The 144,179-nt window shown below is 40.5% G+C and overlaps 5 protein-coding genes and 1 non-coding gene across 7 annotated transcripts in view; 4 read left to right on the top strand and 2 right to left on the bottom strand.

Annotated features, from left to right (window-relative positions):
• The window catches only part of Naa16 (N-alpha-acetyltransferase 16, NatA auxiliary subunit), a 52,845-nt gene extending 150 nt beyond the window's left edge, over positions 1 to 52,695 (bottom strand). The window contains exons 1-20 of one of the 2 annotated variants that reach the window (XM_051195334.1): positions 52,541 to 52,695; positions 48,470 to 48,554; positions 46,937 to 47,041; positions 45,450 to 45,607; positions 42,459 to 42,593; positions 40,684 to 40,837; positions 37,942 to 38,061; positions 35,575 to 35,670; positions 32,572 to 32,678; positions 21,887 to 21,959; positions 19,749 to 19,918; positions 19,280 to 19,432; positions 15,731 to 15,871; positions 9,572 to 9,785; positions 7,916 to 8,112; positions 7,481 to 7,589; positions 6,311 to 6,409; positions 5,832 to 5,975; positions 1,971 to 2,068; positions 1 to 1,121 (exon numbers count right to left, since the gene is read on the bottom strand). The exon at positions 1 to 1,121 is cut by the window's left edge and continues 150 nt beyond it. In XM_051195334.1, coding sequence (XP_051051291.1) covers positions 939 to 1,121; positions 1,971 to 2,068; positions 5,832 to 5,975; positions 6,311 to 6,409; positions 7,481 to 7,589; positions 7,916 to 8,112; positions 9,572 to 9,785; positions 15,731 to 15,871; positions 19,280 to 19,432; positions 19,749 to 19,918; positions 21,887 to 21,959; positions 32,572 to 32,678; positions 35,575 to 35,670; positions 37,942 to 38,061; positions 40,684 to 40,837; positions 42,459 to 42,593; positions 45,450 to 45,607; positions 46,937 to 47,041; positions 48,470 to 48,554; positions 52,541 to 52,594 — 2,595 coding nt within the window. In that variant the 5' untranslated portion in view covers positions 52,595 to 52,695 and the 3' untranslated portion in view covers positions 1 to 938. The remainder of the gene's footprint in view (positions 1,122 to 1,970; positions 2,069 to 5,831; positions 5,976 to 6,310; positions 6,410 to 7,480; positions 7,590 to 7,915; positions 8,113 to 9,571; positions 9,786 to 15,730; positions 15,872 to 19,279; positions 19,433 to 19,748; positions 19,919 to 21,886; positions 21,960 to 32,571; positions 32,679 to 35,574; positions 35,671 to 37,941; positions 38,062 to 40,683; positions 40,838 to 42,458; positions 42,594 to 45,449; positions 45,608 to 46,936; positions 47,042 to 48,469; positions 48,555 to 52,540) is intronic. The other variant, XM_051195335.1, reaches the window with a different exon arrangement.
• Positions 52,696 to 56,941: 4,246 nt separating this feature from the next.
• On the top strand, positions 56,942 to 72,585 carry Mtrf1 (mitochondrial translation release factor 1). The gene is made up of 11 exons (XM_051195333.1): positions 56,942 to 57,092; positions 58,186 to 58,305; positions 59,725 to 60,150; positions 61,252 to 61,343; positions 62,952 to 63,033; positions 63,216 to 63,323; positions 63,615 to 63,787; positions 65,741 to 65,858; positions 67,345 to 67,481; positions 70,387 to 70,485; positions 72,112 to 72,585. Exons 3-11 carry the CDS (start codon positions 59,733 to 59,735, stop codon positions 72,223 to 72,225), a joined length of 1,341 nt encoding a protein of 446 aa, XP_051051290.1. The 5' UTR covers positions 56,942 to 57,092; positions 58,186 to 58,305; positions 59,725 to 59,732; the 3' UTR covers positions 72,226 to 72,585.
• Positions 72,586 to 76,631: 4,046 nt separating this feature from the next.
• Positions 76,632 to 104,429, top strand: LOC127230153 (kelch repeat and BTB domain-containing protein 6). The gene is made up of 3 exons (XM_051195332.1): positions 76,632 to 76,878; positions 102,326 to 103,477; positions 104,263 to 104,429. Exons 2-3 carry the CDS (start codon positions 102,421 to 102,423, stop codon positions 104,424 to 104,426), a joined length of 1,221 nt encoding a protein of 406 aa, XP_051051289.1. The 5' UTR covers positions 76,632 to 76,878; positions 102,326 to 102,420; the 3' UTR covers positions 104,427 to 104,429.
• On the top strand, positions 76,885 to 81,256 carry Kbtbd7 (kelch repeat and BTB domain containing 7). Its single transcript, XM_051195330.1, has one exon. The coding sequence runs from the start codon at positions 76,966 to 76,968 to the stop codon at positions 79,036 to 79,038; it is 2,073 nt and encodes a 690-aa protein (XP_051051287.1). The 5' UTR covers positions 76,885 to 76,965; the 3' UTR covers positions 79,039 to 81,256.
• A 9,592-nt stretch (positions 104,430 to 114,021) lies between the features above and the next one.
• On the bottom strand, positions 114,022 to 139,621 carry Wbp4 (WW domain binding protein 4). The gene is made up of 10 exons (XM_051195329.1): positions 139,558 to 139,621; positions 139,086 to 139,158; positions 135,284 to 135,346; positions 135,077 to 135,200; positions 129,876 to 130,055; positions 127,555 to 127,601; positions 126,905 to 126,980; positions 123,597 to 123,787; positions 118,304 to 118,470; positions 114,022 to 114,375 (listed from the first exon to the last, which is right to left on the bottom strand). Coding segments are annotated over exons 1-10 (1,131 nt in total). The 5' UTR covers positions 139,560 to 139,621; the 3' UTR covers positions 114,022 to 114,167.
• Positions 139,622 to 140,320: 699 nt separating this feature from the next.
• Positions 140,321 to 140,392, top strand: Trnae-uuc (transfer RNA glutamic acid (anticodon UUC)). The gene has a single exon. It is a non-coding gene; the product is annotated as a tRNA-Glu (tRNA).
• Positions 140,393 to 144,179: the final 3,787 nt, after the last annotated feature.

Here is a 144,179-nt window from a genome sequence, read left to right as displayed (position 1 = left end):
GCTTTGTAGCAGACAGATTTACAGACATATTCACATAGCTGAAAAATAGTGATTCCATTATATGATATGGCAAAAAGGCGTCCCCCAAACACTGCTCAATAGCATTATGATTTAGAAGCTTAACTAACTAAAGTTTAAATTCTCATCCGAGGAATCTAAAAATTCACCAACTAGGCAAAGAATGGCTGTGAGGGCGACAGTGCTGTTTTAATTTGTACTCTGCCCAATCACACTCCCTGGACAAAAACCTCTCAGGGTAAAAGCTACTTGCTCTCTAAGCAATCAATCAAGAAAGCACAATTCCTCCACAATAGTCTTTAAGACTACAATAGATGCCAAAAAAAATTAAAATTAATGGTAAATTTATATGATTAAGAGGCAAACCAGGCTTCACATTCTGAATCATCAACATAAAAACTGGAATAGCTTTATTCAACCATAAAGTACCACTTTTGTGGCTATTACAAAAGAATATTAGACTTTATTAGTCTAATGAGACAAGGAGGAAATACAGATCATTCAAGTTAAGGTAAAAAAGGGAGCAAAATCACATTATCCACAGAAATGGAAAATATGGCTATTTCTCAACATACAGCTAACACTTCAAAATAAAACAAGCCAATAAAGAAATCAGAACAGATTTTGAAGCTAAGATCAAAAGAGAATATCATAAGTGGGCTGTCTACACCTTAATCAGCAATTAAAGTATAATACAGAAGCTACAACACTCCTAATCCAGAAGTGTAAGACTGTACAAGTATAAATACATGATTGTAACAGATGTCTATATAAATTGGAGGCCAAACACAGCATAAAATAAGCTTATACAATACTCCATTTAAAAACTTCTATCTAAATATTTCATTTCATACCAATGGGAAAGAAACCCTGACGTGAATTTAACTTTCAATCTGTAGGAGCAAAGTTTGCACAAGATTTCAAGTTTCACGCCGCAAGAGTCTATGGTCAGCTGTTTGGTTCAGGCCAGCTTCAGTCACAGCAGGCAGGAAAGCAGATGTAAGTGGAAACAGTCTGTGGCAGGTCTTCCTGTACTCCTCATACTGGGAACTACAGTTCCCAAAGCTGCCATCCAGCAGCGCCTCGGAAACCTTTATAAGAGTCTAATGACGCAAAGGAGGAAATATCAATGTACAAAGATAAAAATCAGTGTGCTAATAATGATTTTAACCAACAGATACAACTATTCCTTATCCCAGAGAAAGACTCCAGCCCCTTCTCCCTAGCTATAGTAAACAATCACTTCAAATAAAGAATGTTAAATGCCAACTTTGAACTGCTTGGGGTGGCACAGGCCTCTCTGACCCCAGCACTCAGGCATCTGAAGGAGGATTCCAACTCCAAGTCCTACGTGATTGACACAGCAAGACCTTGTCTCAAAAGAAGGAAAAGAGAAAGGCGAGAAGCCTCAGCAGATAAACGTACTTGACAATACAAGTTCCATCCTTAGAACCAAATCCCAAAAGTTCTCTGGCATTAACATTCTTGGCTCTCCTTCCCAATAAACAAACACACAAACAAAAAATTTAAAGGGGAAAACTCTAAAAGCCTTAAAAAGATAATTCTAGTGTTTGTTTTATGGGGCAGCTTAGCATTAAACTGTGTGTGTAGCCAGGGCTGGCTTTGAACTTTTGATCATCCTGTCTCCACTCTGAGTCAAGGAATTACAGGCACACATATATCCAGGAAGTGTGTCCTTTACTGGTAACACCATGTGGCTCCATGTATGAGCCAGAACAAATGACTTCATGCTTTGTTGCTTCAGTTAACTCCAACTCAACTATGCAACAGCTATCACTTGCACAACTATCTTTGAAACGAGAAAAGAAACATAACTTGCCTGAAGTCACACAGTTAATGGATAGAAATGAGCTCTTTAACCCACTTAGAACTATGCTGTATGTTTTGTTAGATATTGTACGACCTATACATCAGTCTATGACGAATCCTACCTTCACATTTTTATCTTTTATAGTTTCATCCAACCTTGTGGCTATAGCAATTGCTTTCTCTTGCCTTGACTTGTCCAGAAGATACATCATTTTAGCACCTGAAATTCCAAGACATTTCAAGATGAGGCATAAAGTGTTAATCAACTAGTGGTGGGCTAGAGCTGGCATCTACCAGCTCTGGGCAGCTAACTGTGACACTTGTTCCTAATTTCCTCCTGTTCAGTAACATCCCACTGAAGCTTTGGGTGACAATGGAGTACAAGTTACCATGGCAAAAATGTCAACAGCACTTGCTGCTCTCACAGAGGAAGCAGGTTTAGTTTCCAGTACCCACATGGCAGCTTACATCAACTCTAACTCCAGTTCACTCAATCTGATACCTCTTGTGGCCTCCACAGGTACTACACACATGTTGGGCACCAACATAATGCTGGTAAACTCTCATACACATAAAAAATTTTTAAAAAAAAAGGTGGAAACAAAACACATTATCAAAACTTTTCCTTCGTAGTTATCGAACATTTACTGAAAGAAGGCTAATTTGACAACGTCTGTGCTTAGAAACAATGTGATTCAAATGTATGTTTATCATACAGGATATTTCAGCCAAAACCACTTTTAAAAAACATAGTACTTTAAACTAAAGAACCTGAAGAATTAAATTACTGTCACAAAGAAATATGGTCAAAGAAAGTTATTTCCATACTCAAAACAAAGAAATTAATTTCTAAAAGCTATTTAAAAACAAAACACAGTTCATATGTGTCCTGAAAATGATATCACATTCCTACTGTATTATTATTAATGTACACTATTTGTCAGTAATTTGTTGAAAACTCTAGACATATTAACTTACAGTTACAAAATGGTCTTCTGACTTTTTTTATGGGATATTTTGATTGCACTGACTGACCCAAGACTGCCAATAAAGATACTTTAAATCAGAGGGTGGAGCTAGCTACCAACTGACCAAAATTAGCCACCGAGGTTTTGGAGGACTGAGGGCATATAGAGACACACAGGAAGTAATAGGGTGGGGCTTAGAAAGATTCTGGGCCCTTCAGATTGAGGAAAGAGGAGGTCTCTGGTCACTTGGCCGCCACTTTTCCGATCATTCAAGTTCTTACCCTGATACCTGACTTCCTCCCAAGTTTTTGTTGATAAAGAATAATTAGATAAACACTTCATTCATCCTTTCTTCTTTTTAAAGGTATATTTATTATGTATACAGTGTTCTCTGCACATCTGCCTGCACGCCAGAAGAGGGCAACAGATCTCATAGATGGTTGTGAGCTGCCATTTAGTCTCTGGGAATTGAACTCAGGATCTCTGGAAGAGCAGTCAAGGCTCTTAACCTCCAACCCATTTCTCCAGGCCCCATGTTTTATTTTTTTTTAATTTATTTTTATTATTTTGTTTTCCAAGACTGGGTTTCTATGCATTGCTTTGAAGCCTGTCCTGGAACTTGCTCTGTAGACCAGGTTGGACTCAAACTCACAGAGATCTGCCTGACTCTGCCTCCCGAATGCTGGGATTAAAAGTGTACACCACCAACAACACCTGGCTCCCCATGATTTTTTTTAATATGGTAAAAATTGTCATTTTATTTTATATTTAAAAAACTATTCCTCACAACTATTAAAAAGAAATTATTACTATTATCCTGGTTTTCTAAAAAATTACTTTCACCTATTTAAAAAATTATTACTTTTAAGTGTGTGTGTGGGGAGTTATGCATTTGAGTGCAGGTATCCACACAGGCTCTCTCTGGAGGTTGAGTTACAGGTTCTTGTGAGCATCATAATAAAGTACTGGGAATCTGACTCAAATCATCTGGAAAAGCAGTGCAAGAAACTCTTAACACTGAGTTATCTCTCCAGCCCCTGTCCTCTGTTCTACCCAGAAATGTAACTTTAAAAAAAAAAAAATCTAAGTATTTCTCCCATATGTATTACAATGAAGATATCTGCCTTAACAACAAACCTTAGATTAAATATCTCCAGGCTGGAGGGACAGCTCAGCTGTTAAAGGCTAGGCTCACAACCATAAAATTATCTCCATAATTTTAGGCAAAAATATCTACACAGCCTAAAGTAGAATACAGTTAATTTTGGTACATCTTTCCCTTTATCTCCAACTTTTCTATCATCTTTCATCTAGTTTTCATTTATGCCGCCCTTGACATTTTAGGAATTTGTGTAAGCTGCCTAAAATGTTTTCCAAAACAAACAGGACACTCTGTACAGATGGTGTCTCTAAAAGACAGGAACTTGAGAAGCACAAATGGCTCCTGTGGTTGCTTGGGCAGAACTGAGTCTCTAGTACACTAGGGGACATATAATAGGGTTCCGACACACTGGAGACCCACAGAATGATGCTGAGCAGAGGGCATTGCTGTTTCCTGCCCTTTGTCCATGGACACACTGGCAGGACATGCTGCCCTCCATGTATACCTTAACATGCCATCATTTGGACCTACTGGTTAATAGAGAGATGTGTCCTTAGCTGACTGGATGATGTAAGTATATATGCCAGTGAACTTCCACAGTAAACTACATCTGTACCCCGTTGCTGGTCTGGGGTCTGCTTCCCGGACAGCTCACTGGGACTCCTCCACCCTCATGCCCCACAGGATACAAATACATTTTCAAGACAGAAAATATATAACACAAGGCTAAGGATGTAGCCCAGTTAGTAGAATTCTTGTCTAACTTGCATGAAGACCTGAGTTCAATCTCCAGCACTGCATAATAAAACTAGATGTGGTGGACCATGGCTCTAATCTTAGGACTCAGGATGTAGAAGCAGTGAGAAGTTCCAGGTCATCCTTGGCTGTAAGAGGACAACCCAAATGACATTAAACCCTCCACAAAAACTAACTAAATAAAAAAGTGTAGCAATAAAAAATTGAGAAAAACTCTACACACACACTTATTTATGTTTTTATAACCAGGAAGGTTATATATAGGAAGGTGCAATCCCAGCACTTAGGTCAAGTAGGAAGATTAGCAAAGTCTCAGCACATACAGGTTCAAAGCCAGCCTGAACTACAAGACTTCATCTCAAAAAACAAAACCAAAAAAGCTGTTAATTACTGTCATTATACATTATTTGAGTAGAATTAAATGACTACTTGGTATTCCAGTCTACCATTTGCTACTATTTCCCATATCACTGACCATACATTTATTGTTCATTCTCTTTCCCAAATTTTACATATATTTCAATAGATGTCTTTGTTGGATTAATTTGTTTGAGCCAGGGTTTGTGTATGTAGCTAATTAAGGCCAGTCTCAAACTTGTAATCCTCCTGCATCAGCATCTGGAGTCCTGGGATTACAAGTGAGAACTACTACCCACCCCCCAAGTGGTCCTTGAATTAAGTTATTTACAAAAAAAGTATAACTATAGAATCAAAAGGCATGATTAATGTGAAACTTTAAAAACATACTTTTTTTTAGATTTATTTATGTATTACATATACATGTTCTGCCTGCATGTATGCCTTTGGGCCAGAAGAGGGCACCAGATATCACTATAGATGGTTGCTGGGAATTGAACTCAGGACCTCTAAATAGAGCAGCCAGTGCTCTATTTAGAAGAGAGCATTGAGTCCCCTGGCACTGGAGTTAAGGATGGTTGTGAGCTGCCATGTGGGGCTCTGGAAACAATCTGGGTACTCTACAAGGGCAGTGGTACTCTCAACCACTGAGCCTCTCTCCAGCACCTAATGTGCAACTCTTAGCAAGATGACAAATTGTTTTCCTAAGTGGCTGTGAGTCAAATCCAAGAGTACTATATTAATATACTCTATTCTTCCTCTGGTAATTAATTAGACTGAACACTTTTGCAAATACAAACCTGAAAGTAGATGCTGAAGAGAGGTAGCATTGTGTTTGAGGAAGTCCTCATTAAAGCGGTGCAAATCTTTGTTGACAAATATTTTCTTCATTTCTTGAGCTAGAACTTTGCTCACAATGTCTGGAAGATTGCTATGATTAGATACTATAAAAACAAAACACATTTGGGTTTGTTTTTCAAAATCTGTCCTTTAAGGAGAAAAAAAAAAAAATCAACTGAAAATTTTTGGTATTCAGTGTTATGCTTAATATATATGTACAGTAAAAATACTCTACAACTCCTTTGAAACAAACAGTCTAGTCTACAACGCACTAATTTCTATCTCATTGTTTATTTACAGGTATACTACCATTTGATATCAGGCAAACCTCCGGTTTCATTACATCCTTGCAGTCTCCTTCCTGTCCAGCTAAATGAAGGATGGCTTATATTTGCTTTTCATGGTTGCATGTACATGAATACCTCCTCCTTATACTTACCAGATTTAGAAAATTTAATCAAGCATTCATGTAACCACGCATTATTACTGTCGATGGCAAAGGCTCGTTTAACAGATTGCAACATCAGCAGAAACTTCCCTGTGCCAGAAAAACAAAACAAAAAACCCAGCATCAGTATTTATGTGTTATCTTCATTTTATTTTTAGCTTCACTTAAATTCAATTTAAGAATGTAATTTTAAAAAAAATTAATAAACACTTGTGAGAAAAAGTCAAAGTTAATTTGCAATATCCAAGACAATTTTTTTCCTTTTTTTCCCCCCAAGACTATCTTTGCTTTCCTAAGAAAATTTTAAAAAATTATTTCATATAGGCTGAATGGTGGTAGTGTATGCCTTTAATCCCAGCACTCGGGAGGCAGAGTCAGATGGATCTCTGTGAATTCTGGACCAGCCTGGTCTACAGAGTGAGTTCCAGGACAGTCAGGATACACAGAGAAACCCTGTCTCGAAAAACCAAAACAGAAAAAAAAGGACTGCTTCACATGAATGCCTTAGTGAGGTTTCCACTGCAGTGATAAAACACAGACCAAAAGTCACCTGGGGAGTAAAGGGTTTTTATTTCATAGTCCATCATCCAGGGGAGTCAGGGTAGAAACTCAAGCCAGGAACCCTGAGGCAGGAATTGATGCAGACCATGGAGGGGCTCTACTTACTGGCTTGTTCCTCGGGGGCTTGCCCCGAGTGCTTCCTCATACATCAAAGAATCACCAGCCTATGGGCGGCACTGCTCACAATGAGGTAGATTCTCCCACAACCATCAAGAAAGTGCCCTCCAGAACAATCTGGTAGAGCATTTTCTCAAGTGAGGTCCCTCTTCCCAAATGTGATGACATAAAACAACTAACCATTTAAAGTATCCTCACACTGGATAATAGTATATTTAAGTATGTTGCCCAGTAAATTTTTGAGTAGGAAAATAACTGAACCTTTGTAGAAGGTTGACATAAAGCTCTACAGAGCAAAAGAGGGGATCTTAGTGACAAAACTGTATCTAAAACAGTCAACATTATAAAGGCTAGAAGCTGAACTCAAGGAAGAGTATGCAGGGAAGAAGCACATGCCTAGCCTACCTGAGGCCCAGAGCTCAACCCCCTGCACCACAGAAAACCAAACAATAGACATGCAAGCCTCAATTCAAAATGTGTTACCTTTTCTAAAATATATTTCAAATGCCAGCAGATGGGTATAAATGTTATCAGCAGCAAGGGTCTTCAGTGGAATGAGGAACTTGATGGCTTCTTCTAATGGATTGTCAACCTATTTTGAAGCAAAAAGAATTTTTTTTTTTTTTGTATTTAAAAAGGGGAAAAAAAATCACAGAAATGTATCATAGTATATAAAATTGTTCTTAATATAATGGAATCAACACTAACTGCACAAAAATTAGTAATTTCATAGAACAGAAACGCCAATTTTTCCTTCTGTCTCTTCACTGATTTGGTATAGCTATAATCTAGCTGGACAAATTAAGGCTAAAAACTCTTACAAAAGGAGATGTGGGAAGCAGCTTGTAAATTTATGGCCAGAACAGAATCAAATAACATGAATTTTACCATAAAACAGTAATTGTAAACTGAACTTACCCTTTCTAGTTTTTCAGGTGTAAGTTCTTCCTTATGACCACTGGCGATTTCTTCTTCTTCTTCTTCTCTTTTTTTCTTTTGATTTTTCTGTTGACGTTCCCTTTCTGTATGCTTTCTCTCTTCCTGTAACTTAGCCTTTTTCTGGGCTCTTCTTTGTTTGCTAAGCATTTTTTTCAGTTCTTTGGCTGACAGGATTTCTATAAATATCCAAACATGTAAAACATGTTGCCACTTTGCATGCTTTATCTTTTCTATAATATATACTATTAATATAGTTTTCTTTTGGGAGGGGGTGGGGGGGTCTATGTAAAAGGTTTTAGAAAATATATTCCTATGACTAGCCAAAAATGGCACACAAAAGGCAGCCAACAAATGCTGCTTGCATTAATAACTAAAATTAATTCCACATCAGTCCTGTCTCTGATAATCCTGCCTCTGTCGAGTTGACACAACCTAGAGTCACTTAGGAAGAGTCTCAATGATGGACTGTCTACAGGAGGTTGGCCCCTGGGCATGTCTGTGGGAAACTGTCTTGGTTATGTTAACTGATGCGGGAAGAGAAGCACCAGTTCCTGGGTTTGGGACCCATAATGCATTAAAAAGGAGAAAGAGCTGAGCGCTGTGTGTGTGTGTGTGCAAACATTCTCCTGCTCCGGACTGTCCCTGCTGACTTGACTCCCCTGCTACGATGGACCCTAATATGGAATTGTGAGTTAAAATGAGCTCTTTCTCCATAACCTGCTTTTTACAGGACAGTTTATCACAACAGGAAACAGAAACAGTCTCCCATACAATAAGTAACAAGAAAATCACTTTATCCCCCTCAGTTTCAAGTTGCAAAACATGTACCAATTATGGCCGTGGGCTGTTTCAAGGGGGAGGGAGAGAGAGAGAGAGAAAGAGAAAGAGAGAGAGAGAGAATATATGTGTGTGTGATGAACCCTGTACTTCCTAATAGCTACTACACACTGGGCCTCCATTCAGTTGCTGGCAGCCCAGTGACTGCAATGTATCAAAGGCATCCTCACTTTCAGTAATGCAAATACCACAAGTTGTAAGAATATGTATTTTTCTTAAGACACTCAACTTTCTAATTAAAAAACATTTAATAGGCTGGGTAGTGGTGGGGAGTATATGCCCTAATACATGTATGAAGGTCACAGGTCAATCTTATAGAATTGGTTCTCTCCTACCTTTACATGGTTTCCAGGGATCAAACTCAGAACATGAGGCTTATATGGTCAAAGTTTTATCTGCTGAGCCATCTCACCAGACTCAAAAGCTTTTCTTCAATTACCATTTAAAGAAAACAGCTCATAGACATTTATGCTCTTTCTTAATTGATGTTATGGGAAACAAACCTGACAAAGATTGAGCTTGATGGTGTGGTACATACCTATAACTCCACTTAGGATGCTGAGACAGAAACATCAAGAATTTGAGGGCAGCTGGAGGGTGGGAGGAGGCATGCAAGTAATCTCATTGGGCTGGCCGAGATATATCTGTTAAAGAACATCGGCCCCTGACTTTATCTGAAGTCTCCCTGACTTTTTCCTAATGTATCTATTAGCCAATACTGTCTTCACATCCATTTCACAACATACTCTTTTACTGTTATTTTGATTGTGTAAACATGGAGTGAGACAAAACAATTACCTGAATTTATGTCTTGTTGCTTGCTTTCACTGGTTAAAGGGTTATCATGTAATTTCAAATATATTTCAATTGCTGATCTAGCAGCCTTGAAATAAAAGGTGTGTCTTCTGAGAGTATCTTCTAATCTCAAGAGGTCAACATAAGCACGAAGGGTCATCTTTCTCATGCAGTATGTATGGAAGTCAAATTGATCATCGGTTATCTCAAAAAAATGCTTAAAAACAAAACCACAGGATTATCTCTTACATTTATGTCAATAACCTCTACCCTTTAAAAGAAAATTACAAAAAGCCTCCAAAACAATACAGTCACAGTTAACACTTGATTGCCCTTTCCAATGTTAACAATACAAAAGGCTTCAGGTTCTCCGCATTCAACTTAAAGGGTCCTCCTCACAAATGCAATATTCTGAACACACCTGATGTCAAGTTAAAGGGCTTTTCTATGATCCACCCTATTTCCCCATATCATACTGTGTGATGACCCTCTCCCCTGATAAGGCAAGTATCAGATCATCTCTGAAATTAGTACATGTTAATGTAGTTTTTCTCTGTACTCTCATAAAAACCAACAAGACAGAGCTAAATACAACTCTGAAAATGACTTCATGCAGGCTCACACCAAATGTTTACAAATCTGACTCATCTACTCCTCCCTGCACTCTTATATGTAAGTCACAGCACAATACCCATCACTTGAGGTAAAGAGCCTGTTTGTCAATAGGGCATTCGAATAAGTCTTCTACTTCTTAGTGTCTTCGTAATTTCATCTACATGAGGATACATCTGTATAGCCAGTTTCTTAATATGATTGGTCAAGCTACACATTTTAAAGTTTATTAATAAAGTGCTATACAAAGACAGCATTAGACTTCCCTAGTGAAGAAGCTCTCTTTAATATACCCATATTCCATAAGGTTTTCCTAACAAGTGAGCTCAATACTTTCATCTAATTTCCAATGAACTCACATCCCCGTCTCAAAAGGTTAAGTAGTAGTTCCTTTCATCAAAAGAAAACAGTTCACCTCTGGTCTACATAAACAGTTTCATAATTTATTTTTCTCCCTGACACATATTTTATACCTCTGCTTCTCCACTCCACTTTGGCTTCTCCAAACTCATATACAAAAATGAAGTACTCCATATTCCCTCAGGGGGAGAAGGGGTGTTGAAGGTGGTCTAGCAACAGAGGATATATTAGAAATCATTCCTAACTACTTGATATTTTTAGTCAACTTGGTAATTAGAAATGTTTTATAAAAAAATATATATATGTTATATATACAGAATCAAACTAAATATCTAAGAGTTTAAGAGAAGAATTCTAAGAATAAAAGTATAACATAAAGACAAGAAACAAAAGTAAATATTCATATTAGTTCAGTTATTAGAAAATCATGTTTTAATGACATATTTGAAAATTGAATTTTCCCAATGAGATAAATTAGTAATGACATTAATTTATTTTTTTTAAATCAAAGGCTAATATATACATAAAGTTGCCAGTGCTTTTCCTTAATGTAAACCAAGCTTACATAAAAGTAATACATTAAAATTCAACACAATTGGCTAAGGGAAACAGAAATGTTAAGTCATAGAACACACAGTAAGATGAAAACATCTAAGGGACTATAAGACATCATTTAGGTTGAGAAACACATGAAAAATAGATGACAAGCTTCAAAAGAGGTTGCTAAAAATATTAGCAGACATTTCAGAAGTCATCTGGAACCACAAACATTTGATCCACCTCTATCAGTGACAGCCCATAGGCTGCCTCTCTCCAGTTGATGTCTTCCATAAACTGGGTAATCAACTTAGCCCAGTTGACCAGAAGTCGCCTCAGTTTTTCCAGTGAACACACTGTGACCAAAGGCAAACCTGGGTATCCACTTACTCCATATAGCTCTTGGCAGCAATAAATAAATAAATCAGAAAAAGCAGGATACTACAGCTATAGCATATGGATGTTTTCCTTTGGGATAAACAAGGGCACTGCAGAATACTACATAAGCAACTAAATAATCTTAAACCTTTTCTCCTCTGCCTAGCAGACACTGCTGGCAGATGGTCAACAAAATTAAGCTTGACCACGAAATGGAAACTAACAATGACTATACAGCAAGACCCTCTCTCAACAAAACAAAAACAAACAAAAACTGGGCTTGAATTAAGACTACGTGGCAAAGAATTAAGAAAAGCTATGGAAGTTTTAGAGTATGACTTTCTTCAGGAATTCTGTGGGAGGCCCTCTCTTCTGACCACTTTCCTGTCTGACATGTCTCTAAATTCTTGGCTGAGACTATTAAAAACTTACACAGAGGAGGAAAAAACAAAAACCTGTCCTTGAAATGGTGACTGCATCGATTCAGGAAATAAGCAACCTTTTCCTCTCTAAAGGATCTGTCATTATAAAGCATGTGACAACTTAAAAAGGATGCAACAGGTTTTAGAAGTCCTAGATTATAAAGTTAGAAGCACATATAATATTATTGTATGTGCAATACATATTGCCCTGATCAATATAAACCAGCACACTAAAAAGAGATCCCAGTATTTTTAAAAAAAAAAGATACATAATCGAGAATGTTGCTAAGAATACAAGCTTATAGTACTTTGAAGACAGCTGTTTTGTTTAATAAAACTTAAACATCAGACTGGACTAGGCCACATGACTTTAGTGATCATCATCATCACCTTAAAATCCACTTAGAGGACCAAAATGGAGACAGAAAAGGTACTATGAATATTCCACCATACTAAAATTTCAAAACAAGTTTCTAATAAATCACAGCAGCTTATGAAAGCTGAAACTGCCTTCAAGGAAAAAGTTCTTGATTGAAATCTTGAAAGCAGAAAGACCTGCTCCTTATTTAAACTTGTTTCTTAGCTTTACTTCCATTTAAAAAATAAAATGAAAATTTTATTTGTGATAGGTATTTCCTTACTAAAATATAAGAAGCCAGGTATAAAGTAACCTGTATAAACAGTTAACAAATCATATCTAAAGCTGTATGTGGTGGTGCACGCCTTTAAATCAGCACTCAAGAGGCAAAGGCAGTAGAATTTCTGAGTCTGAGGCCAACCTGGTCCACACACAGAGATCCAGGAAAGTCAGGACTGCATGCATAGTGAGACCTTGTCTCAAAAAAAGAAAAAATCATTGAATTTTATATTTTTTGTGTGTATGTGGGCATTCTTGTAGGTGCAAGGGAATATGGCATGTGTGTGTGTAGGTCAGAGAATGACCTCAGATGACTGTTCTAAGGTACCTTTGACTTTAGTATGACTCACGGTTTCTCACTGGCCAGGCTAGCTGGCCCAGTAGCTTCCAGGGATCCAGGTGTCTCCATGTCACTACTGGAATTACAGATGCACTGTTCTACCTTGTTTTTTACATGGGTTCTGAGGATCCAAACTCAGGTCCTCATGCTTACAAGGCAAGCACTTTTCCCCAATGAGTCACCTCCCCAGGCCAAACTCTGTCTGTGTGTACTGGGTGGGCACATGTGGAGACCAGAGGCTGAAGCATGGTATTTTCTTCCTTTTTGAGACAAGGTCTCTTACGGAACCTGGAGCTTACTAATTCAGTTAGACTGCCTAGCTAGACTCCAGAGGTCTGTCTGTCTTATCACCTCAGATATGTGCTTCTTTACCTGTTTTTTTTTTTTTTTTTAACAGTGCTACAGATTTGAACTCATAATCTCATGTATGTACAGCAAGTACTTTAAACACGAGACCATCTCCCCAGTTCCTAAGCCTGAAGTTTATACTCTTTAATCCTTTCAACGACATTAAGCATTTTCTTTGAATGTATTAATCTTGTTAGAAATCAGTCATTAATGTATTTGTTTATACTAAATAGATTTCTATATATACGTAAAATATGCATATTATTAATAAGAGTTAAGCTTTTATTTTTAGTATAAATATAATCATTATAAGTGGCATGAGAAGTAGTTCTTTTCTTACTTGTTTCAGATTTTTCATGGAGTGAAATGCCAATAGCCAACTCTGAATATAGTTAATTTTTTAATAAATCTAATTAGACCATACAACCAGAGTGATGCTTTCTACATTTTAATCTCTGGGAGTCAATGTAACCCTTTCCTTTGAAGATATTTTCTTCCAATTAAATGGCTTTTTGAACTAGAAGTACTTTATCTGATATTAGGAATATCATTCATGCTACTCAGCCATTGTCACTATAAACTTGATATACACTAACAGAAGATTTACTCATCAGTCTGGCAGTCTAGGAAATACTGTAAATCATAAAGCAACACAGGCATCAATATTACAAGTAAGACTACAGTCTGAGAAGTTCCAACTGCAACAATCCTACGAACACTCAAAATTTCAACAGGAAAGTGTGTAGGTTTCTACTGGCTTCCTTGCTTGAAAGTACTAATTTGCAAATACTTAAAAAGGAGTTTACATCTCATGACAATGGGGTCCATGAAATGTCTTCCCTTAACAAGCAGAAGGCCTTTTAAGTGTAAACACTAGTGAGCACTAATATAAGCTTACTGATATTCAGCATGTTTTGCTGCTTGCTTTTGTTCATTTCTGTGGAAGGTTTGTGTTCACATGTGTGCGTGTGACCGCATATGTGCTCCATGACACATATGTGGGGGTCAGAGGGCAAACTTGGGTGTTAGTTCTCACCTTTCAGTTCCTTTTGTTTTGCTGGTTCTTTTTCATTTATTTTGTGTGAGTGTTCTGCCTGTATGTATGTTTGCACACCATGTGCATGTGTGTTGTCCATGAAGATCAGAAGATGCCATCAGAATCCATGGAATTAGAGTTATGGATGGTTATAAACCACCATGTGGGTGCTGGGAATCAAACCTCCCATCCTCCACAAGAGCAAGTGCTCTTAACTGTTGAGCCATCTCTCCAGCCTATCCATCTTGTATTACAAGGGCCTCTCTTGCTGATTCACAAATTCCAGGGAATTTTCCTGTCTCTGCCTCATCTCTACTTCCAACTCACCATAGGAGTCCCAGGATTACAGACACACACCACTATGTCTGAGTGTTATGGATTCCAGGGATCTGAAGTCAAGTCATTAGGCTTGTACAACAAGCACATTTATTCACCAACCTATCTCCTGTCCCTTTTTTGTTGTGACAGGGTCTCACTGTGTTACCTAGATTGACCCTGAATACCACCTGCAATTCAGGCTAGCCTCAAACGTATGATCCTCCTGAGTTCTGCAATCACAGGCCTATACCTCCAGTCCCAACTCAGAAACAGAAACAGAAGCCTGACTTGATTTCCCCCTATAAATACAAATTTAAAGGACAGGAGAAACAAAAACAAAACAAAGGTTCTGGTATAATCCTAGTTCCAGCTCCCATTAAAGGCCACCCCTAAGACAGAGCCCTCCTCTGGGCTCTCAGAAGTTTCACATGGGAAGAAGGCCAAAGTGACTGCCATGGTGCAGACATCAGGCTCACCTGACTACGATGCCTGTGGTTTTATACTGCGTCAGCAGGGGAAGAGTGGTGCCGAGTGCCCCCACAACTGAGGGCTGCTGAGGACTGCCTCAGGGGTGCATTTGCGGCTCCTTTCCTCCTGTGGTCCATGTAGAAGGAGAGTGCTTCAGAGATAACAAAGAACAGGAAACAAAATTCATACAAAGGAAAAGAAAAAGGCCCTCACTGAGGCATATCACATATATAATTCTAAATTCAAGTAATAAAATAAGCCTGCAAATTGGCCAGCTGATGCTCAGGGTACCAAATGTGAGAACAAACATCCTGGGAAGACAACTGGAGAGAGGCTGACTGTGGACCAGATCCTGATGTTTAAGGGGGAAAGATGTTGCCACCAGCTGTGTGTCCTCCTAGGCTGCTGATGAAAATAAAATAATGGCCAGATGAGGGAAGAGAAATTGTGAATGTATGCCAATCATAGCACAAACTGTTTTTACTAAATTGTTTTCCTTTTCTCTTCAGAAAAAAAAATAAACATGTCAAAAGTATCAAAAAAAAGTAAAGTAATCATTTACTGTACATTGCTCACAATACTAAAGAACTGTTTTCAAATGAAGCTGTCAAAGTTAGTCAGAAGAAGCAGATGATTCAGTATAGACATGTACCTGATATTCTTGTCACTTACAGAAGAAACGAGAATCCACATCCTAAGAACTCACCCTTTCCACTTCATGGCATTTTTTCAAGGCATCCCCATATCTCCCGAGGCGCTGGTATGCTGAAATGCATTCTGTCTCAAACCACATACACTGCATTTCATTTAGGTTTTCCATGGCAGTTGTTCCTTCCTGAAATGGAAACTGCATAAATATAAGGCAGCAAGCAATAAAACAGATACCCCAAATCACATTTATTTTAAGTATATTTAAAGCCTTGGGTTTAAATCACTACAAGAAAGTCACCTTTCCTTTTCCAACTATGCCCACAAGTATTATGATGACAATAATGAGTTATCAGGAAATATACGAAGGCATGTGACATTTTTAATTATTTATTAATTTATGTTGTATGTTTGTGTATGTGTACGCACAGATGGCACAGCACGTCCAGAGGTCAGAAGACAACTTGTGGGAGTCAATGCTCTCCTTTCACTTTCTGAGACTTAAAGGTCTACTGCAGGTCCTGGTAGCAAGCACTTTCCCCACCGAGCTACCGCTGCACACTCCTTAGTGGTTCTAAATTACAAAGTTTTACTGATTCAGCTCCACTGGGGTATCCACCACTTTGTACAGGGCAAACTCCAAATTACTAAAGACAGTTTTAAGCATCAAAGACCTTATTTTAACTACTTAAAACAATACCCCTCTGAATATTTCCTATCTTCTTTTCACTTTCTGATATTTAACATTTCCTTGTTGACTCAAGATCACTGTTACAAAGATCCAATACTGCTAATCATACTTCTTAGTAGCGCTGTCAGTTTCTCAATCTCCCCCCTGTGTGCATCTGCTGTTCATAACAGGTCTGTCACTCCAGTTTTGCATGCTATTAAAACCAAGTAATATTGAACACAGCGGTGGCATGCCTATAATCCCAGCACCTGGGAGACTGAAGCAGAATTTTGAGTTCAAAACCAGCCTGAAATACATAGCCTGACTTTGTCTTAAAATAGAAAGAAAAAGATCCCTGGATTTGTTACAAGTATTTGTTAGTTCAGACTCAAAGATAAGAATGTAAGATATAAAGTATTTAGCTTCAATGTAGGGCACTGGATTTTGGTCACTGGTTGAAACAGATTTATTTTAAACAAATTAGTGTGACTTCAGAAAAGATGGGAAAGGTGTATTTATAAAAACATTTTCAGGGGTCAGAGAGATGGCTAAGTGGTTAAGAGTACTGGCTGCTCTTCCAGAGCTCCTGGGTTCAATTCCCAGCATCTACATGGTGGCTCACAACCATCTGTAATGAGATCTGATGCCCTCTTCTGGCCTGCAGGCATACATTCAGACAGAACTCTGTATATACAATAAATGATCAGTCTTTGATCATTTTAAAGAACACTTTCTACTATCAGTTCAATTCTTATATTTTTGGTTATGAGCCTAGCCTTTAATGGCTGAGCCATATCTCCAGCCCAATCAGTTAAATTCTTAGAATTTATTAAAAGTCTAAAAATGCCCAGTGCTCAGGAGGTGAAGGCAAGAAGATGTCAAGTGAAAGGCCTGTCTCAAAAAAAAAAAGCTTAAAAATTGATTATCTCTGAATTTTAAAAAAATAAGACTTGTTTCTCCTTTATAATTATGCATATTTTATCCATTTCCCAATGACTGTGATTTTTACTCACACACAAAAGTTAGTTTATTTCAAACTTTTTACTGTAAAGAACTACTAAACAAGCATCTGTAACCCTCTGGGTTCTAAGATGTAAACAGTCTGTTAAATGTGAGCATTTCACTCACTCACTTTATTCTCCCGTGCCCTTGAAGACATACGCTAGCTGTGTGTTTGTTCTAATCACTGGACTGAAATTTAACCTAAATTTTATACTTTGACTTTTAACTGTACTTCTAATCCCTACCTTTATCTCCCAGATAGTATTTTTTTTTTAATCTAAAAACGTCAAATATATTATTGTTATTCACACTTCATCTTAAACACTTTTAGGGTGACTGAATTTGATCAGTTCATGGTATATTGAACACATTGAACTCATTGAACCCCATTAATATGCACTTATAAGTCAATAAAATTGTTGATTACTAGAGTTGAGTATGCTGTAGCTCAGTTGGCAGTGTTTGCCTACTGTAAAAGCAACTCTGGGTTCAATGTGCAGCACCACAGAAAACTGGACATGGTGTAGTTCTGGCACTCAGAAGGTAGACAGGAGGACCAGGAGCTCAAGATCATCCTCCCTACGCAGTGAGTTTGAGGCCAGCCTTGGCTACTGGAGACTGTCTCAAAAAGCTAAATGAATAACCAAAAGAGATGTTCAAAGTACTAAAGAGAGGTATAGCGAAAGTTAGAAAAACATTGTCTCAAGAACACAGAAATATCAAGAGATAGAAAACCTAAAAAGGCCAGGTGGTGGTGGCTCATGCCTTTAATCCCAGTACTCTGGAGGCAGAGGCAGGTGGATCTCTGTGAGTTCCAGGCCAGTCTGGTCACAGAGCACAGCCAGAGATGCAAAGAGAAACCTCAAGAGAAAAAAACAAAAAAACAAAAACAAAAAAACCAACAAAACACTGACCTAAAAAGAATTTAAAACAAAAATTTAAGAATGCCTCCTTGCTCCTTTAGAAAATAAATGCTTCCTCTCTAAGCATGAAAAACATTTCTGTAAACTAAACAGACCAGGCTGCATTTCCTTTAAGTATCTGTTTTGTTTTCTATATTTAGCTCATTGGTCCCTCTGAACTGGTGTGTGTGCAGCATGATAGGGATGCCATTTAACTTTCCAAAATAAATGCCTGCGATTTTATCTTTAATTTTAAAAGTGTTTCTAGCTACATACCAAGTTTCCAAATATATTTAAATCATTTTGTAGGCTTTCTATTCTGTTCTATGAACCTGTAATTTTAATCAAAACCAAGTATCATGCCTATTAGAATACTATTACAGACAGTATAATAAAGGAAGAAAATATAGGACAAGTATTTAGCCAAACAATTTTAGAAATGTCACAGAAAAAAACTCTGAGCAATTCTGAAGAAGATGTAACAGAGAATTAGAGAGGAGTCATAAATTATAAAGGATACAATTTGGGATATGAACTTTTAAAGTTTATTTTTTTAAGACAGGGTCTCATTATACAACTCTGATTAGCCTAGATCTCAATATGAAGATCAGTCTGGCCTTGAACTCACAGAGATCGTCTTACTTCTGCCTCCTCCATGCTGAGAGTAAAGGTGCACATCATCAAACCCAGCACAAACTGAATTTATGGTAAGAGCACTTGTAGCTAGGTCTCCCAGACAATCAGAGTTCAGTGGCCAGCACCCACACTGGGCAACTCACAGCACCTCTCACTCTAGCTCCAGTAGATCTGACTGACATCCTCTTCTGGACTCCTTGGTACCTGAATTTACATGGCAGGTGTTAACCCATCGACACTCATGCAGCACCACAGTAAGAAACCATATTTGGAACATGGACTAAACAGAATGTTTGTTAAAGGAATTCTTATGAATTTCAATGGCAAATTTAACAAATCATAGAACTTCAATTTTACTGAGTCAGACAATTATATAATTATGTATGCTATTTCCTACCCTTGTGAACTTGGAGCACATTTCCTCTGCTTCTTTTATCATATTTGCTCGAAGCATGTATTTTGCACATTTGGAATTGATGAATCTATCAGCTGTGTCCAAAGACTGTGCTTCCTCCATCCACTTTGCAGCTTCTTTGAGATTACCTATATGCTGCAGGAGAAGAAGTGTTAGAGAAATCCGTTTATGAGCAAGAGAAAAAGAGTGCCATAGAAATGGGAAAGAAATATAAATAAAAACAGGTTAGAAATTTGACATAATTTTGTCAGTTTACCTAGAAAACTAGATAATAATGATTCCATTTACTAAGAACTGAATCAAATGACTAACATTGTTATACAATAAAGACTTCCTTAGGATTATTAGAATATAGAAAAAAAAATTATCAGAGACTCTTAGGAGTTACTACCCTTGAAAAACCAAAAAAGACTCAATTTCAACCACTCAAAAATCAAGATTAAGATTTTACCTTGTAAATTTTTGCTTTTATGTAGAATAATTCTATTAGAGTTGGAGTACTAGCAATCACAGCATTAATATACTCCAAAGCCAACAAATACTGTCCAAGTTTATCAAAGTGCTGTGCCAGGAAATACTGGACCCAGAGTAGAGTTGTTGGGGGTTCCTTTTCCCCATTCTCTGCAATCAAACAAATATTAAATTGTTACGAGAAGAATGCTAAGTAAAGCAAACCTACATGCTTTATTTATCTCCCTAATTCAGAATGAAATCAAGTATTATTATTAAGAGCAAAAGCTCAGCAAAAATGATCAACCTAACAGAAAGAGGCATGTATTGCATCAGATTCAAAAGTTAACAGCCATGCAGAGAAATAAAATAGTAGTTTAAAAGGCTTCTAATCCCAAACTACCTCCAAATAAATAGTGCTACAGAAAAACAATTGATCTAGTTCTATGAGTTCTCAAGACAAAAGCAAAATGCAGCAAACTAAAAAAAAAAATAATCAAAGAAAATAACGGAGAAGAGATTATCATTGCACAATGTCAGCAGAAGCAAAAATTGCCACATTATGCATTGCCAACATGTGCAAAATATATGATTCTGGAATCATGAACCCATAATAAACATTTGTTGTTTTCTGTTATGTTTTATAAATTACCTTGGTGGTGGTGTTTTGTCATGAGAACTAGAGAAAATGCAAATAAGGCCAAAGAATAAAACATTTATCTTTCACATACACTATCTAATTCAGGAAGCCAAAGTATATGAAGGAGGATTCTTTAAAATAGAATTCAGAATTAGAATTGTAAGTCAGTGACATAACACTTGTCTAGCATGCATAAGGCCCTGGGTTCAACCTATAGCCTGCTCTGCCCAGCCAATAGATGGGGAGCAAGAATAAAATAAGGGATCCAGGGAATACTACTCAATGATTAGCAAAATCCTTGGGTCAGAGGCCCAAGAGGAGCTTTTTAACAGGCCCATTAGCCTCTTAAGAAACCCTGACCAATGACAGCATCAGAGAGACAACCAGAGCACTCAAGCACAAAGTACCATGTGTGAAGTATCCAAACAGATCTCAAATCTATTAATCTCACTACTGATGTTACATGAAATAGGAATAACAGTGAAAAACACACAGTGATATCAAGAGACAGCAGTCATCCAATCTAAAATATGGGAAAGTCTATAAAACAAATGAGCTTTCAACAAAAGGCATTTCTCAAAGGAAGAGAGATCACTACAATATATTAAAAGACCACAAACCCATCTAATGTAAAGCAAGGACCTTAACTAGATTTAGATTAAAATAAGCCAATTAAATAAAAATTTTGGACAGTGGGAAAGAAATATAAATGTAGATAGGTATTAGAGAGGAAGTTAATTTTGTATGTCTTAAAGGTGCATACAAAAGTCTTTACAGCTAAAATATTTGAAATTTGCTTTAAAATACTCTAATGGGGTGGGTTGGAGTCTGGAGAGATAGCTCAGCAGTTTAGAGCACTTGCTGCTCTTCCAGAGGTCCCGGATTCAAATCCTAACATCCCATGGCAGCCTGCAAATTGTAATTCCAGTTCCATGGAATCTAATGCCCTCATCTGGTCCATAGGGGACCAGGCATGCAAGTAGTGCACTGACACACATGCAGGCAGAAACATTCATCACATAATTTTTCCCCAGGAAATAAAAAACAAAAAACTCTAAACTCCAAGAGCAACGACACAGAAAAGACACATAAAGAACCTAAAGAGATTGTCTCCATAACTGAAACATCCATAGGATTTTCTAAATTCTCTTCATTTGCGTATGTCCCCACAGAGAATCAAAGGGCCAAACAGACATAATTAAAAATTAATTCAAGAATTAATTCAGGAAAAAAAGGTTCTAATTTAACTACTCAATCTTGTGCAAACCTTTCAACCTCTCAAATCTGTTTTCCTTGTTAAACAAGGCTAACTCCCAGTCAAAAAGATTATAGAAATTTTAAATTAAATAATACTGAAAATACTTTCATTTCATTCATTAATTCAAAAACCAATAAGTAGCCATTTATATAAACACACATAAATGTAAACTAGTATTTCTGTGATTAAAATTAGATTGAAATGAGCAACAAAATTCGAATTGAGTCTAGTTTAAACTTACCATAAGGGCTAAAAAAGCCATTCATTTTAAGAGAAGCTTCATAATTAGTAACAAGTTCCTGGATTATTGAAACCTGTTAAAGAAACATATTTTTTTTTTAATTTAAAAATACTTCACGGAAGGTATTTTTATTTGTGGGCTAATTTAATTGGAACAACAATTTATTTTTTATTTTTATGATGAGTGTGTCAGTCTTTGTGTGTGCAGTTTGTGTGCAGATGCTTGTGAAGGCTGAAAGAGGGTGCCCAGTGCCCTGAAACTGGAATTAGCTCCCTGACATGTATGCTGGGAGCCAAACTCAGGTCCTTAGAAAGAACAGTAAGTGCTCTCAACCACTAAACCATCTCTCTAGCCCTAAAACAATACAATTCAAAATACTATTTTCTCCTACCTCCCAATCTGAACACTTTATATAGAGGAGCAAGAAAAAGAAAATGTGCCACTATGTTTATTAATGGTTTTAGGAAGAAAAAAAAGAAAAAATAGCTCAATGAATTCCCATCTCAAGAAGCCACTGGTTTTTTCAGTTTGTTTTTGGTGTCATTACCTTTCCACCAACCCCAGAGATGAGGATCAAATCCACCTTGGGCTTTCATAGTGAACCCAGGGTCTTCAAAGCACTCTACCAGTGAGCTAGATCTCCAATCCTAGAATCCTGACATTTGTGCAGGACAAATTACTACATTTATATAATTCATGAACAATTAAATTGTCTTTTGTCTCCCTGTTTTGTTCTGTAGAACTATAAAGCACTATATATTTAAATTTTATAAAATGTCACTCCTTACCAAAAAATTAAGTGAAAAGATTCAAAGTTTAAAAGACACACATTAAAAAATGATGGCTCAGTCAGTAAAGTGTTTGTCACACAAGCATGAAACCCTGAGTTCAAACCCCAGCACTCACATAAAAGCTGGTACTAGCAGCATAGCTTATAGCTGTACCCATGGGCTGATGGGGTAGAGGCAGGAGGATTCCTGGAACTCACTCATTGGCTAGCAACCTAGACAAATCAATGAGCTCCAGGTTCAGCTAGAGTCCTTATCTGAAAATGTAAAATAGAATAACTGAGGAAAACACCTGATATTAGCGTCCATCTTCCACCTACACACACCTACACATGCATACACACACACCTGTATGCACATACAAACCCACAGGAACATGTACAAACACTACATACACAAACAAAAATACTTTTAAATGACTTATCTTGCTTACTAATGTTAATGACCCTGGTAAAGACAGAAAGTTGAATCTGTGCTTAATACAACTAGAGGTCTTCCTTTGTAATTCCCTTATCTAAATACTGCTAAAACAATGTCTAAAACACTATTTACTAGTTTATGAAAATTGGAATTTCAAAATATTCTGATTTTTAAAACAATTAAATTTCTTTTCTTTCCCCATGCCTCTTTTATGAACTAATCAAAGTATACTATTTACACATTTCCTACCAGTGAAGAAGAGACCACGAATCATAAAGTCACCAGCAGATTTTGGTACACGGCTGTGAAAGAAACCTCTACATGCATTCCACTTCATAGAAAAAAAGGACAGTATAATTTAATTATCTTAATTTTGAATCCAAATTTATCTGTGCCATACACAGATTACTTTGGTAATCAGTACCAAAGTCACAAAACAGCAACAGAGAAGCCATGAACTATCACACTGCCCAGCCCTTTACCAAAGTAAAAACACTTCTCAGGCTTACACAACTTGCATATTTTTGATATGTTGCTGCATGCCACCGCATAATTCATCAGCAACTTATAACAGACAGGCAGAGGCTGGAGAGATGGTTCAGTGATTAAGAGCACTTGCTACTCTTCTAAAGGACCAAGTCTGTTTTCCAGCACCCATGTCACACCTGTCTATAACTCCAGCACCAGGGGATTTGATGTGTTCGGCCTCCTAAGGCATCTGCACTCACATATATAAACCTATGCACAGATACACAAATTAAAAATAATAAATCTTAAGAAGAGATAGGGGAAAGGGCAATAGGGAAATTAGGAGGAACTATATATAAGAGTAGAAAAATGTATAACAGAAAAAAGTGGGAATGTGAACAATATTTACACACAATGACTTCATTAAAATACATGTTTAGGGCTGGAGAGATGGCTCAGTGGTTAAGAGCACTGGCTGCTCTTTCAGTAGACTTGGGTTTAATTCCCAGCACCTACTCTGTGATACACAAATGTCTATGACTCTAATTCCAGAGAATCTGGTTACTTTTTTCTGGCCTCTGAGAGCACTGCACACACACAGTACACATACATGAATACAAGTAAAACACCCAGACACATAAAACAATGAAATAAATGAAATAAAAAACAAACAGAAAACAGTCAAACATAACTCAATAAAAATGTGTTATTAGTAGAAACTGGCTAAAATGGTTCTTTAAAGACAAACAATGTTTAGTTTAGTTTAAAACATTATTTTAAATAACTTTGATTTAGTTTCTTTTAAGACAGAGTCTAGGTATATAGGGCTGGCTGGCCTGTAGCTCATTATATAGCTCATGCTGGCCTCAAAGTCAAGGCAGTCTTCTCTTTCAACCTTCCAACTGCTGGGATTACAAGCAAATGGCACATGACCTACTGAAGCAGTATTTTAAAAAGAGACTTTGATGCTAAGAGGAGATGCACAAACCTAATCTAGGCACTCAGGAGGATGATAAGTTTGAGACCAGCATGGGCTACATAGTGAGTCCATGTTTTGGAAAACAAAAGGTGGGTTTTTCTGATTCAGAAATGGGAGTAGAAGTATTGTCTCTGGAGGCCTAGAAGCACTAGAGGATAGGAGGCTGATATAACTGACACTAAAAACAGACAGGAAGATGTAGCAGTTACCGAAACAGACAAGAGAACAGTTTACTGTTCTAGCACTTCTAAACTGTGTGCTACAGGCTCAGGGGTCAAAATGTTTGGTAATACATGAAGGCTGTTGAATGTACAGTGACCAAAAAATAATTCAAAATAAGACACACAGTGAGCTGGGCTCTGGTGGTGCACACCTTTAATCCCAGCACTCTGGAGGCAGAGGTAGGCAGATCTCTGTGAGTTCGAGGCAAGCTTGGTCTACAGAGTTCCAGGACAGGCTCCAAAACAATACAGAGAAACCCTGTGTCAGGAAAAAAAAAAAAAAAAAAAAGGATACACAGTGTATACTATGTGTTTCTGGCAGCATGTACCAAGCACTTTGCATTGCACTAGCCACTATACTACACATGGCAACAAAGGCTACCTGTTTCAATGAATTATGGTATTCTTTTTTTTTTTGTCCCCTGACAGGGTTTCTCTGTGTAACACCTCTGGATGTCCTGGAACTAGCTCTGTAGACCAAACTGGTCTTAAACTCACAGAGATCCACCTGTCTCTGCACCAACACTGCCCAACTGAATTATAGTATTCTTATACACATAGTTTTCTGCTTTTAAGCAACATTATGGTTTAACTGCAAAAAGTCTTTTAATATTTTTCCTACCATCATTCTTCAAACTCTAAATATCAAATTAGTGTGTCTTTGGATTCTATTATTAGAATATTTTTTTAATTTCTGTATAAATTATTGATACAGGTGTCATTAAAAAAAAAAAATCATTCAATGGGGATGGGAGAGATGGCTCAGGAGTTAAGAGCACTGGCCGTTCTTCCAAAAAATCTGAGTTCAGTTCCTAGCATCAGTGTGAGGCAGTTTATGGTTCACAGATAATACATGCAGGCAAAATATCCATATGCATAAAAAAATAAATAATCTTATCCAGGCAGTGGTGTCGCACACCTTTAACCCCAGCACCTGGGAGGCAGAGGCAGGCGGATCTCTGTGAATCTGAGGATAGCCTAGTCTATGAAGCAAGTAAGTTCCAGGACAGTCAGGGCTACATAGAGAAACGACTCAAAAAAAAAAAAAAAAACAAGTAACTAAATAAATAATGTTTAAAAATTAATTCAATGTATTTTGGTTTGTGGTTAGGATAGAATTTCCAACAATTTCCGAAAAGCCATAAACTGTCATTTGGCCCCATACATGCGAAGCAGTATTCTCATCATTGACAAATATAAAAGCAAAATACTAATCAACTGTAAGAAATGGTAGAAGGTAAGCTAGGGAGATGGCTCAGTAGGTAAATCCCTTGCCACTCAAGCATGAGAACCCAAGTTACTTGATTTTTTTGTTTGTTTGTTTGTTTTTTAAAGATTTTTTTTATTATGTATACAGTGTTCTATCTGCATGCCAGAAGAGAGCATCAGATCTCATTATAGATGGTGTGAGCTACCATGTGGCTTCTGGGAATTAACTCAGGACTTCTAAGAAGAGCAATGAATGCTCTTAACCTCTGAGCCATCTCTCCAGCCCAAGAACCCAAGTTTTAATCTCCAGAACTCACTTAAAAGCTGGGCAGAGTTGCATGTGCCTGTAATCTCAGTGATCCTATAAGGAGATGGGAGGCAGAGACAGAAACACACCAGAATCTCATTGGCCAGCTGGCATGGTATATGCAGTCAATAGCAAAGATAAGACAAACACCTAAAGCTGTCCTCCAACCTCCACATGCATGCCACAGCATGTGCATACTCACACACATTATAAGCATAAAAATTAAGTTTAAAAAAACTAAATGTGCTCTATGTCATGTATTATCAAATGTGTAGCCAAGATTTAATCCATTTAGATAAAAACAGATAAGCAAGCCACTATTATCATCTTTAATAAATGATCTAACTATGTGTGGACAAAAGGAATTTTAAAATAAATTTCATCATGGTTTTATTATCAGTAAATGTTTGATTTATATACTTATTTTACATGCTTATGGACCAGGGTTAATAAAAACTTGTCAGGCAAAAAGGGTCACGAATGGAAAAGTTTAAGAAGCTCTGCTCTATATCACAGTGGGGTAATAAAAGTTCCTAACAATATATTTTTCTAAAACTACATGACAGGAGTTCCAAATTTCCTAACACAGATAATTTACTTAAGGAGCCAGAGATGTTACCTACCCTATCCAATCACCAGATGTTATATACATAATTGGCACACTGTACTCCATAATTATGTGTACTTTCTATTAACAAAATAAATAAATTAAAATAGGCTTTTTTGTTGTTGTTGTTGTTGCCTGTCCTGGAACTTGCTCTGTAGACCAGGCTCGACTCAAACTCACAGAGATCTACGGTGCCTCTGCCTCCCAAGTGCTGGGATTTAAGGCATAAGCAATCAATGCCCAGCTAACCAGTCTCAACTTTTTTATTTTTAATAATTTATTTTTATTTCATGTGCACTGTTTTTTGCCTGCATGTATGCTGTGTGAGGATGCCAGATCTGCTGGAACTGGAGCCACAGACAAGCATAAGCTGGCATGTGGGTGCTGGGAATTGAACCCTGGTGCTCTCAACTATTGAGCCATCTCTCCAGCCCCCAGCCCTCAATTTTATTACTTCTTTTTTCTTTTCTCCAGAAAAAACACTGAAGATTAAGTCACGAGGCTGGGGTGAAGTGGCACATGCCTTTAATCTCAGCACTTAAGAGGCAGAGAAAGGAAAAATTTTGTTTCAAGTCAGCCTTGTTAATATACTGAATTCTAGACTAGCCAGGGCTATTTAATAAGACCCTTGCTCAGATAGAGTAGACAGACAGACAGACAGACAGACAGGAAGACAGGAAGGCAGACAGGCAGGCAGGCAGACAGGCAGCAAACAAACTCATGATCTGGAAATTAATGTAACTGTTACAGGCAGGCAGGCAGACAGGCAGCAAACAAACTCATGATCTGGAAATTAATGTAACTGTTTTTCAAAGGAACAGTTCTGAAGGTGGAATCCACAGATCATTAACATCATCAAGACTATCCAATCTTGTAATATTTTATTACATAAAATATCTATTTTATGTAAAAGTGTTTTGTCTGAGCCAGGCATGGTGAACGACACCTTTAATCCCAGTACTTGGGAAGCAGATCCAAGTGGACCTCTTGAATTTGAGGCCAACCTGATCTATAGAGCTAATTCCAGGACAGCCAAAGTGACAGAGAAATCCTGTCTCTAAAAACAAAAAAGGAGGGGGTTTTGATTACATGTATGTATGTACACCATAACCAAATGCTTGCCTAGTACCCACAGAGACCAGAAGTTGGCACTGATTCCCTTGGAGGAACCAAACTCATGTCTTCTCTAAGAACAGGCAATGCAATTTAACTACTGAGCCATCTCTCCAGCCCCCAAGACTCACAATTCTAGACAATCCAGACAGTATCAGAAACTCTGGTTCTCTATAATCTCTGGTTACAAGCCCTCTAGTTAACACATACATGAGTTTAAGAACCACAGATAAAACAAAATTAAAGGTAGCAGACATCTTTCAATTTAAAATAACCCTCCCACTAGTCTTTCTTAGAATATTTGCAAATTAAAACTTCTTTCAGGCTTAGAAATTTAGTATTCGAATAGTTTTAAGTAGGTGGCAATTTTTGCTTTCCATTAACCTACACTGCCATCTAGTGACGGTTTGTAAACACTCTAGCAAACACAGTTTTGTTTTCTTTTTTAAATTTTCACATTTAGAGAGAGAAAGAGAGAGAGAGAGAGAGAGAGAGAGAGAGAGAGAGTGTGTGTGTGTACTGGTATTCCCTTCCCCAGCCAGGAAAAGCAAAGCACATGTGGAAACAACAGGGTTATTGCGGTTTAATAAGGATCAGGATAAACAAATAGGCCGAACAGATGTTTATTCAGGGAGAAATAACTTAAAACATAGACAGGTGAACACCAGCAGGTTCCTGGTCCCAGGGATGCCTCTGGATGCTCTCCTGTCCCAGTACTGCAAGCAAGAGAGCTGGAGGGCGGGGGGCTCCTCAGACTTAGTTCACCCAGGTAACATCTGCCCCGTCCTCACCCCCCCAATGGGCGTGGCCAGTGCCACAGGTGTGGACAAAGTGAATATCTCACTACAATTCCCCTTTTAGTCTAAAGAAAAGATTTAGGCTTGATTTAAAACTATATACAAAACAGTGAATAAAGTGTGCTCTAAGAAAAGGAAAATCGAGAACATACAAACTTAAGACCTACACAGGGAAGTCTGCAAAAGTCTCCTTTCTCTATTATCTGTATCCTAGGAATCTAACTCTGGTCATCATCACCATTACCTGCTGAGCCATCTTGCTAGCCCCCAAACACAGGTTTTAAGTAGGGTTTACAGCTCTGGGGTAAAACATACTTTCTGGACCAATTTTAAATAATCAAAAATACAACAACTAGCTGGATGTGGTGGAGCAGGCCTTTAATCTCAGCACTCAGTAAGCAGAGGCAGAAGGATCTCTGTAAATTCAAGGTCAACTTGGTTTACATAGTTCCAGAGGAGTGCATCAAAATAACCTAATAATAATAATAGCAACAAAAATCCACTGAGATTACCCACAATCCTTCATAAAGGAGTACAAGTACTGCTGAATAAAACAGTCCCAAAAGAAATTTCACACAAAATCTAAATAAAAAGTCTTAATACTGGTGGTTGAGGAGATTGTTCTATGGATAAAACACTTGCTCAGCAAGAAGAAAGACCAGAGTTGGATCCTCAGCACCCATGTAAATGCCTAAAAGGCAAACAGTAGTAGTCTATGATCCCAGAAGATGCCTGGAGAGCAAGCTAGCTAGCAGTTAAGTGGCCAGCACCAGGGTCAGCTGAAAAAGACATTCTACATCAATTTCCAACACACACTTGCACATACATACATATATGCATATAACAGAAACAAGGAACTGGGCTCCTTAAGTCTTAAATTTTACCTCAGTTACCTCTAATCTACTAATTAAGCAAACAATGAAATCCGCTCACTTAATTTTCAAGAAATTTTCATCAAAAATGACAATTTGGGGCTGGCAAGACAGCTTGACAGGACAGAACTTGCCTCACAAGATTAATGACCTGAGTTCAATCCCTGGAACTCATGGTGCAAAGAGATCCAACTCCCAAAAGTCGTCCTTTGAACTTCACAAGAGTGTCCTGGCAGGTACACACCTATACTCACACTTTAAACACACAAAAATAGTTTAAGTTTTTCTTAGTTACAGGAACCCATTTCATTTATTATTCTGTAACCAGTAGGTAATATGTAATAGGAAAATCAATGTGTGATGTCCATTCTTCATTTCTGTTGTACACTGAAAGCTAACTGTGTATGTGTGAGGGGTGTTGTATGTGTGTGGCATATACTTCTGAGGGTGCAGGTGCAAGGGCACAGGCCAAGACAAGATAGCTGATATCTTCTTCTATAACTCTCTGCCTCATTACCTTTAGACAGGGTCCCTCCCCAGTGAACTGGAAGCTCACCAGCTGAGCTCTACTGTGGGACTGAGAGGATTATGGAAAAGTACAGTCATGCCTAGCTTTTTAAGCAGGTGCTGGGATTCAAACTCAGCTCCTCTAGTTTAATTCCTAACTGATGCTACTACTGGGAGACAGCAGTAATTTTAGGAGGGGCTAATGTGGGAGGAAAGTTAAGTCATTGGCAAGAAATGTTTTTCAGAGTATATTGATATTCTAGCCCTTTCCTTTCCCTTTTTAATTCCTGCCTGCCATGATATGATCAAGTCTGTTCCACTACACACTCCCCTCACCAAGATGTTCATCTTTGCCACAGGACCAACACAACAGACCCAAGAAACTACAGACTGTGAACCCAAACAAACCTTTCCTGACCTGATATTATTTATTGCTGATATTTTCTCACAGTGATGGAAACTAACACAATGTCTTACATTTTTCACAAATTTTCAGCCTTCCAAGCAGTTATATTTAATTAGGACTAAAGAGGCTCTATTATGTTTTAATTATTAAATTAAAAGCTTTATTAAAACTCAGCCTGGGAAAATACTGTGTCTGTTGCAGATGTAACTTCCAAAAGCATGGCCTTTGACCTATGGTCTTTGTAATTCAAGCTCAAGCAAGTAATGAGAGTCAGAATTCCCGACAAGCTGGGATTCACAATCAGAACATGCCCACGAGTGAGTGGAATGAGATGACTATCAGTAACTCACCAACAGCTATGGTGTGAAAATAACTTGAGTGGGACCTTCAAGGCTTCATAAGCCAATCAGATGTTCTAACCACTGATCTTATTTCCAAAATTTTATTATCTTCAAGTATTACTTAAAATAAAAATATGGGTCAAACCTAAATAAACTGAGGAGGAGTTGATGAAAATCTTAATAGCCAAGAGTATCGTTCAAAAACTGACTATAAAAATAACTGACCATAAGATTTTAGACCTTAGTAAATAAGAAACAATACTTGGGAATAAAAGTATAACTTTCTTTTGATTAACCCTCTCCCCTTTTTTATCAGAGAGAGAGGGCTTACTGTGTTGCACAAGTTAAGTCTCAGACCATGAACTGAAGTGATCCCCCTGCCTTATCTCCCATGCAGCAAGAAGTCCAGTGTGTACTACAAAACCTGGCTTTCCTACCAAGTTCTATTTATCTATTTATCTTTCAAATTTATAACCAAGACTTAGGTAGTTTCTTTACCATAAGGGTATGCAGATGTTAGAGGGAGGGTGAGTGTGTGTCATGTGTTTGTGCATATGCCCTGTTGTTTGAGACAGGATCTTTCACCAAAACCTGGGCCTGATGACTAAAGCAAGCCTAGGTGCCAACAAGCCCCAGAGACCTCCACGTCCCTGCACTGGACTACAAGTGTATGTCTACTTTTTACATTGATGCTTGTGCAGCAAGCTCTATACTGACTGAGCTATCTTCCCAACTCCTAAAACTATTATAACTGATCAGGACTTAACCTATTAATTAAAACTAGTCCCTCATACTCCACTGACCAAATGGCATATGCCTCCCCAACCCCTACTTCCACCCCCATAAAGGCATCATACCAGACTATAATGGCATCTTTAAAGATTTACTTTTTTATTATACATACAGTGTTCTGCCTGCATGTATGTCCGTATGTCAGAAGAGGGCACCAGATCTCATTATAGATGGTTGTGAGCTACCATGTGGTTGCTGGGAATTGAACCCTGGTCCTCTTGAAGAGCAGCCAGTGCTTTTAACGTCTGAGCCATCTCTCCAGGCCCACCTCGGGGCTGTTTTCAACTCACCATGCTAAGATAACTCTAAAATATGGTAACAAACTGTAAGAAAAAAACAAAACCAAGAAACAAAAAGCCTAGAAACTCACTGTGAAACTGAAGCTGGCTTCAAATTCATTCTCCTGCCTCAGCCTCTCAAGTATTGGGATTACAAACTACATGTATATTCCATAACACCCAACTATATATCTCTTTTATCTATTTATATTTATATGTAGCCCTGTCTGTCATGTCTCTCTGTATAGAACAGGTTGGCCTCAAACTCAGAGATCTGCCTGCCTTTGCCTCCCAAGTGCTATAATTAAAGGTGTGTGCCACTAATGCTTGGCATATCTCAGTGTTTTTAAAATGCTTTTCCTTGCTATAAACTTCATAGTGTGGTAATTCCTTTGATATCACTTATATGCATATAAGTATACTTTTGGTACATAGTATTGGTATATTAGATAAAACCCTGTCTCAAAAAAAAAAAAAAAAAGACAAACACTGGTATAATAGAGAAAATAATTAAATCATAGCATAGTCCACGGCAATCTTCCTGAAATAAAAACAAAAACTGATGAAAAATTAAACTTACCTTTTCTGTATTAGAATACAAAGATTTCAAAGTAGTGAACAGGGGTGGACACCCTTTGCTCAAGTATGGTCTCAGGAACTTATCCATGAGTTCTCTAAACTTTTTACCTAGAGACAAAAGCAAACTTTGGTTGATGGGATCAATTCTTAAATAACTGAACAGATAAAGCTCCTTCAGAACAACTATTCCGCAACCTGATTTTAAACCCCCAAAGTCAGCACTATCTTGTCATATAACAAGCATAACAACAATGTTTCAGTTGACACTGCCCCTAATGTCCACTCAAAGAATCTCCAAGAATACTTCAGAGACAGGTCAGTGAAAAGATTATGCAGGTGTTTTGTTTTGTTTGAGGTTTTTGGTTTTTCAAGACAGGGTTTCTGAGTGTAGCTTTGTATACCAGGCTGGCCTAAAACTCACAGAGATCCGCCTGCCTCTGCCTCTCAAGTGCTGGGATTAAAGGTGTATGCCACCACTGACCAACTAAAATTATGCAGTTTTAGACAGCACAATTTACTAACCACCCCGGTTATAATCATAAGAGCAGGTAGCAGGTATTCTTCCTAATCTCTCCCTATCACAGACTTGGTCCAACCCCTAAAGACAACCGATACAGGATTTCCACATATACTATGACTGGCACTACCTTAAAGAAGTAGGCAAACTGTCTTCTTAAACACTAAAGTGATGTTGCCAGTTTCAACATTTGTTCATTCCACAAGCATATATTAGGTACCCTACTATACCCCAACATTATTTCAGGTACTAGTGATATAGCAGTTGTCAGTGCCCATAAAGATGGCTGCACTCCATCTTGGCACAAGGACAGACAGTTCAAAACTGTCCTCAGCAAGTCATAAGACCTAAAGGTCAAAGGATGTTTGGCTGTCTTATTCTAAATGACAGACCTGAATCTGAGGTGTGGCTACTCCTTTCCCTCAAAGATAGGGAACAAGAAGTTGAAGCTAAGGTATGGTTACTGAACCCTTAGAATAAGTGAGGAAGAAAAGTCTGTTTATTCCGATTACATGATACTGTGTTACCCTTTTTGGCTAAAGTATATAAAGTGGTGAAAAATAAACTTGTGGCATTTCAGTATGGACTGATCTGCCCTCCTGATTTTATTCTGTGTCTCTGTCTTTTCTTTATTGTCTATAGCTAGCCTTTCCCTCATCCACACACCTCCCACTCAGGTATGAACTTCTTTCCCTCATCCACTCAGGTACAAACTCGGGGCTGCTTGGCTGGTTCCGACTGCAGCACCTCAAAGACAGCTTCTGACAAGCAGTGATTATAACAAAAATTTAAAAATCTTCTGGAGAATGATTCTGACACTAAAAGAATGCTGTTCATTAGATGAGCCGAGTTAGTTTGCTATGAAATAATAAACATGCTATTTGCAATATCAAGCAAGTTATTTTCCTACTATGCTACCTGTAACAAAAATTTCTAGTGTCTTCATTTTTGTTTTGTTTTTGAGACAGCCCTTTGCTGTGTATCTCAGGTTGGCTCCTACCAACCTTGATACCCTCCTAGCTCAGGCTCCTGAGTGCTGTGATCAGTGTACCCACCAATTAGAAGCAGTTGGTACCACATTTTTGTTAGCAGAAACATTGAAAGGGGATAGAGATGTAGCTCATAATAAGAGTTTCCCAGATATGCACAAAGGCCTGAGCTTGTTCCAGGACAACCTCCAAAGCCACAGAGAAATCCTGTCTCGAAAAACAAAAAACAAATAAATAAAGCTCCTTCAGTAGACTGGGTGGCCCCTTCCTCTGGTGGCTTCTGCGTCACCTATCTAGACAAAGTCCCTGTCATGGTTGTATGAACAATAAACCTTGCTTTTGCAGTTTGGTGGGTCTGTCTCCCTGGTGGTCTTTGGGGATCTTCGAAACTTGGGCATAACAAGACAATGGAACCATGAACTAAACTAAGAAAAATAGACCTTTCCCCCTTTGCAGCTGTTCAATCTCAGGCATTTCTGTCACAGCAAACAACAAAAAAAATAACACTGAGGATTTCAAAGGAATGGTACTTTTTTCTCTAACACTGAAGGGTACAAAGAGCTCACAACTATTTCCTTGAAATATATACCATAAAAAAGATAGAAACTTTAAAATATTACCACATAAATCACAACAGTTCATCTGTAATTTTTTGATTCTAAGAATTTTTTTCTGACTGTAGCTACCTTTTTAAGTCACGTAAGAAAATCTTTTTGTACATATAGCTTACAATACTTAAAACATATTAAACTATATATTGAAGCATGATTCTTACTTATAAAATAAAATTCATAATTGATCACCTTTTATATTCTAAAAATTGTACTTATTCTTTATAAATTGATTCCTAAAATCATATTGGTGATCAATGTTCCCTACAATGTCTGTAATGAGAGAACAGAAATTTTACAGAGATTTATGAATCAGAATTTGGATACATTGCAGGTATGAAGGAAATAATTGTCCCCTGATGGTATTTGACAACTTCATCTTGTGCCCAATTCTCTCTTCCATATATACATTTGGTTTCATATTATCTGACATGTCAGTTTATTGGAGGATATCAAATAATTTACCAAATAATAGGAAGACAGGAGAAATACCAGCAGAAACCAAGGGAGTCAAAACACACAGTGGATTAAGCCATACTGAAAGCAACCTCAGCACCGTTGGCAGACTGTATGTGTTCCCCATTCTTTCTCCATTCTTGCAACAACACTTCATACATCATAACATCATTTTACAGCCTCAACATAGTTTCATGTTAGGAAGAAGTGGCATTTCCAAGCCTCTTTACACTGGGATTAGCCATCTGATTGGTAATGACCAATGGTATTTCAGTGGGCCTGATGACAAATTGGCTTGCAATAAAACTGATCACTCTTACTCATGCACACACACACACACACTCTAGAACACAAAGAAAAAATTAAAACATGAGTGGTACCCACTAATTTCAAAAGAATTATTAGCATTACCAAAGACATGCTAATATTACCTGGGACAAGATTCAAAGGTAGTCTTCTCGGTAAAACTGCTCTGGGATGCTGCTTACTAATTTCTTCGTAAATCTGAAGCCTCTCCTCTAAAGAGCCTAGTGTCAGTAAAAATGTGTGAGGTTATAGTGTCATAACTATTATCCAAAATTATAATAAACTTTTAACACAAAAATTACATTATCAGAGTCAGAATCTCAATTTTGCCAAAAATTACATTTAAAACTATGGTGGTAAAAATACCACCATACATAATCAGGAAACCATCCTTTGTGTGTCATCATTGTGTATGTGTGTGTGTGTGTGTGTGTGTGTGTGTGTGTGTGTGTGTGTGTGTATTCAGCCCTTGAACTCAGAGATCCACCTGCCTCTCCCAAATATATGCAGACAAACCTCCACATACATAAAATATAGATCAATCTAAAAACAACAGATTCCTTAAAGTGGCAATTATTTCTCCCAAATAAAATAACAGAAGTAGTAACTACCATCCAAGCATCTTTAACTTTTTAGTGCCACAAAGAAAATCCACATGAGAATGACATACTATATCCAGAATAGTATCAGAGTAATTCCTGCATAATTTATAGAGACACTACTGTGCATAAGCAATCAGATTACTTGTAATAATATTTTAAGGAAAAAGTAAACAAAACTAAATGGTAACATTTTAAGTGAATCCTAATTCAGATCACAAAAATGTAATTTTAATAATAATTTGTAGCACCAGACATGGTGGCTTATGCCTTTAATTCCAGTACTCAGGAGTCAGGCAGTTGCATATCTTTGATTTCATGGTTAGTGTTGGTCTAGACAGGAGTTCCAGTACAGCCAGAGCTACACAGAGACACTGCTTATAAATAAATAACCCTTAGTTAACGCAAGCAGGGTATCTTCATAGTAAGTGGGCTATTTGTTTATAAAAATTATAAAGATTATAAACCAGGCAGTGGTGGCACACACTTTTAACCCCAACACTTGGGAGGCAGAAACAGGCAGATCTCTGTGAGTCTGAGGCTGGCCTGGCGTACAGAGCAAGTTCCAGAACAGCCAGGGCTATACAGAGAAACCCTGTCTTGAAAAACAAACAAGATTGTAGTTTAAAAGGTAATGTGGGACTTTTTGTGTAGACTTAAGCCTTCCCCCAGTGCTATGCTTTGCAGTACCAATGTCGCTGGACTTTTAAAATGGGGCTATCTGAAAAATAGGTTCTTTTACATTCTGTTAACTATTTAGAGACTTCACAGAGTATTAAGGACCTTTACCTAAAATATATAATGAAAGCTATGCTGATTATATTTTTTTTAAAAAGTTCCCAAGTTCCTAGTTTTAGAATAGCAAACTAACTCTGTGTTTAGATAACTCTGTGTTTCATTCCAGAAAAAAAAAAAAACAAGTCTTATATATGTAGTTAAATTAGTATTAAGTCAAAACAATACTATTTTAATGTCCTACTTGAAGTCACAAGTTGGAGCTCCAGAAGTTACCATGGGGATAAAATATCTCAAGGAATCTAAAAACATGGGTAGCATTGAGTAGTTTTAAAATCAATATTTTGTACTATCAAACACCTTAAAATGTAAAATATAGTACTTATTTTACTAAACATTTAAGGACTTTATTATTAATTGCTATGTCAGTGTGGTGGTTAATCTTCACTGTCAATTTGAATGGATTTGGAATCATCTAATCAGAACTTCTGGGTCTGACTTTAAGGGAGTGTCTTAAGAGATTAAACAGAAGAGGGAAGACCCATTCAGAATATGGATAGCATAGGTAGCTTGTCCCATGGATCTGAGTCCAAGAGTAGAATGAGAAAAAGGGAGTAAGCAAGCTGAACACCCGCATTACATCACCTCTGCTCCCTGTCACTGTCCCACCCCCATACCTATGGTGAGCCAAAACAAACCCTCCCTACTTGTTTTTGCCAAGTAACTAACATAGTTAGTAACTAGTAGTTTAAAGACAAAAGGCATAGTTATTTTACATTTCCAACCTGAATATATTCAACTTTTGCTTTGCTTTTTCAAATAATATTTAGTCAATATTTAAATTTTAATCATTTTAGTTAATTTTCATGCCCACATTTTTTTTTTCTCTGTGTAGCTTTGGAATCTGTCCTAGAACTTTCTCTGTAGACCAGGCTAGACCAGAACTCAGAGATCTGCCCGTTTCTGCCTCCCAAGTGCTGGAACTAAAGGTGTGTGCCACCACTGCCCAGCTTATGCCCATATTTAATCAGTAACTTTACTACATGGAAAAACAACTGTTAATGCTAAAATTATCTATTCTCAAGGATGATAATAACTTTCATTTTATCAATAACTTTCAAAAGCTAGTTCAGAAAGAAGAGAAAAATCATTACATACTGAGTTGTAATGCTTTTTCCAAGCCTTCATAGTAACACCAATTTTCTGCATTCCGATCAATCAAGTTTTTGAATACTTCACTGGCTTCTTTTAATCTTCCCAATTTCAACAGCATTTCCCCTAAAATTAAGTTTAAAATCACATTCACTTTGCTGAAACATTAGTTTTCTGACCCAAAAGAATTCTCTAGGCATTACTGGTGGGTGAACAAGTATTTTACAATAACGCCAATTCTACATGCCTTCCTTTGGCCTTGTTATATATGGTTTATATAACTAAACATAGATTAATGTGTAGTTTATCTTCAGAAACGAACCACACTCATTTTTGTCTCCCTCCCCCCTAAATATACATATAGATATTAACTTCTTAGTATAAAAATTATCTTTTCATTATACATATTTTTATAACCTCCTGGAGATAACTAAAGCCTACACAGTAAAATCCAAGTAGCAAGTCATCCAAAGGAATAGGCCAACCTTCTTACTTAAGATTTAAATGTGTCTTCCTTTAACATTCCTGTATTAACTGTTCATTCTCTTGATTTCTTATGTAGACCATTAAAATTGTATAAGTTAACTCAGCACAATTATATAACTAAACATCATTTCACAACAAGAAATATAAGCCACGTTCACATGTGAGTCATCTTTAAGGTTCAAATCTTTTTAATAAGTCACAAAAACTGAGTATGTGTCTGGGAAGTAAGCCACTAAATCACTCAAAAACAATGGGAAGTACACTTAAAAACTGAGATAAAATGTGTATAACTTACATTCCTAGTCCCAATTATTTCCTATTCCTTAAGGAACCAATTTCAAACAAATAAAGCTCTATAATATTATTTAATATCCACCATACTGGAGTAGGCAGCATATATTAAAATTTATTCATATTTTTGTTTTATATAACCAAATTTCAAAATAAAACTAAACTAGGTATAATTACATCACACATACCAACTTTGTGAATGTGAGCAAGTAATTAGACCTGATACAAAATGTACAGAAAGTGTTGGGTAACAGAGATACAATAAACATGCCTAACTCCGCAAAACTACATATTAGCCATTCTAATAACTTCCCTGCCTTTCTTAGATATAACTAACAATATTTTCTCATTCCCATAACATGTTATCCCCTACCACCATGAAGCAAATATTGTGAGAATGCAGAGTAAATAAGTGCACAGGCATACCAATTAAGTAAAAATCTTCACTTTTACAATTGTTGAAAGGATCTCAGCTAATGAGTACATATGATACAACTGTCTAAGTATCAAATGGGCCTACAAGGTAAACTGGAAAAATAATACCATATTAATCAAGATTAGTGTTCCCCAAATCCTAGCTGCCAACATACATGAATGTAGTAATGCAGCTAATTTTCAAGAAAGAGGTAGGGGTGTGTGAGTGTGTGTGTGTGTGTGTGTGTGTGTCTGCCTCCCGAATGCTGGGATTAAAAGCAAGGACACCACTACCTCCCAGGTAAGGTTTTTTGTATTTCGTTTTTTTTTAAATGATATCAATGTCACTGTATCCTACATACTTTGTAATGATTACACATTGTTAATGCTATAAGACAAAGAAAGCCAAAAAAAAAAAAAAAAAAAAAAAGAAAAAAGAAAAAAAAAAAAAAAGGCTGCCTGAGAGTATTAAGATTTAATCACAAAAATAGCAATAACACACCAAGTGTAGTGAGATATTCACTTTGTACACACCTGTGGCATGCCATTTGGGGGGTGGGGACAGGGGCAGAAGTTACTTGGGAGACCTAGATCTGGGGCCCCGGGAGCCCTCTCTTGCTTGCAGCACAGGAGACAGAAGAGCATCCGGAGGGACCAGGAACCTGCTGGTGTTCATCTGTCTAGGTTGTAAGTTATTTCTCCCTGAATAAACATCAATTCAGCCTATTTGTTTCTCCTGATCCTTATTAAACCACAACAACCAAGAAGAAAAATAACTGCCTTTTTTTTTTTTTTGCTTTCATCATTTACAGTGCAACAAGAAACTGAATAATTGTATTTTATTGATAATTTTAAAAACAGTGTTGTTGTTAATATGGATATTAATGTTAATCACAATAGAATACTAAGTCAGGTACTAGAAAGCTGGCTTAGTGCTTAAGAGCATGCTTTGCTCTTGCAGAGAATCTGAGTTTAGTACTCAGTACCCACAGTAAGTAGCTATAAACACCTACAATTCCAGTTTCAGGGATCACAATGCCTCCTGAATCCCTGACAGCTACATTCACCTATACATATATCCACATCAGACACACACATACACACAGTTAAAAATAAGAAAAACAAATCTTACACAAAGAGAAAACAACTAAAGGCTGGAGAGCTGGGCTCAGTGTAAAAGCACAGTCCACTCTTGGAGAGGACCTGGGTTCAATTTCCAACACCCACATGGCAGCTCACAACCATCAGTAACTCCAATTCCAAAAGAGAAAACACCTTCTTCTGGCTTTTGAAGGCACTAGGCATGCACACAGTACACATAACATATATGTAGGCAAAACACTTATACAAATAAAGTGAAATAAAAACCCAAATCAGAAATGCTATATATTAACAAGAGGACAACAGCTCTCCAGTTTACCCCAGTTCATCAAAAGGATGTCATGGGGGTTAAATTAATAATGGTTTAGTAGCAAGTGCTTACATGGTCACCAAATACACAATGTTACTTAAGTGTTAAGACAAAATTTAAAGCATCATTAAAAAAAGTCAACTTACCCTTAATTTCTTCCACCAAAAGTTTATCACATATCTGCATCTCATATGTTTCTATATGTTCCAAAGATTCTTGAAATAAATCTGCCTCTCTCATCACTTGATTCTGATATAGTATCAGTTCGCTATATTCATAATCTATTTTGTTAGGAGGAACCTGGAAGAAAACAACCAAATCATCTCATTTGTATAACTATATCCATTAGTTACAGATCTCTAATTTTTTATTCAGAACCCATCTGTACAGATTTAATCCAGGAACAGTTAAAAATAGGTTAACAAGCACTCAGGAGGCAGAGGTAGGCAGAGAGTTCGGGACCAGCCTGGTCTACAAGAGCTAGTTCCAGGACGGCCTCCAAAGCCACAGAGAAACCCTGTTTCAGAAAAAACAAACAAAATGAATGAAATGGAGGACTAGGTGTGGAAACCCCACAAATTTGTAATCCCAAGATTGAGAGTTGAAGACTGGAGGATAAAGGGTTTGAGGTCCTCTTCAGCTATACAGGTTCTGGACTACCTAAGAACTTGCCTCAAAAACAAAAGGAAACAACAACAACAAAAGACCACCTCGCAGCAAGGTGGAAGGCAAAAACTGACTCCGAAGGTTTTCTTCTGACAACACATGCACCCATCCATTCACAACACACACTTATACACACACAAATAAAAATAAAAAATACCAAACTATACCTACAACGGAGTCCCCCAGGAAGCTAAGCCAAGAGGATCTTGAGTTCAAGGCAGCCTGGTCTACACTACACATCCTGCCTTAAAAAAAAAAAAAAAAAAAGCAAACAAACACTCTCATGTAAAAATTCAAATATATGGCTGGGTGGTGGTGGTGCATGGCTTTAATCCCAATACTCGGGAGATAGAGACAGGTGGATCTTTAAGTCCGAGGCCACCCTGGTCTACAGAGTGAGTTCCAGGACAGCCAGGACTGTTATAAAAAGAAACTCTGTCTCAAAAAAAAGAAGAAAAAAATTAAATACATGAAAAAGTCTTTATCTTTTACAGATTTATGTGGCAAAATGAAAAGAAATTCTCAGCCGGGTGTTGGTGGCACACGCCTTTAGTCCCAGCACTTGGGAGGCAGAGGCAGGTGGATCTCTATGAGTTTGAGACCAGCCTAGTCTACAGAGCTAGTTCTAGGACAAGCTCCAAAAACCACAGATAAACCCTGCCTCAAAAAAACCAAAAAAATAAAGAAAAAAGAAAAAACGAAAAATAAAAAGAAAATCTCACATCAATTTCAATAGTGGTTACCTCTGGAAAGGTACATATTTTTTAAGTAAAACCTTGAACAATTATAGAAAATGTTAATATATTTAAGTGGTCTAAGTGCTCTAACATGCTATTTATTTTTACATATAAGTATACTAAAATACATTAACACAAAGAATATCCCCAACTATATAAAGTAATATATATCATAGAAACAACTCCCCAACTTACAAATTCTTTTTTTTACTTTTTATTACTAGTATTACTAGTTCTGAGGATAGATTCCAGGCTGTGCACCTAAACCACAATTTATGAGATAAGCACTCTACCTAAGCTATACACTAGTCATATTTTCCTTCTTTATCCATCTGTATATTGTTGAAATTATTATCCATAAGATCTAAATATTAGTTTATTTTATACTATGAAGACTACATTTTAATTTTTTAACTATTAAAATATTTCTCAAGTTTTTTATAGTCTTCTATAAAATTTAAAGCTAAAATTATTTCAGTCTGCAACAGTAGAAGAAAATGTTAAAGTGAAGTTCTTACTTGCTGTGTTTGTCTAAATTCTTCTAGTAATTTTAGCGCCATATCATAATCTTTCAGTAAATGGTACGCAATGGCATATCCAATCCAGGAAGCACGCTGTGTTGGGCGCAACTGAAGAAGCTGGTATCTTGTCTCCTTTGGGGGAAAAATGTTTTTCTCTTTTAAAATTCTTTATCTAAAATGTCTACATTTCATCTGAATTTTAATAATCTTTAATAACACTGTAATTAATTTAATCAACAAGTATGAGTTCCAAAACAAGATAAAACATGTGTTACTTTTCTCATCTAAGTAAATTCTCTGTATTAGTAACAATGCCTTGTAATAATGCTGGCCATGAGGCTGTCACTATGAATCAGACTGTGAGGCTCATGTCTTTGGTGCCTTGTAAAAACTACCTACATAGAATAAAAATATCTTCTGATAAACTATCTTGCAGAACTAAGATTTCTTATACTAGATTATTTACATTGTTTTACATGTTTTCAGTAAGTGTCATGCTTTCAGACAGTGTATTATGGGAGAGTGTGACCTATAAGGAAGAACACCAAGTTACATCACTTTATCTGACTTTCACTCTTGTTTCTGTCACTCCTCCATTGATGTATGAGTCAGATTTTTTTTCCTCTGGCAAATTCAATACTGATATGGGCAAGTTACTAGTATTTACTAATCTAATAACCCATCTTCTTAGCTGCAGAATATCCTATCTTCAATGATCTCTACCCATTATTTCAGGGACCCTCTTCCACACCACACACCGCTAACCCTTTAACCAACCCAGAAATCAAATTCAGGTCTCTCCCCCTCTAGCCACAGCATCTCTGCCACCAACATTTCAGCCTGGTAACACTTCACCTCTACTTTTGCTCTGGACATCACCAGTGTGCTGAACAGTTTTATGTCATCTGAGAGGAGGGAACCACCATTAAGAAAATGCCTCCATAAGACTGGGCTGTAGACAAGCCTGTAGGCCATTTTCTTAATGAGTAATTAATGGGGGAGGGTCCAGCCCATTGCGGGTGGTGCCACCCCTGGGCTGGTGGTTCTGGGTTCTATAAGAAAGCAGTCTGTGAAAGCCATGAAAAAACAAGCCAGTAAGTAAGCAGCACCCCTCCATGGCCTCTTTATCTGCTCCTGCCTCCAGGTTCCTGCCCTGCTTGGGATCCTTTATTTTTTTTTTTTTTTTTCAATTTTGAACAGTGATGTGGTAATAAACCCTTTCCTCTCTAAGTTGCTTTGGTCATGGTGTTTCATTACAGCAAGTCACCCTAACAAGACATCCAGTTTCTCTAGTTCCACAGTTACTTTGCTCTCACAATCTGTTCTCTTAACTTACTCTATTTCCTAACCCAGTTCAATAGCCTCTGTTCTGCCAATATTCTTCATTTCTACGCCTCATTCCTAAAGATAAATGATTTGGGGTTTTTTAATGTTTATAATATTATAGGTCTTTGCCTATATGTGTATATACATACTACATATATACCTGCAGAGCCAGAAGAGGGCACAAGATGCCCTAGATCTGCAGTTTCACTCAAGTGTGAACCACTGTGTGTGTGTGTGTGTGTGTGTGTGTGTGTGTGTGTGTATGTGTGTGTGTGTGCGTGTGCTGGGAACCGAACCCAAAGGTCCTTTGCAAAAACAAATGCTCTTAACCACTGAGCCATCTCTCCAGTCCCAAGAAAGTCATTCCCATCAATCATACCCTAGAACTGCTGAAGACAACAAACATAACTATGAAAAGTGATGTCATGCAGTCCAGTAAAGTCATTGAATCTGGTGAAATATGAGCATCGGTGTAAGCATGTAAATGGCAGGAAGAAGGCTAAAGAAGTAAATGATTTAATTAAAAAGAACTGCTCACAATTCAGTTCCTTTACATAATAAACTAAGGGCACGCTCACTTTGGCAGCATATATACTAAAAAATTAGCATGATAGAGATTAGCACGGTCCCTGTGCAAGGTGGCATGCAAATTCGTGAAGCATGCCTTCCTTCCATAGTAAGGAAGGAAGGAAGGCACGAACTAGCTAACCGAGGGAGCCAGACATGATGGTACACCCTTTAAATCCTTTGAAATCTGAACTGTACAGAGATTTCTTTATTGATCTGGAGCGATAGCTCAGTGGCTAAGGGCACACAGCGTTTCTGCAAAGGCCTGAATTTGTATCTACACTTGGCAACTCACAATTGCTTGTAACACTAGATCCAGGAAACCCAATGCCCTCTTCTAGCCTCCATAGGTACCTAAACATACATGTGCCCAAACACACACATACACACAATACCACATAACTAAAAAGAAAAATACATCTTAAAAAATAAACACAAAACCTTTACATGGCAATCTTTTCCACATTACTTTATACTTGCTAACCTACAAAGGGGGCTAACTAATGTTTAGATTTCAATAAAGCTGAATGCCAAACCTACATTCAGTGTAGCAACAATGTTCCAACTAAAAAGATAATAGTATAATACCTGCATACCAAGACAATCAATTCTTTTAAAATAGTGTGTGTGTGTGTGTGTGTGCATGTGTGTGCGCGCGCACGCACGCGTGCATGCACACACAGATGTACATGAGCCATAGCTCACATGTGGAAGTCAGAAGACAACTTTCAAAAGTCTGTTCTCTCCTTCCACAGTGTAGGTCCCAGGGATGAAACTCAGGTCATCAGGCTTGGCAGCCAAGTGTCTTTATCCATTGAATCACCCTAATTTAGCTTTATTTAATGCTCAAACACCAAATTCTGTAACTTTTATTGTAGGAAGGTCCAAGTGGCTTTCCTCTTCTACTACAGAATCCAATGAATCAAATCTAATGAATCAAGACACCATCTTGCCTGAGGCTTACTTCATTCTGAAGGCACATGCTTTTAAAAAAATTTAATCTTTATGCCAAGTGTGGTGGCACACACCTTTAAACATTCACTTAAAAACAAATTAACCTCTGTATTAAAATAAGGTACATTTAAAACTACTTACTCGATAGCCTTCAAGGTCTCTCATCTGAATCTGTAATAGAGAAAGATCCCTCAAGATTTGCAAATTGTCTTTATCTAATTTGAGGGCATTTCGGTAACACTTAATAGCCTCATCATACTTCTTATCAGAACGCTGGAGGAGACCATAAACATGCCAACCTATTAAGTTAAGGAAATACAGACATTCACAGACACTACAATATACTTAGCAACAACACCAATAGTATTTTATTTGTAATCTGTTTCAAAATGGTCTGGAGATAAGAGGGAAGTCAGTGAGAAATAGGCAAATATGAAACCAGCCAAGTTTTGACTGTTCATTCTGGGTGGCAGGGATATAATGGTTCAACATTCAATTTCTTCCATTTCTTCCATGCTTGAAATGTTCCATATTTGTAGATAACCTTTAGATTAATTCCTGGCAAAAAACTCATAACATTTTTCTACACTCTATTCCCTTGTTCTTTTAACCAAACATCTCAAAATTCACTTTTATAAAAATTGTGATTTTCTTCTAAAATAAGTTTATATTTATCCAGTTCTACATAATATACCCACCATTTAATTCACTAGTGATATTAAAAAACACAAAATTAAGTTTTATTCCCTTAGTTTATATTAGGGGAAAAAAATGCCCAAAACTAAAAGCTACTAACTATACTTACATAGCCTCTCTCTTCATTTTGCAGTAAGCACTGAGGTAAGAAAATAAACCTTTAATATTTTGAGAGATTCCCTAAGTTAAATATGTGAAAATAGAGTCTATGCACATCAAATGAATACTACACAGCTGCTAAATGAATTAAATGTCAGATACACAGGGCACTATGGGAAAAGACTGAACATGAACATGGGAAAAAAATAAAAATTTTTCAACAATCTTTTAAAAGTTGTTTATATTTGTTTACATATTGAAATACTATCCAAAGAAACAAATATATTTTTAAAGACTCAGTAAAGCAGTAGTTAAGTCTCTGTTAACAGAGATCAAACTAAAAAACCAGTTTTTCCTGACACAAACTAGAACCTGGTTTCCATCTGCCAGCTTTCCAGTGCCAGGGGCCACACCCAGGGTACCTCGTACACACTGGGGCAGGTAGAGAGCTACTGGTCCAGCCAAACTTCTTTTAAAATACATTTCTTTTCAATTTAAAATTTCCTCTAAAACTTTTAAAAGGAAATTAAAGGCATGTAAATTTATTCACTAGACTAAATAACTAAAAGTCACTATTTGAAATGGAGAAGTATCAGTAAACTCATGTTTAAGGAAAGAACTGGTCTCTGTCTCTGTCTCTCCATGAAAATTTTCTTTAAAACATTCAAAAAAGGATTAGGGAAAAAATGTAAATTACAGGCGATGAATAATGGGTATAGACCTTCATTAAAATTCCTAAGAATTTTTTTCCACAGAAAACTTGTAAAATGTGAATGAGACAGACAAGTAAATGAAAATAAAAATGATATTGCAAAACTATGGCAAAAGGATACAGACATGACTCCTGACATCACTTCGAAGTCCTTTACGAACAAATTCATATGCTTCTTCTCTTTTTCCTAAACAGTTCAATGTTAGTCCTTTCATAGCCAAAGTCTCTGAAAAATAATTTTAACCTGTGTTTACAAATGAGAAATTCGAGTCATTCTCCATAGCACTACGTTAGTACTTGAAATCTAAAGAGGTACTATTGTATTTCAGCAATTCTATTTAGGCTAGTTAACGTTAGCTTGTATTTTGAAAGCATAACATGGGACTACAGACGAGCAACCAATGAAAATGTTAGGAAGTTGACGAAAGATGATTTACAATAAAATATTTCTCTGAAAAATCCACAAAGGAATTAGATAATAAGAGCAATTTTCAAAATGACCTCTGTAGACTACTTTTCACAACACAGTGGTCCAACTGCCTACTCCCATTGCCAAACAGCTTTCATTTTCTAAAACTTCGTAAAATGAAAGCTTACTTATATTATCATCCCATTTTCCTAATTAAAAGATTTTAAAAGTTCTCCAAGCCTAGTGCTCTGATATGGATTATATTCTGCAAGTCTAACCTGATTCTTCAACAAACAATGCCTACCAGGCAAAAGAGGCAATAAGACAGGCACTGATGGCGCATGCCTTTAGTCCCAGCACTCTGGATGCAGGGGCAAGCAAATCTCTGCGAGTTCAAGGCCAGCCTGGTCTACAGAGCAAGTTCCAGGACAGGCTCCAAAGCTACAGAGAAACCCTGTCTCGAAAAACCAAAAAGGAAAAGAAAAAGAAGAGAGAGAGAGAGAAATAGATAAGGCAATAAAGACTAGCTAGATGACTTATTGCCACCAAGTGTGAAAAAGTGTGACAACCTGAGTTCAATCCACAGGACCCACATGGTAGAAGAGAACCAATTCTCAGAAGCTGTCCTTTGACCTCCATACATGCACTGTGGAATGCATGCGACCAGCACACATACTCACACGTGATAAACATAAAAAAATGGCATCAAGGAATAAAATGCATGTGACATTATCTTCACACAATTCTTACTGCAAATAACTGCCTAATTTTATACACGGGTACCTAAAGTAAAAATTGTAGTCTAGTCTAAGTGATGGGCAAATCTATCTATAAAACTGAGCATCCCTAATCCAAAAGTCCCAAATCCTAAAATGATCCAAGCCCTGAAACTAAGACTTAAGGTTTTTTGAATTGTATGTTCATCTGCTAATCTAAGCAATTAATCCAAAACCTGAAAACCTGATATCTGAAGTACTTCCAGAAAAGAATATTAATATGCACATTACCTCATCCAATTGTCCCTCAGCAGATCAATTTTCTCATCTAAAAGACACTGCATACACTAAACCGTAAAACTAGCTCAGCATAAGATTCACTTGAAACATTAAAAAAAAAAAAATGCTGAACATTTATGCTTTCAATAGAGTCACAGGCTTAGAATCTGAGTATTCCTTCAATGCCAAGTACTGCCTGATTTTAGAATTGAATTTCCCCAAAGCAACATTGCAATAGATGAGACAGTACCTCCATGTTCAGCAAATTTCGGGTTTGAAAGAATCATCTTGCAAAACTTAAGGCCATTTTTGTACTGCTTCTGCTCATAACATTTCTAAAAAGAAACAGGAACAAAAGTTATTTTATAAAATGGATAATGAAGCAATTTTCACCATTTCATATAAATTCTAAATTCAAAGTCTAAAATGTGATGACACATTCTTCTTTTATATTTACAGCATTAAGTGGTTATATATGCCTTGACAAACAGCATTTCCACTACTATAGACATAAATGCATAAATTCAATAAAATGCAGAATCATCAACCAACACTGACACAGAATTGAATGAAGAATTTGAAAGCCAGTACCCACTGATTAACTTTTCCTGATCCCTTCCTCCAAGCATTGTCATCCACCTCTGGTAACCTCTATTCAACTCTGCTAGTATCGATTTCTTCCTGTTGTTACACATGAGCCCTCACATCCTTGAAATGTTTATCTTGCTATGCCTGGCTTTTATTTCATTTAATATGATGTCTAACTTCCTCCATGTTGCTGAAGATGTTATGTTTTCATTCTTTTTATGGCTGATCACTACTCTGTTCAATGTGCCACACTGTTTTATCCATTTATCAGTTGAAGGGCATTTAGATTGTTTCCTTTTATTGGCTATCATGAGTGGTGCTGAATCAGTGCTGCAATAAACATCCTATAGGTCCTCTCCTTCTACCTTTCCACAGGCTCCATCCAGGGATTGAACTCTGGTCCTTGGGCTTGCATAACAAGGACTTTACCTGCTGAGTCGTTTCACTGGCCCGCCATACTGTTTTCTGTACTGGCAGTACTACCTTTAATTACCAAAAACAATGAGCAAGGGTTCCATTTTCTCTACCACCTTCCCAGCACTTCTCTTTCATCTTTTTAATCTTACTTAGTTCTTATAAGAATTCCTTTAAAGTGGAGTTATTATCTCACTTTATTACCAATGTGGAAAAGTAAACCTCTGAATACACATACAAACTTACCTTTGCTGAAAACTGTGGTCCAGCTACAAAGACTATCACTCATCTAACACTAACACAAAAAAGCATGTATCCCAAACCACACAGGCCAGGCTAAGTGATCAATATCCCGAGTTGCCATAGATAAGGAACATATGTTACCTGTCTACTTTCCCATCAATTATACTGTTCAGACTAAGCATCCTATCCCTCAGTATTCAAGCTTTCCCCCCCACTTTATACTGTGCTCCTTTCAACTAAAATACTCTTCTCTGGTCTTCCCTTGACTATTTCTTTTTTTGTTTTTCGAGGCAGGGTTTCTTTGTGTTGCTTTTGGAGCCTGTCCTGGAACTAACTCTGTAGACCAGGCTGGTCTCGAACTCACAGAGATCCACCTGCCTCTGCCTCTCCAGTGCTGGGATTAAAGGTGTACGCCACCAACGCCCGGCCCCTTGCCTATTTCTTTGAGCTTATTCGTTTGTTTGTTTGTGAGCCAGGGTCATGGTCATTGTACTAGCAGCAATCATCCTGCCTTAGGATCCTAGGTGCCGATATTAGAAGCATGCTACACCATGACAGCTTGAGTCTCCTATTTTTGTGGGGCTGCTATTTGCACAATACATAAATTGTTTTACTCTGGTTAGTATATAAATTTGCTTTTAGGTCAGCTAGCAAAACCTAGAAAAAAGAATTCTTTCTCCCCTACAGTTATTAATTCCTGACTTCCTTCGGTTGCACATACCAGACAGAGAGAGCCTGGCCAAACAGCAGCATCAGTCTTACAGAACTGGAGTGACTACCATAAAAATCTCTCTTACACCCTTGTCAACCCATTCCAAAAAAAGCAGAGGAATGACACTCAGCAAGTAAACAACTGTAAGTCTGGATGCTCACACTGCTGAATAAGGTACACTTAACTAGTGGATAGTGTGGGGCTGAGAAGACCTGTAGCCCACAGATATCCCCAGCCCCTTGCCTATTTCTTATGACCTATGTCACACATGAACTACTTGACCCTGATAACTCTATCAGTCTTCTACCCTCTGCCTACCCATACATCTATTACTCTGCATCATCTGCTACACAGTGCTATCCCTCTCTGTTTCTGGCATCCTTATTTATTCATTTACTTATTTACTCTCTGTCTTATCTATCATCTTGTGAGCTCTAGGAGAGCTGCTCAATAAGACCATGCTCCAAAAGCATGGCTAGTTTTTTTCAGGAGAGATTGGCTGTGGAGGTGATAAAGTCTTCATTGAAATATATTTAAACTGAGTTTTCCTGATTGACTTTGGGAAGAGAACTGAATAGTTGGAAAACAAAAATTACAGAAAAAAATGTTTGAACCATGTGCATTCATTACCTACTCTGCAGATGCAGATACACACACACCACACACACACACACACCACACACACACACACACACACGGCCAGGCTTAGTGACTCATTTCCTACAATCAATCAATCCCATCCCTTGAGATGTTGAGACAAAAGGACTCAAGGCTGGCCTAGATTACACAGTGAGCTCCAGTATGGGCTAGACTGAAACTCTGAAATCTAGTCCCAATAAAATAGGGCCAATGAAATGGCTTAATGAAGGAAGATGCTCCGCACCAAGACTAACAACCTGACTTTAATCCTGGAAATCTCTGACCTCTGCACCAACACCAACGCATGCACGCAAATAAACGTAATAAAAGTTTTTTAAGGTCTAACTTTGACTATAGAGGTCCAGTTGACAAACAACAAAGAAAACCAGTGGGAATACATATAAGCAGAAGGAACTACTGAGTTAGAGTACCAAGTGTTCTTTAAATGATTCAGCTACATAACAAAAGGAGTGAACATTTTTATTTGTTGTTTATTTGCCAAGCATGCTTCACTATTAACCTTTAAGATCCATAACAGACTGAGATTTGAAATATTCATCCCAAGGCTAGATGTGGTATCCAAAACTGCAATCCCAGCACTCTCTACAAAAATGTAGTAGATGAGTTCAAGATCATCTCTGGCTGGAATTCGGGACCAACCTGAGCTATATAAGGACCTGCCTCTAAATAAATTAATAAATAAATTCCCCAGTCGACTATGTATCATTGTTAAATTCTCGATTCTAAACATGAAGTTTCTATTGGCTTGAATGAGAACCAATACTGTAAATTTTTGTCAGGTGATGGCAATAAACTATTAGTGTTTTACTTTAAGCAAACCAATGTCTAACTGCTATGCATGTGCTCTCAATATCAATTCACCCTTAAATCTAAAAGCTTGCTTCCGCAAGTACCACGCTTTCAAATCAACAAGGCCGACTAGAAAAGGCAGCCACCAAGTCATATTCGTTTATGTCTTCAACAATACCAAAGCCGTGGTCACATCTCTCCTCCCTGGTGAAGGTACACATTCCACAGAAAACTTGTCCAGGCAGTGGCAAATGTCTTTTATTGCCCAGAACTCGGGAAGCTGGAACAGGCGGAGCTGTCTAAATTCTAGACTAATTTTGTCGACACAGAGATAAAGCCCAGCTAGGGCTACATAGTAAAACCTGCCCTGAATAAAATTGAAAGATAAAACAGAAACCAGTCTTGGGTCGGCATCGTTCAGCCAGGACCAAGGCATTATCTGGGCTTGCTTCAGAGCCACGTAAATGCAAAGACTTTCTCAAGTGCAAAGCCAGTCTCTGCAGCTCTCATCACTCGGGCGAGTTAGAAGCAAGAGTTTCGGGCAAGTCAGTTCCCAAACGGGGCCACCACACACATGCAAACTCCCGCACAGAGGCACTGGCTCCCTAGGAGCGCGGGCTCAGTGCCCCGCACCCCCACACTGCGGCCGCTCCCTCCGGGCCAGGTCTGGGGGTGCGCGTGCTCCCGGCTGGACTCGAGGCAGCTTTGAGTACCGGGAGGGGCGCCTGGCGGATGCGCCGCCGAGAGCAGGCACCCCGGCACCGGCAGGGTCCCCAGCGCCTTTGCCAGGAAGTTTCTGGAAAGCGGCCAGCCCGGGCCGCCACAGACGCCGGGAGGGAGCGCGTGGGGGCGGGGAGCCGGCTCCGAGGTAAACAAAGCGCGCTGAGGTCGGGTGGGTCGCCGCCCGCCGCTCACCAGCACGCGCTTGAAGAGGGCGCTCTCCTTGGGCGGCAGCTGCACGCTGGGCATCGCGGCGGCGGGGACGCCCTGCCGGCTGGGCCAGCCGCCACCCGGACCGCGGGTTACCTCAGTGGGATGCCACGGGAGACGGAACGGAACACAGCGCACTCCAGTGGGCGGCCCGGGACGGGATCCCGTGCGCGCCAAGATGGCAGCCAGGGCCCGCCCCGCCCACCGCCCCCGCGCCACGCAGCGCATGCGCAGGCTCACGGCCGCGGGCCAGGCTAGCGTCTACCTCCCCCATCCGGCGCAGTTGAAACCCTGCTCGACACAGTGTATGCTCTTGATTTAGAATCAGTCTTTTCATTCTTTTTCTTATTTAAAATGACTCTTCAAAACAGCCTTATCTTTTCAGAGCATATCAAAGCAGTGATCATGACTTATGCGGGGACATGGGCAGACCTTGAAATGACGAACTGATGGGAAAGCCCCCTTTAAAATAAAAATGTGTTGCACAATTGCGCTAAACCTATACTCACAGCACTTGGGGAGGCAGAGGCAGGAGGATGGGCTAAATTAAAAGCCAACTTGGTGTACTTAGTGAATTCTAGGTCAGGAGAAGGACAAGGAGGAAGAAAATAATCTCAGCCGGGTAGGGCACTCAACATTCTCAATACCGTGTTTCTATGGTTCCCCTGATCCTCCAGTCTGCTGCTTTTTTTTTTTCATATAAGCCACCCAATAATTGGACAAGTAGGAAAATTAAAAGACACCATGTAACAAGATACACTTAGACGTCTGTGACAACAAGGGGCAGGCCCCATGTCCAGCTTTAGATGACCAACACAAAAATAGTTCAGTTTTTATAGACTTTTGTTGCATATTGCTTTGTTTGAGGGTTTTTGTTTTTGTTTTTGTTTTTTCTTACTGTTCTTTTGTTTGTATACTTTTCTGTTTTTTTAAGATTTATTATGTATACAATGGTCTGTCTGCATATATGCCCATGGGCCAGTAGAGGGCACCAGATCTCTCTCTCCTCTCTCTCTCTCTCTCTCTCTCTCTCTCTCTCTCTCTCTCTCTCTCTCTGTGTGTGTGTGTGTGTGTGTGTGTGTGTGTGTGTGTGTGTGTGTAATGAAGATGACATGGAACTGGCTGGGAGGGAAACATGTTGGAGATGAAAGTGAGGAGGGGATATGGTCAAAATACATTGTATGCATATATGAAATTTTCAATAAATAAAGATATGATTTAAAAGTAATGCAGGGTCAGGAAGATGATTCAGTGTTTAAGAACTACTACTTTTGCAAAGGCCTGAGTTGCATTCCTAAGACCCGTATCTGGCAGTTCACAATCTCCTGCAACTACAGCTCCAAGAAGTCAGGGCCTCTTCTGCCTCCCTGGTCACTTGCATTTACATGCAAACACACACACACTACTAAAAAATAATAAAAAAACAAGCTGGGGGTGGCACACACCTTTAGCCCCAGCACTTGGGAGGCATGGCAGTATACACATTTAATCCCAGTACTTAGCAGGCTGATTTTCAAATTTGAGGCCACTCTCCCCCCCAATACAGCTAGTTCCATGCCAGCCAGAGCTATATAGTAAGAAACTCTCAAAATAATAATTAGTAATAATAAATAATAATAAATCTTTTAAAATATAAATAAAATAGGAAGTGAACAGTTATTAAGGATGGAGTCCACCAGTAGTTCAGGAAATAACTGCAATCATGACATTGCATAAAATTAAAAATCTTCCTCAGAGCAAATAAAACAGTAAGTAGAGTGGCAAAAACCTACAGAATGGAAGAGAAATCTTTGCTAGTTATACACAGTCAATTAATAGACGGGTTTCAATGGAAGAGAATAGTAAGTATATGAAAAAGTATTCCACCTCCATAGCTCTCAAGAAAGTAGAAATTAAAACTGCTATGCATAAGCATAGCTTAACCACCTGTGACAGTGGAACCAGGATGTTTCCCTGGTGCATGAAAGGACCTCGGGAGCACATTCCCCATGGAGGGACACTCCCTTAGCCTAGAGACACAGAGAAGGCCTAGTCCCTACTCCAAATGACTTCACAGATTTTGATGATCCCTCCTGGAAGGCATCACCCTCTCTGTGGAGTGGGGGAAGGTAGGATGGGGGGGTTGGGGTATATGGGAGGGAGAGGGAACTGGGATAGATATGTAAAATAAGAAAAAATTTTAAAAACCGCAGAATTAGAAGGGAAAATTATAACATTTTTAGTAATAGTGGTAAAATAATAATGCAATTAAAAAAAGAAACAGCCTGTGACATCATTTGCTTTGAGCCCCACATATGCCCCCCCTCCCCAGAAATGCATTTGGCAACCTCACTGAACTGCAAGGACACCCCACTTCCAACAATGAAGTGCTTCCCCTTGACAACACTATAGCAATGCCCCATCTTTCAAATATGTCTTAGAATGTATGTGAGAAAAAGAGGCTGAGGGCTGATCCAGCTTCAGCTGGTTTTGGGGTGCATGCATAGTAATGTGTACTCAGTGATGAATGTGTATTCAGAGTGGGTTTCTAGGGGGACAATTCCATTTACCATCTTATACGTATGCACAATTGGGAGTGCATATAAGTAAAACCAGAGACATCATAGGAACAGACATGCATAATACAAGAAAGTACAGAAAAGCTTATATAATCCAAGCTTATCAATCAAAACAGAATGAGTAACTCATACCCAGCCCTTAGCAATCAACTATTCCTAGACCCCATAAAGTAGCTTCAAACAACAGCCGATGTCCTTGAGAACTCCAACCCCATGAACCTACTCACTTGTGGGGCCTCTGGTGTGTACTGTTGCTTTGTTTCTAAATAAAGGTTCTTGCTTCTGCAGGAGCTTCTTCAATTCTCTGAACAAAATGCCAAGATCCTGCAAAGACCTGGTCAAGACACAGACCCTCCCCTACACACCTTCTTAACACCCTGAGATTCCTTTTTGCCCAAGTCAGAATGTCTATCATCAAGGAAACACAGGACAAGAAATGCTGGCAAAGAACCCTCATACACTGCTGGTAGGAACGTGGCCTGGCCATATGATTACTGTTAACTGTGGACAGGCAGAGTCCTGAGATGGGATATGAGCCTCTGTCTATGTCTGTGGGAGATTATCTTGATGAGGTTACTTAAATGGGAAGCTCCAGGCACTGTGGTGGCTCCACTCCCAGGGCCACCATTCTGGATGTATAAAACGAAGAGATCAAGCTGAGCCATAGCAAGCATGCTTGTACTTACTGCTCTCTGTTCGGGATTGTGACTGTGATATAACTAGCTCCCTCGAGCTCCGGAGGCAGTGAATTCCCCAAGAGATGGGCTGTAACCTGGAACTGTAAACCCAAATCAGCCTTTTCTCCCTTCCCTTGCTTTTGCCACAGTATTTTTATCACAGTGATGATGAAACAAAGCAGACCTAAAATACTATGATAGCTGCTATGGAAACCAATAAGGAGTTGCCTCAAAAAATATTTAAAAAAAAAATCTGTCATAGGATCCACTTATTTAACTCCTAAGTACACTACAGGGACAACTTGCATATCCATTGTCACACTACTTATAATAGCCGAGATATAGAGGCAGTGTCAACAAATAAACAGAAGAAAAGTAACATGCACACATTATAGAACTTTATTTAGCTGTATGGAAAAATGAAGTTATGCCATTTACAGGAAATGCATAGAAATGAAGACAGTGTTTTGTGAAATAAACTAGATTTAAAAAGACAAATATGACTTTTCTTATATGTGAATCTAGATTTAAATATATATGTATATGTGTCTGTGTACACACACACACACACACACATATCCACAGACATACTTATGACATGAAAGTAGGAGCATTGAGGAGAGGAAGGGGTATAAAGAGAAGGCAATAGGGGCTGGAGTATAACTCAGAGGTTAAGAGCACTGGCTGCTCTTCCATAGGTCCTGAGTTCAATTCCCAACAACCACATGGTGGCTCACAACCATCTAAGGTGAGATCTGTTGTCCTCTTCTGCATGCAGGAGTACATGCGAGCAGAACCCTGTATACATAATTAAATACATCTTTAAAAGAGAGAGAAGCAACAAGAGAGGATAATTTAATATTTAAATCAAGAAAAACTCACTTCTAGATTTGCAAGTAACTGAAAAACCTAAGCTTATAGTGGAGGATGGAGCAAGGGCTTAGGATGCAATCAAGGAGGTGTGGGGAAGGATAAACTACAACTCCCAGGATTCCTTGGTCAGGGAACAGAAGAGGGCGATCCTCTCCCTTCTGGCTCCCTCTGACTCTCACACCTCTTGGCCTTCTGCTCCAAGTAAGTTCGTAGCGCGGGCTACCCAGATGAATCTTCCCGACTCATCATTTCATTCTTGTTTACTGTTACGGACACCTAAGTACGACTATTCTGCAAGAAGCGTCAAAATGGAGGAGGAGCCAAGGGCAAACGTAACCCGGAAGCAGTAGCCTGGAAAGGAGCATGTTTGCAGAACCTTGAGCTGAAATGTTGGGGAAACGAGAACGTCGTTTTTCTTCTTTTACTTAGGTATTCACAATTCTTTCTCGGCCTTAAGAATACTTTATTTCCCCACCGCCCGCTGGTGTTACTTCCGTATAGAATGTTCTATAATACTGACTTACAAAATACAATTTTCCCATTCTGCTCCTGGCTCCCTTTAACATGCCAGAGACTGAGCATTCTTGCGTTGTGGGGGTGATGTCGAAGCCTTGTCCTTTCTAGGTTTAGGTAACCTTAGAAAGCAACGTTAAGGTCACAGGCCTTGATAATTCTCGTTCCATGACTGCTCCTAAAATGGAAATTTTAGCCAGAACTATTACAAAAATCCGCAGTCCTTTTATTCCTGATGTGTTTGATTCGCCATTTCCAGCTGTGATTAATAATTTGTTAAATTTATAGTAAAAGCCCAGCAAATGCTGAATATTCTGAATGTTTAACTTTTTAAATGATAAGGCCGTTAGATTTAGCGAGATCAAGGAAGGGGGCTTATATATGAATGTGTTGCCCAGCATAGCAACACTTGTAGTTGCTTATGGTAATTTTTTGTGCGTGTTAGCCAAGTGGTCTGTCACTGAACTACATGCCCTTATTTCTAGTTTTAATTTCAGGAGGCAAAACATTTTCCTCTCTTTGTATTCCCTCTCTTGCTCAATAAAGTCAGAGTATTCTGTTAGCTCTTGATTATCTGAGGGAAGAACACATAATTATTTTACATAGCCAATTTCACCTAGTCTGTCATTTTAAAAATGTGTGTGTGTGTGTGTGTGTGTGTGTGTGTGTGTGTGTGCCAGCATGCATGTATGTGTACCACATGTATGCTTGATACCCAGCAAGAGGCAAGAAGAAGGTATCAGGACAATCTCCTGGGGCAGGAGTTACAGGCAGTTGTGAACCACTATGCAGGTGCTGGCTTTGGCCCTCTGCAGGAACAAGTATTTTTTAACTCAAAAAAAAAAAAAAAAAAAAAAAAAAAAAAAATCTCTCCAGCTTGATAATCTTCTGTAACTCAGAAAATTATGAAAATAATGTGTGCTGTGTAAAAGACTTGGGAAAGAAGGAACACTTAAGAGGTATCTGTAAACCACAATGTGATCTTTTAATATTTAATCTCTTCCTATAGATTCTCAGCTGAAAGAGTGAAAGAGAAGCATCCTCAAGAAGTGATCACAGGGTTGAGAATGAAAAACTCTGACCGTGGACTAAACAACCATTGTTATAATACAGGCCGTGCCTTTATCCAGTGAGTGAGTAGTTGTGATTAAGTTACCCGATTTTCTTGCACATCTGAATGCCCTGAAATTAAACAATTAATGTGCGAGGCCCTGGGGTCAGTCACTAATCTCTCTCTCGCTCCCTCCCTCTTTTTCACACACACATTCTCTAATAATAATAATTTTAAGAATAAATTAATAAATACAATAAAATTGCTTGTTGAAGTTTATCCAGACATGTTGAATTTCATTTCTGAGCCAGCATTTGGGAAGCTGAAGCAGAAGGCCCCAGTTTGAAGCCAAACTGAGCTATATAGCAAAGCCCTTTTATAAACAATAAAGTAGACTAGATAATAGTTGACATGTTAATATATTCCTTAAACTTTAGAAATCTATGACTTTAGGTGTAAATATTGCATCATTATTTTATGGCTTTTTTTTTTTTTTTAAGACTTATTTATTTATTAGTCTTTGGCCTGCATGTATGCCTCAATTCCAGAAGAGGGCTCTAGATCTCATTACAGATTCCCAGCCATCAGTGCTGGGAATTGAACTCAGGACCTCTGGAAGAGCAGCCAGTGTTCTTAACTGCTGAGCCATCTCTCCAGCCTCTAGCTTTGTTTGTTGTTGTTGTTGGTGGTGGTGGTGATTTTCTTTGCCCCAGCTCCCTGGAGCAGGGTTTCTCTGTCCTGTCCTGGAGCTCACTCAGTAGACCAGGCTGGCTTCAAGAGATCTGCCTGCCTCTGCCTCCCAAGTGCTGGAATTAAAGGCATGCGCCACCACCGCCTGGCTAGTTTATAGCTTTTAAGTGTTTGTTTATATACTCATTTAAAATTAAAACTCCCTAACCCATTGTGGTGGTGTGTCTGTTAGTTACATCTGTAGTCACGTTTCCTAGCTAAGTGCATATGTAAGGTTACTCTCTTTGTGTGCATGGGCACATGTGAGGTGTACATGCACAGCACAGGGATCTCTTCCCGTCATGTGTGTCCCAGGGATTGAACTCGATGGTTGTCAGACTTAGCTGTAGGGACTTCTGTTCTCTGGGCTATTTTGCCAGTTCCTCACTTGTTTTAATATACTGTTATTTAGAGGTTTCAAGAATTTTCTTTGTGGGCTCAACCTGGTGGCACCTCCCTTTAATCCCACCATTTGGGAGGCAGAGGCAGGCAGATCTCTGAGTTCAAGGCCATTGTGATCTACAGAGTGAGTTCAAGAGCTACATAATGAGACTTACTCTAAATAAATGAATGGATGAATGAGTGAATACCGTGTGTGTGTGTGTGTGTGTGTGTGTGTGTGTGTGTGTGTGTGTGTGTCTTTCTGAGTTATTGACTGTCTTTGGAGCTAAATGAGATCATGAACTAAAGTTTCTCTGAAACTCCTAGTTTTATTGTACCATATATCTTTAGAATTGCTCATTTCAAACTGTGTATCTTGTACTACAGCTGCTGAAATGAGTCGCCACCTGCGTATTTGGCTTTTTCGGAATCCGTCTCTTAATGCTGACCCCTGGAGACGCATCTTCCTCTGCTGTCAGCAGTTTAGACAGATAAGTCTTGATACAAGGCAGTGGGATTTTAGACAACACAAGAGTCACGTTCTCCATCAGCTATTAAGTAAGAGTAGGTCCAGGAGCTACTGTCATCAAGATACGAAGATGCTTTGGAAACATAAAGCCCTACAGAAGTACATGGAAGACCTGAAGAAAGAGTACCAAACCCTTGATCGGTGTTTGCAGGGCACCTCTGAGGACGAAGGCGACCGAAGGGCCTTACACAGAAGGCATGCTGAATTGGCACCACTTGCAGCTGTTTATCAAGAAATTCAGGAGGCCGAACAAGCCATTGAAGAATTAGAGTCAATGTGTAAAAGTGGGTACATGATATCTATGGGCATGTAAGCATACAACTAATTGAACTTTGAGCTCTGTCCTCTAAAAAGCCTACAGATAATAAGCTCAATACTTGGTAAGAGGACTACATCCTTACTCAGTGTTTGACATATTTCAGTTGCTCAGGGTCTGCTAAGAGTCCAATACTCACCAAGAGCTTTAGAGTCTGGGAGACTTGATATCATCACAAGTAATTTACTGAGTTCCTCTCCCATTGCAGGGTCTGTATAGTGTAATATGAGAGAATATATGTGTTATTGATGATATCTCTACTAGAGAGAAACATAGTGTTCTAAAGAACATCTCAGCCCTCAAAACCAGACAGGTTAGGTGGACACCACTAGATGACACCAAGCATTGTGAGAACCTCAGAGAAAGCTTTGTATTTTATATGTGATAACTACTTTTTTTTTTTTTTTTTAAGAGTTAGCTATTATTTGTTTTTGTTTTTGAGACAAGTGTAGATAGCACACATGCTCAGATTAGCAATGGAGAAACTAGGAATGTTAATCATGCATTGTCTCCTCAGTGGGGAAATGTATGCTTATTTTCCACCCAGAAGGCTGGGAGTGGATATTGTTAATAACATGGTGACCTTTGCTGTATGTAGGGCCAGGCCTCACCTAAATCCCCCAGAATGTTTATCCCACACTCTCCCTCTGTGTTTCACAGTCAACAGAACCCATGCTTAGGGGAGCTGTCACATGTACTTTATAGCCTCCTGACCCCTATGTTGCCTGCACGATTGAGACCCTTAAGCTATAGAACCCATCCTGGTTTGTAAGATGTACTACTGTACTTAAATATGACTTAAATATGACATGCTCACCCAGGTTTCCTTCTTGCTTCTTGAAATTTGTTTTTGTATCAGCTGTAATATTTGCAGGGACCCCTTTACACCCAAGACAGGGTTTCAGGAGGCTGAGGCAGGAAGATAAAGGAGGTCAAGGCCAGCCTGACTATACAGTGAGTCTATCCCAGAACAAACAAAAAACTTTGTAGACATTGATGAGGTAGTTATTTAATACTTCCTCTGTAAGAATTTTTAAAAGATTAATATTCTCCCTATTGCTGGTTTCAGGTCTACATAAACAGGATGAAAAGCAGTTGCAAGAACTTGTATCAGAAGAAAGGCAAATCATTGATCAAAAGATCAACACATTGTATAGTGAGGTATGTTTCAGGCAGTATGGTAATCTCAGTAGTGCTAATATGAAGGAATGGTATTTTTTTCTAGATTATGCTTTGATGCTCAACATAACTTCTAACAGCATTCTTTTTAGCATAATGAGTAATTAAGCTGTACTTAGTACAGTTTGCTGAAGGATCATTGGAAGAGAATTGAGATGTCAGTGAATGGGAACTCCCATAGGGAGAGAAAAGTCATAGCAGAATCTATTGACTTTTGGGCAGGAAAACATGGCACACACACACACACACACACACACACACAAAATAAATGAGTAAAATCTTAAAAAGAAATGTAGTCACCATGGGGACAAGTCAGATGGTTTTTTGTTACTTGTTTGTTTTGTTTTTGTTTTTGTTTTTTTCAAGACAGGGTTTCACTGGATTGCTTTGGAGCCTGACCTGGAACTAGCTCTGTAGACCAGGCTGGCCTGGAACTCAGAGATCTACCTGCCTCTGCCTCCCGAGTGCTGGGATTAAAGCATGTGCCACCAAGGCCTGGTGATTGTGTTGGACTGAAAACCTGCATGCTGAGTATGACGGAATGAATCTAAGTGTAGTACCAGCTAGTTAGCACAGGTCTTTAGTTGGGACTAGTAAGGCTGTGGCATGCTGGGAACACTCAGGTTCATGATACTGTGTCTGCTCTAGCTGATAATCTAGTTATGAAAGGGCAAATTGTACAATAGTGGCCTCTTTTTTTCTAGTAATTGAAGACCATAGTGCCATGTACCATGTTTCCCTCAGTTGTAGTTATCATCATAGTCTCTCTGGCTCTCTTACTTACTGTGGGGTCCAGATTTTGAGGACTTAGAAGGATGAATAGAGATATCGCCTAGTGAACCAAAGGCAAAACAGATCTGACACTTATTCTAACACTCTGTCCTACAAACTGTCATTTCTAGCAGAGATGGAGTGACTCAGAAATTGGCAGTAGGGAGGAGAGTCATAACATGTAGTTACTTTTAGTTTGATTTGAAAGACCTTTTAGTAACTGGGAGGTTGTTTTGCTATTCTTCCTAGGAGGGAAACTCTTTATTAGGAACCCAGTCCCCCCCTTCCTTCTTGTCACATGTGAGAAACTGTTTGAGTCTTGAGTCTCTTAGCATAGTCTTTAAACAGAATGACCTCACCAAGAATGCAAGGTGTGGCATAGAACTGACCATCATTTATGACAGGGGAGAGTATGCAATTATATGTCAGATGTCTTCAGTTGGAGTAAATGAAGATTTCAAAGCTTTGCTTCATTTATCAGATGAAAGATGCTACTGTTTAGAACTAATTTTAAGAAGCAAAATCTGAACAAAGTTGAATGGGACACTCAACTTTGATCATAATTAACTTCATTTTAGAAAATGAAGATAATCTGAACATTGCAGAAAATACCCAAACAAGTAACTTTATTGTTATGTGAACTGATTATCCAATTAGGTTACTTAAGATACAGTTTTAGGACTTACCTTCTTGGGATAGTTCATGGTTTTGTTAATTACTGACTTCTAAAATATACTTTGAGGGCTTTGATTTAACTTCAAGTAGTAATATACCAAGGAAAATAAGCACATCAATGATTTAATTTTCCTTTCTTTCCAGCTTTTTGAGCAGCTAGTGCCAAAGGAGAAATATGACAGAAGTGATATTATTTTAGAGGTGACATCTGGAAGAACTACGGGAGGTCAGAAAAATCAGTTTATTGTAAATGCATTTTAAAAACTGAATTTTACTTGGCTTGACATCACCAAACTTGAAAAGCCCATTGCATGTGTTTAGTTTTGGACACATTTCCTGGGTGCTTATAACTAAGGATGCACTCACTAATGTTTGTGCTTACTGAATAGTTTGTGTATTTTCTTTTAGGTGATATCTGCCAACAGTTTACCCGAGAAATATTTGATATGTACCAGAATTATTCATACTATAAACACTGGAAATTTGAGCTGCTGAATTACACACCAGCAGATTATGGTAAGCATAAATTGAAGACTTTGTCAAAGGTGCTCCAACTTATTTTACTTGTAATGCTGGAACTAAAGGTGTACACCACCATATCTGGCCTACAATAAAGTTCTTAACTAAACTGAAGAGATCAGGATGGGAACCATGATGCTAAGAAGGAGTATGTGAATTAAAGAAAAAGCTGTGGAAACTAGATATCTACCTTTCCTAAACTAAAGAACCAGACATGGTGGCCCACCGCTCTAATTCCAGTACCCAGGAGGCAGACTGGGCTATTATTTCTTTATCTCTTTTTTCTAGGTGGACTCCATCACGCAGCTGCCCGAATTTCCGGAGACAGCGTCTATAAGCATTTGAAGTATGAAGGTGGAATCCATAGAGTTCAGCGAATCCCTGAGGTGGGCCTCTCATCAAGGATGCAGCGTATTCATACAGGAACAATGTCGGTTATTGTCCTTCCTCAGCCAGATGAGGTAACTTCACTAGGACACAGTGAGATTGGCTCCGTGTAATGTATATTGTGCTAAGAAATCCTACCTGCTAGATAAGTCTGTTTTCATGGTTGGCAATTGAACTTAATAGTCTTTGTTGAAAGTCGTTAACTCTTCCCCACATAAATTAGCCTTATTATCCCTATAATGTTTTGTTTATTTTGTTTTATTTAAAAGAGAAGTCACAGGGCCAGACAAGATGACTCAATAGCTAAAGGTGCTTTGTTGCCAAGCCTGATGACCTGAGTTTAATCCCTGGAACCCACATGGTGGAAGGAGAGAACCAAACCCCCAAAGTTGTCCTCTGACTTCCACAGGCACACGCACACATGCACGCACGCTCGCGCACACACACAATAAAAACAGCAACAATTTACTGTCTCACAGTCATAGAGGCAAACAGTCCCAAAAGTCCCCAATCAAGGTGGCTGCCTGGTCTTAATCTCTCTGAAGGGACAGTGTCCTCCATTGCACTTCCAGCTTCAAGAAGCTCCAGGTGCTCTTGGCTTGACGCTGTACACCACCAGCTTGTGCTCTGAATTCCCACGGTCTTCTCTACGAAGGGAGCTCAGTGTCTTGTCAGGACACTATGCTTGTATATTTAGAGTCTGTCTGGACATCTAGTATGATCTTTAAAAAGCTGTTTTTATTTTCATTTATTTCGTGTGTCTGTATGTGAGTGAGCATGTGCCCCATAGCTTGCATATGGAGGTCATGAAGTCAATCCTCTCCTACTATGTGTGTCCCAGGAGTGGAACTCAAGTCTTCAGCCTCAGCAGCAGCTGCCTTCACCAGCTGAGCCATCCATCTCACCAGCCCTGTGCTCGTCTATTAAATTCAGTTGTGTCTTCTCAGATCTCCTTTCCAAACAAAGTTCAAGGAGTAAAACTGTGACCCACCAATAAATACACACATGCAGAGGGGGAGAGAGAGCATGTAGGAGACCCAGGAGCAGTATTAAGGGTCCACTCAGTAGTTCAGAATTCACCCATCCATATACATGTACATATCTCACCTAGATTAGAGCCTTAAATCCCCCAAACAACCCATCTGCAAGACTCAGTTTCTTTGTTTCACAAGAGAAAATGAGTCTCAGGAGAAGAGATTAGCCTGAGCTGCTCCACTAACTGGGTTAAAACCCAGCATAACTAACCCCGAGCAAAGCTCCCATGTTCTCCACTGCCCTGCTCCGGCATCTCTGGACCCTGGTTGTGTGTGTGAGAGCTGAGATGAGAAGGTAAGAGCGTCGCCCTGTCTGACTGTGACTGAGAATATGAGAATGTGGAACGGCTCAAGTGTTTCAGTGTGAAAGTGGCACGGGAAGAGATCCCGGTGAGAAGGTGAATTGCTAACCCTGAATTCTGGGTTAGAACCGATGAGTGGGTTACAGACATTGCTAACCCTGAATTCTGGGGATAATGAGAACCAATGAGTGGGTTACAGACATTTTTATGACCTGTGTAATTTGAGATAACCAGTGGTGAAACCCATAAAAGATACATAATTCAGTGCTCAAACCATTCTAAGTCAGTCCAAAGGTAGAATGCTTACCTAGCAAGTATAATGCCCTGGGTTAAAACCCTATCACCTCAAAAACAAAAACAAAAACAGTATTTCATTGAAATTGGTTGTTATTAGCCTGTGGTGGTGGCACATGACTTTAATCCCGACACTCGGGAGGCAGAAGCAGGCAGATCTTTGAGGTTGAGGCCAACCTGGTATATAGAGCTAATTCTAGGACAGTTGGAACTACACAAAGAAACCCTGTCTCGGGTGAAAACAGAGGAGAGAGAGGTCATTTATGCTTCTTTGGTTTTTCTTTTTTTCTTTTTTTTTTTTTAATTTGTGGTTTACATAGTTTAGTTTATTTGAAAAATCTCAGAATAAGTATTTGTGGAATTGTGAATTTACTTACGCTATATATTTTGGTCCTAGGTAGATGTGAAAGTAGATCCCAGGGATCTGCGAATTGACACATTTCGATCCAAAGGAGCAGGAGGACAGCATGTTAATACCACAGACAGTGCTGTGAGGCTCGTCCATATCCCCACAGGTGAGCGAGGCCTTGGCTTTTCTCTTCGTTACTTTCTATTGATATAGCAGGACACCATGACCAAGGCAACTTAGAAAAGAAAACATTTGATTCAGGGCTCATGGTTCCAGAGCGTAGAGTCCATGACCACCATGGCAGGGAGCATGGCAGCAGGCAGACAGGAATGCATGGTGCTGGAGCGGTAGCTGAGACCTTCTGTCTGTCTTCATCCACAAGCACAAGGCAGAGAGAGCTAACTAAATGGTGTGGGCTTTGAAAACTTAAAACCCACCCCCAGTGACACACCTCCTCAATCAGGCCACACCTCCTAATCCTTTCCAAACTTCCACCAACTGAGGACCAGGCACTATATATTTGAATATATTTACAGTTTAAATATGGCGGTGGCATTGTGGATCTGATGTACCAGTGTGTCTGTTTTCTTCTGTTTGGAAACAGCTCTTCCTTTGAAAGATGCAGGTGGTAAGCATATCTGTGCAGAAAAGGTGCTTAGATATGCTTACAGAGCTGCTCCATGAGTGGTGCTCAGTTCAGCTCCAAAGGGAACAGATACAGCATGGACCTGTGGATCCTGTGTCATCTTGTAAATGAAGGGCTAGTGCAGTTCTCAGCACCTACAACAGATGTCTCACTTCTGCCACCACGGACACTGGAAGTGACACTAACCACAGAACCCAGGCTTCAGCCATGCTAGCTTGGCTCTGTCACTGAGCTACACCCCCAGGCTTGCATAAAGGGGTATTTTCAACATCAGACTCCCTGAATAGGACAGGAGGGTGGACAGCACTCCATAGAGGATGGCAGAAGTTTACTTTTGGAAGAGCAGAAAAGGAGAGGAAGTGCTCAGAGAATAAAAGTAAATCAGACCAGCTCCTGCTTCAGGCTTTTCATTTGAAGATTTAAGAGTCATGCCTCATAGCACACCCCTATAATCCCAGCATTTAAAAAAAAAAGGCAGGAACAGTGGTACACATCTTTAAACCCAGCAATTAGTTGGGAGGCAGAGGCAGGCAGATCCAATTCAAGGCCAGCCTCCTCTACAGAGCCAGTTTCAGGACAGCCAGGACTGTTACACGGAAACACTCCCAAAAAAACAAAACAAAACGAAACTACATCGTGAGCACCTGTCTTGAAAACAGAAAAGAAAAAAAGAAAAGCGGGGAAATATCTCATTTAGATGCCAGAATCTAAGCAGGGCTACAGTCCTTACCAACTGTTTCTAAAGTGTGCGAAATCTAAACAGTTGCTTACCTTTTGTCACATGTCCTGATTAACCCTTCCCCTTACAAAGTTCCTCAGCCAGGTGTGGTGGTCCGAACCGTTAATCCCAGAACTCCTAGGGCAGAGGCAGGCTGGGTACAAGACCAGCTGGGGTTACTCAGTGAGACCCTGTCACACACAATAAATAAAATGTTCTTGTTTCTGCTGTATTTGACCTGTGGAAATTACTAGTGATACTTTACCTCTGGTTCCTATTGTCTTTCAGGACTGGTGGTAGAGTGCCAACAAGAACGATCACAGCTGAAAAATAAAGAAATAGCTCTGCGTGTGTTGAGAGCTAGACTCTACCAACAGAAAGTTGAGAAAGAGAAGTGTCAGCAACAGAGTGCTAGAAAACTGCAGGTAAGACAAGTATAGCAATTGCAACACTGTAGGAAAGTTATTACACGTAGAAAAGGCAGTGTGTATCCCAACTTGAATGGACATGTCTTAGAGAGAAATGCGCTTATTTGCTTAAATGCTCTAAATGTAGCCTGAGGTGTTGGGATTGCATTTAGGCATGCCAGTTTCTTTCCAAGGGAATAAATGAATAAATAAAAGTATCTCTTAATTGTCTTAAAAGGAAGTTGGTGGGGGTTTGTTTGTTTTATTGTTTTTTTGAGACGGTTTCTCTGTGTAGCCCTTGCTGTCGTAGAACTAGCTCTGTAGACCTAGCTGGCTTCAACATCAAAGAGATCAGCCTGCCTCTACCTCCCTAGTGCTGGGATTAAAGGCGTCGGCCACCACTGCCTGGCAAGGAAATTGGTTTTAAGACACAATAATTCCCTGGAAATTAGAAAATTTTCAGATACTTAAAGGCCTATGGTTTTTTATTACAACCTTATATGAATCAAACACAAATGGCACTTTGAGAAACAAGGAAGGGAGATTGCTGCTGGAGTCTGGGGATGAAGAGTAAAGGGAAGATTGACTTTCATTTCATGTCCTTTGGTACTTCTTGAATTTTATTTAAGATATATTTATATAGTATGCAAAGCTAGGCACAGTGGCATATGCCTTTAATCCCAGCACTCAAGAGGCTGAGGTAGACAGAATGCTATAGTCTACCTATGGACATCCTATTTAAAAAAAAGGTTACATATAAAATATGTTATGTATAAATGTAAGTTATATATTACTAATATATAACATAGTATATTCTAAACAACAAATCCCACTGTTGTAAGTAAACAAAGTATAAATTAAAATCTTCCAGAATGGTAAAGTTTCTCTTTGAGTGAGCCTAGGAGGGAAAGAAGAACTCAGAAATAAGTATGCATAGGATTGTGTCTGTAGCTCAGTGGTAGAGCACTTGCCTAGTGTGTGCAGGGTCTTAGCTTTGACCTCAGCACTGCATGCAGGAAGAAATTTAAAAAAGAGAGCGAGAGGAAGGAGGGAAGGCAGGCAGGCAGGAAGAAATGTGCTTTTATGTGTTATTTTCATATAAATCAAACTTGGAAGACTTTTGTGGCCTTTTAGGAAAGTGAATTGCATAAATCTTTTAAATATTTAAATATTAAATAATTAAATATTAAATAATCCTAGCACTTGGGAGACAGAAGCAGAAGGATTCTGTGTTCTAAGACAGCCAAGGCTGTTACACAGAGAAATCCTGTCTGGAAAAAAAACAAAACCAAATCAAAACAACAAACCTTTTAAATATTAATCATTCTGCTTGTCATGATATGCCATGACATGAACCCTTTCCCTGTTTGTCTTTCTAGCTTTCTTTGCCCACTTTCCAGCTTGTAGTAGAAGAGAAAGGACAGAGGGTGTATTAGGTCACATTTGAGGGGCCAGAAAGACCTCTCAGCTGCCTTGTGTATCCGTGGGCTGTTTTAGTAGCAATTTCTACTGTTTCAGAACTTTTCCTTCAGTCATACAGTGGTCTTTATGCAGTGCCCAGTGTTCAACCCTGGTTCCGTCATCACCCAGGATTCTAATCCAACTGATCTAGAGTGGGGTCCTAATTTGGCACTTTCCAGACCCAGCTTGGCAGAAGGAATAGCTGAGGGACTGTTTCAGAACACACAGTCCCTAGTTCAGTGTGTTTATGATTGAGTTTAGAAGTCTGTAACTTTTTAAAATTCTCCCGATAAGAAGTTTCATTTCATATTGCTTGCCTCAGGCTTTAAAAATGAGTCAGTATTTGGGAGGGTGAGACAAGAAGATTGCCAGGTCCAGATCAGCCTGTGCTGTATATTGAGAGTCTGTTTGAAGAAAGAACAGGAGAGCTGCGGGCAGTGGGAGAGAGTTGTGTTTCTTTCATCTTAAAAGATGAAAGCAATTGAGAGAGTGCGGTGTGGACGGGAGCAGCCATTGCGTGGCGGGATTGTTGGTGATCCCAAGTTGCAAGTTTAAAGGAGTCAGAGAATGTATTTCAGTTACTGGGCAGGGGTGGTAGGGGAGTGGTGGGGAAGAACATCCCTTAACATGAGGAGCTAGACAACACGTGACTGACATGATATAGCAAGTGGCATTGTAAAGGTTCACATGATTCTCAGAAGAAATGTTGGGAAGCCTGTGCATGCTAAGAGGTACCTTGAATGCCGAGTTCAGGTGTGTTCTCCTAGCAGATAACAAGGACCCATGGGAGAAAGCTGCTCAGACAACTGCCTTAGGAAGATGAAGTAAGGTAGTTCATGGACGCAGAGACATGCAATGTTAATCTGTGGTGTAAGCGAAGTTGATATTAGAAATGCAAAATCAGGATATAACTCAGCACCAGCTGGAAATGGGCATCTAGACAACTGGACTGAACCGAGAGTGCTTTCTCCCCAGAGCCTGCATCAGGCTACACAATGGCACAGTGTATTTCTGAAAATTAAAAACTCTAAAAAGGAAAGAAAAGAAAGGAGCACATAATGGGTTCATTTGTAGGAACCAGGAGGAAGAACTGATTGGGCTAGAAGAGATGATTCATTTGGTTTTCAATATTTAGAGTTTGAGCTATCAGAGAGGCAGTTATTCTTACTCCATAGCTGAGGTCCACGGGTCTGCGGTCATCTGTTTGGTGGGCTGGGGGTGGAACTAGGGCCTTTTGCGGGTAAGCATGCATTGTCCCACTCAGCTGCTTCCCCAACCCCAAACCCAGTCTTAAGATTTCCTTCTGCCTGTTCTTGTCTTGGTCTATGAATATAAGCAGTTTTTAGTAGATACTTAAGCCCCTCAAACAGGAAAGTCATGTAAAAGGAATTAAGATTTAATATATATTGTAATTTTTTTATTTTCAAATTAAAAATATGAATTTCTTTTTGTTATTGGACAGGTGGGAACAAGAGCACAGTCAGAGAGAATCCGGACATATAATTTCACCCAGGATAGAGTGACTGACCATAGAATAGCATTTGAAGTTCGGGACATTAAGGTAATATTGCATTATGTACCTTTGCTTTGTTAGAAAGCATAATCAGGCTGGCTGGATAGCTCACTGGCTAAAAGCATGTGAGTGTAATAAATTCTAATTTTTTTTTGTTATGCCATCACATTTTATTATGATATAACAAGTACACAAATCTACAGGTATTCATTTGTAATTGCCACATAGTTAGCAGCTTAAAATAGTATCTTATGAAGTTTCTGTGATACTAGGAATTGAACCCACACATGCTTGTTAGTGAGACCAGAATTCTAAGCACAGCTGAGTCGTTGTCTGCTTGGGGGTCTCACAAGGCTGGAACAAAGATAGTGTGGCTGATCTACTCACTTTTCTGGACTCCTTCCTCTGCCATTGTCCCAAGCTTCAGGACTGATGTGCTCTCGCTCACAGTCGGGTAGAAGCTGCTCTTAGCATTCTCTAAATGTTGCTATAAGTAGCTTCCCAAGTGGCTCCCTCAAACACCCTCTCCCCACTTTTAATGCTTTCTTACAGGCATGGGTAGGCCTTTTTAGAGGTACCTCTGATTAGGCGAAACCCACTAGAATGACATTGCATTTTATTAACTCTAAGTCTCCTTATTCATTACCTGGTTCGCTGACCACGAAGTCTAGTCAATTGGTGAGCTCCAGTGTCACTGAAAAGACCCCATCTCAAGAAGTGGAAATTAGCAGAGATAGCTATCTGATACTGACCACTGGCTTCTATCCATGTTCACATATACATGTAGCAGCTGCACATTTGCATACACATGTGCACATGCAATAAGCAAAAAAAGAAATTGAAAAGGAAAAAATCCCTAGAAATATAGAAGTCTTGAACTGTTAAGGTTGGTAAAATGCTTGCCTTACAAGCATGAGAACCATGTTTTGCCTCCAGAACCTGTACAAACCTGTACAAAAACGTGTGTGTGTGTGTGTGTGTGTGTGTGTGTGTGTGTGTGTGTGTGTGTGTGTTTCGAGACAGGGTTTCTCTGTGTAACTTTGTACTTTGGAGCCTGTCCTGGAACTAGCTCTTGTAGACCAGGCTGGCCTCCAATTCACAAAGATCTGCTTCCCTGTGCCTCCCGAGTGCTGGGACTAAATGCATGTGCCACCACCTCCTGGCTGGATTTTTTAAAGAGTTACTTATGAATACAGTGTGCTGTCTGCATGTGCACCTGCAGGCCAGAAGGGGGCACCAGATCTCATTACAGATGGTTGTGAGCCACCATGTGGTTGCTGGAACCTGAACCAAGACCTCTGGAAGAACAGTCAGTGCTCCTAACCTCATCTTAAACAGCTCCCCACTGGGAAGCAGACATTCAAATATATGAGCCTGTAGGGACTATTCTCACTCAAAGCCCTGCACCACACTCTCTGGCCCCTTGTTTTTGGGCCTGTGACAGCACAGCACATCATGGCAGGAGGCAGAGACAGCTATTAGCCTCATGTCCTGGAAGTAAAATGTTGAGGAACATTTTGGCATCCTTCCATTACGCCCTCCTCTTTTAACTTTCTGCCACTTTCCAATAGCAACAGGCTAAGGGCCTAGCATTTACCACGTGGGCCTTTGGGAAACACCCAAGATCCAAACTATATCATCGGGGTTCATAATAACTCCATCTTTTTTCATCAGGAATTCTTACGTGGTGAGAAAGGCTTGGATCAGCTAATTCAGAGACTGCTTCAATCAGCAGATGAAGAGGCCATTGCTGAAGTTTTGGATGAAAGCCTTAAATCAATGAAATAAATATGGCTGATTATTTATTTTATAAAGGAAGTGGACTTTGATCAAGAAGTAAACAAGTGTGGAAATCCTAATGAATATTCATAAAGTGTAGCTGTGCATACAGACTTTTTATAGAATCATTTTAATGAATGAAATCACAACTTTTTGGTTTTGGTTTTTGATTTTGCAAGGCAAAGTTTCTCTGTGTAGCCTTGACGGTCCTGGAACTCTCTTGCTCTATAGACCAGGCTAGCCTTGAACTCAGCAAAAGTCACATTTCTTGACATAAAGTTTTATTTTGGGTTTCAGCAAATAACCCAACTCCTCAAGTAGAAAATAAGCTTGTAACATCAAAAAGAGAAATAAAATATCTAGACTTGATTTTATGAGTCAACTGTTTCTTTTAGGCCCTTTAAAAAAACCATAATCGTTTTTCTTCCAAGTAAGGGGGTTATGGGTGTGAGTCACCATGCCTAGCTTATCTAAAATTACAATTTTTTAAAATTACACAGCTCAAGACAAATTAGTAGCTACTAAATATTTGAAACAGAAATGATGCTTGCAGACAGCTCACACACCAGGGACTCTAACTAAGGGAGAGTGGCCTTATTAAAAGTCTCATGGCAATTAATGACTAATCGGCAATGGCAGTGTGGAATCATTTTGAATATGAAAATAGAATGAACAGTCTATGGGCTCTGTCCAAATATGGGAGTAAGAACAGTAGAGATGAGCCAGGCTGTCAGATGAAGTTGGAGGAGCAGGCAATGGTGACTCACTGGTAAATGGCATGAAGCTTGAGTTCTGAGACGAGCAGGTACTGTGCTTTTAATGAAGTAAAGTATATATCCCTTGCCTTAAAGCCCAAACAGGTAAAATACATTATACATGAGAGTGACTAGAATAAAAACCAGAAAGTGGGTTGCACAAAGCTGAGTCCAGTCTGAAGAAAGAAGGGAGCTCAGGGAAGCCAATCAGGAGCAAAATATTAGGGGACAACAAGAGGGTCTGCCCCAGGAAAGAGGTAAGGAATGACATCAACCAGAACGGGAATAGTGGAGTACCAACTAAGAGACATTTGATCTTCTCAGGAGGGCCCTGAGTTGAAAACGTTCATGAACCAATCAATGAGGATTCTGTTGTAGGTGATTATGTCAATTACAGGAAAACCTGAGTCAGAACTTTAAAGAAACAGGTGATAAGGAGCATGCTGGTGATTCAGTGGTGGCAGGAATGAAAGGGTGCTCATCATGAGAATCACCTAGGAATGCAGAGGACCACATTTGAAGCAATCATCTGGATGAGCTTCAATGATGCTGACCCCTCAACTTCTAGTTGGAGGCCCTTGCTTTATGACTGAACTGTGCTCAAGATGACTACCTAGAATGGAGTTTCACAACGTTGTTTAGTGCCAACAATTACAAGGAAACTCCACTGACATTCAATATAATTTATTGTGCACATCTGAATACAGTTCATTGAGTTTGCCATTTGCACCCATCTTTGCAAACACCTGCTTAACAGAAGAAAACCTTTGCTCTGTCTCCCAAAGTTTCCCCATGTTTCTTTCCAATCTAGTAATCCACCAGCTACCTACCCTTCATTCAAGACTGGCAGCTGCCATGACGGATGTTCATGGAAGCTTATTTTCAGTGGGCTGGGAGTCCACCATCTGCATGGGGGAAAAAAAATTTTTTTTTGAGATGGTTTCTCAGTAGCTATGGAGCCAGTACTAGAACTCACCCCATAGAGCAGGCTGACCTTGAACTCACAGAGATCCTCCTGCCTGGGATTAAAAGAGTAAGCCACCAACACCCAGCACTGGATGGACAATTCTTTATCGCCTTCTTTTACTCAGTGTAAAAAGTTTGAGACTTGCCTGGTGGTAATGGTGCACACCTGTAATCCCAGCAGATTTGGTGAATTAGGCAGAGGCAGGTGGATCTCGGAGAGTTTGAGGTCAGCCTGTTCTACTGAGCAAGTTCCAGGGCAGGCTCCAAAACTACAGAGAAACCTTGTCTTGAAAAATAAAACAAAACAAACAATGTATGTATATTACATATACATATATAGTATATAATATAATACACACAAACTTTATTCTGTTGATTGTTGGATTGTTTGCAGGTTGCAGCTACTCTGGGTTCAGCAATTGTGGAAAATTCTAAAGCAACTCTTTTTGTAGATTGTTGTATGATATTTTGTTTGTGTTCTGAAAAATAAAGCTTGCCTGGAGATCAGAGGGTGGAGCTAGCCACTACTTAAGTATAGAGGCCAGGCAGTGGTGGCATGGCTCTGGGAGGAGGAAGCAGGAAGATCAGGAAGTCAAGGCCACCCTGGGCTCCAGGAGATTGAAGTAATCTAAACTAGAAACAGCCTGGTGGTGGTAGCACTTTACCCCTTTGATCCCAGCACTTGAGAAGCTGAAGCTGTGATCCTAGCACTTGGGAGGTGAAGACAGGAATATAAGCAGGTGGAGACTGGATGGCCCCACATTTAGTCTGAGGATTCTTAGAGATAGGATCCCACAGGATCTACCCCATTTGGTCTGAGATTTCGTAGAGGTAAGAATTCTCCCAAGTGGCTAGCTGCTCTGCCTTTCTGACCTCTCAGCTTTCACCCTTGATATCTGACTTCAGGGTTTTAATTGATTAAGACTAATGATAATCATGCTTCAGTAGATATTCCCATTTTCCGAGGGCCTGCAAGTGAAATTAACTAATGTTCAAAAGATACTACACCAAGCAGTTTCCTAGTGTAGTCACAGAAGTTTCCATTTGTATTATCAATGTGTACGATTCCAGTGGTATCATATCCTCACCAATATTTAGCACAGTTTATCCTTTTGATTTTAGATATTCTAGTGAGGGTGTGGTGAACACTCATTGTGAATTGATTTATAGTCACAAAATGATGAATGACCTGGGCATTTTTGCATGTGGGTTTGTTTATTTTTGTTTGTTTGTTTGTTTGTTTGTTTTTTGGCTTTTTAAGACAGGGTTTTTCTATTTAACAACTCTGGCTGACCTGGAGCTAGCTCTGTAGACCAGGCTGACCTCTAACTCTCAGAGATCCAACTGCCTCTGCCTCACCAATACTGGGATTAAAAGTGTGTGCTACCACTGCCTGGCTTGCAAGTGTTTTTATTTGCCTGTATACATATAACAGCTATTTCTGACAGACTAGTGCCTACATTTTCATTTTCACTGGATTTTGAATGAGCCAAAACTTGGGATTTTGTTGATAGTCTGTATTTTTATTATTCTTTTGTTGAAGTGCTGTAAGAGTGTGTCCAGCCAAAATTAGATAGAAGCTTTGCACTTTTCGCTTGTTTTCCAAGACAATGCCTCTCTATATTGCTATCTACTCCTGGCTTCTCAAATTTATGCTAGAGGGTGAGTGAGATGGCTCAGCTAGTAAAGGTTATTGCTAACAAGCCTTAGGACCAGAGTTTGATCCCCAGAGCCCACATGGTGGAAGAAGAGACTTCCTTATGTTCTCTTCCTTTGACCTTCACACCTGTGCAATAGCTACCTCTCATACACACCATAAGCAAAACATGCTAAAAGTTCAAATTACACTTTTAAAAAGGATCCATCAGGGCCGGGTAGTGTGACCACCTCATTTACAACCAACACTCCGAAGGCAGAGGCAGGCATATCTCCATGAGCCAGGCAGGGTGGCCCAAGCCTTTAATCCCGGCACTCGGAGGCCACATAGTGAGCCAGGACTGCTCCACAGAGAAACCCTGTCTTGAAAAACAAAAAGCAGATGAAGAAAGTAAAAAATTGTATACAGAAATGTACAGTTTTGTTATGGTTTCAAACTAATGGATGTCTCTATTATTTTTTATTTTCAATTTTTCTAGACAGAGTTTCACTGTGAGGTCCTGCTTGTCTTAGAACTCACTCTGTAGACTCTGTAAACCAGGCTGGCCTCGAACTCAGAGAATCTGCCTCTGACTCCTGAGTGCTGGAATTAAAGGTGACAACCCCCCAAGCTGATTTTGCTGATTTTGCTGATAATTGCTGATTTTGCATTTTTAATCACACTATCAAAAAATAGAATGGGTACTTTTACTCTGGACTTGAAAGCCTTTTTATTTATTTATTTAGGTGTTGTCGCCCCCTCCTACACACACACACACACACACACACACACACACACACACACACACCACAGACAGGATTTTCCTGCATATAACATCCCTAGCTATCCTGAAACACACCTGTTTCAGCCTCACCAGCGACGGATTAAAGGCTGGATCACTAGGCAAGGCTGAAACCTGACATCTGAAATTCAGGACACTTACCCCTCCCCCCCCCCCCCTTTAAAGGAGTCAACATAAACAGTACCCAAACTACAACTCCCAAGATGCAAAGCTGCTTCAGCCCTTCTGTTTTGGCCCTCGAGCTTTGATGATTCCCGTCATGCATCGAGGCGCGCGAAAGGCAACCTGGGAAGAGTAGTTCGTCCGGGTACCTATCGGTATCGCCAGCGCGGCAGAAGCTGTTTTCGCGGCTGGAGCCCGGGGTCGAGTAAGGGTGTGCTCGGAGGAGAAAGGGCGCGAAGGGAAACGGTGAGTCAGGCGCGGGCTACGCGATAAAGGGAGGCGGCACCGCAGCGCAGGCCCAGTTTAGTAACTGCGGCTGCGAGCCGAGTGTCCTGGGACGCCTGTGTCGGCGTCGGCGAGGGAGGCGTGAGGAGGAGCCGGGCTCCTGCAGCCGTTCTCGCCCTCGGCGCCCCGCCGCCATCTCCACCATGCAGTCCCGGGAAGACGCCCCGCGCTCTCGCCGCCTCGCCAGTCCCCGCGGCGGGAGGCGGCCCAAGAGGATCTCCAAGCCCTCGGTGTCGGCCTTCTTCACGGGCCCGGAGGAGTTAAAGGACACGGCCCACTCTGCAGCCCTGCTGGCGCAGCTCAAGTCTTTCTACGACGCGCGGCTGCTGTGCGATGTGACCATCGAGGTGGTGACGCCCGGCAGCGGGCCCGGCACGGGGCGCCTCTTCTCGTGCAACCGCAACGTGCTGGCGGCGGCGTGCCCCTACTTCAAGAGCATGTTCACGGGCGGCATGTACGAGAGCCAGCAGGCCAGCGTGACCATCCACGACGTGGATGCCGAGTCCTTCGAGGTCTTGGTCGACTACTGCTACACGGGGCGCGTGTCCCTGAGCGAGGCCAACGTGCAGCGCCTGTACGCGGCCTCAGACATGCTCCAGCTGGAGTACGTGCGCGAAGCCTGCGCTTCCTTCCTGGCCCGCAGGCTTGACCTGACCAACTGCACTGCCATCCTCAAGTTTGCCGATGCCTTTGACCATCACAAGCTGCGCTCCCAGGCCCAGTCCTTCATAGCTCACAACTTCAAGCAGCTCAGCAAGATGGGTTCCATTCGGGAAGAGACTCTGGCCGATCTGACCCTGGCGCAGCTGCTGGCCGTCCTGCGCCTGGACAGTCTGGACGTGGACAGTGAGAAGACGGTGTGTCACGTGGCCGTGCAGTGGCTGGAGGCTGCTCCCAAAGAGCGGGGCCCCAGTGCTGCGGAAGTCTTCAAGTGTGTTCGCTGGGCACATTTCCCTGCTGAAGATCAGGACTACCTGGGAGGGCTACTGACCAAGCCCATTGTGAAGAAGTACTGCCTGGACGTTATTGAAGGGGCCCTCCAGCAGCTGCGTCTTGGTGATCGGTTATTCAAGTCAGTGGCGCCCAAGCCAAACAGCAGCCAGAGCAGCGGTGGGGACAATAGCGGCAGCAGTAGTTCTGCCGTAACTGTAGCAGAAAACCCACCCCAAAGATTGGGTATGTGTGCCAAAGAGATGGTAGTCTTTTTTGGACACCCCAGAGATCCTTTTCTCTGCTATGACCCTTATTCAGGCGATATTTACACAATGCCATCTCCTCTGACCAGCTTGGCACATACTAAGACCATTACCTCCTCAGCTGTCTGTGTCTCTCCGGACCATGACATCTATCTCGCTGCCCAGCCCAGGAAAGACCTATGGGTGTATAAACCAGCCCAAAATAGTTGGCATCAACTGGCAGACCGCTTGCTGTGTCGGGAGGGCATGGATGTGGCTTATCTGAATGGGTACATTTACATTCTGGGTGGGCGAGACCCGATTACTGGAGTTAAATTGAAGGAAGTGGAATGCTACAGTGTTCAGAGGAACCAGTGGGCATTGGTGGCTCCTGTACCCCATTCCTTTTATTCCTTTGAACTAATAGTTGTTCAGAACTATCTTTACGCTGTCAACAGTAAGCGCATGCTCTGCTATGATCCTAGCCATAATATGTGGCTGAATTGTGCGTCTCTTAAACGAAGCGGCTTCCAAGAAGCCTGTGTCTTCAAAGACGAAATCTATTGTATTTGTGACATCCCAGTCATGAAGGTCTACAACCCAGCTAGAGGAGAGTGGAGGCGGATTAGTAATATCCCTTTAGACTCAGAAACCCACAACTACCAGATAGTGAATCATGACCAAAAGTTGCTGCTCATCACTTCTACCTCCCCACAATGGAAAAAGAACCGTGTGACAGTATATGAATATGATACTAGGGAAGACCAGTGGATTAATATAGGTACCATGTTAGGCCTTTTACAGTTTGACCCTGGCTTTATTTGCTTGTGTGCTCGAGTTTATCCTTCCTGTCTTGAACCTGGGCAGAGTTTCATCACAGAGGAAGATGATGCACGGAGTGAGTCTAGCACTGAGTGGGACTTAGATGGATTCAGTGAACTGGACTCTGAGTCAGGAAGTTCAAGTTCGTTTTCTGACGACGAAGTCTGGGTTCAGGTTGCACCTCAACGAAATGCACCAGATCAGCAGGGTTCTGTGTAAATATTTTGAGACAGTAAGATGTTTCTGCTGTATGTAATGTATCTTAAAATGATACCCCTTTTCGTGAAAAAGACAAAGTTGATTAGGACTGGAGATTTGGTTTAGAAAGGGTAGCAATTTGAAATATTAATACAGTATACAAAATTTATACATTTTGACCTGAAATCAACTCATTTCAATAATTTACTGTGCTAAAAGTCCATGATTGCTAAAAGTCCATGATTAAAATATACATAGTGAACCATTTAGTGGATTTTATTGTTGCTGTTAATTAGTATGTTTATATTTTGATTTTCCTAATTTAGTTCAATTTTGCCTAGTGCTACAAGATCTTGTAATTTGTTACTAGCAAAACTAGACTGAGATTGAAGGCATTAACATTTTCCTTCAGAATAATGAAAGGTTACATTTTTAAGTAAGTTTTTATTATCCTCAGTTATAAGTTTGTAAAATTTAGTGTGCTCTCCTTTCTCCAAAGAAGGAAATGTTATTACGGTTACTGAATAGTGATTTCATGTTAATAATGTGTTCAGTGGGCTTACGCAGTCACAGAAAATTTTAAAAATCAGGATCTCACTTTTCATAGAATTTCAGTTTTTACTTTAAAATTTAAGAATATGCATGTGCTAAATATGACCTATTTCTTACCTCAGAAATGAAAAAATCATAACATTCTAGTGTCACCAATTTAAGCACCCTTCTAAACCAAAAGTGAAAAAGGTAACTTGCTGTCTAAAGTCACAGTTTTGACGTTTTGTTGATTTGGAAGAACAACCTTTTCTTCACTGGACATGATTAAATAATGTAAATTTTTCTTCTCTAGTCATGCACTGTCTTAAAGTTGGTTTGCTTCCCTAAAATATTTTGGCTATATAGTTTTAGTATTCATCTTAGAGGTTTATCAGCAAAAAGTGATTTATTCTTTAATGTTTGTGAAGTAATATTGGTTTTGAAAATATGTATAAGCTAAAGGCAGTATTTTATTGAAACTAGTAGTTGTAGTGTTTATCAGCTCAATTTAAGTGCCAGCAAAGAACTTTAAACCTTCAAGCTGTGTATAGAACTGTTTTGTGTAGTATTGAAATTGTCCATTTTCCAAGTTACTGTAAATGTTCTTGATTTTTCAGCTCGAAGATATTTTTGTATTAAAAAGTTGAGAGTTAAAGAACTCAAGTGGACGGTGGGTGGCATTTGGGGCCATTAGTTAAAGTGTGTTTCTTCAATTCTCTAACAATAGTGTATATAGCCATTGAGCTATGATGTCTGTACCTAGTTTGTACCTAGTTTTTACGTGAGTTATACTCGTTTCTGTTTCAGTCACCATATGTAAAGGAAAGCCCAGAAATAGTAAACCACATAAAACTGGCATTTTGTTACGTGATAGGTGCTTACCTTTTGAAGGTTTCTTAATACATATGGTTGTCGTAATACATATACGTGACAAATGGTGTACACATACAAATGTTTTATGCTGTATAAAGTTTTCTATACTCTTTTAGAATTAATCTTCCTGAATCTTTATTCAATAACATTCAATATTCCTCTTTATTCTCTAGTGATGAAATGCTAACGTTTTTTACACTCTGGTAGAGGACAGAAGAATCTGGTCCAGGACGGGAAAGTGATTTTTTTGAATGAAAAACAATAAAAATAAAATGAGAAAAGCTATACAAAATGCCACAGATAATGTATTCATCATTTTGATTTGGCTGTGTGAAGAGTCTGTTAAACACTCAACAGTATTTCTGTTGAAGTGATTTTGCTGACTCTTACAAAGTGTAGTCAGGCTTTAGTAGTCAGGCCTGAATCTAAATTCTGTTTCATCTGTAGCAGGAATGTTGTAAGAACTGCTCTTAGAAAGCTATTTTTCCCTGTGTGGGGCCAATTTTTTCTTCCCCAGAAACTTCTGTTGATCTGTCACTTTGTAAAGTGGAAACTTGCTAATGCTCATCTCAACCAGATCATTCATCTGCACAATTAAGATCTGCAATTGATGTACAAAAGGCAGGTTCTCTAACTTGTCATTCTCATCTCTTGAGTTCTCTTGAGTTAAAGCTTAGGCTGCATATTAGTAATATCTTGGCTTACAGTCACATTTTCTTGGGAAGGATTTTGATTTAGTGAAACATTTGTGAATTAGGGAATAGATGCTATTATTTTATAGATAAATGATTTGTATGTTGATAGCTACAAATAAAGCTGGTTTTAAACCTCAGGCTTCCTGGCTATATGCTTTGTTTAGTTATTTGTTAAGTGTAAATCATTGCTTGTCCAATGACACAGCTAGTAATATTGAAATCTTTCTTGGTAAGAACTGATTCAACTCACTTTGCCAATTAGTCAGCACATCTTTTAGCAAATGCTTGGTGTGCTGTCATCTCCAGGGCTACCATGTGTAAGATTTAGAATTACATCAGTTAGCTTTTATGTCTATGGACCTATAGTTTGGAATTCTGAGAGCCTAAATTATTTCAAATGTTTTTTTAAGTGGAAACTAGACATGGTGGTAGAATAGTTCTTACCCTATCACTGGGGGGCTGCTAAGACAGGAGGATTGCAGGTTTCCTGGGCTAGCCTAAGCTATACAGTGAGACCCTGTTTCAGCCAAAAATAGGACAATAATAAAGATATATGTTTTTGCTAAGTCAGTCTTTTTTTAAAGTTGGATTTAGGATTAAAAAATTGTAATAGTAAGCCAGGCAGTGGTGGTGCATGCCTTTAATCCTAGTACTTGGGAGGCAGAGGCAGGTGGGTCTATAGCCAGCCTGGTCTACAGAGGAAGTTCCAGGAGAGGATCCAAAGGTAAAGAGAATCCCTGTCTTGGAAAGTAATATACCCTCTGTCCTTTTGGTTGAACAGCTTTTTTTCTGTTTTGGACTTAAGTCGTATTTGAGACTATGATAAGAACTTCTGAGTCATTCCCTAGGGATGCATATGTTTATCTTTTCACAGTATCAATAGTATAATGACATCTACTTCTGGGTAAGAACAATTGTGACAGTGCTAAGAACACCTCTACAAAGAATTAGCATTTTCTATAAGACACGGCTCAAATATTTGAGTAAAATGCATCATGATGTTATTCCTAAAACATAAAGAATAAGACCTTTTATTCTGACAGAAATGAAAAAATAATATCAGAACAAAGACAAAGTTGACATCTGAAATTTGAATTTAGTTATTAAACATGGTTTGAAGAGCTCAAATGAGCTAATATATATATGAAGGCTTTGGCACATAAGCAATTTATAAATAAAAAGGATTATTGTCCAAGAAGGCCATACATGTATTAGATCTTAAAGCAAAATCCAAATGTCTCATATTTCTGATGTTGTGACTGCATAATGTCTTTTTGTGTTACCAACATAAATAGTAGAAGTTCTCATAATCAGGAAAATGGGTCATTGGAAAAGGAACTTAAACAGTTAAAAAAAAAAAAAAAACCAACAAACCTATAATTTGCTATTTATTGCTGATTAAACCAGGAGCCAGTGGTTTGCCAACTGTCATTCTTCTTTGAGACAGGTTCTCGCTGTGTAGGCCTGACTTTCCTGAAATTCACTGTGTAGACCAGGTCTGGAACTCCCAGAGCTCTGCCTTCCTCTTCCTCCAGAGTACTGGGATTTATAAAGGTGTGTACCAACACACCTAGCTCTAGTACAAGTTTGTGTTGAGATGAGTGAAGAAAGCATAAAGCAATGATTTCTAAAACTAAAATTGTTTAAATTAGCTTTAGGATTTCCAATGTCCAGTTTTTCTCATCCCTAAAAACTTTAAAAAAACTTCCACATGGCTCAAGGCTTCATGTCTATATCCTGGCCATCAGAAAGAAAGGGTATGGAATAGGAATATATAAAAGTTGTTTCTATAAGGAATGCGCATACCACCTTAGGTCACATTAACATTGGTTATATCTAAATGGCATGGTTATCCATAGCTGTAAGAAAGCCTGGGAGAGGTAGTCTTTATTCAGAGTCAGTTTGTACTTAGTTCAAACTCAAAAAGTTTCTTGTGACATATTGAAACGTAACAAGTCATGTTGTGGTGGTTCATGCCTTTAATCCCAGCACTTGAGAGGCAGAGGCAGGTGAGGCAGGTGGATCTCTGTGAGCTCAAGGCCAGGCTGGTCTGCAAATTGAGTTCTGAGACAGCCAGAGGTGTTACTCAAAGAACCCTGTCTTAAAAAGTAAAAGAAAGAAAGAAAAAGGAATATAAGTAACAGTCTCTAGTCATCAGAAGAGCATTCACGACACTACTAAGACTCCTAAGACCCACATTACACTATCTCTCAGACCTTAGTGGAAAGAGGCAGGGTTTTCTCTTGCTAACAATAAGAAGCATCCTGGCTGTCTAGTAACTAATTTTATTAGCCAATTCTGGTCACTTGTAATGAAGGTAGGAAATGTTAAGGGAGATGGATAGAGGAGAGATCATTGCTTCATTCTGCCCTAGCAGGTTATACAGAAATCTATTTCCAGAGAAAGGTTCAGAAGTGCTATGTAGCAACTTCCTACTAATTGGAGCACCCCATCAGAGGAATTCCTTAAGTCTTGGCAATCTGGATGCTAGAAAGATAACTTAGTCACTAAACATTTGTTGCTTGCTCATGCAAAGACATGGGTTTGATTCCCAGTGCACAGCATAGGGTATCTGATGCCCTCCTCAGTCACCAGGTGTGCATGTGGTACACGGATATACATGCAGACAAAAGACTCTTACACATAAAATGGAAAACTCAAGTCCTGGATTGAGAGATGGCTCAGTAGTTAAGAACATTGGCTGTTCTTGTAGAGGACCTCGGCTCAGTTCACTCATGTGGCAGCTCACAACTGTCCATAACACCAATTCCAGGAGATCTGATGGCTTCTGCTGGCCTCTGCTGGCCCCTGCTGACATCTGAGGCCATGCACACTACACATGCAGGCAAAGAAGTACACAGACATACTTACAAGGCAAAACACCCATATGCATAAGTAATGTTTAAGACTGGGAAGTTATAAAGCAGTGGTTCTCAACCTATAGGTTGATATCCCTTGTGGGGTCAAACAATCTTTTTACAGGGGTCACCTAAGAAAACATTTGTTTACATTATGCATAACAGTACCCAAATTAGTTATGAAATAGTAATGGTTGGGGGGTCACCACAACATAAGAAACTATAAAAGGATTGTAGCATTAGGAAGGTTGAGAACTACTGTACTAAAGGAGGCTCCTTGAGACTTGGGAAATAACACACAAGTCTCAAGACATAGAAACTTAACCAGATTCACAAGGCCTCTCCCTTCCCAAGACTGTTTAATCAGTAAAGATGTTGAGGAAAGGAGACTGACTTGCCAGGCTGCCTGCAAATTGTGTGAAGAATGCCAGACTCCAGGATTTCAGCTTTTGTGAAATCACTCTCTTCTCTGCGGAGACGCTTAGCAGTCACCATGTGAGCTGCCAAAGGAGTTGGAGGTCCGGACCCTTCTCCGGTAAGATAAGACCACTTGGAAATACTTAGATTAATAGAAATGGGTTATTAATTGAGAGAGCTAGCCTATAAGAAGCCCAGGTCATGAGCCAACAGTTTCATAATCAATATAGTGTCTGTTTGTTTATTTGGGGCTCTCAAGGGTGACAGGACCTGCCTGGCCAAGAAAACTCATGCTTTCAAGGGGTGATAGCCACACTTATCTGTGGGTATAAGATTTAAAATGAGGCTAGGAATTTGCTGGTCTAGTAAAGTGATTACAGATTCTCTTCTAAGACGCATGACCTCCCAGGCCCTGGGAAGTTGGCTAGGTTTCCATTGTATTGAGTGGGCTTTCAGTCCTATTAGGCAAACTGCTGATTACTGCCAACATGTGAGTACCACTGACTCTACCTTTATGAATGGATTGCTATGCTTATGTTTGTGTTCCATAGGTGTCACAGCTGGTTGGGACTGTTATCTTCTTCCCTTGGCAGTTTGCACAGTTTGTTCTGGTATCATGGGAGCTAGACCACAATGAGGCTTTCAGGCTAGATCTAGCTCCAACAATTCTCAGCCTGCATCCTGTGTGAGGTATCTTCTTCAGCAATAGGAGCTCACCTTCAATCTCCAAGGACAACAGCCATAGTTGGCACTGGGGATTGTGTTAGTCTGTAGTTCTTGTGGGGAGCATTGTCACCTTTAATGGTGTATGGATGTGTATGTACACACTTACAATGTATTGCGTATGATTTTAGGTAAATATAAAGTAAATGGAGACAACTGAACACTGCAGTGATTGATGGATCATGAAGGAGCTCATCCCCAATGGATACATCTATATCACAGTTCCTGTGTCTATGGCCCAGGGATTATCACATGATAGGACAATGTCCTTCCATGTGTTGTGATTGTTTCTCTTACTGGTTGGTTGGCCGGAAGTATAGGTGGCGCTACCAGACTAGGATGGCTGGGAAGAGGAACACAGAAAGAGTCTCAAGGGAGACGCCATGTAGCCGCTGAAAGAGTAACATGCTAGAGCATTAAGGGTAAAGCCACAGCCTCATGGCAATACATAGTTTAATAGAACTGGGTTAATAACTAAGAGAGAGCTAGCCAATAAGAAGCCTGAACCATTGGCCAAACAGTTTGTAATTAATATAAGCCTCTGTGTGTTTATTTGGGACTAAACAGCTACAGGACCGGGTGGGACAGAAGAGCAGAATACTGGGAAGTTCCACCGTGAGACAGTCTCTCCTAGATGTGGCTACATAAACAAGATCCCAACAATGGCAACACCAGTGGACAAGGCAACACAGAAGGGGGCGAAATCTCCTGGGTAAGGAACTACAGACAACTGATAACTGCTGAGAGGGAGAATTAGACTTTCCCAGGGATGAGCCCCCTAATTTGTTTTCCAGTATAAAGTGGTCAGCCCTGAAACCGTATATATACAAACAGAAAGACTTAGTAGGTTTAATTTCTATACTTGTGCATGTGTGTGTGTGTGTGTGTGTGTGTGTGTGTGTGTGTGTGTGTATTACAATAATCATCAGGGAAGAAGGAGCTTCTTCAGTCTGAGAGTAGGGGGACATGGAAGGAATTGGAGGAAGGAAAAGGAAGAGGGGAAGTGATATAATTAAATTTTAATTTAAAATGTACAAAACTTTTATTTTGTGTATGAGTACTTTGCCTGTATGTATTTATGTGCATCATGTTTGTGTTTGGTGCCTTTTCAGGCCAGGAGAGGGGGTTGGGTCCCCTTGAACTAGAGCTGCAGGTGTTTGTGAGCTGCCATGTGGTTGCTGGGAATCAAATCCAGGTCCTCTGCAAGAGTAGCAAATAAATACTCTTAATTGCTGAGCATTTTTTTTTAAGTATGGACTTGACACTGTTTGATTGTATTAGAGACCCCTCTCTCTAATGTATTGACTGCGTAAATTGATAGGGCAGATTAAAGTGATGCTGGCTTTGGTGCTTTGAATGACAGATAACTCTGTCCCATTGGAGAGCATCACAGGTGTTTGAATACATGGTCCCCAGTTGGCGGTGCTGTTTGGGTAGATTTAGAAGGCGTGGTCTTGCTGGAGGAAGAATGTCACTGGGGTTGGGAGGTGGGCTTCGTGGGTTCATAACCTCATCCTCACGTCATGCTCTCCCTGCTTCATCCTTGCCTCTGAGATGTGAACTCAGCCTACTGTCTAGCCACCATGCCTGCCTGCTGTCCAGCTTCCCTTATCCCTCTGGAACCATAAGCCCAAATAAACTCTTCCTCCTGTCAGCTGCTTCTGGGCATGGTGTCATATCACAGCAACAGAAAAGTAACTAAAATTCTTTTGTTGACCAGACGGTGACATGATGTCATCCTCAGTAGATGCAGTAGTTGTGGGCTTAACGACAAGACAGGAGCAGATCTGTGAGCTGAAGTTAACCTAAACCTCTAATTGAATATTTTGACATAGGTATTAAGAGAAAGAGAGGACCAAGTTTTTTGCCCATTGTTGGTATTAAGACATAAGCCAGCACCCTGTACTCAAGAAACCCCAAACTATGCAAGAAACCCTTTTCTCTGTATTCAATCCAGAGCAGTAAGGAATTTGCAGACTGCTTTTTCCCACCAGATTGTTCATCGGCCCAGGTTTTGCATTTTCATTGACAAAGCACATTCTCTGGAACTATATCTCTGTTGCACCCTAAAGTAAAGAAAGGGAGGGAAGTATGATTTCTTCCCACTTAAAAAGGGCTGCTATGAAGCTGAAGGTACAACCCATTTGAAGTTATGCACAAAACCCTGGGTTTGATCCACTACCATGGACAAGGCATGGTGGTGCATGCCTGTAATCCCAGCTCTCAGGAGGTAGAGGTAACAGGATCAGAAGTGTAAGGTCATCCCTTAGCTTCATGGTGAGTTCAGGACCAACTTGGGATGCATCTCAGTGGAAAACTTATACCATGTTTTTAACCAGGGCATGCTGTATGTGTCGCTGCCTCCACATGTGAGTCACACATTCTCTGACTCCAAACTAACATCTCTCCAATGGAGTTTTAGCCCTTCGGAACATCCATACCCTAATCAGGAATAGTCTTTGAGAGGCAGGCTATTAACTGGGAAATTTTGTCAGTAGATGAGCAACTAACTGTGTGCCTACTCGAGGGACTCTAGTTCTAAATAGAAGGTAGACATGTTTTAATACAAATATATTCTTGTATATTTGTGTATGCATTTTACACATTGTAGGCATTATTATCATGATGATTTCAGATTTCCCCGAGATCCTTTGTAATGAACTCACATTCCATGCCACTCCAATAGTAAATTTTTAACTAACAAACCTCTGTACCTTTACTTTTTATCACAAGTAGGCATGTGCATATATTCATGAACATTCTTTTTTAAGTGTATCTTTTATTATTAAATCAAGTGTCCCAGAATAGCAGAAATCAAGCCCTATGAGTGCCTGAGTCCCCTTCCTAAATCCTTACACAATTTTCCTATCCCTTGCTTTTGCCTCAGTAAATCTACTAGCTTAGCCACATCCCAAGGTTTGCTATTGCTAGAAGGCAGAAGGGGCTGATAGACTGGGCACTTAGCAGTATCTTTTGTCCCGGCTGACTAAGTGGATCAGGCTGCCATTCAGCGAGTTCGGGAATACAGGAGTCAGACCAGATTTGGGGAAATCACTAGATGCATATGGTTTCTCCTCACATTATTTTGGCCCGCATCTGTGCCAGGCCTGTCCCTACCATCCTCAGAGGCCCCTTTCAAAAGGCTTCTTTAGAGGAAGGAGTATTCTCTTAAGCAATGGTCCTACCAAAAAAAAAAAAAAAAAAAAAAAAAGGAAGTAACTGCTTCCAGGAAGTGCTTAAGCAATGGAGGATAAGAATTGCAGATAAACCTCCTAACTTAAGAAGGTGACAATCATGACAAACTCTGAGATCCTCAAAAAACAGCTTCCCTTCCCTCACTTTTCAGGGTGTGGCCCCATAAGTCACATCACAGGAATTTATAAAGTTTTGATTCGGACAAGTGTTTGTAAGATGGAATTAAAACAACTGAGACAATGCTTTCCTTAGCCACATGCCGAACACAGGTTACCCCATGTCCTAAGGCACAGGCCTCAGTGTCCCTCTTAGGTCTGAGTAACAAAAAAGAACTCGTGTTCTGGTGTTGTATTTCCAAAATCTCTACCAGTATTATTGTTGACAATAATTATTACTATAAATAATTGCTCTTGGGCTACTAGTGCAAACCTCTAATTTTTAGGAAAATTAGTGGTCAGAGAAGTGAATTTAAAAGCACCGTGACAGCCAGCAAAATGGCTCAGCAGGCAGAAGCAGTGCATGTTAGCCTAACATGAATTCCAGCCAGGGAATCCGTGAGGGAAGAAAAGAATTGCCTCCTGGAAGTTGACCTCTGACCACGCAGTCACTGTGCCCACAGTCTCTCACATAGCAGTAGCAGTAATAGTAATCAACACTGTAATGAGGCAGTCACCCAACTTTGTAGTCTGTTGACAGCCATGATTTCAGAATCACTTTGTTACCACATGCTGAGATGTGAGCACATGGAATGCTGCGCAGTAGCAGTTGAGGGCATTCCTCAGATATATATGTGTGTGTGTGTGTGTGTGTGTGTGTGTGTGTGTATGTATGTATGTATATATATATGTGTGTATATATTCCATCATTTCCTAAATGATGGAAAACGTGTATTTGGGATGAGCAGCTGGGCTCAATTTAGATGATTCTAATTTTCTTGGCAACATGTAACTCATCATCATCAGTAAGGTAGCCAAACCCATGTCTTCTCTTGCTTGGGCCTGATCATGATGTTGCTGCCTTGGGTTACATCAGTGTTAGAGTTTGACACAGCCTGTTTGGCTTGGTGCTCATGAGCCTTGACAGCAACAATAAACACAATTTGTTGTCTTCTGTCTTCCTCATGTTGATTCAGTGATCATAGGGAACATGGGACAGTTGTCAAGCTTTTTTTGTGGGGGTGCTCCTGTGCCGTGCCTTGTCTGTGGGACGTGACTACCTTTGTGTGTGTGTGTGTGTGTGTGGACACTTTCAACACAATTGTCTTGGATTTTAAAACCTCCACTTCTGCTTTGACTTTGGGAGAGACTGAGCCTCTTTGCTTTTGGTATTATCTTGATGTAAAGACCTAAGTTGTATTTATTGCTATTGTTCTCAGGCTCTGTTCTTTCCTTTTTTAAAATTAGAGTCTCACTATGTAGACTTGGCTTACCTAGAACTCTTTATGTAAATCCAGCTAGCTTTGAACTCAGAGAGATCCACCTGCCTCTGCTTCCCAGGTGCTGGGATTAAAGGTATGTTCTACCATACCTTGGTGATTTTTTAAAGAGACTTTTTAAAGTGTGTGTGTATGTGTGCGCGCACACACATGTGGGTTTATGAGTATCAGAGCATGAAGAAGTCATCGTTTCCGAAGCGAAGGTGTCAGAGTTCCTGACAGAAGTTACAGGCACCTGTGAGTCACCATGTGGTGCTGGGAATTGAACCCAGGTTGTCTGCAAAAGCAGAAAAACAAAAGATGATATTCTTGATTACTAAATCCTAGAAATAAGCCATTAGAATAAAGATAGTCTGCTATGGTGTTGATGAAACCTCCAATACAGTAAAAACACTAATATTTTAATTACTTGGTAATCGATACTTTGGGGTAGTGAGGGGATTTGGAACTGGTGAAACCTTTAAGGAGTTAGTTCTTCAAGCCCTGCCTTTGTGAGTAGATTAATCCATTCCTATGCCTAGAAGAAGGGTTATTTGCAGAGGGGGGTCTGCTAGCAAAGCCAGTTCAGTTATCTTTTACGTGTGCCCCCTCACCTCCTGATTGTAAGGATTCAGGCATTATGCTGGCCTGCCCCTGTCATCTGGCAGAATACACTCAGGCAGTACCCTGGTCAGCCCAGGGTTTCATGATTGCATAGTCTGTACGAAGGTGCAAAGGACCCTGTAAAAGAAAGACCCACGCCCATTTATGCTCTCTTTCCACCTCTCTCTCTCTCTCTCTCTCTCTCTCTCTCTCTCTCTCTCTCTCTCTCTCTCTCTCTCTCTCTCTCTCTCTCTCTCTCTCTCTGTTCCCCTGGGGCAGACAGGACTTTTCCTGTCTCCCTCTTCTCTTCTGTCCTCTCTCTCTGTCTCTTTACCTCTTTTCTCTTTCCTCTTCCTTCTCTTTCTACTAAACCTTCTCAGTTAAGTGCTGACTGCCTGGCATGTTTGTCTATCCACCTTGGTCACCCTGCCATGGAATTCACCAAGGTCCCCCTCCCCAGGCGCTTTATCATAACAGTGATGTCACAAGTGCATCAGGACCCTATCGTTCCCACCTACAAGATGCCGCCTTGCTGGGTGCTAAGATGCCCGTGCCTTATTGCCAGATTCTCAGCTTTCAGAACAGGGAGCAAAATGAATCTAAGTTCTTTTTGTAAATTACATGCCGGTAATACTCAGTTACTGCCCCACTCTCGGGGCAGTCAAAGACAAACTGGGAGACACTTGGGGAATCGAAGGGCAAGGGAGGAGAAGGACAGCAAGTCCATATTCTGATCAAGCTGTCAAACTTCATTTTCTCAGGGGAGGCTTAGATAGGACCCTGCACAGGATGTGAGGGGGGTTTGCAAGTGGGCAGGATGACAGGTCCAGTAGAAGGAATGCCCTGAACTTATCTTTAACGGGCTGTAAAACTAACAGGAGGAATATCCTGAGCTATTCTTTAACTGGCTGTAAAGCTGCAACAAGAAGACTATCCTAAGCTATTCTTTAACTGGTTGTAAAGCTACAACAGGAAAACTACCCTAAGCTATTCTTTAACTGGTTGTAAAACCAAAACCTGTGTCTAGGAATGCTCTGCTGAAAATTCTGCTTACTTCTTAAGAGGCAGTGATTTTCTATCTCAGAGGCCTGAGGTAGTGAGGATGGTGATGGTCCCCAATAAGTTACAACATAAAATAGGCTGAAATGTGGACACAGAAGTCAGAAGGGAGGGAACATGAAAATAATGCCCTAAACTTCTGAAACTGTAAGCCCAACCAATTAAATGTTTTCCTTGATAAGAGTTACTGTGGCCCTCTTCATGGCAATAGGAACCCTAACTAAGAAGCTGCTACCAGGGACTGGACTATTGCTGTGAAAGGGCAGACCATGTTTTTATTTGGAGGAATTTGGACTTTGGGTTAGGAAAGTAGTGGGATGCTTTAAGCACTGCTTAATGGAGCAAACTAGTAGAAACATGGAAGACAGTGATGCTAAGAGTTAGCTGAACTGTTGGGGGCTGGATCAAGTGGTATCAAAGGAGAAGAATAGTAACATGTTGCTTAGAAATCTTGTGTGTGTTCGCGCGCGTGCGTGTGATATTTTAGTGAATGTGGCTACTTTCTGCTCTTGTCCTCTTGTCCATAACGTTTGCCTGAAGCTAAAGTGAAGTCTTGGCAGAAATCTCAAAACAGCCTAGTATAGACTCTGTTGTGTTAACTAGTGTTAACTCTAATGAAGATTTGCAATGGAAAAGAGCAAGCTGAGCAAGGAAAAATATTTGAGGGGAAAAGGAATACCAGGAAGTGGAATGGAACTAAATTCTATGGTCAAGGAGATAAACAGATAGTGGTGACTTTAGGGTGAGATCCCCCCAGATAAGTTTCCAACCTGTGAAAAGTAATTAAAGAACAATGTAAGAGCCAGGTGTGGTGGAGCGCTGGCGGAAGCTGTGTTTGCAGGGCTGCAATAGGAGCCAGCCGAGCAGCCCCGGGTTCTTACCTGAGTGGGGGGAGGGGAAGTGGATGAGGGAAAGGCTAGCTGAAAGAGTTAAGAGTCAGAGACACAGGATAGCTGTCAGGAGGGCAGATTCAGTCCACACCGAGCGCGCCTCTAGTTTATTCATACACCATCTTATGTATTCAACCAACCGTGGGGACAAAAGGCAGGAGACTTTTATTATCATGTATAAGGGGCAAAGAGTCATTATTTCCCTTAATCCTTCAGGTACTCCATAGTCTCAGTCAAAGTGAGAGTGAACTCACCTGGGCCCAAATTGTTATTTAGATAGGAGACATTCACCACCAAGGCCTGGACATCATGCAGGGGTTAAGCTAATGTTTTAAGGACAACAGGAGTAATTTGAGCTCTCTGAACTCCTGGCAAGATGGAATGGAAAATTTAATCCTGGGAAAGCAGAGCCTGGCAGATTTTAAAGCTAACCTGGTCTACAGAGCAAGTTCTAGGACAAGCAAGCTGAGGCAATGAAGGGAGACAAGGAAAACAGAAGGCTGGTAAAGATGCAATTGAATGAGGGGGACATGTTCCAGCCCCAGCAAGCAGCAGGAGAACGTGGTAGCTTCAGCCACGTGGTTCTGGAGTTAAGGGTAGAAGAAAGGGGTATGGAAATTTTCCTCTATGACTAAGGAAAGCCTCTGAAGCCAGGCATGTGTCAGAGGTGTCCCTGAATGGAGGCCCATTGAAGCCATTGTGTGAAACTGTGAAGTTGAAGCCTGGATTGCCTTGGAGACCCAAGATGTTGAAGATACCAGAGTCAAGAGATATCTACCGAAGAGAGCTAATAACAGTAGAGCCAGCCCAAGAGACAGGAGTGTGTTGCGGTCAACAAAGATGACGGGAGTTGGAGATCTGAAGAATGTTTGACATCAGACTTTGGTCCAGTATTTCTTCAGTATGCTGCTTTCTCTATGTTTTGAAATAATGTTTATACTGTACCATTATGTGTTGTAACTATGTGATATTTTTTTTATTTTGACTTTATAAGGGATTACAGATAAGAGATTGTATGAATCTCAGAAGAGAATTTGGACTTTTAAACATTGTTGAGACTGTGATAGGCTATGGCACTTTTGATGTTGGACTAAATGCAGTTTGCATTATGATATTGTTACAAGCTTGTGGGGGACAGGGAGTGGAATGTGGTACCTTTAAAGTACCTTTCAAGGCAGGCTGTATGACACACATGTGACTGTGTGTACTGAAGTAAGCAGGCCATCTCTGCTTATCCAGCAACAAGACACATCGTCTTCTTGCCTAGGTCAGGCGTCTGTGGAATGCTGAAATTATTTTTTTGTTTATTATCTGTCCCCTAGGCTACAACATGCTTCATCAGGGGAGGGACCACAGTGGTGTTTTTTCACCAGTCCTTAGACCAGCTGTTCTCAACCTGTGGGTCATGACCCCTTTCACAGGGATAGCCCAAGACCATCTGAAAACTCATATTTATTTACATTAGGATTCATAACAGTAGCAGAATTCCAGTTATGAAGAAGCAATGGAAATAATTTTATGGCTGGGGGTCACCACTACATGACGAACTGTACTGAAGGGCTGCGGCTTTAGGATGGTGGGAGCCACTGCCCTAGACGATGCCAAGCACAGAGCCAGGGCTCGTGAGAGATGAAATGTGTGCTGCTCTTTTAGATTCATAGAACAAATACCCAAATTTAAAGCTCATGTAATTCACTGAGTTCTTCAGAGCTGAAGGAAAACAATTATGCCTTTTTTTTTTTTTTTCTGGTTTGGGTTGTCATAGAAACCCACCAGCCTCTAGAGCTACAAGTTAATTCTAATGTATTCATTTTCCCAGAAGACCAGGCAGCAGTACTTTCAAACCTGAAATAATGATGCCATTATAATCACATTTCTCGAACCATGGAGGGACACCGAGAGGTTTTCTTCTTATGAAGATGACAGAGAGTTAGGCTCAAATCTCTTCAGACCATTAAGTGCTTAGGAAAATAAAACACAGCACTGAGCTGCACAACTGCACTCCTAGATTCTCTGTGTATTCTCACGTCCTCACCGAGTTCCAGAGCCTCCCACAGGCAGTTGTGGTTCCTACGGCTTTGCTGCCCAGGCTGTCAGGGGAAGGTTAACTGTTAGCAGGGAATCTGAAGAGCTCTGATGTTGCCTCTGATCTCCTCTGCTCTTCCTACCCATTGCTTAAAATCCATGATTAACAAGTCTTTCCAGCCTCCCCCAAACTGAGATTTTCCTCTGAAAAGGGCTGACAGAACCTATTTCCTCAACCCTTCCTGCCTTCCACAGCCTCACATTGAAGGGATTAGAACCGAGGAAAGCTTCATTAAATGGGATTAGTCACTGTGGCAAACTTTATTAATTCAACAAAACAAGGTTTATCTGGATCACCCAAGCAGCCATGGGTTTAGTTTTTAAATATTTGTCTAATTTTCATGTATGTGTATGTGTGTGTGTGTGCGTGGTGATGTACACTTGCCAGGCACACGTGGTTTTGTCCTCCATGTGGTCTGTGGCAGGACCTCTGTTGTGGCCATCGTGTGCCCATTGCTTCAGGCTAGCTAGCCTGGGAGCTCCTGGAGGTTCCCTGGTCTTTATACCTCCCCTCTCACTGTCCCAGGAATGCTGGGATTACAGACATGCACCGGTTAGTTTCGCTTTCTAGATGGATTCTGGGGATCTGAATTCAGGTTATCAGTCTTGGGAGGCAAGCACTTTTACACTATTACCCAGTGAGCCTTTTCCTTGAACCAGATGTGTTTGTTTTTTTAGATTTGTTTATTATTTTGAGAAAAGATGTCTGCCCTGGAAGTCACTATGTAGTCATGTAGGCCGGCCTTGAAATCACTGAGATTTATTTGCCTTTGCATCCTGGGTGCTAGGATTAAAGATGTGTGCCAAACTTTTGTTGTTTGTTTTTATTTTTTGAAAGGGGTTCTCTGGGTAACAGCCCTGTCTGTCCTGGAACTCACTTTGTAGACCTGGCTGGCCTCAAACTCACAGAGATCCACTTGCCTCTGCCTCCCAAGTGCTGGGACTAAAGTCATGTGCCATCAGTGCCCAGCCAACATTCACATTTTAAAAATTAGATTAATGGCCAGCCTGGTCTACAGAGCTAGTTCTAGGACAGACTCCAAAGCAAAACAGAGAAACAGAACAATCAAAAAACAAACAAAAAGAGTGAATGCTGTTAGGGCAGCAGAGTGAAATCTAAGGAAAGGCAGTGTAGAAAATGTGTGACTCACACATTTAATCCCAGCAATCTGGAGGCAGAGGCAGGCAGCTCTCTGTGAGTTCCAGGCACCTGTGCAAGAAGAAGAAGAGAAGAGGATGAGGAGAAGAAAGAAAATCCTGTCAGGTTCATAGATAGAACCTATTTCAAAACCAAATAAACGAGCAAAAATCCTGTTGTGTTACAGTTTTAGTGTTTCTACTGCTATGAAGAAACATTATGACTGTGGAAACTCTTATAAAGGAAAACATTTAATTGGGTGGCTTATGGTTTCAGAGGTTTTAGTCCATTATCAGCATGGTGGGACATGGTAGCGTACAGGTAAACATGGTGCTGGAGAAGAGGCTGAGAGTTCTACATCTTGACTCATAGGCAACAGGAAGTGAACTGAGACACTGGGTATAGCTTGAGCATAGGAGACCTCAAAACCTGCCATCACAGTGTCACACTTCCTCCAAGAAGGCCACACCTAGTACACCAAAGCAGGACATCCTAGTAGTGCCACTCCTTATGAGTTTCTGGGGATCCATTACATTCAAACTATCACAGTGACAAAAGCAAATCTTGAGGAAAAGGGTCTACTTTGTCCCAGAAGGGTACAGTGTATCCTGGCAGCAAAGTCTTGGCACATGCCCTCAGCAGTTAGAGAGCAAAGAAGGATGCTTTCCAGTGCTTTCTCCTCTTTACAGTCCAGGATTCCACTTGAGAGCCGTGTCACCCACAGTGAGTGAATGGGTCTTAACACCTCAATTAACCTAATCAAGAAGATTCTGTAGTCATGTCCAAAGTCCCGTCTCCTGTTGACCTTAGATTTTATCAAATTAACAATTGCAATTCACGGTCACAACTGCACCCCAAACACTTCATTTAAATCATGACTTTCCACACTTGCCCCAGCCTCAAGTTTTGGTGTTACAGTTTTCCTCCAGCCTGGTCCCAGCGTCGAGTCAGTCCCAAAATAACACACAAAGACATTGTATTAATTATGAAACTGTTGACTGGTTACTAGCATTTCTTATTGGCTAGCTCTGTCTTAAATATTAACCCATAATCACTAATATATGTATTTCTGCATGGACGTATCTTACCGAGAATGCCAGACCTGTGCCCTCTCTTCCTGAGATCACACCACGACTCCTCTACATTTCCCAGAATCTTCCAAGATAGGTGGATCCTAGTTCTACCCTATCTTACTTTCCTATTTGCCAACAGGAATTTATTCATTAACCAATAAGAGAAAGAAACTTCTGGATGACATCTCCCGTCATCTCCTCTTTTCTGTCTAAAATAAAAACAAGGATTTAAATTTTAACATAGTAAAACATATAACAAAACTGTTATCAAAAAAGGACTATAGTTAATAATATTTAGTCATTAACATTATCAGGAATTAAAGAAAATATTTTATCATCTATCCTATCTTTGTGAGTCTAAAGTCTTATATGTAACTTATCTTTAATCCTAACTAAGGAAAACTATAACCATAACAATCTGTCTTCAATTCCATCAAAGACCACAGAAGGATACTATATAAACTCTAGAAATGACAGCGACAACTCACTGCCTGGTCAGTCACCTGAAGTTCTTCTATAATGTTCCATCTTCGGCCCATAGGCCATAGTGGGTCTGGCAGACTCCTCAGCAAAACAGGAAACTTTAAACTGTTCTCTATGTAGCACTGTAGTTGCTGAGCAAATATTAACAAAATTACTTAGACCTGGCTTTCTCTCACACCACAAATATAAACTTAATGGCTTTTAAACATGAATGAAAGATACAAATAAATGGACACATAAATTGAAACTATCTTAGGGCTCTTATAAAATTCCTGGAAGTTCAAGTCTATTATTTTGTATGCATAAGAAAAGAATAACAATGAAAAATAGACATCATTTTTAAAATATACTTTTGGGCCAGGAATGGTGGTACATATCTTTAATCTCAGCACTTGCAAGACAGAGACAGGTAGATATCTATGAGTTGGTGTATGTGTGTGTATGTGTGTGCAAGTATGTATTTACACACATATGTGTGTGTGTGTGTGTGTGTATATATATATATATATATATATTTTTTTTTTTTTTTTAAATTTGAAATGAGTAAGGGCCATAGGACTAATAATTTATAGATAGTCAACAACAATGAAAGGGACTTATAAAAAGTTACTCCTAACCAGGAATAAAAAGTTATTCCTATTTAGATTCTCTTAGAACCTCTCTTACTCAGTTATACATAAAATAAAATGAATATATCTAATAAAAAATTTTAAAGTAATACTAACTCTTTTGTGAGGTGTCATGGCAGGCAGGGAACATTGAAGAGGTGAGATTGAAAACTTGATTGAGGCTGATTTCATCAACTTTGATTAAACTTTGGGAGTCTGATGCCAGGTAATTTGTTGTCAGCCTATGTAAACATAGTATAATTTGGAAAAAGTTTCTTGGTTCATAATCCCCTGTGCAAAAAAAAAGCACAAGTGTATTGAAACTTAGCTCAAAGTACATGTCATTTCTGTCGAGAATATGGTTTCTGGAGATAGACTACCTGTACTAGATTAAGGGCCTAAGGAAGGATGTGACCTGATCTCAGTCATAGAGATAGTGTAGAAGTCATGGGGCTGTTAGCCATCTCTGGTCCTGGTTGTAGAAGCTTGGGGCAAGCCCCTGGCTATACAGATGATGTAAGGGTCATTTAGATTACTAGATATCTCTGGTCCTGGCTGTGGGAACTTGAATATGTCCTGGCCCAAAAGATAACAAAGATCACCTCCAATTCCCAGATTTCTGGATGGAAGAACAGGTTTTTACATCATTTCCATTGAAAAGACAATCCTGCATGCTTAACATTCCTGGTTTCCCTGGTGATTTGTGGATACAAAGACCTTCACACTCCCAACTGGTGGAAGTCATCATGCAAGATAATGTGGAGAGTCTGCAGCAGAAGAACACTACATGAAAGGAGGAGTGCTCTGATTCAAGACGGTGAAAATTGGTCAGGTTCTGCATAACGATGTTTCTCCCAGTCACTGGCAGGCCATGAAGAGCTATTCTACTGTGAAGTCTACTACTTGATGTTTGCACAATGACAATACTGTCTAATGATGTGCTTCTCAGAATGTAAAGTGCTTACCATGAATGAGGCCAGCCTGGAGCTGGAGTTACGGGCTGTTGTGAGCTGACCTACAATGGCTGCTGGGAACTAAAATCAGGTCACCTGCAAATGAGCCATCTCCTCAATGCCAACATTAAATCTCTTCATTTGTGTTAGCATGCAAGGTTAGCTGTGTTACATTTCTGAGGCATCTTAAGAGACAGACAGGTAGAAAATGAAAGGAAAGAAAGAAAGGAAGAAAGAAAGAAAGAGAGAGAGAGAGGAGCGTCTGATATTAGGTGGGACTATGTTTATTTATAGCAAGGGGACACATTCTCATCTACATGGATAGATGAACGGTATCTATAGAAAAAAGATGGCTATGACCCTTCATAGAGGTGGAAATGACTACCACACATACATTACAGTCCCTACTTTCCAAAGTTGCTTTGCCTGGCCACAAGAGAAGCTAGGAAGTGTAGTATTTCAGTCAGAAACTACCAGATTGAGAGCTATATGTTTAGTCACATGATCTTATTTAAGTTCAGGTAGGTTGTTAAAAATCTGTAAGATTGTATTTTTCTGAAAATTCCCCCATTAAAGTTCACATTAACACTTTGGTGAAATTTTGGTGATGTTGAAGTAAGAGTTACAAACTGTTTGATGGTGATAAACTTATCAGTTGTCTTTAGAATAGAAGCTTAGACAAGAGGATTGTACAGTTTCACAACCTGGGATACAGAGTGACAACTCTGTTTCAAATCACTAGAACTTGTAACTCTCTGTGTAGTTAGACTGTAGGCTGTTTTTGAATGTGAGATATTCCTGCCCCTGCCTGCTGAGAATGAGTTTGCTTGCAAGGGCCATTAATAAAAGTTGAAGCACCACAAAATAGAAATTGTGAGCCTATAGGAAAATAAAATGTTTGAGTCTCCAGAGTTCCCTCTCGAGTTGGTAATTTCTATTTATTTTTTAATATTTTATTTTTGTGTGCACTCACCTAGCACAGCATGACTTTCTGTTCTCTTCATCTACCATGTGAGTGTAGAATTCAGATCTTCAGACTTGCCCAGCAAGTGCTTTACTTACTGATCCATTTCAATGGCCCAGGGCAGTTCATTTTGAAACTTGATAGGGAAGGAAGGAAGGAAGGAAGGAAGGAAGGAAGGAAGGAAGGAAGGAAGGAAAGGAAGGAAGGAAAGAAAAGAGAAGCAGCCAGGTTGGGGGCGATAGTGAATTACAATGGGAGTGGAAGACAGTAGGATCCCATGGGAAGTAGGGGTGACTTCAAAGGTCTGAAATGCATGGGGTAAATAAAGGCTTAGTGCATTACTCATACCTAGGTCACCTCCGATGGCAGCAACTTCACAGAAGCAAACAGGGGAAACACTAACACCTGGATCTAAAAGTAAGACACCCAACAAACTCCTGATTTCCACAGGTGTGTGTGTGTGTGTGTGTGTGTGTGTGTGTGTGTGTGTGTGTGTGATTGTCCCTAGAACAAGTCTTTCTGGTATGTACAAAAGGAAAGGGCTACTGAAAAATTAGAGCCCGTAGAAGCTCCAGAGGATTTCAGACTTTGAAATGTAGATAATGGACACAGAATTCAGGGGACTGCAGGTAGCTTCCTTAGAGATGGCAACTGTGAGAGAGGCAATAGTGACAATCCTCTCCATCCATTTTCATCAAGAGCAACTATGTCTTGGTTCCAACTCCTGATGGAATTTAGTCAGATCTTCAAGAGAGATAAATCATGATCTAGATAATTCTCAAGACAATAGCAGCAAAAACAGTTTGGTGGTTGGACTGATGGTGTAGTTCATAATGGGGCACTTTTGTAGCCTGCTGTAGATTCTGGCTTCTGCCTCCAACACAGGAACGAGAGGCAGTGGTCATCACCGTTTGATGGAGAGAGGAATAAAAAAGGTAGAACATAAGGATTTTTGTCAGTAAAGCCACTTTGTATGACACTGTAATAGTGGATACACTTCATGAATTCGTCAAAACCTGTAGGTTGGTTCAATACAGAGTGAACTTGTATATAAACTATAGACTTCAATGATAATGCATCAATAGTCATTAATCATTTCTAAAAATCTTGTACTAATTGCAGGGCTTTAAGAGTTGTTAATAGGTGAAACTCTGAGAAATGGGTATTGGGAGTTTCCTGCACTTCCTGCTCAGTTTTCCTACAAACTTAAAACTGTTTTAAAAATAAAATCCATTCAAATGAACAAACCAAGCCAGAAACATTTTTGAGGAAACTAGAAGGTGTTTTTTCTGTAAATTAATATTAAACCAGTGTTTCTTCATTCTTAATAAAATACTGGAAGAAAAACTAAAACTCTTGGGGGCTGGAGAGATGGCTGCTCTTCCAGAGGTCTCGAGTTAAATTCCCAAATGGCAGCTCACAACCATCTTTAGTGGAATCTGATTACTCTTCTGACATAAAGTTGTACATGCAGATAGAGTACTCATATTCATTAGGTATAATCAATAAATATTAAAAACAAAAACAAAAACAAAAACAAAAAACTCCCTGGCCTTTTTTGTTTTGTTTTTCTCTGTGTAGCTCTGGTTGTCCTGGAACTCATTCTGTAGATCAGGCTGGCCTTGAACTCACAGAAATGCTCCTGCCCCTGCCTCCTAAGTGCTGGAATTAAAGGCATGTGCCACCACCGACCTGCTCTCTGGCTTTTTATATTCCAAAAATTGCATACTCCATTAATCATTTTGTAAAACCAACCATTAAGCGTTCTATATGCAATTCAATGTAGTTCATTTAATTGTCATTCAATTTTATCAAATACTATTATTAATTGTGGTAGAATATTATTTTAAGGTGTGTGACTTTTGTTTATGCTGCATTTTTTTTTTTTTTTTAAACTCTGTAAAGCTCTGGTTGTTTGCCTGTCTGAAACACCTGATGGTCTAATAAAGAGTTGAAGGCTGGCCAATAGCGAGGCAGGAGCAAGAATAGGCGGGGCTGGCAGGCAGACGTAAAAATACAAGGAAAAAGGATGAAAAGGAGCAGCAAGGAGAGAACAAGGAGAGGAGGGCCTGGGGGGGGGGAGGGGCAGCCACCCAGTCATCCATGGAGTAAGAAAGAAAAGTACTGAAGAAAGATGAACTCCCGGAGGGAAAAGGTAGATGGGTCAATTTAAGATAAAAGCAAGCTAGAAACAAGCCAAGCTAAGGCTGGACACTCATAAACAAGAATAAGCCTCTGTTTGTGATTTACCTGGGGGTTGGGTGGCTGCCCCCAAAAAGAGCCCCAAAGTCTGAAGAGTAAAAAACATTACACACAACAACTGATGTTTTACAGAAGAAAAACAAAAGACATATTAGAACCGAGGGATAAAGGAGCATCCCAAACTGTAAGTTCTGAACCCTAAAATACCTCCCCCAATACTGTCACATTCTGGTGCAGCAAGAAAACAATGAGAAGCCAAGGCTAGCGACGTTAGATGGACTACAACTCCCAACATGCAAGGCGGCTGCAGGCTTCCAGTTTCCTCCCTAGAACCTGAAAACTCCCATCATGCCTCGTGGCGCGAAAAACAACCTGTAAATTACCCTGGTGTCTGCTTCCATCCTCGGCTTGGTTCGGCCGCATTTGCAGCGCATCCTGCTCTTCTGCGGGGGATGCTGTCCGCTGGCTACGCCACAGAGGGAGGCGGCACCGCGGCGCGAGACCGAGTTAAGTAAGACGCATGCTGCAGTCTGTCCTGGGACGCCGCTGTGTCTGTGTCGGCGTCGGCGAGGGAGGCGTGAGGAGGAGCCGGGCTCCTGCAGCCGTTCTCGCCCTCGGCGCCCCGCCGCCATCTCCACCATGCAGTCCCGGGAAGACGCCCCGCGCTCTCGCCGCCTCGCCAGTCCCCGCGGCGGGAGGCGGCCCAAGAGGATCTCCAAGCCCTCGGTGTCGGCCTTCTTCACGGGCCCGGAGGAGTTAAAGGACACGGCCCACTCTGCAGCCCTGCTGGCCCAGCTCAAGTCTTTCTACGACGCGCGGCTGCTGTGCGATGTGACCATCGAGGTGGTGACGCCCGGCAGCGGGCCCGGCACGGGGCGCCTCTTCTCGTGCAACCGCAACGTGCTGGCGGCGGCGTGCCCCTACTTCAAGAGCATGTTCACGGGCGGCATGTACGAGAGCCAGCAGGCCAGCGTGACCATCCACGACGTGGATGCCGAGTCCTTCGAGGTCTTGGTCGACTACTGCTACACGGGGCGCGTGTCCCTGAGCGAGGCCAACGTGCAGCGCCTGTACGCGGCCTCAGACATGCTCCAGCTGGAGTACGTGCGCGAAGCCTGCGCTTCCTTCCTGGCCCGCAGGCTTGACCTGACCAACTGCACTGCCATCCTCAAGTTTGCCGATGCCTTTGACCATCACAAGCTGCGCTCCCAGGCCCAGTCCTTCATAGCTCACAACTTCAAGCAGCTCAGCAAGATGGGTTCCATTCGGGAAGAGACGCTGGCCGATCTGACCCTGGCGCAGCTGCTGGCCGTCCTGCGCCTGGACAGTCTGAACGTGGACAGTGAGAAGACGGTGTGTCACGTGGCCGTGCAGTGGCTGGAGGCTGCTCCCAAAGAGAGGGGCCCCAGTGCTGCGGAAGTCTTCAAGTGTGTTCGCTGGGCACATTTCCCTGCTGAAGATCAGGACTACCTGGGAGGGCTACTGACCAAGCCCATTGTGGAGAAGTACTGCCTGGACGTTATTGAAGGGGCCCTCCAGCAGCTGCGTCTTGGTGATGGATTGCAAAAGTCTGTGGTGCCGGTGACAAGCAACAGCAGCAGTAGCAGTAGCTGCTGCTGCAATAGTAATAGCAGCAATAATAAGAGCACCAGCAGCACTGCCTTCCCTGTAGAAGAAAATCCGCCCCATAGATTAAGTATGTGTGCAAAGAGAATAGTAATCTTTGGACACTACAAGCATCCCTTTCTCTGCAGTGACCCTTACTCTGGGGAAATTTGCAAAGTGCCTTCAACTGTGACTTGCCTTGCCTACGATAGAATTGTCACTACCTTAGATGTCTGTGTCTCTCCAGACCATGACATCTATCTCGCTGCCCAGCCCAGGAAAGACCTATGGGTGTATAAACCAACCCAAAATAGTTGGCATCAACTGGTAGACCGCTTGCTGTGTCGGGAGGGCATGGATGTGGCTTCTCTGAATGGGTACATTTACACTCTGGGTAGCTGAGACAGATTGCTGCAGCTAAATTAATGGAAGGAAAATGCTACAGTTTTCAGAGGAACCAGTGGGCATTAGTGGCTCAGCGTCTGCATTCCTTTATATCCTTTGACCCAATGGTTTGCTCTCAACTGTACACAATTGTTCTGTTACAATCTAAGCCCCTAATAAGTGGCTGAAGTGTCTTTCTCTGCAGCTCAGTGACTTTTGGGAAGCCTGTGTCTTCACTGATGAGATCTCTTGTATTTGTGACATCCCAGTCATGAAGAAGTATAATTAATCCATTTAGTGCAGAATGGAGACAAATTAATACTCCTTTGATGTAGAGACATAACCAAAAATTGTTGCTTATCATGTAGCCCACAGTGGAAAAGAATAGGGTGACTGTGTGTGACTGAGAGAGGAGGAAGACCAGTAGATTAATGTAGGTACAACATTAGGCCTCTTAAAGTTTGACCCGATTTTTTCTTTCTTTTGCCTCAGCTGGTGTTTATCCTTTCTGCCTTGAAGCTGGTCAGAATTTCCTGGCTGAAGAAGAAGCAATACCTAGACAATCTAGCATCAGTTGGGACTTAGGTGGCTTGGGTGAGCGGGACTGTCACTCAGGAAGTTCAAGTTCTCTTTATGACGAAGATTTTGGGTTGTAGGTAACATATTAATGAAATTCACAAGACCAGCAATGTGTGGTGTTTACACTGCTGTGGAACTTTTCAAGCACTTCCCAAGAGAGGTACCGCCAACCTCTTTTTGGGTTGTAGGTAACATATCAATGAAATTCACAAGACCAGTGATGTTTGGTGTTTACACTGCTGTGGAACTTTTCAAGCACTTCCCGAGAGAGGTACCTCCACCTCTTCATGACGTCATAAGGGCGGTGATTGAAAGTTTGGTTTAGAAAAATGAATGCTTGAAATACATAATTCAGTGTGAAAAATTTTAGCTTCAAATTATTTAACAACTTACTGTACCCCAAATCCAAAGGGTTTGATATTGTGCTTATGTTTCATTATATTATCTCAATTTTAAATTCTTTCTAGTAAGTACCACAAACACTGTAGGTTTTGAATTTAAATTTTTATGATTAAAAAATTCGTATGTAGCAATTACTAGATAGTGATTTGGAAGATATTGTTCAAAACAATGTAGTAGATTTCCACAATGTTAAACTACACTGTTATTTATTTATTTATTTATTTATTTTGTACAAGTGCTCTATCTTCATGTGCCCCAACATACCAGAAGAAGGCCTCAGATTTCATTGTAGATGATTGTGAGCTACCATGTGGTTGCTGGGAATTGAACTCAGGACCTCTGGAAGAGCAGGTTCTTAACCTCTGAGCCAGCTCTCCAGCTCTAACAATGAATTTTTAATAAACTGTTTTTCTATCTTAAATTCAGTTTGGTAAGCATTTGGTTTCTCTACTGAAGGAAAAAGTACATATCGGTCATATATATGTATGTATGTGTATATATGTATGTGTGTATATATATATGTGTGTGTGCGTGTATATATATATACACGCACACACTCCCCCCTCTGGAATATATATATTTTGTTGACCAACTGTTTATAATGTACAGAATGGCTGTAAGCTCATTGAAAGTGAAAATAGCAGCAGCAATAGAAAACCCTGCTTGTAAGGTGATTTTTGAGTATAAAATGTGTATTTGCAAAAGTAATCAGTATTTATATAAAAGGATATTCAAATATTGTTTCCAATTACCTATGATATTTTTTAAAAAGTAAGTTGCTAACTTTTTATATATACATATATATGTATATATATATATATAAAAATATAAATTTTTTATCTCCACCTGATGCTATCCTTCACTAGTCAGATGAACACTCCTTTTTTCACTGGATATAATTGTGTACATTTTGTTGCCTTCTCATGAAAAAGTAATATGATCCCCAAAATGTTTTGCTTGCGTATTTTGGATATTCATCTTACTTTTTGTTCTCCAGCAAGCAGTAATGTTTCCAGGGTTTTGTTTCTTGTTTTGAGATGGGTACTTGCTATTTTGTCCAGGCTAGTCTGGAACTCCTGAGTTTGAGTGATTTTCTTGCCTTAGCCTCCCAAGTGTTTGGGACAATAGGTGTGTGTTATTACTCCAGTAAAGAAATGTATTTATTGTTTTGTCAAGTAATACTGTATTGTGTTTTCTTTTCATTTTTAAGTTAAATTTAGTGTTTTGTTGACATTAGCAGTTATAGCTCTGAACTTTGGAATCAAGTGCCCACGTGGAACTTTGAAATTTAAACCTCTATATCAAATTATTTAGCATTCACATTTTCTGTTGGGGTTTTGTGTTTTTGGAGACAAGGTCTTATTTTGTAGCCTAGACTGCTTTTAAATTTAAGATCCTCTTGTCCTTGCCTCCCAGTGTATTCAGATTAGATTATAGGCCTATGCGCCTATGCACAGTCTCCTTCTCCTGCCTTCCTCCTTCCTTCTTTTCCTCCCTTCCTTCCTCTTTCCTTTTTTAAAAAACAGTTTTAATTATAAGCTTGGAAATACTTAAAAGTTGGCATTTAATGAATGTAATGGGGTTTTTGAGGCCAGTAGTGAAAATGTTTCTCTAAAGTACTTGTGATGTGTTATGGTATTTGTGTATGTGCTTTACCAACTGAGCTCTCACAGATTCAGCCCTATATTCAGCATTACTTTTTCTGCATTCTGTAACTTTCTCACTCATCAGTGTTTATTATCCAGTGACAGAATGCTCATGTTTTTTATGCCCTGACAGAAGACAGAGGAATGTGCTCCAGATGAGGAACTAGAGCTGTGGCTAAAGCTCATACAGTGAACAGGGAAAGAGGGAAACACAAAAGAATTAAAAAACCTTTTAACATCACTTTTAGTGAAATAAAATTCTTACCCCCTACAGTATACTAGTATGTTTTCTCAAGAGGTATAATGTGCATTGGTTGCCTATCAATCTCTACATTTCATTTCATGTGGTGTGCATAAACCCTGCTCTTAACAGAAGGCTCATTCCCAATGGTGCTATTTAATGGCCACTTTCCCATGCATTTATACATTTGTGAATTAGAGAGTTGTTGTGAAATATTCTAACTAGGCAAAGATGTTTTACATTTCTTTATGCTGCAGGATATTACTTTAACTGTGTAAAAGTGTGTTACTTTTGTTTATGCTGCATTTGTTTAACAACGTAATGATGTGTATTTAATTTTGTAAAGATGTGTTGCATCTGTTTCACCTTGCCTGCCTAAGGCATCTGATTGGTCTAAACAGAGGCTGAACAGCCAGTAGCTAGGCAGGAGAGGGGTGGGTGGGGCTGCCAGGCAGAGAGAATGAATAGGAGGAGACATCTAGACTTGAGAGAGGAAAAGAAGAATGTGAGGATGCCATGTGGGACACTCCTGGGGCCAGAAGCCAGGTGGATGACAGCCAGCCAGTGAAAGTAAGAAATAAAGAAGACCGGTAATAAGCCCCAAGGCAAAAGGTAGATAAAAAGAAACTGGTTACTTTATGTTAAAAGAGCTAGCCAGAAACATGCCTAGGTTAGGCTGAGTATTTAACACTTCTAAGTCTCTGTGCCATGATTTGGGAGCTGGTTGGTAGCCCAAAAGAAAAGTCCTGGTACAGGGAGTTTTGTTTTGTAGATGAGTTACAATATCTGGTTAATTACCAATTAATGTAGTAGGTTGTATGTTAATACTTGTAACTAGTTCACCATCAATAAAATATACTAAAACTTTAATTCAGTGGTTCTACTTACTGTGTAAAACCCTTGGTTATAGTGTGACACAGCTACCAGGGTTGATATCTTTTTGACAAGAAAGTCCCCTTGTCCTCATTTTCCAGTTAATGAGCATATCTTGTAAGATTTAGAATGAGCTGAGGGCTGGAAAGATGGCTCAGTGATTAAGAGCTCTTGCATAACACCTGGGATCAGTTCTAGCACTCATGAAGGGTAAAACTGCTGCTAACTCCATTTTCTAGGGATCTGATACCCTTCTGGCCTTCAAGGACACTACACACATGATGCACGTATATACATACATGTTGACTTACACATAAAATACTAAACAATTATCTTGTATCTCTATGCTTGTAGTTAGAAGCTCAACTCAAATTACAGTTAATTTATTCCCCCTGGGGGCTGGAGAGACACACAGCAGTTAAGAGCACTGACTGCTCTTAGAGAAGCCTTGGGTTTGGGTTCCAGCACCCACATAACATCTGGCCACCATCTTTAACTCCAGTCCCAGGGACTTCCTTTGGCTGCCTCAGGTAATGTACCATCAATACATAGAGGCAAAACACCATACACATTTAAAAACTTTTTTTTTTTTTCCAAATAAAGGGTGGGACAAAGGTTCCAAAGGATGAAATAGAGACTATATATTAGTTACTTTTCTCTCTCTCCATGTGGCAAGACATGGACTTCAGAAGCAATTTAAGTGAAGAGGGCTTTACTCTGGCTCTTGGTGCATAGAAGGGAAGGCATGGCCAGGATATCAACTTCTGTGGCAATGGGAGTATAGGGCCCCCTGTTTTTCATCTCTGCAGATCAGGAAACAGCTCGGGTCCACCCGAAGTGGATCTGCCTGTAACCCTCTGTGACTCTAGCCTTCTGGCTGCCAGCCAGCCTCCCATTGAAAAGGTTCCAGGGCCCAACAATCAATAGCATCACCAGCTGGAAAGCACATATTCAGACACAGAAGTTGTGTTATATGTATGTATGTATGTATTTGTGTGTCGTCTGTCGTGTGTGTCCCCCCGCCCCAGATAGGGTTTCTCTGTGTAACAGTCCTGGAACTCACTCGGTAGATCAAGCTGGTCTTGAACTCACTGATATCTGCCTACCTGTGCCTCCCAAGTGCTGGGATTAAAGGAAAGAACTACCACCACCCAGCCAAACACTGGTGTTTATGGGGCACATTTCACACTCAAAACCATAACTAAATTTAGCTATTAACTTGTCTATTGAAATTAAGTTACAGTTTGTCTTATTATTTTAAATGAACACAATGTTATTTATTTTTGAGACATCCTCACTCTCACCCTGGCTGGCCTGGAACCCCCTTTGTACACCAGGATGACCTGGGACACCATACCCAGAATATTTTTGTGTCTATGTCTTGTTGAGAATCTGAGGAAATATATTCATTCCTCAAAAAAAAAAAAAAAAAAAAAAGGCCCATATTCCTAATTTATTACCTCAGGTGTGCCGTAACACTTTGATAGCTCATCAGACCTGAAGTCAGATTACTCAAAGCAGGAATTCTCCCTTCAATACTTCATTATTCTAACAAATGTTAATATTAATTTTAGCTAGTGTGCTAAATGCGTAAGAAATTATAAAAAGGGCCTTCAGTTGAGTAATGAGAATGTTTTGATACAACAAGAAGAATAAATACAAACTAAGAAAAGGGCTGCCAGGTATGGTGGCAGATGCCTTTAATCCCAACACTCAGGAAGCAGAGACAGATAGATCTCTGTGAGGACAGCCTGATCTACATAACAAGTTCCAAGGGTGGAGTCTATATAGAGAGACCCCGCCTCCAAAACCCTCCCCCCCCCCAAAAAAAAAAAACCCTCAAAAAGAGAGCTGTCTTGGTGGTTAAGAGTACTCTCTGTGGGGGCTGGAGAGATGGCTTAGCGGTTAAGAGCATGGGTTGCTCTTCAGGTTCAATTCCCAGCACCCACTTGGCAGCTCACAACCATTTATATCTCCAGTTCTAGGGGAGCTGACACCTTTGATGGGAGATGTCATTCTGTAAATATGTTTCTCTCTTATTGGCTAATGAATAAAGCACTGTTGGCACTGTTGGCCAATAGAAAAGCAAGATAAGCGGGGCTAGGAGACAAGGAGGTGTGTCACTAAACTCTGTAAAATGTTGATTTTAAAGAACATGGAGGCTGGGCATGGTGGTGCATGCCTTGAATTCCAGTGAGGTAGAATAGGAAAAGAAAAAAAAAAAAAAAACAAAGACCAATTATTAAACAGCGATTTACTTACTGATTTATTTAGTGACTCACTCAAAGTCCTGCTTGTCCTGCCTATTGCCAAACATGACCACTCTCTACCTGTGTAGAGAAATAGCTCAAACAATAGATTGTTGCTCTTAGCAACCTGATCACAAAAGCTTACACCTGCCAACTGTTATGTAAGTCTTTGAAAGCCAAAAGCCACCCCCCAAAAACAACAACAAAAACTGGCTCTTAAGTTTCTGTTTGTCAGATCACTGGCCCCACCTTGTGGCTTTAGAATATTAAACGCAAACTGGACTCAAGATGGAGGCCTTCCGAGAACTATCTTGGCTTTGGTCCACTGGTGACATCTCTCCCACCCTCATTGGTGTTGGAGCAGATATTCCAGATCCCTGCAACACCAGAGACAGACATAGGCAGAGCTTTATGAGTTCAGGGCTATCCTGGTCTAAGTAGTTCCAGGCTAAACCAGGACTGACTATATGTGACACGCTGTCACAAGATGAAATTAAAAATCTGGACATAATTTTAAAATGTTGCTTCTCTTAAGAAAATAGAAGAGGCTGGATCATAGATTAATTTCCTAGAGCACACTAGACTATTTAACAACTTTCCAGAATTTTCTGTGCTTGTTTTTGTAGAGCTGTGTGAACTTCATCTACTTGCCCCCAGCCACCACCCCATGGAAGCTCAATTCATTAGATACAGTAGTCTTCAAAATTTAATTTGTTGCCCAGCTGCTGTGCTGCAGTTATGTCATAGTTTATACCGGGATTCAGTTTAATCCTTGTCCTAGTTAGCTTTTCCCGTCAACTTGTCACAGCCTAGAGCCTCCTGAGAAGGGAGTCTCAATTAAAGGATTGCTTAAATGAGACTGGGCTGTGGACACCGCCCCCTGGTGACAGTGCCATTCCCTGGGCAGGAGGTCCTGAAGTATGAGAAAGCTGGCCGTATTACTTTTGTTGCTGTGATGAAATAACACATGACCAAAGTGACTTAGGGGAGAAATGGGGGTGGTAGCTGGAGCAGTAAGCTAAGAGATCACACCTTCCCATAAAGCAGAGATCGAGAGCTGGAAATGTAGGGCTCCACACTCTGAAAGCCTGTCCATGACGACACACATCCTCCAGCAAGGCTCCACTTCCCGAGGGTTCCATAACCTCCCCTGACATCAACTGGAGGAGCAAGTGTTCAAATCCATGAGCCTATGGCATGTTCCTCTTTCAAACCACCACAATAGCTAAGCGTGAGCCAGAGGGAGGCAGGAAGCAGTGTTCCTCCACAGTTTGTGTTTCAAGTTTGTGCTTGGGTTCCTGCCATGACTTCCCTCAGTGATGGCCTAGAACCTAGGAGCTTAGATTTAACCATTTCCTCCCCTAACCTGCTTTTGGTCACTTTATCACAACAGGGATGAGCCTAGCACCATCATGGTTCACATTATCCACCTAATGTCATTTCTTGAGTGTTTAGGAAAACTTCAGGATAGCTACAAAGGAATGTTTTAAATAATTAATTTTCCTGTCAACAATGATCTATACATTGTATAGTTGTATTTCTCTATGACATTCATGCATGTCTTTAAACACACAGCTCATTTTGATAAAGAGCCCTTGACTGTGCAAACAAGTGAAGAAAGAGTAGTATGGGGTCAGTGTTGCTTTTGGTGGTGGCACACTCCTGTAATCCCAGAATTCTAGATGTAGAGACAGGAGGATCATGAACTACAGGCTAGCCTCGTCTACATAGCAAGTACCAGGCCAGCCTAGGCTACATAGCCAGGACTTGTCTAAACAAAAACCCACAAAAATTAAAATCACAACAAGCAAAAGACCAGTAAGACAAAAAATAACCAAAACAAAGTTAAAAGAAACAAGAAGTTCACAAAAATGTCATTGTTTTGTTCTAATTTAAATCTTAAATTATCACATTGCACTCCTCTTCCCCAGCACCTCAGAAGGATCCTATAATCTCATGCATCAAAAAAGTAGAAAAGAGGAAGAACTTTTCAGCAGTCCTTTGAGATGCAACCAAAATCATATAGGTGCCCGCTAATACACTAAAGCATAGGAGGGTATACTACGCTTGCTTATGCCTCATTCTTTCCATGAGTGCTCCTCTTTCTGTTAACCTCCATGCTCTAATCTGTGTTAAAGTATCTGCCTAAAAGCTGAGCGGTGGTGGTACTTGACTTTAATCCCAGCACTTGGGAGGCAGAGGCAGGCAGGCCTCATCTAAGAGGGAATTCCAGGACAGGCACCCAAACCAAAAAAAATTTTTTTTTCTAAGGGCCTACAAGTCTGCTTTCTACTGACACATCCTGAAATTCTTTTCCCAAGAGCCAAGCTTCATGCTTGTGGAGGTCTCTGAAAAGTTTGTGAAGCTCCTGCTGGCTTGTGATCCCAGATGCTGTCAGGTCACCAAACACACAGGATTTCCAGTGATAGGATGATGTCCTTACAAATCACAATTGCACATTCTCTATTTCTCCACCTCTTATGAGGACAGAGACTTTCAGGGGAAACCAAGTCTGTTCTAGTCAACAGAAACCTGGGGGTGAAGAGCACAGGATCTCCACTGCCCAATCTGTTGGAGTTCCTACAAACTGCTTTATAAACACCCACCAAGGTGGTTGCATTTTCAACCAAGTTGTTTGAGAGTTTTGTTATTGTTTTCTGTTCATTTGTCTGTCTTGAGACACTCTCATGTAACCCAGACAACCCTAAGCTTACCATAAAGCCAAGAGGACCTTGACATTGTGATCTACCTGTCTCCACCACCCATGTGCAAAGATTATAGGCATGCATTACCATACTGGTTTACACAGTAGTGGGTGCTTGCCCAACACAATCCTGCACCATATAAGCCAGGAGGGGTAGCATACATATCTATAATCCCAACTCTGGGGCATGGGAAAATAGGAGGATCCTAAGTTCAAAAGGTCACCTCCTGCCAAGCTACCAAGGAAGTTCCAGGCTAGCCTGGGAGACAGGAGAGTCTCAAAAAACAAGAACAAAACTTAAACCAAACCATAACTCCCAAAAAACCAAATCCCCCAAACCCAGTAAACCAGGGGTCTGTTGGCTCATGTCTGCAACCCCAGTACTGAGGTTTAGACAGGAGGGTGACTGCAAGTTTGAAGGCAGCCTGAGATATATAGGGAGACCCTGACCCAAACCCTTGGCCACCCCAGTCGAACAACAATAAAACTTCAGTATCCAACATCCAGGTGTGGTGATACACTGGTTAATTTCAGGACTTTTGAGGATTCTTAGGTCTGAGGACCTGGATTTAAGGTCAGCCTAGGCAACACACCAAGACTCTTTTTTACAAAACAAAATTAAAAGTGCTTCAAAATGCAAAGTTTAGGCCCAAATAATTGTAAAGATTATCTCCAAATACTATTTTGCCAATGATAAGGCAACTTTGATCCATATTAGAAAAAAAGAACCCCAATATTTATTTTATGGTTTTTAATAAGCTATTCTTACATGTACACTAGCAATTGTAAAGACAAATATTTACTACCTAAAGTTACATATTGTACAACTTATGAAAAATATAATTAAAAATATGCAAAAGTAATAAAGGGAGGTATTTTAAGTAGAATATGAAATTTCTATTTAAGAAATGTAACCAGAAACTGGGAAACATCTAAGTGAACCATGAAATCTATTTTAGTTCAAGCCTTTTGTTCCCATTACCTTAGGCGAACCGTCCATGGGATCCGGGGCTATGAAAAGGAGGCCTGTCTGGGAAAGGACTGTTGTAGAACGTGAAGAGCAGATGATGCACTCCTAGCTCTCGTTCCCTGATGCTTGGCCCCAAGTTAACCATTTTCACATTGCTGCTATAAGCTGACCTGGGACAAGTGCTGGTTTCTACCCCTGGGCCAGCTGTCACTCTGCACTTAGTGCCCAAGCGGTTCCTGCTCTGGTCTTTGGTTTGAACTTGCATAAGACCAGCTGATATGCGTACTTTCTAATATCCAGGCTTAAGAAAGGACCATCAAAACCAAACTGTCATAGGGCTGTGCACTTTGTGTCTGATTCTTATTTCTCAGGTAACAGGATAATTTCAGTGTGTGGAAATAATGCATTTTCAGAGCAGGACAAGTATGCTCATATGAGTATGAACAGAGTAAAGGTCTTCCCCATGTTTTAAACAACAGATACATAGCATCTTAAATTATAATATAATTAGCAATTTTAGATAATGAACATAATACACTGTATTACAATACAATGTGGTAGGCTTCCATTTGAGGAACAAAAATAAATTTCACATGAAAAAAGATTTATTTTGATTTACATAAAATACATTTAGCATAAATGTAAACTGCAGCACTATAGTACTCAATACACAGAGAAGCTTGGAAAGGGCATGTCCCCTCTGTCCAAAGCAGTCAAAGGAAAGGGTTCCCAGTCAATCATCATCACCTCGCTGTCTTAAATTCCGAGACCTCCCATTTTCAATTTTTCTCTTTTTGAAGACTGGAGCCAGCCCATCTGCTGCCACTCCCAGAGAAGACACAGTTTTTTCTCTAAATACCACTTTGATTTCTCCAGCAGCAGCTTCTGGTGTTGACAGATAGTCGCTTTCAGTGCTTGGAAGTTCCAAGTCAACCTCTCCCCTGGAACAGAAAAACAAAACAAAACAAAAACTAAACTATAACCCGATAGATTAAGGTAAATATTTGCATCTAAACCACAAGCCAGCAAAGTACCACGAGCCCCTCCCAATGGTAATGATGAGGGGATAAGAAGTGGGTCATCAGGAATACTACGCTGTTCCTGTTTTGGCTTTTTTGAGACAGGGTCTCATGTGGTCCTGGCTAACCTTGTACTCTAATGTCACTGAGCCTCTGACCTGGGTTAGGTGTGCACTGCCCAGCTCTAGGCGATTTAAAATACTGATTTTAGTCTCAACACACTCATCTTTGACTAAGGTGGACACGTGCTAGGACAGGTCTCCGATGCACAAAGGACACAGCATCTTAGAAAATACTCTGCTCATATATGACATGCAGCATAAACAGGTAATAGGGAAGCTATGGAGACTGATTTGTCATGGACTGACAGAAATTCTGAAGGTTTACATAACACAAGATGGAAAGAATGGAGTCTTAATGCCCTATTGTGGAAGACTCAGTGAAGTATTTGCCTAGCATCTTTTTATTCTGAGAACTATGTGGTTAGTCATAAACAGTCTGGCTGGATCAGAAATCAGTCCCATATCCCCTAGACCAGTGGGTCTCAACTTTCTTAATGCTGCAACCCTTTAATACACTTCCTTATCTTGTGGTGACCCCCCCATCATAAAATTACTTTTGTTGCTACGTCACAGCTGTAATTTTGCTATTGTTATGAATCTTAATATAAATATCTGTGTTTTCCAATGGTTTTAAGAACCTGTGAAAGGATCATGTGACCCCCCCCCAAGAGGTTATGGCCCACAGATTGAAAATCAGTGCACTAGACTAGTCTCTCAAAGAGTTAGTTCATCAAATCCACCCATGAGGTTTCTGAATGCAGAGCAGGAAAATTATCATATTCAGTGCCCGAGACTACAAAGCCTGCTGGGAAACAAACATCCTTTCTAGAGAGGAATTCAGTAGACAGAGGATAAAGCAGGCAAACAGAAAAGAGATGGGATGAAGACTCTGTTTTGAAAATATGTATCCCAGAGCATCCCCTTTAGATTTACTTTTATGTGTGATAGACATTTTGCCTACATGTATGTCTGTATAACACATGTGTGAAATGTCCACAAAGGCCAGATGAAGGCGTCAGATCCTCTGGAACTAGAGTTACAGTTGGTTGTTAGTTATCATGTAGATGTTGGGAACCAAACCCAGGTCCTGTGCAAGAGCAGTAAGTACCTGCAACAACTTAAGGGATCTTTAAATAAATAAAAGCTTTTATGTTTTTCAGGATAGCTATACTTGCTGTCTTCTATACATGCAGTGGCATGAGGAGCTTGGGTAGAAATGCTCTCATTGTACTCTGGCTCTGCTCTAACACCCTCTTTCTCTTCTTTCCAGATCAGCATCAGCATTTGTTTCATTAGGCTTTCCTTTCAGAAACCACTGAATCCAGGTTATGTTCATTCAGAATTTCTCGTGATGAGCTTGGTGGTAAGAACTGGTCCATGGTAAAAGTTAATCAGGATTGTTTTAAAATTTAAATTTAATTTACTTTAAACTAGGTTAGTGAGTCTGAAGCCAGTCTGATCTACAGAGAAGCCCTGTCTTGAAGAATCTAATTGAATAAACAAACAAGCAAGCAAACTAGATTAATCTACATATGAAGTTGGAAACAATCCATTACATATTAAGCTGCCTAGTGTTGCAGAGTATTTTTTTACACTGTAAAGATGAGTCTCTGCCTGAGACACCTTCTGATTTGTTTAAGAAAGAGATAAATAGCCAATGACTGGGCAGGAGAGAATAGGTAGGACTTCTGGACAGAGAGAGAGAGAAACTGGGAGGAGGAATCTAGGCATGTGATTTTGCCAGCAAACTCAGAGTAAGTCTGATGTGCCATATTAAGCAAAGTAACCAAGCCACATGACAGAATGTAGATTTAAAAACTATGGGTTAATTAAGTTATAAGATCTAATTGGGAAAAAGCCTAAGCTAAGCCCAAGCTTTTATAATTAATAATAAGTCTCTGGGTCATTATCTGCAGGCTGGCAGTATAAGTATAGTCTGACAAGAAAGCTTGCTACAGCCCAACTAGCCTGAAATTTAACTAGCATTACAAAGTTCTATCATTTTGAAATATGAGATTTTGACATAGGACAGTTTTCCTACTTTTTATTAAAAAATGTTAACTCAACATACAAGGTATAGACATCATAACATTTTGAACAAAGTGTGCTTTAGTAGACCTCCTTTCCTCATCTCCCTCATGCTCCTGCTACCCCAACTTCCCTTTGTAACCTCTCTTCCCAGTCGCTTTCCCTTGTTCATGTACCAGTTGTCCTTTTGTCCACCCCAAATCCTTTCTCACACATAAGTGGATGCAAAACCAACTTCCTGTTTTAAGTGGCCAGAACCGAAGAGAATGGACTGATCTATTACTCTGCTATCTCCTATGGATAGTCATCAATGTCCTTTTCATAATTGGGGAATAAAGTCTGGCATAAAGAGTTGCCTATAACTTGCATTATTCTACTATGAAAAAAGTACAGCCCTTTTATTAAAAAGCAGGTTTAGTTTGGGTTTTGATAGCTTTTTGAGATAAGATGATGGGGGATGTCCTTCTGTATATGTTTTCCTTATTGGTTGATGAATAAAACACTGTTTGGCCAGTAGAGGCAGGAAGATAGGCAGGGCTAGGAGATGAGAATTCTGGGAAAGTTATGTAGAAAGGGACCGCAGGGAGACATCATGTAGACCACAAAGGAGTAACAGGTCCGGGCCCTTCTCCGGTAAGATAAGACCATGGGGAAATACTTAGATTAATAGAAATGGATTAATAAGTAAGACAGAGTTAGCCAATAAGAAGTCCTAGTCACTGGCCAACAATTTTATAAATAATATAGCATTTGTGTGTTTATTTGGAGCTGAGAAGGGCGGCAGGACCTGGCGGGACAAGAAAACTCCAGCAATAATAAGATGCTTACTCTGTAGTTCATGCTTTTGAAGTAAATACTGTCTTGGTCTCCCAAGTGGTGCTGTTATAGGTGTACACCCTCAGCCAAGAATTTTAACAATAAATAATTCACTATGAAAATACATAAAAAGCATTTATCCTACATTAACTTTTCAGAGCATGGTTTTATTTTTTAATAATTTACTTTTATCTCACATGCTTTCATGTTCTGCCTGCATGTATGTAAGTGTGAAGGTGTCAGATTGACTGAAAATGGAGTTACAGGTAGTTAGTTGTGAGCTGCTATGTGGGTGCTGGGAACTGAACCCAGGTCCTCTGAAGAGTGGCCAGTGCTCTCAACCACCGCACTATCTTTCCAACCCCTCAAAGCAGTGTTTTAAAGAATATCTGCTTTACCCATACACCTTAACAACTTTGAAGGGTAGAGCCAGATTCAGTACTAGCACCCATGAGGTGGGGTCAGATTAGGACTTCAAGGCTAGCAAAGGCTACACAAGACTCAAAAAAAAAAAAAAAAAAAAAAAACCCAAATCAAACCAACTGACCAACCAACCAGAATAAAATCTACATGCACATAATAACAAAACTTTGAAGTATAGTGAGACACTGCAAGACAGTAAGATAGCAAAAGCATTTTCTTTGCATTCTATGTTAAAGCACATTGAAAAGTACTTATTGCAAGTATTTGTTCTTTTGATAAAAAATGATGATGAGTGTGTGTGGTCATTAGAAATGTCATGCTTTGGTAGAAAACAAAACAATCACTAACTTGTTTTTTTAAAAAAAAAAAAACAATGTTTCATCTTTTAAAACTGAAACTATTCTAGAAATGTAAGGAAAAGCTCTACTTCTTAGGAGCACAGCACACTTGAGATTCTTGACTATAGTGTGCTGAGGTGCTTGGACACAGCAGGGGGATGGGATGGCCTCTCAGGTACTTACTGAGACTCCGCCTCTTGTTTAATTTCTTGCCATTCTCCATAAGGGTTCGTCAATTTCTTAAGAGGTTTGGGTTTTTCTTCGTTTGTGGTTGATGGATTCTGTTTTGGGGTACTTTTTTCTTTTTGTATTTCTGGGTCAGTTCTTTTCTCAGTACTTTTATTTTTTTCCTGAAATACAAAGGCCAATACACAACACACTTCAAGCAAAACCGCTACAGTCAACCCCCAAACTTAATTTCTTTAAAAAGTCTTAATAATAATAACAACCATTTACTTAATGGTATAAATTTTCACATAACACAATAATATATATATATATATATTATTCTATATATATAATAATATTATTATAATAAATGCCTGGTCTACAGAGCAAGTTCTAGGACTGCCAGGACTGCACAGAGAACCTGTCTAGGGATGGGAGGGCAGGGTTAGGATAACTCCCTCTTGGGGCAGAAGCAGTCCCTACAGAAGTCCTGGCTGCTTCCTTGTGACTTATCTACACTGGGCTAAGAAAGCCCTTACCCACTTTCCCACTTTCGTGTACACACCACACATGTACTGGGTTTTCACCTTTTTGCATATTACACATCCATGGGTAGCTTGCTTAGAATTTCTTTTGTATTCTACAAATGGCTCTTAACTCATCTCCTATGTAGCCCAGGCTGGGCCTGAACCTCTACTTTTCCCATCATAGTACTAAAATCTAATTTTTCCATTCCAAATACTAAGATCAACAGAATTTGTCACCATGCTCAGCAATATAATTTTCTTACTCCTTTCTAGAGTCTCAATGTGTTGCCCTGGCTGTCCTGGAGTTCCCTATGTCGATGAGCTGGCCTCAAACTCAAAGAGATCTGCCTGCTTCTGCACTGGGGTTGAAGGCACATGCTACCACATCCCCAAACACGATTTTCATAACAAATCCTTTCATAACTTTTTTTAGCTCCAAAATGAAGGTCAGTGATCGTAACCTTTACTGTGTTCCAGCCACCTACTATTCAAATGTTAAATTCTGGCCTGGGCATATAGCTCAGACAGTGGACTGCTTGACTGTTATGTAGAAGGCCCTGGGTTCAATTCCAAACACAGCATAAATTGGACAGTGTGGTATATTGTGGTAATTCTATCATTTAGGAGGTGAAGGCAAGAAGATCAGAAGTTCAAGGCCAGACTTGGCTGGAGACCTTGTCTTAGAACAAACAGAGATGGCTCAGCAGTAAAAAGCACTGACTGGTTTTCCAGAGGACTGGGGTTAATTCCAAGAACCCACATGGCAGCTTACAACTGCCTGTAACTACAAGATCTGATACCCTCACACAGATGCACATGCAGGTAAAACACAAATGCATATAAAATAAAAATAAATTATAAAAAAACCCAAACAAGCAGAAAACCATCTTTACATTTTTTTTTATTCAAACTAAGTCAGAACTCTGACTTAACTATGATATTTTAAAATAGAAAGTCATATTTTGTCCTTATTTCCTTTGGCTTTGTGACTCCCTTACTTCTATTACACTGCTCATCTGACTCTATATCATTTCTAGTCCTAATGTGCTCTGAGTCTGTTGGTCTCTTCTAGACTTTAATCCTTTTACAGTTTAAATTCATAGAGTATCACTTTGAATTCTCCTTTGCTAGCACCCTAAAAATGTTTGCTTGTAGCTTAGCTTTTCTATGGTACAGAACTGAAAAATTTCCACAGCTGTATATAACCATTTGTCTGCTCTAAAGTTAGATCAATAGTTACCCTCTCCCCCAAATTATAGTAGAGACATTTAACTTCTAAGTATTATATCAACTAGTCTTTTGAACATTTACTTAAAAAAAATCCAAAAACTTTTACATAGGGCTAATTAAATATGATACATTTATACTATGGATAATTACAAAGCCATAGCTTTGGCAGATAGAGTTACTGATGTCTTTGTGAAAGATTAAATTAAAAGCTAACAGTAAAGTTTTATTACAGCACTGACTCCATACGGTGTTTACAATAATATGCATACTGGCTGGTAGAGAAGCAACTCCATTTAGAGGCTGTGCATATCATGTTAGAGGCTGTGCATATCATGTCCAAGGCACAAGGGTTAGTCCCAGCACCCTTTCTTTTTTTGTTCTTTCCTTCTGGTTTTTTGAGACAGGGTTTCCCTGTGTAGCCCTGGGTGTCCTGGAATTCACTCTGTAGACCAGGCTGGTCTTGAACTCAGAGATCCCCTGCCTCTGCCTTCCAAGTGTTGGAATTAGAGGCGTGTACTACCACCACCAGGCTGGTAATATTATTTTTACAATGATACATTAATTATGATAGAAAGTTAGGTTACCTAATGCTGACTATGAACAGTGTGAGCTGGCTATCACGGGGTCATCGTTGCTGCTTTCTACAATGTGATACAAGTCTCCTATATCCCATAAAATTTGATGGAGTGGAGAGAAAAATTCCAGGCAAGACAGGTCCTTAGGTGTGGCTTGGGAAAGGTATCTCTAGCATCTTTAATTTCCTACATTTTTGAGGCCAGTCATCTCAGCTATGATCAGTGGTATAAGTGTCTTCCTTGGTCACAGTTTAACATACAAGACTGTAAAATTGTGTTTTAGCCAGGTGATGGTGGTGTATGCCTTTCATGCCTGAGCTTGGGAATCCATATGTATTAGTTTGCTTTGATAAACACCATGACCAAAACATCTTGGGGAGGAAAAGGCTTATTGGGGGCTAGAGAGGTGGCTTAGAGGTTAAGAGCACTGCTTGCACAGATGTCTCGAGTTCAGTTCCCAGCAACCACATGGTGACTCACGACCATCTATAATGAGATATGGTACCCTCTTCTGGTATGCAGACATACATGCAAGCAAAATACTGTGTACATAATAAATAAATACGTTTAAAAAAAGGGGGGGCTTCTTGGGCTTCCATGTCCCAATTAATATTAACCACGGAGGGAAGTCACAGAAGTCAGGGCAGGGACCATGGAAGAAAGTGACTTACTGGCTCCTCTGCAGGCTCTTGTTTATCTACTATGCTTATAACTCCCAGATCCACCAATCCAGAGGTGGCACTACTCATGGGGAGCTGAGCCTGCCCTCATTAACCAACAGTCAGGAAAACACCACACTGACAGGCCATGATGGCGAAGGCATATTCTCAACTGAAGTTCCCCCCTCCCAGGTGAATCTAGTTTGTGTCAAGTTGACAAAACCTAATAATCACATCATAGGAATGTGAAAGGAGAGAACTGACTCCAAATTTGTTTTCTGACTTCTACCACAAACATACACCGTAATAATAACCATAAAAGACATGACTAGAAGTACGTCCAATCACATATGTTCACAATAGTAAGAATAAAAGTTAAATAAAAGGCATGCTTTCATTTTTTTCTTGTTTCCTATTTTTTGTAGTCACATTCCTCATAGAAAACAAAAAGCTAACCTTACAGGAAATGAGTTTACTTCTTATTCAAGACCAATCTACCCACTTTGTTCCTACTGACAGTTTTCTCCTTTCTATGGACTCCCTCTACTACAAGTTTATCTCAGTCAATACTTAGCCATCAGGGTTCCTTCAATTTTCTTTTTTTTGGAGAGGATGTCACCATGTATCCCTGGCTATCCTGGAACTGGCCTCAGACTCGGAGATCTGCCTGCCTACCTCTCAAGTGCCATGATAAAATATGAGCACTCAGCTTCAATGGACATACTTCTTGCCTTCTTTTTCCACTTAAAAAAAAAAAAAGTACACTTTATGCCATACAGTGGTGGTGCACGCCTTTAATCCCAGCACTCGTGAGGCAGAGGCAGGAGGATCTCTGTGAGTTTGAGGCCAGCCTGGTCTATAGAGGAAGTTTCAGGACAGCCAGAGCTGTTACACAGAAAAACCCTGTTTCAAAAAACAAACAGGAAAATAATTATACTTTTAAAAAAATTTCATTTTTACTGTGTGAGTGAGCGTATGTGTGCATGTGCACTCCAGTGTGTGTGAGCGTGTGTGTATGCTGCGTGTTCAAATGTATCTGTATGTGCATATGAGTGTGTGCCTGTGTGCCCGTGTGAAAGTGAGTGTGCATGTGTGTGTCTGTGTGTTGTGTGTTGATATGCATGAAAGTCACAGGATACATGTGGGAGTCAGTTCTTTCCTTCCAACTCCCCCCCATGTGGGACTCAGGACTGAACTCAGGCCACCTAGTGCCTTTACTGCTGAGCCATCCCCATGGCCCTTTTAAAACAAATACACCAAACTTCGTTGGTTTTTGTTGTTCTGATTTCAGGTTTTGTGTAGTATATTTATACATGTATGTGGGGGTGTGTGGTCTGACTAGGGTAGAAAGATCAGGTGATAATGTAGGAAAGATCAGGTGATAATGAATGTAGGAGAGTTTAAGTTCTTCTTTCCATCATGGGGTGCTGGAGCTAGGACTCAGGCCATCGTCTTAAAGCAAGCATCTTTACCAGCCAAAACACCTTTCCAGCCCAGCAGACCTGATTCTTGATGCAGTCTTCCATGTTTGGCTTCTGGGACCTCTGGGGCCCCACATCTACCCTCACACCTCCACAAGTGAACTTAAATAAATGTTTATTGTCCACAGTTACTATCCTAATCTAGATCACCTAAGCTGAGAAAGCAGTTCCTATGTATTAGCACTTCTATTTCTAGTCTAAGTATGCACACCGGCCACACAGACTTCTGAATGTTACTGAAGCTTCTTAAAGTTTCAGAATTTAAGGTCAGGTGTGAGGAACGACATATGCCTTCAATACCATCACTCCTGAGGCAGAGGTAGATAGATGTCACTTTGAGGCCAAGACTGGTCTACATGAGTCCCAAGCCTTATCTTCTTAACTGTTCTTTCTCTTTTTTATTTTACATACCAATCCCAGTTGCCCCACCCCCATCCACTCCTCAGCGAGAGGGTAAGGCTGAAGCCCTATCTTAAAAAGAAAAAGAGTGGCTAAAATAGGCTTTCAAGGATAAATGGTATAATAGTTTATCCAAATGCCAAAATACAGTTTACTTCACCCTTATTTTGAGTGATTCATTTCAAGATCTCCAATGGATAGATGCCTAAAACCACCGTATCCAACCACACATACCTCATGATGGTAAATCTTAAGCCATAAATTGGTACAGTAAAAGATTAACTATAGTAGGAAATAGCAAACTACTACAACAGAGGATTTCATCGTGACATTCAGATGGCATACCATTTCCTATTTTTAGATCAGATTGGTCAAGAGTAACAGAAATATGGAAGATAAGTCTGACAAATGTCGTGAAAAGTAAAGCAAGAACCTACCTTAAACTTGATTATTAGTTTCTTAGTTTCTGCAGAAGCCTCTGCTGGTTTCTTCTGTTCGCCATCAGAGTCACTCTGAGAATCTGACGACTTGGATTCTTCTGGAGTGTCAGGTGACTTTTCATTGTCCTTACTAGAAGGCGCATCACCAGTGTGTGGGATGAAATCATCCGGCTTTTCCCATTTGGATTCTGCTCAACACATTTTAATAATCATATTACATTTTTAGCAGTACTTCTCAGCAATATAACAGTCTTTATCATGTACAATTATTAAAAATCACCATATTTGTCATATCTGCACTTTATCAAGAAAAGAGCTCCAAAAAACCCTCTTTTTTATTGTTCAGGAAACTTAGGACAATCCATCTGCATTTACTAAACTCATAAACCCAACTCTAATGGGAAGGAACTTGGGAAGTGGGTGATAGTTTTAAAAATCTTCGTTTACCTGAAAACAATTTCAAGAAACATACTAAGAATGACTTTACAAAATAGTTCTTGAAATTTATTACCAAGATTTTCGTGAGTTCTCACAATAGAGTGATAAACTGAAGACACTAACTTCATAGTGAAGGCCTCGCAATTGGCTGAACTCCACTGCCATCTAGTGTTTAATGGGCTTCAAGATACATTCAAGTACTTCTAATGTCTCTGCTTTAGTTTATGAAGGGGGAGAGAAAAACTATGTAATTTGTTACCCAACTGAGACAATTTAAGAGTGAGGGAGACTAGGAGACAGATGCAGGAGGGTTTCTGTGAATTCAAGGCCTGTCAGGTCTACCTGGTGAATTCCAGACCAGCCAGAGCTGCAAAGAAAGACCCTGTCTTAACAAACAAGAGTAAGAATGGCTACTAATTGCAGAGAGGATTAAACTCCTACCAACCACAGAGAACATATTTCTTTTTTTTTGAAGAATAACTACAGGTTCAGTGACTTCGCTGCTAAAAAATTGTATATTGAAGTTAGATTTGCATTAATTATAAAGCCTTATTTATTAATAGGCTGAATGATCTCTATAATCTCTCAATACTTATATGGTACAGAAACACTGCTCTCACTGGGCAGAGAATACATATCTGTTTGAAGGTTTAAAGGTCATTTCTTCTTTATAGGGTTTTTTGGTTTTTTTTTTTTTTTTTTTTTTTTTTTTTTGGTTTTTCGAGACAGGGTTTCTCTGTATTGCTTTGGAGGCTGTCCTATGTCCTAGAACTTGCTCTGTAGAACAGGCTGACATTGAACTCACAGAGATCCTCCTGCCTCTGCCTCACGAGTGCTGGGATTAAAGGCCACCAATGCCCGACTGCAATATAGGGTTTTGGATAATAAGAATTTAAAAACATACAAACAGGGAAACACCCAGGCTGGTGGCAGAAAGCTAACTGTGAAGACTGATAAGTATAGACAACCAGTAGTACTGGCTGAAGGTATTTCTTTGAAGGAACTTTACCAAAATGGCAACTTTACTTCATTGTACCAATATGAGCATGGTCAAGTTTTAATACCCTCTGGGCCTCCCAGTGCTTTCCAGTCTTCAGTTGGATATATACCTGAACATATGATGTATGCTGGGAGAAACAAGAAATTATTTATAAGAAACACTGAAGACCAACTAGGTGTGGTGGTAGAGTCCTGTAATTGCAGCCCTTGGGAGATAGAGGCAACGGGATCAAGACTTTGAGGTCCTACTGAGCCACCTATCGAGCTGGAGGCCAGGTTTAGTCTTCAAAAAGCCAGAAAAGGAACACCAAAAACTTAACTGAAGGATGGTTATATGAGAAATTCTGTGATTTTTCTAAAAATTTACATACTGTTTTCTTCTTTGTGTGAGAGGGTCTCATGTATACCAACTCACATCTGAGGCTGTCCTTTGAACCTATTCCTCCTCACTCCACCTTCCTAGTGATGGGATTACAGGAATGTCTTTTTATTTTTTTAAGAGTGTATGGTATATGCTTGTAGGTGTACATGTACACAAGGGGTGTGTTTGCCTATGTATCTGAGGCTAGACTAGTACTGGAACACTTCCCATAATTCTCCACTTATTTCTTTATCTTTGAAGGTAGGGTCTTTCACTGAACCTAGACTGGCCACCCAACAAGCCATGGGATTTGTTCATCTCTGTTCACCCAGTGTTAGGGTTACAGGTGCTTGCTTCCCCACATCTCTATGTGGGTCCTAGGGATTGGAACTCAGGCCCCCATATGAGGACGGCAATCACTTTACCCAACAAGTCACCTTCCTAGTCCCCACACCCAGATTTATGTAATGTATGTAAGGTAGAACCCAGGACTGCATGCTAGGCAAATACTCTTACTAATTAAACAACACCTCTAACACAAGTTTTTTGTTTGTTTTTCAAGACAGGGTTTCTATGTGTAATAGCTCTGGCTGTCCTATAACTCCCTCTGTAGACCAGGCTGGCCTCAAATTCACAGAGATCTGCCTGCCTCTGCCTACCGACTGCTGGGATCAAAGGCATACACCACCACTGCATGGCTCAGTTTTGTTTTCGTAAAAGAAAATGGTGAAGGTCTAGGTGTAGTTCAACAAGAGGGTACTTGCTAGCATGCATTAGGTCTCAAGTTTGATCCTCACCACAACAAAAGTTGAACTAGGTGATAACTGTAGGCACTTGGAAGGGAAATTATTATCACTCATAAGACTCAGTCATTTTAGAGAGTTGAAGATTTTTTTTAAATTTAATTTTTTTAATTTGTTAATGTCCATATTAAGTGGAAATAGAGAACTGGCTCAGTAGTTAATTCATTTTTCCCCCTTGAGACAGGGTTTCCCTGTGTAGCCTTATCTGTCCTAGAACTTACTCTATAGACCAGTCTGGCCTTGAACTCAGAGATCCACCTGCTTCTGTGTTCCGAATGCTGAGATTAAAGGTGCACATGTCCACTGCCCAGATCAACAGTTAATTTTTGTTGCTCTCACAGAGTAACAGGGTTCAAGTCTAGCACCCACATGGTGACTTAAAACCATCCATAACTCCAATTCCAGGAAATCTGATGCCTTCTGGCTTCCTTGGGTACCAGGTTCACATACGGTGAACATAAATCCATGCAGGTAAAATAGCCATACACATTAAAAAAAAATAAACAAACAAAACAAAAACCATAAAAGGAATAACATTGACGTACAGTACATTTTATAAATACAAATCTCTTAATATCTCTTATAAGAGATAATATATACTTGGTTCAGAAATTATTATTATATTATAGTTTCCAAGTCTGGATATTAGCTCATATGCAGTTTGGGAACAATTTTAAGTTAAAATAATAAAAGATAACACTTACCTCCTGTTTCTGTATTATAATAATAGGTGTAACCGTCTTCACTTAAACCCTCTACCCAAATGGCCTTTGCTGATGTCTAATAGGAGGAAAAAAAATACACTGAGAATAATGACAATATCTATCTGCTGAATAACTAAGGGAAATGTGGCTATCCTTTCTTTTTCATGGCACCTGGGAGTCAAGAGTGGTGGAAAAGATCGTGGCAACACAGCCTTGTTTTTGATAGTCACTACTAACTTTCAGAGAATATCTCATCTCTCAAAGCCAGAAATCCTGTCCAGTTGGACAGACACGTAAACAAGAAATGACTGCAAGTCACTAGTAATATTTATCCTGAATAGTTTGTTTGTTTGCAGAGATATCCTTGTTTCATCTCTACCCAGCCTTCTAACAGAAGGATTATAGGAAGAAGGAAGCCAAGTTGGGGCTTGAATAGAACTACTTATTTGGAAATAAATTTGCTTAACAAAATTCTACAAAAAGCCACAGCAGCCAGAATTTGTATAGCCCAGGGGCAGAATGCTGGCTATTCACAAAGCCCTGTGATCAATCCCCAGCACACAAAACTGACCAGCCACCCAACTTGTGGACTCCAGAAGCTAATCATTTAAAAGAATAAAGCAAAGACATCATAAATATGTTATAGTTACCTTTTTTAAGTTCCCTTGAAATCCTTCTGGCTTCTCCCACTGAGATGCTTAAAACAAAATATATTGTAAAATAGTTTTACTTTAAAATAAAACAAGTTCCCAAAATTTAATTAGGTAAAAATCCACAAGATAGTCATTATTATGTACAAAACACTACAAAATAGTTCTAAAAAAATTATTATTATTATTATTATTATTATTATTATTATTTTGGTTTTTCAAGACAGGGTTTCTCTGTGTAGCTTTGGAGCCTGTCCTAGAATTTGATCTGTATACCAGGCTGGTCTTGAAGTCACAGAGATCCACCTGCTTCTGCTTCCCAAGTGCTGGGATTAAAGGTATGGGCCACCACTGCCAGGCCCAAAATAGTTTATTACTGAAAATATGAAAAAAACAACATATATCCTTAGTGGTACTGCACAGAATACCTGTGAATGTCAAACAGCCTAGAAGAAATGACAGCATGGTCAAGAGTTACTGAAACTCCCACAGTAATTACTAGGATTAGGCATGACTTTTCTCAGAAGTTAGAGAATTTATACTTAATCGGTCATTTATTTTTTTATCATCTTTAATTATTCTGTGAGATGCCATGCTATTGTGGTTTAAATGAACCCGGCCCCCAGAGGCTCATCATTTTGAGCATTTGGTCCCCAGTTGGTGAAACTGTTTGGGAAGGATTAGAAAGTGTGGTCTTCTTGGAAGAGGTGGGTTGCTGGGATGGAGACTTTAGGTTTCAAAAGCCTACACCACTCCCAGTTTGCTCACCCTCTTTGCCTCCTGGCTGTAGACCAGGCTGGCTCAAACTCACTGAGATCCACCTGCCTCTGCCTCCTAAGTGCTGGGAGTAAAGGCATGCAAAACCACTGCCCAGGTGCCCCATAATTTTTAAGTTATATTTCTACTACACAGTACTTTTAAATTCCTTTTTTATGGGTTGGGGATTTAGCTCAGTGGTAAAGAGAATACTTACCTGTTAAGTATGATGACCTAGGTTTGAAATTTAGCATGGGGATGGGAGTCGAGATGGGGGAACAGAAAATCAGAAAATTCCTTTTTGTGTCAAATTTACTTTTTTTGCCACAAATTCTGTATTTCTGGAGAGTGACATAAATAAATTTATTTGCCCTGGAATATACATGGAAAAAATGTACTAAGCTTTAAAAGACTACAAAAAAAATGTTTTTAATTTTTCTACTGAAAAACCCCATTATGTACTTTACTGAAAGTGGTATTTAACATTAATATGAAGGAGAAATTCTCAAAATTTTAACAGTTCCACTTATTTTTTGTGTATGTGGGTGGAGGCTGGAGGACAATTTGTGGGAGACAGTTCTCTCCTACTACCATGTGGGTTCTGGGGACTGAACTCAGGTTGTCAGGCTTGGAAGCTGGTACCTCACCATTGAGTCTCCTCACCAGCACAAAGAGGAAAATAAAACAATCAAGAGAGCTATGCATAAAAGAAACTAGCTTTTGGTTTACTAAGCTACTAGTTAGAAAACCTTTCCAGTCAGGCAAGTGGTTGTGCATGCCTTTAATCCCAGCACTTGGGAGGCAGAGGCAGATGAATCTCTGTGAGTTTGAGGCCAGCCTGGTCTACAAAGTGAGTTCCAGGACAGCCAGGTCTACACAAAGAAACCCTGATTCAGGTAAACAAAAAACCAAAACAAAAACAAAGAAACAAAAAAGAAGGAAAACCTTTCCTCTTGGCATTTTATTTCAAGACCCTTAAAAGTTAAAAAACAGACTGATACACATATGGAACAGTCTGTCCTTCAGGTGAAGTGCTGTATTTCTGCAGAGTTCCAATTTTTTAGCAAGAAAGTAAAGGAAATTAGGAGATTTTTGCTTTGTTTTTCGAGACAGGATTTCTTTATAACAGTCCTGGCTGTCCTGGAATCCAGAAGTCTGTCTTCCTCTGCTTTCTGAGTGCTAGGATTAAAGGTGTATGCCATTATGCCTAGCTAGAAACTTTTAGGATTTTAATCAAGATACTGATTTGCAGAAAGTGGGGTATTCTTACAACTTTTGTGTTTTTCCTTTTCTTTTTGAGACATGGTCTTCTTACTTTGTATCCCAACTGGCATGGGTTCCACTATGTATTCTAGGCTAGTCTCTAATTTGTGGTAATCCTTTTGAGTGTTATAGAATTATAGAGTGTGCTTCATGACGAAAGGCACAATTTTCTAAGCTTTGTGGAAAAAAGGAAGTTACAGTTTTTTACTGCTTAACATATGCCAATATTATATAAAGGTCTCAACACGGAAAAACTACTGTGTTGTTCTATTTCCTGGTAGTTCTATCCTTTACCAGCCTACCTCCTGTGATGAGATCATAGTAGTAACAGTGACCATCAGCTGTTACGCCTTCCACCCATCTACCCTTCGGAGTGTCTTTCTTCTTCTTTTCCTTTTTCTTTTTCTTCTCTTTTGGTTGATTTGATGTAGAGGTGGGCTGGACAATGCTTGTCACTGGTGGTATACTTGGCTCTGAAATGTCTAGAAAAAAAAAGATAAAGAGAGATAACTTTACCTTTTTAAAAGTTGCATTAGTCAGAAGCCTTGCAAAGCTCGGCACAGTGACACATGCCTTTAATCCCAGCTTTTCAGAAGGCTGAGACAGGAAAATTATGTGTTTGAGGCCCACCTAGATAACAATTTTAAAAAGCAAAACCGAAGTTTGACAAGATTCTTTTTGGGAACAAAACATGTTATAATAAAGTTATCTGAGATACAATTGTAGAAGAATATATAAGGGGAGTGAAAAAAATAATAGTTATTTAGTTCTATTACACATTAAAAGTCATCCTAGGGGCTGGGGAGTGTGGCCCTGTGGTAGTATATCTACCAAGAATGCACTAGGCTGTGGGTTTAATCTCAGTGTACCACTAAGAAAACAAAAACAATTTATTCTAAAATTCATCTAAAACAAATAGGATCTGGGGATGTAACGCAGTAGCAAGGTGCTTGTTAACATGCACAGACCTGGGTTACACCGCCAGTCCTGCAGGACAACTGATATGGAAATAAGCAAAGACATGATTTACACAGAGTGGTCCAGATACAGATCCAACTGAAGATTCCTGGTGCTTTTTTATCAGAAGGTGTTATAGTAAGCGAAGAGTGATGATGCATGCCTTCTAGCACTTGAGAGGTAGAGGTAGGAGGCTCAGGAGTTTAAAGACCATCTTTGGTTATCAAGGTTTCTTGGCCAGCCAGGGGTACATGAAACCCTGTCTAAAAAATAGGTATCCTGCCCATACCAACAAAGGCCAATGTTGATCAAACATGAATCAGTGTTAGAACATTGGGACATGCCAACAAGAAGTTACAAAGGCAAAGCTATTAAGCTATTTCCACTGGCTTATGTCTTTATGCCAATATAAATTCCATGATCAAGCAGGGCAGTGATGTCGCTTGACCTTAATCCCAGCACCCAGGCAGGCAGATCACTGTGAGTTCGAGGCCTGCCTGGTCTACTGAGCGAGTACAGCTTCCAAAGCTACAGAGAAACCGTTTTGGAACACAAAAAACAAAACAACAAAATCTGGAGGAAAAAAAAAAAAAACCTAAAAAATACTGTTAAATCTGACTATGTGATTAAGTTTGTTTGTATAAAAAATAAAAAGAAACAAAAGCAAAAACATATATGCTAGAAAAATGAAAAAAGTTAACAAATAAATTAATGTCCCTAATAATGATTAGGTTAAGAACACTAGTTGGTCTTCCAGAGGTCCTGAATTCAATTCCCAGCAACCACATGGTGGCTTACAGCCATCTGTGAGATCTGGTGCCCTCTTCTAGCCTGAAGGGATACATGCAGACAGAACACTGCACACGTAATAAATAAGTAAATAAAATTAAATATCCCAACAGAAAAACATACAATTCAGAGAATAAATATTGCAACTAAATATAGTTTTTTTTAAAAAATAGATTAATACTGAAAAGTAGGATGAAATTCCACTCTCATCTAAGGTATGTACATGAACGTGGAAAAAAAAAATGTTTTAATGGCATTCTGCTCATGAGACTGCTAATACTTGCCAGGCAGTGGTGATGAATGCCTTTAATCCCAGCACTTGTGAAGCAGAGGCAGATGGATCTTTGTGAGTTCATGGCCAGCCTGTTCTACAGAATGAGTTCCAGGCCAATCTCCAAAACTACAGGGAAACCCTGTCTCTAAAAACCACAAAAGTGGTTAAGAGCACTGCCTGCTCTTCCAGAGGTTGTGAGTTCAATTTCCAGCAGCCACATGGTGGCTCACAACCATCCATAAGGAGATCTGGTGCCCTCTTCTGGCCTGCAGTCATACATGCAGACAGAACACTATATACACAATAAATAAATCTTAGAAAACAAAACAAAACAAAAAAGACTGTTAATACTTCCAACACAAGTTAACAACTTTTTTATTTCTAGGAAAACATAAATTAGTCTAACATTTATAGAGATAGTTTGGCATCAGCTATACAAGTCTGATACTAGATTTCTTGTCCAGAAGATGAACTTACAGAGAAAAGTAAACACTAAAGGATATATTCATGATACGCAGCAACATTCATTTCCCCCCCCCCCCAAGACAGGGTTTCTCTGTGTAGCCTTGGCTGTCTTGGAACTTGATCTGTAGACCAGTCTGGCCTTGGATCAAATATTTACCAGCTTCTGTCTCCTGAGTACTGTGATTAATGGCGCACATGGGGTAAAGATCTTTAACAGAATATAATACATATACTCTAAAAGGATCCCACAGGGTCATCATGGCTCACATCTGGAATTTCAGCCTGCCTGAATACCTTGACTTAAGACCACTGCCTGCTGGTCACTACATAGTGAACTCCAGGCTAGCTAGAGCTACATAGTGAGACTCTATATCAAAACAGACAAACCAATAGCCCTACCATGGACAGTGAGATATCTGTATGTATATTCAAAACTAATCTATGCTGAGTATGGTGGTACATAACTTTAATCCCAACACTTAGGAGGCAGAGAGGCAGGTGATCTCTGTGAGTTTGAGGCCATCCTGGTCTATAGAGTGAGCTCCAGGATAGCCAGGACTACACAGAAAAAAAACCCTGTTATAAAAAAAAAAAAAAAAAAAAACAAAAACCAAAACCCCCAAAAAAATTAACCTTAAAAATGACACTGAAATGGAATCTTTTAATCTATAGAGACATAAAATTAACGAGATGAGTTTACAACTAACAATTCTCCAACTGTCCAGAAGATACCTATCTAATTTTCCTCTCAAAATGCTTTATGTTCAGTTGGGGGTAATGATGCATGCCTGTAATCCCTGAACTGGTGATATCACATACTGAGTTTGAGGCCAGTTTGAATTAACCAGTGAGACTCTCATTCATTAATAAACAAATGGCCTTTTGGAACCACACATCTCTTCTTTTCCTTAAGTACTACCATTTAGACTTTATTAAGCTAACAACTGTTCTTATTTCATGAAAGCAATATTCTGCTTAAACCCATAATTAAGAGTCCTTTTTATTAGAGGCTTGGCTGGGACTGAGTGGGAAGCCCTTCCCACTGGCTTGAGTTGTATCACAAGGTGCTACTCAGGTAGTCAACACTCAGACTGCTCCAGTCCTCCTTGCTTGCAGAAGACAAGTTTCACAGTGGACATGGTTATTAATGGAGAGAGTCATAAATGGTTAAATTACTGAGAATAACTGATGATATAGTGTGATGATCCAATGCTCAGAAAGGGATCCTCTACGTCTCTTCCAAGGCTCAGGAAACCTCCATTAGGAAAAAGAGGTGGAAAGATTGCAAGAACCAGCTGGGTGGTAGTGTTGAATTGGTGGTGTTGAATACCTTTAACCCCAGCAGAGGCAGAGGCAGAGGCAGGCAGAGCTCTGTCAGTTCAAGGCTAGTATGACCTACAGAGTGAGTTCCAGTACAGGCTCCAAAACTACACAGAGAAACTCTGTCTCAAAACAAACAAACAGACAAAAAGACTGCAAGATCTAGGAGATGGAGATGTTGTTGTAGTGTGACTTTTTCCCCACTCTGGTATAACATGATCACACCACCACTATCTTGGAGTAGGGAATACCCTGATCCAATCATGGCAATGAAATTACCAAGCAACTGATACAGCGACGGTCATTTCCCAGGAGGACACTCACAGGACCAGTTCCTTCTCGCCTAGGATTCTAGCTATTATTCCATCATGTTCCAGTTTCCCTCCCAATGGGTGGCTTTGGGAGATGCTGAAGTTAAAAAGAAGTTAAAGATTAACTGAAAACAGGCTCCATCATGGACAGTCCCCAAGGTAGCAACCTATGATGGGTTATGCTTTTGTCATGATGCAGCTGTTTGGTGCCATCCATGGGCCTATAAATAACTCCTCATTCACTGTTTAGTTAAGCCCAATAAAGTCAGCGGCTCACAAAACCAAAAAAACAAAACAAAACCAATTATTTGACCACCTGAATCACTACAGGAGACCAACAATTTATACCTGCTTTAGGAGTTTGGCTCCCAGCTTACTGTGGAGCTTTAGGAGGTGGGGCCTGGTTGGTGGAGGTGTATCAGTGGGGGCCACCCTTTGAGTTTGTTTCTGTCTTGGGGCTCTCTCTGCTTCTGTATCATGGTAGTAAGCTTTCATCTCAAGCACTATTGTACCCCTCCCAGCCTCGTGGATGAAACTGACCATAGCTTACACTGTATCCTGTTAGCATTCCTGTTCCGTATTCTGTCACCACAAAAGTAACTAATACAATTTGTCATGGGTGAAAGCACACAAAAGCTTCCTACTTTAGAGCCTAAATTCAAGCAGATAGAAACATTCAATAACACCCCTTAGTCAGAACCTCAAAATAATTTGCCTGCTTGAGGTAAAGTCCATTATTTGCTTAAAAAAGGCAAGTCCTTCATTGTGTAGCCAATCATAAATAGATACAACTCAGTTTGGCCATGTAGAAAATATATAATTATAATGCAAGTTTTTTTGTTTGTTTTTAAATTGAGCACTGCCTATAACAATGGGTATCTAAAAAGGAAACCTCAAGGTTTGGAAATGAATCATTCATCTAGGCTAGAGCTAGGAGTAGGTAACTGCAAGAGTAATAAGTTGATATGAAAAAAGGGTATCAAAAGATAAAGCACTAGAAGATTCAAGACAATACATAGGGCCAGCAAGAGGGTACTATGCATTAAGGTACTTGTCACTGAGCTCCCTGACCTGAGTTTGAGCCACACGGTGGAAGGAGAGAACTGAACTCCACACACCCACCCACAAACAGACAAATAAATGATATAAAAAGCAAAACAAGACAGGTATGGTGGCTCCTGCTTTTTAATTTCAGAAGGCCTGGCAGGAGACGACACAAGTTCAAGACGAGTCCAGGATATATTGGGAGATTGTACCTCAAGAACAAAACAACAACCACCAAGAGTAACAGCACAAAACCACTACACTATTTCAAGTACACAACTCCTATATGGGAATGATTAAAAGGCCCTCAGCACGCACGACCTGCGTCTTGCTGATGTCTTACCCGACTCTAGGCCGAGGCGTTTCAGATCCTCTTGGTACGCCTTCAGTGCAGCTGCCTCCATCGCAGCAAACTCTTTGGATGCCTTTTCTTCTTCCTTTGCCTTATCCAAGCTTTTCTGTTTAATCTGTAGGACATATGTGCAAGTGAACATGAGAGATGGGATCAACACGTGCACAGAAAAATGAACGAAGAGCCAAGTGAAATTACCTCACTGATCCTTCGGGCCACATTTTCCTTGTGATTCTTTCCTCTTTCATGAAATTCCACACTCTTGGAAAGGAAAAAGGGAAAGAGTCATTAAGTTCACAGCAAACTAATACTTTAAATATGGGGCTGAAATATAAGATTAAAATGGCAGAAAATAGAAAAACCTTTAGTTTTAATGCAAGTTGACCCCTGTATAAAATGTTGCTAGAGTTCTAAGCAGATTACCGGATTCTCCAATAGATGTTCTCTGGTATTAAAATGAGCCAGATGACCACACTAACAGGGGGAAGCATCAAGTGCTCTCCTGATAACCAGTGAATGCTGCTGTGGGGGACAACTTTCAAGGAAAAGCATGTCTCAGCTGAGCAGTGACATGTATCTGCAACCCGAACACTTTGAAGGCAGAGGCAAGTGAAACCCGAGTTCAAGTCCCAGGCCAGCTTAAGCTAATTTCAAGTAATACCCTGTCTCAAAACAAAAAGACAGTGGTAACAACAACAAAAATGTCTCAAACCAAAAAAAAAAAAAAAAAAAAAACCCACCACATAAACAAAAACCCAACAACAGTAACAATAAAACCCACTACTTTTCAACATCAAATGTCAAAACTGGTGAAGTCTCCAAAATCTCATTTTCTGGTTTGCTGTATTAGAGACATGAAGGATATTCTTAAAGACTTGGTCTTTAAAATATTCAGAAAAATAGATATTTACAAAAAAAAAATTTCTCATTTGGGCAAGTAAGATGGCCTAATGGATAAAAGTGCTTGCTACCAAGCCGGACAACCCGCCTCAGCCCCCAGCACCAGCATGAATGCTGTCCTTTGACTTGCTCATTGAGGAACATGAAAACCAACACATATACACACATACACACAAATTTTTAGAAATTCCTCACATTGTGCAAAATGATGTAATAAACAAGGTTATTTATTGCAGTAATTTTTATAGCAACAATCTATGTATTGGGGACTGGCTGAGTGAATTGCATATATTCCATAGGCTTTTATCACAGGAGAGGTGCTCACAGGCCCTATGATTGACATGGAGACATCTTCAGGATACACGTTTGAGAATAAACAAAACAAATCTGTGCTACCTGCAAACATGCTGGAATAAAATACACGCACACGAAAGCAATGAAGTACAGACATGGAGGAAGGGGTCGTTAACTTTTGAAGTTAATTAGAAGGCTGGGGACATGGATGGCTGGGTGAGCACTGGGGCCTACTTAAACAGTCAGGAGTTCTCAATAAATTATAGATGTCTGCTGCTAAGAAATAAGAACTCTTTTAAAATGAATGCTGCCATTCAAATCCTGTAAGACACATTAACCAAGCTATTCTAATATAATCCTGTGAATTCCTCATTAAAATTGGAGTTTGTAAAGCAAACAAGTATCTATTGTTCTTATTCTGGGTTACCCACAGGTGATCTACCATAGAAAGACTACTATGTGAAAGAGCCATTTGGGACAATATTGTTTGTAGTGAAATCACTAGATATTTAGGGAGAAGCAGACAAACTTCTGGAAAGAGTTTATTTTCAGTAACTCATAAAATTCATTTTACTTCCTAGGTACCTCCAGGGATGGGTTATTTTCCGTTGTGTGGTTTTAAAGCCTTATGGCAGTTTTGGTAAGAATTAATCTAAGACAATGTGCACACTCTTTAGCAGCAATCAGTAAGACCAACACAGAAGAGAATACTCCTCAAAGCCAAAGACCTTCCAGGAGATTTAACGGTGTTTACTGAAGGAATACAGCATGAAACAAAGCAACATGCTTTGTGTGTCACAGTTCTGCCAAGGAATAAGGCAATGTATATATAAAACACCATTGCTTTTGGTTGTTTCCTTTTGTTTTTTGAGACAGGGTTTCCCTGTGTAGCCCCGGCTGTCCAGTAACTCACACTGTAAACCACGATGGCCTGAAATTCAAGAGATCCACCTGCCTCTGCCTCCCTATTGCTGGGATTAAATTAAAGGTGTGTACTGCCACTGCCTAGAAAGATAATGTAGTTTTTAGGAAATTATCTTGTGGATGTGTGCACCTGTGTTAAGTTATAAGCAACACATGAGTTACGGCTACCAATGAAGGTCAGAAGAGGCTGCTGGGTAACCAGGAACTACAGTGATAGGTGGTTGTGAATTGCCATATGGTGCTAGGAACTTGTCCCCAGCCCCTCTGCAAAAGCTGCAGGCACTTTGTACTGTGGAGACATTCTGCCAGTCCCCACACTCTAGTTTTATCTTGTTTTTTTTGGAGACAGGATTTCTCTGTATTGCTTTGGAGCCTGTCCTGTATCCACTCACGGTCCATTTCCTCAAATGCCACAGAAATAATTAAGCCTTGAAATCAGAGTTTGATGAAGAGAAGGGCTGTAGCTTTCATACGTGGGGGGTGGGTGGAGGATCAAACAAAAGAAGTATCTCTAGGTTTGAAAAGTCAAGAGCTCTGTGCTCAGGTGAAGGGGGGGGCAGCGAATGGAGAGAGAAGTAGGAGAAAATGAGGGGGAGGAAAGGAAAACATGTGCGACCAGGAAGATTGAGCCTGTAGGAATAGAAGATAGGGGAGAGAGAGAGAGAGAGAGAGAGAGAGAGAGAGAGAGAGAACATAAAAGAGGGTTTGAAGATAAAATTGAACATGAAGAAAGGTCTAGAGAACTACAAGACTGCTCCCAACTAACAATTTGAGCTTCCGTGGAAAGGCTATCATAAATGCCCTTCCCGGAGAGTGAGATCAACAACTAACTTCTCCATGGAGCCCTCAACTAATGCCTGTTGAAAACAGGATCAAACACCCATACATAAACACTGAGTCGAACTAGAACCCAGATGCAGATGGAGAGGACAAGACCACGTGGCAGAAGCACATACAGACAGCTTACCTGAACAAGGAGGAGCTAACGGCCACTAGACTGATAGCTGGGAAGCCAGCATGGGACTGACTCAGGCAACCCTGAATATGGATCTCACCCAGAAGGACTGAGCAGTCTAAGGGACCTCAGACAGTGGAGCCAGGATGTATCCCTGGTGCACAAAAGGACCTTGCTAACACATCCTCCATGGAGGGATAGCTGCCTTAATCTACAGACAGGAGAGAAGCCCTAGTCCCTACTTCACATGACCTGTCAGATCTACATGACCCCAACTGGATGGCATTCCCCTACATATGGAATTGGGGTGGGGGATGGGAGGGGAGGGTGGTTGGAGTGCATGTGAGAGGGCAGAGAGGGTAGAAGGGAGGGAAGGAGGGAAGGAGGGAGGGATGGAGGGAGGGAAGGAGGGAGGAAGGGAGAGGGAACTGGGATCGACATGTAAAATAATAAATTAAATTTTAAAAAAATGCTTTGACTCCAAAATTTAAGTTGAAGGACAAGTTACTGGGGAAAAGTATTTCTATTTTTGTTTCCACAGAAAATGACAAGATGTGGATTCCTTCCAGACTAATGTGGTTTGATCACGCCAGACCGACTGAAACAGAGTACAAGGTGATCCTACATTCAAAACAGCTGGACAATGCAGCCTTACAGACTACAGCCAGGATTTCTGAATCTTCTTCGAATCCTCCATGACAGCGCCCCTTACCAGCAGGTAGTTTGGAAAGAACGACGCCCAAATTCCCAAATATTGTGTATAAATGTTTGTTTTCATTTAATTGGATTTTGTTATATAAAATAAAATATAATATAATAAAAAAAAAAAAGAAAAGTCAAGAGCTCTGTACATGAAAGTGGTTTGCAAACTCTACTTGGATCAAAAAGCAACATGTCACACGGGTTATTTTACGAGAGATCTCATACAGGCCTGTTGTCTGCTATCCAGCACTTGCAGTAATCACAGAATTTCTTTGGTTGGGACTTCCAGTAGTCGGCCCTGAAGAAGGCAAAACAACTATTAAGTCTACCCCCCAAACTGAAAGAGAACTGTTCTGCTTTTTAAAATCTGGGACACTAGGTTGCTGACGGGTTTTTTTGTCTTAGCAAGGCATCTCCACCATCATTCGTGAAGCCTAATCCCCTGTAAACCCACTTCTCCTCGCCACTGACAGGGAGAGGAGGGAAACGAGACCCTCAAAGCAGAGTATTCCCCTTTCCCGTCCGCAGCCTGGCGAATTCGCTTTTTCTGGGGACGTCTGCGGCGACCGCGGCACTCGCGCCCCGGGGCCCGCCAGGCAGGGGCGGCACCCGAGTCCCCGGCTCCCAGCCCCGCAGGTCGAGCGGCCGCGGGGCGGGAGGAGGAGGCCGCACGCGGCTCAGGGCCCACCCGACTCACATGACAGCGCCGGCTCCGCGCGTAGCCCGCGGTCCCGCTCGCTGGTTGCTCCGCCGCCGGCTCCCGGAGAGCCGGCACCTCCGGACCTCCGCGTCCCCCGACCCGGCGTTCCGCGGCCGCACGGACTACGGCAGCCTCGAGGGCCCAATCCGCGCGCGCGGTGTCGCCGCCTCTTCCCCTCCCCCACGGGGCGGTACTCGCGGCGCCGGAGAGGTGGGGTCGGTATAAAGGGGTTGAGGTCACCGAGAAGGGACCAAAGCGCGGCGGGACCGGAGCTCCGGGCCTCGAGTGTCCCGGTCGGGCTCCATCCCGCGGTCCTCGCTCCTCCCGGGATCCAGAACCTCCACTCTCGAGCTGGCTCGCAGCCCGGACGCTCGGCCTCCGCCCCCCTCCCCCGAGCCGGGCGCAGCTGTTCCCACGGACGGCGCCGCCCTCGGCTTTGCCGGCTAGCCCGCTCGCTCTGTGACTGGGGAGCAGCAGCCCGGGCCCGAGGGAGGGCTGAGAAAGAAAGGCGCGGCCGCCGGTTCCCGAAGCGCACCGGGGCTCTCGGGGCTTCGCCTCAAAACTTTCCAGTGGCCGGGCGGCCCGCTCCTCCCCCCCGCCGCCCTCCGCCACGCCCGCGCGCGCGCGCTCCGCCGGGCTCGTTCCCGCGCGCGTGGGACAGCGGCCGCGGGGCGGCTTCGGCTCTGACTCGGCGCGGCGGCTGAAGCCCAGCTCGGCTGACGCTAGTCAGGTGGGTAACGGCGCTGCTTCTTGCAGCACTTCCCATATGGTCTAGCGGTTAGGATTCCTGGTTTTCACCCAGGCGGCCCGGGTTCGACTCCCGGTATGGGAACGGTGTCAGCTTTTTTGCCTTGCTTGAGTTTGGGGGCACTGGTGTTCTTTTCTCGGGGCTCTGGCTTAACTTCTGTGTCCGGGCCGGGTGGTTTTGTGCAGGATCGCTGTCTGTCGTGATCGTGGGGCGGGCGGCTGGCTCGCGCGGCGTGCGCGCTCGGGTTTCCCCCGCGCTCGGGCAGGCCGGTGCGGGAAGAGTTTCGCTTTCCCCGGGGCTGCTCCCCGCCCGCAGCCCGTACTTTTCCAGGCGCTCGGGAGGTGATGATTAACTCGGGCCTCGCCTTATCTCTCCCCCCCCGTGCCCCCTCGGCCCACACCCTGCTCGGCCGCCCCCTTCCGAATCGGCCGACCGGGGCGTGCCCGCCGTGCTCCACTCACTGTCAACAGCGACTCGAGACCCCCCTCGGCTCGCCGGCCCCCGCCGCTCCCTATCGCCGGCCCCCGCCGGTCCTTATCGCTGGCCCGACCTTGGGACCCCTGCTGCGTTGCACCCGAGCCCGGGTCACTGCCTCCCCCATAAGCACCCGGGTCTCAAGACCAGGCCTTTGCAGAAAGTCTCCTTTCTCCCTGTACAACGAGCTGCGGAGAAGAGAAATGCCACTGTGATGAGATGTCTTTAAAGAACAGATTCCACTTTCCGGGAGGCTCTTGGAAGCGTCACTGATTTAAAAAAAAAAAAAAAAAAAAAAAAAAAAAAAAAAATCGTGGGGTGGAGGTGGAGTTCTGGAAGACAGAAAATTAGCCCGGAGACTGGGGAGGGGAATGGTAAAACAAAGTTGCACTGTACTTTTAAATATAGAAGCCCTGTGTTTATTACAAAGAAGGGGCCCAGCTGTGTCAGCAGCCTGAGCGCTGTAAACGAAACAAAAGCGTTATCTTAAATGCAAGTTGGAGTTAGAAAATTAGGGCAGCTGTAGTGTTTAGTCTGTTGGACGTTTGGGCACAAATAAGGAAAAACTGACTCCCGCGGATGCGTTTCCAGTCACAGCCATTACCAAGCAGGAGTTGTGGTTGTTTGTGTCTTCCCAAAGTATTCTCTAGCCTTAACGGGCAGAACTGAGTTTGGAAATAACTGTTAATGTGATCCGTGTGACTAAGGATTAATTAGCCCTTCCTCGTAAAAGTAAAAAGTAGAAAACATCGTTAGCAAGTATTAAAACTCTTAAGTTAAATATCTGAGTGATAACCATGTCAGCCCCTCCCCCATCCCCGTTTTGAGGTTCCTGATGTTCGGGCGCTTTAGATTTGTGGATAGTGCTGGATAGTCACATTTGGCTCCTACGGATAGCTGTGGTACCTTGTGGAGGTCTTTGACCTTGGGTGCATTATACCTTCAGAGCCCTATTGTCTTCATCATTATTATTAAGCCTTGTTGCCGTGTGGCTCAAGATGGCCCAGACTCCTGGGATTTGCGATCCCACCTTTGCCTTTGAAGCAGTGGGGTTGCAGGCATATGCCTCAAGGCCTATCTTAAGGAGGGCAGGTTGAGACATCTCGTGAAGCTCAAGGTAGCCTCAAAATGTCTGTGATGATGAGAATAACCTGGAACTCTTGATCATCTTGCCTCTTCACAGCTCAGATTACAGGCATGTGGCACCAGGCCTGACTAGATTTAAAAAAAAAAAAAAGTTATTAGTTAAGAATTGTTTGTGCATGTTTTGCCTGCAGGTGCACCACGTGTGTGCCTGGTGCCCAGGGAGGAGGACAGTGTGTCAGATCCTATAGAACTGGAGCTATGGATGCTTTTGAGCCACCGTGTTTGTGTGCTGGGGAATCAGACCCCCATCTCTGCAGGAGCAGTAAGTGCTCCAAGTCTCTCATCGGCCCCCTAGATTCTCCCTAATAGCACGTTTCACAAAGTTTAGATAGCTCTTGAATAGGTAATGGGAGTAGAAGATTGTCACCTAAAACTTTCATGTGTTGTGTCATCAAGAAGCAGGTACTAAAGACTTCATTTCAGGTTTGGAAGAAAAGGCACCCTACCCCTGCTTTGTTTAATTTCTGCAAGGACTTGACTGGCACTAAAATTGGTGTCATAGTAACTGAACAGCAAAAGACTGCAGGTAGGCAAGCTACGTATTTGGGGTGAGTTCAGGGGAGGGCAGGGTGACAGCTCCTGCCTGAGATACAGATGTCCTGTGTCTAGCTCTTGGCCGGGTGGGAATGGTCATGCAGTTAGTTCTTGAGTGTGGAATTGCTCCTGGAGCAGGGAGATGAGGTGTATGTTCTGCGCGGGGAAGGGCAAGAATGAAGAGTATTTGCCTTTCACCCTGAAGAACTGGTTGGATTTCTCCTAGTGGGGAATGTAAATCATAAAATCGAGGTGTGTGTAAGGGGGAACGGGAACGGGGACCTAAGACCCGGAGGCTAGCCGGAAGTCTGTTTGGCAGGCACATTGTGCCTGAAGGGAGACGGTGGTACACCAAGAAGATAGGTAGGGATTTTAAACTTTGTAATTTTGACCAGGGTACAGATTCTTCTAATCAAAAAGTGACCTGTTGTATCAGGAGAGTTTTAAAAACATCTTGGTCTCTTTGGTTTCTGTGTTATTGTAGAACTGATTCTTACCATCGTAGGCCAGGTTAACAGATGTGTCCCACCACGCCCAGCTTTGTTTGAAAAGCTTGAATGTAGCATGTCAGGTAAAAGAAAGAAATCTTACTTCAAAAGACTCAAGCAATATAAGAACATGGAGAATATTTTGCACCTGTAGGTTTTATGTTTAGGAGGTGAATATTTTCAATGGAATGGAAAAGCAATTAATTAGACTTTATAAGAATGAAATCTGGATATGAATCACAAGAATGATTTGTAGTGTCCTTTGCAGGACCTTGATAATTACTGAAGAGTTGGGAAGATCTAGTCAGTCCATAAAGACTCAATAGGTTGTGTCTTTTTAACCAAAAGCCAACACCGGTGCTGCCTAAAATGTTCTTTCTAGACCACTAATAGCTATACCAACTGAGTGGTGCAAGTTCACCCAAGCAGTCTGTTTACCATTGCTACTGTCAGGTGCAATCAGATGCCTGAAAGCTCAGTGGAGGCTGAGAACACCTGTGTTGATGGGACTGTAAGACCATAGAGACAAGGTGAGTTAGGAACATCCAGAGACCTTCCCAGTGTCCCATGGCCTCTGCTTACCTGCCACTTCATCTACCCCTTTGCCATTTTACTATGTTTCAACTACCATTGGCTTTCTTATTGATTCTGGAATGTGCCTCCGGATTTCTTCCTTCCTTCCTTCCTCCCTCCCTCCCTCCCTCCCTCCCTCCCTCCTGCTTTCCTTCCTTCCTTCCTCCCTCCCACCCTCCCGCCCTCCTTCCTTCCTTCCTTCTTTAGTTTCTGGTTGCTTGAGACAAGGTTTCTCTGGGTAGCCTTGGCTGTTCTCGGATACTCTGTAGAACAGGTTGGCCTTGAACTCAGAGATCTCTGGGGGCTGGGATTAAAGGCGTGTACCACCACCATACAATACTTGTTTTTCTATTTCCAGCTGTCAACATCTCAGGTCTGCCTTACTTTCTCAGAGAGGCCTTTTTTCCTGGTCACATTAGTTAGATTCGTTTTAGTCACTTATATTCTAGTTAATTAACCTTGTTGTCCATTAATTTTTCTTTCCTTGTTTGCCTTTTGTTGTGGTTAACCTGTTTGTCTTTTTAAAATGAAAAAAAAATTGTTCTCTCTCTCTCTCTCTCTCTCTCTCTCTCTCTCTCTCTCTCTCTCTCTCTGTGTGTGTGTGTGTGTGTTCAAAGGACAACTTGTAGAACTCAGTTCCCTTCCTTCACCATGGG

Source organism: Phodopus roborovskii, unplaced genomic scaffold (genome assembly GCF_943737965.1).
Source record: "Phodopus roborovskii unplaced genomic scaffold, PHOROB, whole genome shotgun sequence".
NCBI classification, from domain to species: Eukaryota; Metazoa; Chordata; class Mammalia; order Rodentia; family Cricetidae; genus Phodopus; species Phodopus roborovskii.
The sequence above is the reverse complement of the archived record's forward strand: the minus strand, read 5'-3'. Positions and strand labels throughout refer to the sequence as shown.

Coding starts and splice junctions, on each gene's coding strand:
- Mtrf1 (XM_051195333.1), top strand. CDS start 59,733: ATGAGTCGCCACCTGCGTATTTGGCTTTTTCGGAATCCGTCTCTTAAT. Junction 60,151..61,251: donor ATTAGAGTCAATGTGTAAAA/GTGGGTACATGA, acceptor TGCTGGTTTCAG/GTCTACATAAACAGGATGAA. Junction 67,482..70,386: donor AGAGTGCTAGAAAACTGCAG/GTAAGACAAGTA, acceptor GTTATTGGACAG/GTGGGAACAAGAGCACAGTC.
- Kbtbd7 (XM_051195330.1), top strand. CDS start 76,966: ATGCAGTCCCGGGAAGACGCCCCGCGCTCTCGCCGCCTCGCCAGTCCC.
- LOC127230153 (XM_051195332.1), top strand. CDS start 102,421: ATGCAGTCCCGGGAAGACGCCCCGCGCTCTCGCCGCCTCGCCAGTCCC. Junction 103,478..104,262: donor AAATCCGCCCCATAGATTAA/GTATGTGTGCAA, acceptor CTTTTGCCTCAG/CTGGTGTTTATCCTTTCTGC.
- Wbp4 (XM_051195329.1), bottom strand. Junction 135,347..139,085: donor GGATAGCAGACAACAGGCCT/GTATGAGATCTC, acceptor TTCCTTTCCAAG/AGTGTGGAATTTCATGAAAG. Junction 126,981..127,554: donor TTCAAGGGAACTTAAAAAAG/GTAACTATAACA, acceptor TCCTCCTATTAG/ACATCAGCAAAGGCCATTTG.